Raw genomic sequence first — 134048 nt, forward strand, 5'->3', positions numbered from 1 at the left:
ACAGTCATGCTCCTGCGCGGAATACTCCTTTCTGTAATGAACAGCCTGTTGCCAACTACCTCATCTTGGATGAACATAAAGGAATTGATTCACTGTCTGCCGCCTGTTATGTGGAAGAAGGTCCGACCACAACTCTGTCAAGTGCTTTCATAGACATGATCTCATTTTATCTACAGTAACCCAGTGAGGTGGATATTACTACCCCATTTTGCAGTTGGGCGAAAATGTGGTTAGGTAATTTGCCCCAAATTGGTGGCAGAATTTGGACCCAGGTTAGTCTGACTCCAAATAGTATACTTGACTCACTAACCCCACTTGGTTCTGAGCTGAGAACTGCACAAGTTCGGGAAAGTGTGTGCGGGGAGAACGGTTAAGGAAGTCTACGAGGCAGGTGAGGGCTTATGTTTGGGCTCCTGTTCAGTAAGAACAGGAATGAAAAAGATAGGAGGTAGGGTGTCAGAGTGAGCATGGCCCTGGCGTCTGCAGCTTGCACGTTGAGTTCGGGCCAGTGGGAAGACCCTTCTGTCTGAAGAGAATACCCATCGGGAGCTCCAACCCTATGGCGGGAAAGGGAAGTGCCGGTGATGTTGGAGGGGTAAGCCGAGGCCCAGCAAGCGGGCAAAGAAAACTTTGATTAGACATTAAAGTTTAAAGCTTCGTTGCAGTCGCATAAATGCAAATGCTCGGAAACTCAGGAGCAGACTAGACTAAAGGAGTAAGGACGCTATCCTTGACCATACGCTTTTCAAGCCAAACCATAGGTATCTACTCGCAAAAATTCCCAAGAGCTGTCGCTTTAAGAAGCCCGACGCCTCGGCGTCACGTGACCCCATCGCGCCCAGATGGTTTTACAGCCCCTTCACAGAGGCCAACCGCTTGGCCGGAAGCCCCCGGGAGGGCGGGAACTTCGCAAGGCGCTCGCCGATTGGCTGTGCTCTTGGAGGGTGGGGCCTGCGCTCAGAGAGAGGGAATTAGGGTGAGCAGGGTGAGTGGGCGCAGCCGCCGCCGCCGCCGCAGCCGTCTGGGTAGACACCTTCGCTGCGCCCGGAGCCCTCAGGTGAGCAGGCCCTCGCAGGGCCTCGCACTCTCGGTCCCGCTGTGGGCCGCGCACTCACCGGTCTTAGGGCCGGCTCCTCTGGGGGCCCGCCCCCTTCTCTGACCACGTGACCCAAGTTCGGTAACCCCTGACCTCTTCCACCCCACCCCGCCACTTCTGGATCGGGGATGAAGCGAGGCTTGGTGGGGGGATGCACACCCCCGAGGCCGGTGGCGGTCAGTTCCCACGCTCTTTCCCAGTGTGGCTAGTGGCTCTGAGGATGCAGAGAGGAGATTGGGGTGGAGGGAGACCTTGGTCAGAGCCTGGACTTTGTGCGTCTTAATGTGGACATCCAGTAGGGAAACTCCATCCGCGCTTCCCGCGTGGGCAGGACTTCATATTCTCATTTCACGGACAGGGAAATAGAAACTTCAGAATTATCCGTTGGCGGGTCTCCAACGCCAGGTCTTCGGGCTGGGAATGCAGGCCTTGTTCCCCACACAGCCCGCCACTCCTGATGATTCGGAACAAGAGTTGGTCCCTGCGCCCCACTTAGTGCTCGCTGGGTGGTCTTGGATAAGTCACTGAACATGAACCCCTCAGAGCTTTGATTTCCTTGACTGTGAAATTGACGTAGTACTTATATAATACATATAATACTTATTTCATTGTTAATGAGGATAAAATGAAGTATGAGCCATATAAAGCACTTAGCTTTGTGCCTCAGGCATTGCGTGTGTTTAGAAAAAAATCGCTGTTTTTTGTTCGTTTTTGCAGCAAGTGTTCATTGAGGGCGTATTATGTGCTGACAGTGTGCCCGTCGCTGGGGATGCAAAGGTGAGCAAACAGGCATGATGATCCTAGCTGGTGTGGAGCTGACTATCTAGTGGGGGAGGTAGGAGTTAATCGCAAAGTCACACAGATACGTAATTCCAAACTGTGATAATTGCTTTGAAGGCAAAGTACCTGGACACTGGAGGTCTGAGGAGACTTCCCGGAGCAAGTGACATTTGAACTGTGACTTGAGGAAGCCTCTTAGGAGTCCACTAGACCTAGAGATTGGTAGTGAAGGAGGAGTGTTTCCAGTAGCGCAGTGTCGCAGTGTATGAACGTCCTGGTAGCAGGTGTTTTGCGGGGGGAATGGAAAGAGGCCATGGTGGGAGTGCAGAACACAGGAGAGAAATGTTGCAGAAGTCGGTGGACATGCAGGACCTGGGAACCAGGTCTGTTCTCTATTCCAGAGCCAGTGTGGAGCCACTGGGAGGCATACGGGAGGCCAGGGTAGGATGCCCATTGGATCTAGGGACCTGGAGATCACTCGTGACCCAGTGAGCCTTGCCAGAGAGGAGGAGTGGGGCAGCCCCTGGGTAGGTCACCCTGGAGCTGGAGCCCTGCTGCCCATGGTGCTGACGCCTCACTCTGGCCCTTACGGGCCTGCCTTCTAATTGTGTCAGAGTCATTCATCGGCCACTGTTTTTGTTGGATTCTTACTCTGCCATATCCTGTGAACGGAAGAACAGGTTCCTGCCTTTGGGGAAGACCAGACACATGGGCAAAAAGCCCAGCTGCTGAAAGCCTGACAGTCCCCAGTGGCATAGGGTCAGGAAGACCTTACAGGCCTTCACCTTAGCAAAGAGGAGAGGGTGGGGGCTTGGAGTAAAGGGGGAGGCAGACCAGCCTGAGCGCTGGTGGAGGAGCACAAGGCAGGCGGGAAGACACTAGGCTGGTCTTCCTGGGAGGAGGGATCAGCTTGAACCGCTGTGGAGATTTGGGACCAAACACAGAATGTCAAGCCGGGGAGTTGAGAGTTTCTTTTAGAACCTGTGGGGAAGGACTGAAGGTTTTTGAGTAAGGGGGAAAGTACTGTTTTCATCAAGACTCAGTAGGTAGTGGTTGTAGCAAGAATCAGGGGGAGGAAGACATGACGTTTTTACTTGTAACTGACCATGGTTACATCTTCTGTTGTCCATCTGGGTACTGTTCTAGTCCCTGGCTTCCTCCTGCACCAGCTCATTCGTTCTCACAGCAACCCCGTGAGTTAGGGAGGGCGGGGGCGATTGCCTGTGTTCCCCAGGTTGGGACACCAGGGCTCAGGCTGACAGACCTCGGCCACGTTCACTCAGGAAGTGGTAGGGCACGGCTGGGGCCCAGTTCCGTGAACTGCCAAGGCCAGGCCCTTTCTCAGGCAACACTCCTGTCTGACCCGGCTCGTCTGTTTCTTGCACTTTGCCTCGGACGCTCAGAGCCTCCGTGGCGCCTTGTTGGGGGTTTCTGGAGCAAGAGCAGTGAGCCTGGCTCAGAAGGCCTTGAGGCAGGCTCCTGTGCTCGGAGGGGGCCTGGATGGCTTTTCAGGCCTTCTCTCCCGACTCCCAGCTCCAGCGGAGCCATGTCCGAGCGGGAAGAGCGGCGGTTTGTGGAGATCCCTCGGGAGTCGGTCCGGCTCATGGCAGAGAGCACGGGCCTGGAGCTGAGCGACGAGGTGGCGGCCCTGCTCGCGGAGGACGTGTGCTACCGGCTCAGAGAGGCCACACAGGTCTGCTCCCCTTCCCTTCCCGCATGTTCCCGGCTCTCCCCTCCCCGTGGCCGCCCCCTCCTGCAGGGACGTATTACACAGGTATGGGTGCAGCCCCTACTCGGGCTTCGAGGCAAGGCAACAGAGGAGGCCTCGTCCCTGCCCTCTCCAGAGTTACCTTTGAGCCTGCGGGGCTTCCTGGCGAACGGTGCTGGCTGGGCATGGTCTCACGTGCCCATCTTCTTGACAGCCATGCTGGGCAGGCCACACAAGGTCATGTTCCTATTTTGCATGCGAGAAACTGGGTCGTAGAGAGGGAACATTACCTCAAGGGCTGTTTGCACAAGACCAGCGCTGGAGTCCACACATTCTGGCCTCTGTGCTGGGGTCCTTTTTGCCTCCCAACTCTCTCTCTCTCCTCTGGGGGGACCCCATACCCCCTTCTCTCTGTCCCCTGACTTTGTTCCTCCCCTCTCAGAATAGCTCACAGTTCATGAAACACACCAAACGGCGGAAGCTGACCGTCGAGGATTTCAACAGGGCTCTCCGATGGAGCAGCGTGGAGGTGAGTTGAGCCCAGGCTGCGGAGGCCTCGGCTGGCACGACCCACCTCTCCTTGCCCTGCTCGGGGCTGGCACCACGGAGAGAGAGACACACGAAGACCCAGTGTGCGCACAAGGGAAGCTCATGGCCGCCACGCTGCTGGGGGGCCCGGAGGTTCGGGAAGCCTTCTTGGAAGAGCTGGGACTCGATGCAGGCTTTGAAGGGAGGCGTGCATTAGACTCCGCTAAGAGGGGAAGAGGGGGACGTTCTGGGTAAGGGAGGAGCCTCGGCACAAATGCGGATGTTAAAATGTCCTGTGTAGTTGTTGTGGGGGAGGGACTCGAAGGGAGGAGGTCAGGTTGGGAAGAGAATAGTGTTGGGCCGCTTGGCTGGCTCGCTCAGTAGAGCACGTGGCTCCTAATCTCAGGGTTGGGAGTTTGAGCCCCACATCGGGCATGGAGCCTACTTTAAAAAAAAGGAGTCATGTTTTCAAAGTTGGGTGAGTGTGAGGACCAGCAGCAGAGGGGTGTGGGGCTCAGAGCCCGTACAAATTGGGGTGGAGTGAGGAGCAGCAGCAGAGGCTGTGGGGCTCAGAGCCCGTACAAATTGGGGCGGAGGGCCATGTTCTACTCCCTGACTCAGCGAGTGCTCGATGCTGCGGTCAGATTCCCAGCAACAGGCTTGAAGCCTGGGGCATCTCCCCTTTCTCGGGACTTTTGGGTTTGCCTTAGTGTAGACTCCCTGGCAGGATCTGTAGAGCACCTCTTCCCTCCCTGGATTCAGCCTGCCCTCTGGTCCTCTCTCTGCTCAGGCCGTGTGTGGTTATGGGTCCCAGGAGGCACTGCCCCTGCGCCCTGCCAGAGAGGGTGAGCTGTACTTCCCTGAGGACCGAGAGGTGAACCTGGTGGAGCTGGCCTTGGCCACCAACATCCCTAAAGGCTGTGCCGAGACAGCTGTGAGAGGTGACTGCCCAGGCCCTATGTGGGGCGGGGACAGAAACAGGGTCATCACAGGAGGGGCGATGGGCAGGCTGGTGGATGGAGCGGGACTCAGGGGTGGGTGGTGCTACCACAGGCAAAACCCCAGGCTCACCCATCTCTCTGCTCTGGTTCTAGTTCATGTCTCCTACCTAGACGGCAAAGGGAACCTGGCCCCCCAAGGATCAGGTAAGGGGTGGTAGGGGGAATGGGCTCTGAGCTTTCCTTTCTTAGGAGCCGGCGTGAGGGGGGCACCCCATTTCTCTGATTCTTCATCTGACAAGTATTTACTGATAAATACTTATGGTCCTGAGGGGGCGCAGCCGCTGCCCAGAGGGCTTGGATTTGGAGATAGCAGCCCAGTCTTGGAACCAGTCACGTTGTGGGGTGTTGAATGCTGGCACACAAGTCTGGGCAGCTGGGGTCCCTGATGGGAGGGGTCCATGAGGGATTGGGGACAGAGCAGGAATCTGCCTCGTGGAGGACGGGTGGGAGGCAGAATACAGAGCACAGAGGTGGGGAGAGCGGGCAAGGTCAGGGCTGAGGTCAGGCTGCTCTGACAAGCTGATGGCTACGTGCTCTGGGAGTCCTGTCTGCATGGGCTCCTGGCGGGGAAGGGGGAGGGTGGAGGGAGGGTAGGGGGGGTGAGGGAGAGCAGGCAGGGGAGGCTGGGAGAGGGCTGGGCTCTCCACCGTGACCACCTCCTGCCCATCCGCGTACAGTGCCCAGCGCGGTGTCTTCGCTGACTGATGACCTGCTCAAGTACTACCAACAAGTGACCCGGGCTGTGCTGGGGGATGATCCGCAGCTGATGAAGGTGAGCGAGTGGGGCACAAAGACCAGCTTTCAGGTTCCCTGAAAACCCTTTCAGATGTCTGCTTCTTGTCCACTCCACACCGCCGGGCTAACGTGGCTGGAGGCTGCTGGCGGTGGCGATGTCATGCTCTCAGGCTGATCCTCCTCCAGGGCAGACTCTAACCGCTCTGGCAGGAACCCTTGTTCTTCTGGAACCGGCCACTCAGCTGGGGCATTTAGGGGACTCACGTGGTCAGTACCCCCACCCTTTAATTCTAGAGCCTACGCTTTAGGGTGACTGTTGACCTGTGGCCACGGGGCGGGGGGAAGGGGACAGGCACATGGCAGCTTTCATTTGCCTGGACTTGAGAGGGAGGAATGGGAAGTAGAGGCATCAGGTCAGGTGCCCGGCCGGCTCGGAGACCCTGCCGCTTTAGCCTGTGGGACTCCGCAGGGCCTGCGGGACGCGACCTGTGGTCCGTCCCCTTCTGTCCAGAATCAGGACAGCACTGGTTTGGTGGTCTGCTCATGCATGTGGCCTCTCCTAGAGGGCTTACATCCCCCACTTCTCCACGTGTCTGGCTGTCGCTGCCACTCCCACGGCAAAATTGGGAACGTCGCTAGCGTACATTCCTGCCTCAGGAGCACGGTTCTGCTTCTCCAGGAGCCGGGCAGGAGGCTGGATGGAGGGCCTGGGAGCGGAGCTCCTGCCTCGCCGGCATGTTGTATGCCTTCGTGATACCTGCTAAGGACCTTTATCCAGAAGAGTCTGGGGGTCACAGGTAGCAGAGATTCATGCCTAGGACAGTTTTTCTCATTTACATAACTTTCTTTCTGCTTACAAAAGTAAGACCAGTATTTCATTACAGAAGTATTGTAAAATAAAAGCATACAAACTGGTAAGTGAGGGTCTCTAATAGAAGCGCCTACCTTTTTTCCCCTATGTTTTAACTGTGATTACACTAGTATAAACCAAAGTATTATATTAAACATCTGGTTTTAGAACAGCTGCTTTTCTCCATTAAAAACGTGTCAGACAGGGCGCCTGGCTGGCTCAGTGGGTTAAGCCTCTGCCTTTGGCTCAGGTCATGATTTCAGGGTCCTGGGATCGAGTCCTGCATCTGGCTCTTTGCTGGGCAGGGGACCTCCTCCCCCCCCCCCTGCCTGCCTCTCTGCCTACTTGTGATCTCTGTCAAATAGATAAATAAAATCTTAAAAAAAGAAAGCACAAATAATATTAAAAAAAAACCATGTTAAAACTTAGGTTGTATTCAGTTTCGTGTTGTCACAGACAGGGGTAGGAGTGGGTATGTTTGTCAGTGGGTATTTCTTTCTTTTTTTTAAGATTTTGTTCATTTATTGGTCTGAAAGAGAGGGAAGAAGCAGGGGGAGCAGCAGGCAGAGCAAGAAGCAGACTTCCCACTGAGCAGGGAGCCCAATGCGGGACTCGATTCCAGGACCCTAGGATCATGACCCGAGTTAAAGGCAGGCGCCCAACCAACTGAGATACCCAGGGGTCCCATGAGTGGCTATTTCTTACAGCAGGTTAAATTTACAGAAATACAGTTGCTGAATCAAAGAGTGAGAATGTTTACAATTTTACTTTAGAAATTCTCAACTGTCCTTTAAAAACTGTCCGTTTATCCCTGGGGCTGGTGGATCCAGGGCAGTCTGGCTCCTTCCTTTTCAGATCGCTCTCCAGGACCTGCAGACTAACTCCAAGATAGCGGCCCTCCTGCCTTACTTTGTCTATGTGGTCAGTGGGGTGAGTGAGCAGGCCGGGGAGGTGACCCAGCCCCGGGTAGGGCTGGTGGCGGGTGCCCGCAGAGCCGCTGCCCCCCCGCCCCCTCGTGTGCCCCTCAGCCGGGGTCTTCTGCAAACAGGTGAAATCTGTCAGCCATGACCTGGAACAGCTGCACCGGCTCCTCCAAGTGGCTCGGAGCCTGGTTCGGAACCCACACTTGTGCTTGGGGCCATACGTTCGCTCCCTGGTAGGCAGCGTCCTCTACTGCGTCCTGGAGCCGCTGGCTGCCTCCATCAACCCTCTGAATGACCACTGGACTCTTCGGGATGGCGCCGCCCTCCTGCTCAGCCACATCTTCTGGTAGCCACTGGGCCTAGCCCAACAGGGGGGCGCTGCCACAGCGCTGAGGGGGTTGTGGTGGTGGGGGGGTGGAAATGTTTGGCTTCAAGGCCCTATGTCGTGAGGTCAGGGAGCCTCTTTCCATTTAGAGCTTTCCGGTCACTGCGCTGTGGCACCCTGGGATTGTAGAAATGGATGGCAACTGTGCCAAGGGCTTGGTCCTTCAGCCCTTTGGGTAGTCTTCAGTCCCTGAACAACGAGCCACCTTGTTTGCTTACCTCAGTGTGCCAGGCACCGCCATTTTCTCTGTGTGTCCTGACTTGAGTCCAGTTGGGTGGTCCCGTGCCTCGTTCTCTTCTCTGACCCAATGCTGCGCCCGTAGGACCCACGGGGACCTGGTGAGCGGCCTTTATCAGCAGATCCTGCTCTCCCTGCAGAAGGTCTTGGCAGACCCGGTGCGGCCTCTCTGCTCTCATTACGGGGCTGTGGTGGGGCTGCATGCCCTTGGCTGGAAGGTGAGGACCCTGGCCTTTCCCCACAGACAGAGCCATAAGAGCTCCCATTTGTAAATAGAACAATGGTATTTGTGTGTCTTTTCTTATAAAAATGGTCCATGCTTGGCGTTTCCATGTATAGAATTCTTTCCTGAAGCCAGGCTAGTTGGTAGCCTGACTTTCTGTAGATGAGTGTCTTATGCTTTCAAAAGTCCTACGTAGGGACGCCTGGGTGGCCCAGTGGGTTAAAGCCTCTGCCTTCGGCTCAGGTCATGATCCCGGGGTCCTGGGATCGAGTCCCGCATCGGGCTCTCTGCTCAGCAGGGAGCCTGCTTCCCTCTCACTCTCTGCCTGCCTCTCTGTCTACTTGTGATCTCTCTGTCAAATAAATAAAATCTTTTATTAAAAAAAAAAAAGTTCTACGTGGCAAGTACTAATACATCTCCACTTCATGAATCCCTGCCCATACTGTGCTAATCATGTTAAGGAACTATCCCTCAAATCCTCTTGTACTGAGTATTTTTTTAAGCTTATTTATTTTTTGTAATCTCTATACCCACCATGGGGAACTCATGACCCCAAGATCAAGAGTTGCACACTCTACCCACTGAGCCAGCCAGGTGCCTCACTTTTTTTGTTTTTTAATGTGGATCATATGGTAAATATAATGATAGCTTTATTTCATCTTTTCTAAAGCTATTGCCTTTAATTTCTTTCTATTTTATTGCTAGGACTGCTAGTATCATTTTACATATAACGATAAGGGGCATCCTGTGTCATTTCCAATTTTTTTTTTTTAAGATTTTGAGAGAGACACAAAGAGATAGTGACAGAGAGCATGAGCACAGAGGAGAGCGAGAAGCAGGCTTCCCCCTGAGCCCAGGGAGCCAATGCGGGACTGGATCCCAGGACCCCGGGATCATGACCTTAGCTGAAGGCGGACACCTAACCGACTGAGCCACTCAGGTGCCCCGTGTCATTTCCAATTTTGAGAGAAGTGCTAATATCCTTCTCTTTTAGGCTGACATTTACCTTGTGTTTACTGGTAACCTTTCTCAGATAAATTACTTCATACTGCTTTATAGTCTTGATTTTATTTATGTGTAACTTTTATCAAATGCTTTTTCTGTATTTTTTGATTGATCCTAAGGTTTTTGTGCTTTTATCTGTTCATGCGATTAATTGTATTTATGGATTAAAAAAAAACTTATTTAGAGAGAACACTTGCACATTTGAGAGCAGGGCAGGGGGAGGGGGTAGGGGAGGGACAAGCCGACTCAAGCAGACCCTGCACTACATGACCCCAAGATCACCAAGTGGAAACGAAGAGCCCAACCAACTAAACCACGGAGGCTCCCGTTTATGGATTTTTAATAGTAAACCATCATGACATTTTTGTGTATAGACTCAATATAGTATAGACCTAAAGAAAACCTAAATCTTTTATTGGAATATAAGGCATTTTTTGTATACTTTTGGGCTTACTAAATTTTAAGATTTTGTTCTGTTTTCAGGGGTGAAATCAGTAACAAGTTTCTTCTCTTGTACTGTCCTTGTAGAGTTTTATTATCAGGGTTACACTGACTTCATAGACTGAGGCATGGTGGGAGCATTTCTTGTTTGTTCTTGTGAGATTGAGATGCTTTTTTCCTTGAATATCTGTAGACTGAATTTTAGCAATGATTTTATTTGTGGCTAGGTACCTACTATGGTTAGAGAATTATTCAAGTTTTTAATAGCTGAGCCAGCAGTTAAGTTCTATTTCTCGAGGAACTTGCCCATTTGTTAACATTGTCAAATCTTCAGGCTGTGGATGACCAGCTGGAGAACTCCCTCCCAGCAAAGTGCATAACGGAGGTCACCTCCTCTGTGAAGTCTTAACTTGATACATAATCAGAGACCAGGTCTCTGATCAGTTTTTGGGCAGGTGGTTTGAACTGAGTCCCAGTTTACATCTCAGCAAGAATAGCAGTTGCCTGCTGAGTCTATAGAGTAATAGTTGGCAAATTAAATCCGTCTGTTTCTAGCCCTAGGCATTACTCACATGCCCTCTTAGCCCCTGTCATACAGGTCAGTGACAGTTGGGTCACTTTATATTGTCTTTGTACCTGACCTTTATTGCCAGTGCTTAGCAAAGGTTTGGGTATAGAGTGGGTTCCAAATAAATGCTGGTTGAATATGCCAGGCTAAGAATTTCATATCGGAGATAGAAAGTAGGTCTTCTATGGGAAAGGGTACTTGAGAGGCCATAAGCAACAAAGAGGTGCCTACTGTGTTCCTTCTCTCCCAGGCGGTGGAACGAGTCCTGTACCCACACCTGTCCACTTACTGGACAAATCTGCAGGCTGTGCTAGATGATTATTCCGTCTCTAACGCCCAGGTTAAAGCAGATGGGCACAAGGTTTACGGAGCCATTCTGGTGAGTGCCTGCCCCTTCGGGCCTCTCTTCCCTGCTTGAGCTCAGCAGCTCGCTCACCTGCCTTACTTTGGAAAACTTAATGGGCCCCGGTTCCTCCTAGTTCTTGCCTATCCTGGTTCCTCTGCTCTTGCAGGTGGCTGTGGAGCGACTGCTGAAGATGAAGGCCCAGGCAGCAGAGCCCAACAAGAGCGGCCTAAGCGGCAGGGGGTGCCGGGGCTCGGATGATCTCCCCTGGGACAGCCTCCTTCTGCAGGAGTCTCCCTCCGGGGGCAGCTCGGAGCCAGGCTTTGGGTCTGTCCTCCCGCTGCCGCCAGGAGGCGCGGGGCCGGAGGACCCTTCCCCATCGGTGACCCTGGCGGACATCTACCGGGAGCTGTACGCCTTCTTCGGGGACAGCCTGGCCACCCGCTTTGGCACCGGGCAGCCCGCACCCAGCACTCCGCGGCCGCCCGGGGACAAGAAGGAGCCGGCGGCCGCCCCGGACTCAGTGCGCAAGATGCCGCAGTTGACCGCCAACGCCATGGTCAGCCCGCAGGGCGACGAGAGCCCCCGCGGCGGCGGCCCCGCGGCAGCCTCTGCGCCCGCCGCCTCCGAGAGCCGGCCGCTGCCGCGCGTGCACCGGGCGCGGGGGGCGCCCCGGCAGCAGGGGCCCGGCGCCGGCACCCGCGACGTCTTCCAGAAGAGCCGCTTCGCCCCGCGCGGCGCCCCCCACTTCCGTTTCATCATTGCCGGGCGGCAGGCCGGGAGGCGGTGCCGCGGGCGCCTCTTCCAGACGGCCTTCCCCGCGCCATACGGGCCCAGCCCGGCCTCGCGCTACGTGCAGAAGCTGCCCATGATCGGCCGCACCGGCCGCCCGGCCCGCCGCTGGGCGCTCTCGGACTACTCGCTGTACCTTCCGCTTTGAAGCGGCGCGTCCCCGCTCCCTCCTCTGTAAATAAAGCCCGGCGTCGGAAGTGACGTCTCCGCGCTCGCGTGCCGCGCCGGATGAGGCGGGGCTTGGGCGGTTGGCTTCCTGGTGGCGGGGGCGCCATGGCGCTACCCTGGCTGCAGCGCTTCGAGCTCTTGCTCTTCACCGCCGCCTTCCTGTGCGGAGCTGTGGCGGCCGCGACGCTGACCCGGACCCAGGTGCGGGGCGGGGCCGGGCCGGCCTGGGTGTCGGGGAGGTGGGGTGGGATGCTGGTGCTGCTGTCCGGGCCGGCCCGGTCCCGTCGTGCTGCCGTTCGGAGTCGGTGGGCCGGGTGAGGCCCGGCGGGCGCCGATCGTGCTCTGGCCTCTCAGGCCGGAGTTCTGCTTCACAGCCGTTTCCTCGCCGCAAGGACGAGTCCTCAGGAGTGACTGACAGCACCAGGCATAGTCCGGCCTGGTGGCTCCGGCTGTATAACCTTAGCCTAGTTCTGCAGCAGGATTCGGTCCAGGCCCTGCCTTCATCCTTTAAATCAGACACTGTTGTAACGAGCTCCGCTAGGAAATAAAGCCTAGGGTGGCGGAGATCCCGGGCTGCCGCAGGAATGCAGCCCAGTGTGTGTGAGTGACAAAACAGCCATGTAGAAAACCCCCGCCGAAAGCCCAAGGGTTCCCCCCCCCCCCAGCGTAGACACAGGTCGTGTAACCCTATGAATATGAAGTAGGCACTATTAGGTGGTGGGTTTTTTTAACGGATGGATGAGAAAACCTCGGAGATAGCTGAAGGTTACCCAAGCCCTGGTTTTACTTTAGGATTTCTGCAGAGGGGAGACCAGAACTTGTGAGGCATCTCCGAAGCTCACTGTCTTTTGTTATAACCACCGTCTATTTCCTGATCCTTCTGGCCACAGCAGGCTTGACTTCCCCAGCAGGCCCTCTCCATCACTACTGGCCCAGAAACAGGAACTGACAGTGCATCTAGAACTTCCTAGGGTGGCCCTCTCCTAGCTTATCCCTCACACCTGCTATAAGCCCGCGCTGAGGCGCTAACCAGACATCTCAGCAGCTTCTCTTCACAGGGCTCCTTCAGTGGCCGCTGTCCCCTGTATGGTGTGGCCACCCTGAATGGCTCCTCCCTGGCCTTAGGCCAACCCTCGGCCCCATCCCTCTGCTACTTTGTGGCAGGGGTCTCTGGCCTCCTGGCCCTCTACTGTCTCCTGCTTCTGCTCTTCTGGGTCTACAGCAGCTGCATTGAGGACTCCCACAGGTGACTGCCCTACCCTGAGGGCCGGGGGCTGAGCTGGGAGAAGTCCCATCTCACCAAGGCTGGTTCTCTGTCTCCTCATAGAGGCCCGATAGGGCTCTGCATAGCACTGGTCATCTCAGCTATAGCCATCTTCCTGGTCTTAGTGGCTGCCTGTATCCTTCGATTTGGCACCCGTTCTCTCTGCAAATCCATCGTCTCCCTGAACATTACAATTAGGTAATGGAAGAGGGAGGGAACCCTGGCTGGGGCTGACTGCCTTGAGTCCACAGAGGGGAGCCTCTGTGGAGAGAGACCCTCTCTCTGTCCCTGTCAGTTGCTCTCATCCTGAAGGGCACCTGGGCATGGGAGTGTCCGGTATGTTCCGCCCTTTCTCACCACTGTCTCTCTGACCTCACAGCTGCTCTGAAGCCCAGAAAATTCCATGGACACCCCCTGGAACCGCCCTGCAGTTTTACTCCAACCTACACAATGCTGAAGTGAGGTCCCGGGATGTGAAAGACTGGTTCGAAACCCAGGGATTCCCAGATTGCTATAAGCACCTGTAGTTGTAAGGGTGCTTTCCAGTGAGAGGCTGTGAGGGGCTGAAGGGCTTTCAACCTGACAACGAACAGAGAATGGTGGTTCGTGGGTGGAACCGGATTTGAGATGGCCACACTCCTCACACTCCTGTTCCTGTTTCCCACAGACCTCTTCTTGGGTGAATCTGGTATTGTGGTGTGTGGTCTTGGTGCTTCAGGTGGTGCAGTGGAAGTCCGAAGCCACCCCATACCGGCCTCTGGAGCGGGGTGACCCTGAGTGGAGCTCTGAGACAGATGCTCTGGTTGGGCCACGCCCTTCTCATTCCTGAAGAGGAACCAAAGAATGCTTCCTGCAGCCAAAGACTCTGCCCAAGTGCCTACAATCCTGCTGTCCCCTCCTGGCCCTGTTGATGCTGGGAGCCTGTTTTCCCTCCACGAGGGAAACATGATGATAGCCCCCTGCCTTCCTACAGCTCTTTTTGTACCAGAATATTATATTACTTTCTTCCTTCCTCTTGGTACTGAGTTCTTGGTGGTAAAGCACTGTAGACAGGTGGACGGGGGGAGGACAGAGCTCAATAGACATGGAACAAAAGGCAGAGGTTCTGTCAGTTGCCCTTTGGATGACTCCGCTTTTATTTGCTGTTCGTGAACCTTGGGCGCCCTTGTGTCGTGACCCGGATTGTCACCGTATCTCTAAGGTTCAGTGTTTAGTCCCCTCTGGGAGGGGTTGAGCGACCCACAATGGTTTCTTCACAAGCTGCGGTAGGCACCCACAGTATTGTCGAAGAGTTTTGTGTTGGGGAAGTGTCCAGCTTTGTCTAAGAGGAAGTAGAAGCGCCGGCCTTTGATCTTCAGAGGCAACATAGCAGGAACTTCACCACGGTGGGCCATGCAGGAAACCTGGTTCAAAGGGACGGTGAAGTGAGCACCCAAGCCAAAGGGGGCATGAGTGGTGAGGGTCACCTGCTTTCCTCCAGCCCGCAGCATCACTGAACGCACAGAACGGAGGGAGAAGAGAAGACCAGCACCGAGTACCAGGGTACCTGCAGGAAGACCAATGTTTGGGGTGAGGGATTTCTGTTAAAGAGCCAAGCAGCAACCTTAACAGTGCCCCGAATTAAAAAACAATGGCCATGACAGTCACATTTACCAAGTTCCTCTACCCGACTCTCGTGTTCATCCTTCCTCCCCAACAGCTTTTGTGTACACCCCTGTTTTAAGGACAAGGAGACGGGTCCAGAGCGGTGTAACTGCTCAAGCTCGCAGTACCCCAGGCCTGTCCGAGGGCTTGGCTGGGGGGCCTCCAGGTCGGGAGCCCCGCACTGTCCTTGCTGGGGCAGGGAGGGTCGTGTCCAGCCGCCCCACGTCCCGGTGGTGGGAGGCCAGCCCACGCCTTACCGATGGCACCGCAGCCGACGGCCAGGCCGTAGCGCCAGAGAGCAGAGCGCAGGTCCAGGCGGCCGCGCTCTGCGGGCTCCCCGTCTGGAGGCAGCGCGCGGGCTGGGGGTCGGGCCAAGGCTGCCACAGCCAGGGAGGCCCAGAAGACGCCCTGGCCGGCGCAGAACAGCCCGAGGACGGCGAAGAAGCGGCTCCGTTCATGCTGGAAGAGCAGGACGTCCCGAGGTGGAGCCGCGTCGTGCAGCGGCCGCAGTGCAAGGAACACCCGAGCAGACCACCGCCTCCCCAATGCAGCCATGAATCTGCGCAGCGCCGCTTCCGGGGAGGGACTTCCGGTCGGCCCCCCCCCCCCCCCCCCCCCCCGAGCTTAGCGGCCTTGCGCCTTCATCGGCCCCGCCCCGACCCCCCACTGCGGGCAGGGGCGAGGCAAAAACAATGTAGCACACCAGACACAAAATACAATATCACTCTTTTATCTTAAAAAGTAGGGCGGGTTCTGGGGTTAAGTACACAAAGCACCTAAGTCCTTCGGGGAGTTTAGTGTCAGTTCTACAAAGTAGGCTTTGGCTTCCTGGCTCCAGTGAGGCTCAATCTTCCAGAAGTCTTCCAGAAGTCTTCCAGAAGGCAGGTGAGGAGAGGGATCCAGCAGCCCTTCCTCTGCGGTCACAGTCACGGGGTGGCCTTGGGGCCAGAGAGGAGGAGACAACAGCCACGACAAGAAGACATCAATATCCAAGGGCTATTTTACAAGGGCTTCTTCTGGGGCAGGTCTACCAATCACTTCATAAACGCCACTTCTGGGATCTCACCCTTGGCCTTAGGAAGAAAGAAAAGGTCAATAGAGCCAACCCCTTTCCCCCAAGCCCCCTGGCTGGCTTGACCCTCTCAAGGCCCAGAAATCCCTGGTCTTTTTGCTGCCAAATTCCTGAAACTTACCTTGAGATGAGTAAAGGCCTGGGCAGATATGGTATAGTCCCAGTTATTGTCCTGAAGGCACCTTGAGTGGGGGAAGAACAGGCACCACAATCAGAACCAAAATGCACTCACCCTGCTCACTAAACGCCTCTTCACAATCCTTCCTAGAGAAACACTCACCGGTGTGTGCCAAAATTACATACATTCTTGCACTATGTATTACAAATGAAAAATAAGTAAAAATTCAAATGTCTATCACTGGTCTACTGGATACAAAGGATAAGCAGCTGTCAAAAAAAGTAATTTTTATAAATTACTAAGGTAATCTTTTTATAACAATAGGTAAGACATTCATGGGGTAAGCAAAAAAAAAAAAGTTGCAGAACTGTAAAATTGTTGCTATGCTGATTTAGGCATAGACCACATTTTTTTTACAGGCCATATTTATAAATTTGGGCTTTCAAAATATCAGGAGCACTCATTCACGCCCACCCATACCTCCGTTTACCCCTACTCCTACACGTGCCCGGCACTTACTTCTGGGACCACTCCAGGTTCATGCCAGACTGGGTAGAGAACGCCTGCAGCATCTCCTGCTGCTCTGGGGACAGGGTGGGCACTGGGCTGGAGGAAGGGGTGGGTGCGGGCATGGCGAAGGCTCTCTGGATCTCGTCAGGGCTGGCGTTCCGCACAAACAGCTCGTCGTTTACGATGCACAGCCTTTGGGACAAAAAGCACTTTAGACAGCTGGACAGACAGCCAACCTCAACTTCCCAACATCATTTCTGTTCTCACGTTTGATACTTTTATAATACCTGACAGATTCTTTCAACGCCCCAAAGTTCCCGTCCCCACTCGTGGTCACGTTTTATCATTTACGCCCCTTCCCACAGAAACCGTGTGTGGGGGCAGACGCCAAACACACGGGAATTATACATTCTTCCCCAACTCAGGACAGTTCTTCTCCCCGTGGATCTTCTAGACAGAACAACGAAGTAAGTAGCTTATGCTAGTTTCCCGGTGACAAAACCTGCTCTTCGCTCAGACACCCAGACAGGCAGCGTGGCTCCCGAGCCCAGCTCACGGCCGTGAGAGCCGCCTCCTGATGCCCACTTGCCTTTCTGAAATTCTGAAAATATCCTGAGGACTTGTTCCCCTTTTGCGTCCCCCACCAGTTTCCACATGCTGGCCATGGGTCGGGACTGGGACCCCATGTGATAAGCCCAACTCTTACCCTGAGTTACTGGCAGGAACAGCCACAAACGTCCGGGTGAAGGCTCGCAAAGAATCCCGAGACTTTCCGTCCACTGTAACATCAACAACAACGACGACCCCTCAGAACCAGCTCCACACTAGGCTTACTAAAAGCTGCGCAATCCTGGTCTTACTCGATATGACTAAACTGAAGCAGACCAGACAGATGACCCCAGGCGTACAGGGGAGGAGAGGGGAAGAGGCGTGTCAGAGGCCAGGGCAAACCACCACCAGGTAGCCCAGCGGCCGGTGTCAGGCGCCCCCCCCACCGACTCCCCAGGGCGGAGCTCTTACTAAGCCCCTTCCCAAGACAGAATTTGAAGCCTGCAGATACTGTAAGTTGTCCACACATCCATGGGCTCAAGGCTGGATGGAAGCCCAGACCTGCCTGACCCCAGAGTCTGTGTCCTCCTGATCCTCAGGCTTTTCCCATTTCCCAGACGGGAAAGACAGGTGAGGGGAGGCCTCATGAAGGTGGCTTGGGGGCAGAGGAGGAGGAGGTCAGGGACAGAGAGGGAAGGCAGCTGAGAGGGCCATGGAAAAAAATCTCGCTGTGGGAGACCCACTCTGCAAACTCAGGACCCCAAATATTCTTACCTTCTTTGAAGACCCCGTTGACAGAAAAACACAGCAACGTACTCTGAAAGAGAAAAGGCATCAGCCACCATGCGGGCTCCCGGCCAAAGCCCGAGGCCCCCAGGCCTCGTAAGTGCTCCTTCCTTCAGTTCTGGTTTTTGTGGGGAAGAAACAGATGCTTACCGTCTGCGCGCTTATGTCTACCACAAAGGAGTTGACGTCGTGCTGGGTTTTGGGCAGCTCATTGAGGAAGGCCACGACGTTAAGTCGTGTGTGCTTCAGCAGCCGGAACCGCAGGGCTGTGGGGGAGGAGAACCCAAGATCAGGGGCTGCCACTTGCGCTGGGCCCTGTGACGGAGTCCCGCCCCGCCCCGCCCCATTTCTCACACTGCTGTGCTCACGGCACTTACTTGGGTCTTTGAGTTTCTTCACATTCCTGCTATCCTTGAAGTACTCGGCCAGGTTGCTTCTAGAGGATTAAGTGGAAAAGGAGGCCCGGGTCAGAGCAGCATGCGCGCCAGCAGGGGCTCGCGGGGGCTCCCGGGCGTGGTGCGGGGCAGGCAGCAGGTGGGGACACTCACCGGGCAGGGTTCTGGGGGGTGAAAGGAATGCTGAGGGAGCAGCAGGCCCCATCGTGGTAGGCATCCAGGAGCCGCTGCCGGTCCCCGGAGTCGTACACGGCATAGTACCTGGGCAGAACACAGAAGGGGAAGTCTGACTCCTGGGCTGGCTCCCCAGAGCGGGCTGTACTGTGCCCCGCCCACCGCTCCCCAGCCTCGGGGCCTGCGGTATACTTACTGCTGCAGGAAGTGCAGGACCAGACTCTTCAGGGTCTCTGTTCCAAAGTAGCTTCCCTGGAACCACACAGGTATCAGGACCGCGTAACTGATCCTTTCCTCCCCACCCTCGTCCTAACTGCCCCCTTCCTACCTTGCAGGGCGGCAACATTGTGGGGGCTTCGACATCAAAGGCAATTGGCGGGGGTAACTCATGGCCGTCCTGCAGGAAGAAGTGGAAGTCGGCCGCGTGAGCAGAGAGAAAAGGCTGGTTGAGTAATGAGGCGGGCGAACGCGGAACGAGGGCTCAGAGATCAAGTGTCAAGGACATGTGCAGAAGGTCCAGGAATCCAGAGAGGGGCAACTTTTGTCTACAGGCCTCTTTCTGAAAAGGATCATAGCCTTTGCCAGATTCTCAAAGGGCTCCATGTCTCCAGATTCCTGGTCATACAAACACATGAGAGGCGAGAGCTTCTGGGTGGGAGAGCTTGCGCTCGTTAGTAAAACCAGAACGGGCCCCCGGGTGGCTCAGTGGGTTAAGCGGCTGCCTTCGGCTCAGGTCATGATCCCAGGGTCCTGGGATCGAGTCCCACATCGGGCTACTCTGTGGGGAGCCTGCTTCTCCCTCCTCCCTCTGCCTGCCACTCCCCCCGCTTATGCGTGGACGCTGTTAAATAAATAAACCAAATATTAAAAAAAAAAAAAAAAAAAGACAAAGGAAAGAACAAAGAGCTACAGACTTACCAGGCGTAATAACTTGGGAAATCGTTCTCGAATGGCGCTGTCAAAAACAGGACGCGAGTGAGTGACACTTCAGAGCCACCGTGCCTCCTGAGCTGCTCTAGGAGCAAATACTCCAATGCCCAAGGGACCGCCCACCCCATCCTGCTTGTCTTCTCACTCCTCCCCAGCCTCTGAGCCCTGGGGAAAGAGGCCCCACTCCCCACCTCACCCGGGGCACCCAGGAATGACCGCCTTGAAGACGGACTCTCTTCTTGCTGCCTGACCCGAGCGCCACGAGAGCAGCACTCCCAGCCCAGGCTTTAAGCCAGGACGTCCTTCCCCTCCCTGCCCCCCTTACCTTCCACCTACTCACCTGTGCAGCCCCGGGAGGAGGGAATGGGGTGGGAGCCCAGGGGCTCCGCTGCCTCAACAGGTATCCATCAGTTCTGCCCGGTCTGGCCGTGGCCAAGACCCGAACACACCACAGGGATGGCACAGGATGTTGGGGCAGGGAGATGAGCAAGGCGGGGGCAGGAAGAGGGGAGGTGAAGGAAGAAGACAGGGCAGGAAAAGAAGAGGAAGAGAGAGAAGGCAGGACGGGGCCAGAGCAAGGGCGAGCTGGGGAGACGGAGAGGAGCAGAAAGTAAGAAGACAGAGAAAGCAAAGCCAAGGCCAAAGAGCTGCAGACGGCAAGGAGGCATCCCCGAAACAAGGAAGACAAAGGGAAGAAGACACCCGACACAGCCTTCTCCTTTGGCTGCCCCTTGCCCCGTGGTCCAAGGTACAGATGGGAAACAGGTGCTTGCTGCAGCCGGAGGGCACATGCTGTTGGCCAGGTCTCAGTCTGGTACCTGGGTCCCGATCTCAGCTGGGCGTGGGAAGCGAAGCAGCCATGGGGGCAGGAGACCTCCCTCAGAAGGGGTGAGGGTTCAGGCCCCTGCAAAGTTGGGGGGGTGAGGGTCTGCGCCCCACCTCTGTTGGCCCCCAAGTTCTCTCCTGATGGCCCCTCTGCGACTGTGCCTGTCTTAGGTTGTTCCTTCCCTGAGGAATCTTACCCGTCTCTGGCTAACCAGCCATCCTCCGGGGCCAAGCAGGGTGACGTGAGGTGTGCGAGTGAGGGCGGGGCAGCGCCCCCCGAGAGGGTCAGTGCTCTGTCTCCTCGGTAGCCTATGCCCCCGTGGCCTCCACGCCCAGCGCCTGCCTTGGGCTTCCCTCGCCTGCTGGCGGGGCCCTGGCTCTGGTCACATGGCTTGGGGAACCCAGGTTTCTTCTCCAGGACGGGCCCGGCTCATAGCTCTGGGCAAGAGAGACGGAGTGCATGGCACCAGCTCCAAGAAGGCCTCAACCTCAGCACGAGGGGGAAAGCCCAAGCAACCACCTTGGGCATGTGGACCATGAGAAGAGTCCCTCTTGGCAGAATGACAAGAGGGCCCAGCACCAGACAAAGAGGGAAAGGCCCATCCACGGGAAGTCCCCGGAGGGACGCCATTCTCGGCCCAGGGATACCAGGCTCTTGGCACAAGGCAGCTCCACGTATGGGACACGTACGCAAGACACCCCCAGGTCACAGTAGAAAGCGGGAGATGCCCTTCCTGGAACAGCAGGGTGGGGAGACTCTAGAAAAGGCTGTGTTCGGGAAGAGGAAAGACCACAGAACAGCAAACAGGTAGTCAGGGGAGAAGGAAGGGAAGGAGACCTTGGGGCCAAGCTGGGACACACGGACAGACGAAGGGAGGAGCACGTGATCCTCCCAAAGGACACGTGGTTCAGCTCAGGGCTGCACATCTCCTGCAGACGGGCACTGGTCAGGGTGCATTAGCTCAGCCTCCCGGGGGGTGAAGGTCCCCAGGAGGGGAGACAGAGGCTACAACTGACCTGATGTAGGTAGACTGGTCTCGGAAGGTGTCGCACAGTGGGTTTCCGTCGAGCCACAGCTCTTCCAGCTTCAGACCTTTTATCCTGTCCAACTCCCTCTCAGACTTCAACTGTGGAGAGCGGGGGAGAAAAGAGCGCTCAGGACACCCCGGTAAGGAGAGCCAGCGAGACCCCCAGCCCCGAATGTCCCTGCCCGAGCTTCTGGAGCCTCCTGCCGTCAGCCGGCGAGCCCTCCACTCACTCCGCCCGTGACACTACCAGGCCCTCAGGTCTCACCTCATTCCCGGAGAGGTTGAGGATCTTCAGGCTGGGTGCTTTCTGCACAAGGCTGGACATGTCATCCAGCCTGTACAGCCTGTTGTTGCTCAAGTTCAAGGACAAAAGCTGTGGGCAGGGAAAAGTTGAGAGGAAGCTCTGCTGACGAACCATTCAGAGACACACCTGCCTCCCGACCCCACCCTACCCACCCCAGCCTCAAAAGCCGACAAAGGCCTCACCTCAGGGATGTTCTCCTCAATGATTCGCAGCGCAGCCGCCATGCAGTTCCTGCGGTTCAGGACAACATCGATGTTCTGGGCCACCAAGTCTCCAGGAAGCAGAGAGGAAGGAAAGGCAAGTCTGAGAAGCTTTCCTTCCAGGCTGGAGCTCGTACCAAACCACTCGCAGACCCTCCCCACCCGACAGATCCCCCTCGGCCTCCACCTCCCTGAGGATGACGGCTACTGGCCCTACCTGGGTCTGAACGGAGCCCCTTGAGGTCAAGCGCTTGCTGGGAGCCATCATATCGTTTGCTCATGATTAGCTGCAGGGCAAGGAAAAGGGGCGGGGGGTCACTCGTGCTGTGTGGAGGGCTGGGGATGGGCGAAGTGGGAGGACCGGAGTGGAAACGCGTGACGGGAGCCTGCCTCACCTTTAGCTGCTCGACCTGTTCTGGCTTCAGTTCATTCTGTACCGAATGGGGAGGGGCAGAGGAGTTGATGATGATCGATATCTGGAGACGAGATGGGGAGAGCAGGGTGAATTCCAGAAAGGCCTGAGCTGGGGAGGGAGGGAATGCCCGGCTGAGACCAACCCCCAGGCAGGCCAGGCCCTTTAAACATACCCTTCTGTTTTCCTGATCCAAAATCTTATAGTTGACGGCCTTCAACGCAGAGGCAGTACTGGCATCTTCAACAAAAAACTGGGCCCGTGTGTTTTCATAGTGAAACTGCACGGAGAAGAAACAGAGGCGTGTGAGACTCGGAGCCCAGGGTCCCCCCAAGTCCAGCTGGCCCCTCGCCTTCCTTGGTGTCCCGCCAGCCACGAAGGCCTAATCTCACTCACCTCAATGGGGGTGAAAGGGACATTGCACTTGCTCTGAATCACGTTCAGGAGCCACGACTTGTCGTACTTTCTGCCATAGGGAATCTAGAGGACAGAGGAAAGGCAAGACCTGTACCGCAGGCTGACGGGCAGACCCACCCAGCGCACCTTTCGCACCTGCCAACTTTCACAAGATTTCCTGAAGAAAGGGCCAGTTAAAAGCTTTTTACTCAAGTCAGACACAGACTGCTTCCTCTCCTTTCTGTCCATTTAAACTCAGTATTCCTCAAGAAAATAAAACTTTTTGGGTCTAACAGGTCTAAGACATGATTGAGACCTGGCCCACCCCTCAGGGTTCTTAAGAGACCCCAAACCCCACATGTGGCTTGAGCCACGCGGAGACAGTCAGAGCAGTTCCTCCACTTCCCACCGAGTTAATCACGTTTTCCTTTAGCCGATGTCCCAATCCCCCTACCCCATCCTGCTTGTCACTTCGTCTCCTTTCCCGAACCTGCTCTTAGATGTTCTAGGAGAAAGGACAGACTACTGACTGTAGAGAAAACAGCAGAGAAGATTGACTTTGTCACGTGAAAAGTAAAGACCTTCACTCGGAGCCCAGCCCCCTCTCTCCCTTGCAGCATCTACTTCCCCGGACACTCACTGTAATGTTTTTTTTTTTTTTTTTAGAGGTGGGGGAGGTGCAGAGGGTGAGAGAGAGAATCTCAAGCTGGCTCCACACCCAGCACGGAGACCAGGACACAGGACTCAATCTCGTGACCTCGAGATCATGACCTGAGCCAAAATCAGGGGTCGCTTAGCTGACTGAACCACCCAGGCACCCGGACACTCACTGTAATCTTAAACCAGTTTCTTGAGGTCCCATCCTGGCTGGTGCCAGCTCCTCCTCTCTCTGGAAGAGTTCTGTCTCTCCGCACAGTAACATGAATGCGATCTCGATCGTGCCAACTGTCACCTCGACGGTTGGGTCGGGAAGGATAGGGGTTGCTGTGGGAAAGCAGAGAATAAAATGTCCACAAACACTAGGAATGTCTTCTCAACGGCTTCCCAAGCTGTTGTCAGGATTGCGGTTAAGACTGTTCAAGCATTAACCTGGCCCTGGCATCTCTCACTTCTAGAAGTGGGAAAAGAAAAGGTGTGGGCAGAAGAGAGCCAGATAAGTAAGTGGGTCACTAAAATCAAACCAGATCAACTGGTCACTTACTGTCGTATTCGGGGAACATCTTGGGCATCACTCATTGCCACATCTCTGTCATCTTCCTCCAGGCGGGAAGATCGAATGCCAGACCCTCCTCTTCCAGACCTACGGTTCCCTTCACCATACTTCCACCGGAAAGGACCCCGGCCTTTCTTTCTTCTTTGAGGGAAACTAACGCGGTCATCGTGCTCTGGGGTTAAAAACAACATCGATTAGAAAACATGTTGCTAGTCCGCCTACCCTGCTGTGGCGATCACAGCATCCAGCAGCCTGTGTTATCGAATGACATATACACCAACTATGAGCCCACTTCCACACAAACTTCTGTCTGTTGGGAGAGAGAACCCTCTCTGGGGCTTGGCAGCATGGGGGAAACATTACTGGAAGACAGCGTAGAGCTTTAGAAAAACGAGTCAGAAACTGAAACCTAGGGAGAGAAGAAGCAAGATGTGGAAGTGTGAGAAGAATGTGGACTCGGTGTGGAACCGTAAAGTCACATGAAATCTGCCTGCTCTTGGCCTCCCAAATCTATTACGCCCCTCTCAAAATCTGGATGGTGACCTCTCTCACATCTCTTAAAACCAATCAATCATAATAGTTACATCAGCTTTCAGTAAACATGCTTCTTTCCTTTGCCTACAGAGTACAAATGTCGTATGGTTATAAATATAATCAATTTAAGGGCTTCTTTAAAATTCTTGTTCTCAAACTGCCACACTGAAGTTTTGGGAGTGAGCTCTTTATTTCCTTGGCCAGAAATGCTTAAAAAAATTTTTTTTTTATTAGAGAGAGAGGGAGAGAGCGCACAAGCAAACGCATGCACAATTAGGTGGGGTGGGGCAGAGGTGGGGTGGTGGAGAGGGAGAAGCTATCTCCCCACTGAGCAGAGATCCCAACACTGGTCTCTATCTCAGGACCCTGGGATCATGACCTGAGTCAAAGGCAGATGCTGAACCAACTGAGGCACCCAGGCTCCCCCCAGAAATGCTTTTTTAACTGGAGACAACTCTTAAGATTCAGGTTCTAGTGGCAACTAGGGAGCTCAGCCAAGGGTCCTTGACTGCTCTCCAGGAACAGGACCCTCTGAATGCTGGTGTAGGAATGGCTTCCCCCAAAAAAGGTCCATGCAGGATGCCTGGGTGGCTCAGTCAATTAAATGGCTGCCTTCAGGTCAGTTCATGATCCCAGAGTCCTGGGATGGAGCCCCTCATCCGGACCTGCTTCTCCCTCTCCCTGATGCTCTGCCTACATGTGTTCTCTGTCTCTCTCAAATAAATAAAATCTTTAAGAAAGAAAAAAAGAATCGACTCCCAAGAAGGTGTGCCTCATGCCTAGCAGGCTGCAAACAATGAACCTTAAGAAATGACTACAGGAAGGAAAAAACCAAACAAACAGCTGAATAGCAGACAAGGCTAATATTCACCGACAACTTTCTCCAGGGCCAGGCACTAGGCTCCAGGAACTTGATAGGAATGATCTCATTTAACATACACAAGGGCAAACTTCGGAAATAAGAACAGTCGCTACCTTCTTAGGGAGATAGAAAGATGAGGCCTGGGAGTGGAATTCACTCAAGCTTGGTGAAGACAACTCAGAACTCAAACCTCAGCTGTCATGTGCTCCTAACCGCTTCTCTGGCCTGAAACCCTGCGCAGTGTTCGGACTAGCACAGCGAGTTGGTGTGGAGGTTTAAAATATTAAAGCCAAAGCCAAGGCCGCAGGGGAGGCGGGGCAAGAGACTGGACGCGGTGGAAAAGAGGACACAGGTAGCCGATGAGCACGGCACTGACTCACATTAAAGGAAGAGTCTGGCCGCCAAACTCAACTGACAGGCATCAACCATCCACAAAGTTCAAAGGAATCTCGCCGCCCCACTGCCCGGCCGCCCGCTCCGAGCCGAAGCTCCTCGCAACGCCAGGATTCCCGCGTCAAATCGCCCGGCTCCCAGCCCCGAGGGCGGCCAGGCCCGCGGGTGGCCTCGCCCCCGGCCCGCGCCGCCGCCGTCCCCCGCGGACGCCCGGCCTCTCGCGGCCTCCCGCCCCGGGGCTGCGGCCTACGCCGGCGCCGCCCACCGGGGGCCCCAGATCGCCTCGCTCCCCGCCCTGAGGCCAGCACTGACCGTTGTAGGACTTCCCCTCGTCCGCCATGGCACAGTGAGAAAGCAGGGCCGGCTCAGGCGCGGACCACAACGCCTCCAAACGACCGAACACTCACAAGCGCCCCGGCCGAAGCGCTCCTACGCCCGGCGCCACCGCATTTATTCTGCGAACTGCGTCGCGCGCCGCCGACGTCCCCCTGTGGTGGGCGGTGCCGCCGGAGGAGCGCAGCCGCCTGCGCGTGCGCACTCGGCGGGCGGCCGCGCTGGGGGCGGGGCCGGCCGATCCGCGTCCCGCCAGAGAGAGACCTGCGCTCGCCCTGTTGGACCAGGCCTGCCGCGCTGCCTGCTTTCTTCGGTCCGTCGCTACGCCAGCACCTCTGGGCTAGCGCTGGAGCAAAGAGCAAGCCCCTGCAACCCAGGTCTTTTGAGAGGAACAGGAAAGGGGGTCGCAGGAAGGGCTTCCGAGGAAGGGGAGCCCTGGGCTTTGGAGCGGTAGTGATGGTTCGGAGACCCCTAGCGGTGCACAGCCAGTATTGAAGTCTCAGCCCAGCCCTTTGCCAGCAACCCACAGAAGCTGTGCTTTCCTTGTCTATAAAATGGATTATCAGGGGAGAGAAAACTAAAACGTAAACTCCAAGAGAGCTGGAACCTTGACCAATTCGTGGCTCTTCGTCCTCCAGCTTCTGGCTCAGTACCCTGCCTGGCATGTACCAAGAACTCAGCACTTGTGAAATAAAATGAATTTCCGATCTATGCGTCCTCCCCAAGAAGAGCTGCCGAGTCAAACGAATCGACCATTTTTCCAGCTTTGGCAACCAACTATCTTCACAACCTCCCCACCCACCACCGAGGTGCTGTGCGAGAACTAAGCTTGCGTCAGTAGGGCACTGAGAATGCAAGCAAGACCACCTGCTGAACAGAAACCAGGGAGAGAGGAAATAGTACAATGCCTGGGCTAGAAAAGGCGAGTTCTCCTAGACTGCCCCCACGCACCTCCCCAAAGTTCTAGGGCCAGCTCTCAGGAGTACGGTGATGGTTCTCTCTGTAGCTTGAACCTCCTTTGGGGTGTGTGAGCCATGGGGGTACCCCAGGAACCTCAGAATGATGTGGTGGTGGCTCCTGGCCACGGAGTGTATTAACTTCCCTGGCGGGGCAGGAGGGGATTGTTCTGGGCAGGTGTCTCCTCCACTCTCCTGTGACTGGCTTGGATTTGGTGAGGGGCTTGGAGGGGACCAAGAGCCTCGGCTGGAGCTGGGAACGAGTTCTTCACCTTCTACTCCTGGCAGCAGGCAGAGCTTGTGCGTCATCCAGCTCAAGGAAAAACAGGGGCCAGCCGGCTGAAGCATGCAGCGGAAACAGGCACAGATACTGCTGGAGATGATCCTGAAAGTTGCCACCGATCAGGGCCCCATTCTGGGGTTGTGCTTCCCCCTCTGGAGGGAAGTTTCGAGGCTCATGAAGTACTGCTGCACCCAGGTGTTCCCTGCCCGGAGGCAGCTGTGTGCACAGGGCCCAAAGCTTGGCCCTCAGAGCCATCAGCCCAGCCTTTCAGTTCTGGTACTAGGCAGTGCACTCATTCCACTGGCTGCGAAGGCCCTTCGACGCTCCCACCCAGAAATGACGACATGGCTAGTGAGGCTGACAGTCTTGCTGTAATTGGGAGAAAATGGGCTGCAGCGCATTTGGCAGATTGAGTCACCAGCAGCCAAAGTTGGGGTTGTATAGGCAGCTGAGGGGCTCAGGGCCCCCTGCCTCACATGGTGGAGAGAGGAAGAAGAAAGAGGTCAAATTCTAACCCAGATGGGAAAGTTGGTCCCGGGGGGCGGCTTCACTTCCTCTCCTCCCTCTCAGGAAGGTGGGGAAGGCCATCATCTCCCCTTGCTGCCCAAGTTTCCTTTGGAAGAGGCTGGGGAGTTTCTAAAAATCTCCTACCTAGTGGAGACAACCTCCCCGACCGGCCCCCCAGCTGGCCTCTGCTCCCTTCCAGCCACTTCACAGCAGAGTACAAATCCAGAACTGTGTGTTTCGAGGGCCTGAGGGTGGTGAGGGGAGGACAGGGTGGCCAGAGGCAAAGGGGCAGGGGGCAGGGGCAGTGGCCATTCTCAGCAGTTCCAGGGAAACAGGGCCTTTCTCCCAAGCACCCTGCACAAGGCTCAGTGACAGCACTGGCCACCTGCCCTCCCAAAGGGGTTCCAAACCCCGATGGAGTGCCTCAGAGCGGAGAAGGTTCAGGCAAGGAAGACCACAAAGATGATGAAGAAGACAATGAGGATAAGGAAGATTTTGACCATGAGCCACCGGTTCGAGGTGACCGACTGGAAGTATTTGAGGATCTCTGAATGGGCGGCCTCAACATCCAGCTGGGCTCCGAGGACGTTCTCGTCGATTCTGGGGGTGGGGCGGAAGAAGAGGAAACAGAAGACCACGATTAAAAAGACTGCTGTTGAAGGAGATTTACCAACATGGAAAGAGGGTCGCGATAGTGTGGGAGTGAGAAGTATTTCCATACAGTACGATCCCATTTTTGTGTATATATGCTTGTATATAGAAAGAGCTCTGGAAGGGTAGTGGGGATGAGGCTTGGCTCTGGTGTGAAGATCAGCTCTGCAACTTATTAGCTTGTGATTCTGAGCCGGTCATTTAATTTAACCTCCAGACTCATTTCCTTCCACTGCAAAGGAGGGAAAATGAGAATGAACCCAACGCTGCATCTGGGGTTGTTGTCGGCCTCAAATGGTTAACAAAATGCCCAGCCCACACTAAAAGCCCCCCACATGTCAGCTATTATAAATCTTCTCTTGTCAGTGTTTATTGATTTTTGTCTAATGAGTAACACTGCATTTGTAATATGGGAGAAAATGCTCACAGACCCCTGCAGTCAGGAAATCCTGGTTCTGAGTGAGACAGGAAGAAAAACTTAATGATACGGACAGGAAGTCAGGAGATAGGAAAAGCCCTACTATTAGGAGAACATGTTTCTCCCAGGAACGTCCATCTCTTGAGAGGCGCCTGAGGAAAAGAAAAGATTTCTTGGCTACCCGGAATAGGCAACAATCCTGAGAACCCAATACAAACCCGGGCTTTTGCAAAGGGAGGCCCCGGAAGCAGAGACTGCGGTGAGCTGTGAGGACAGAGAAGCGGGAGCCTGATAATCCAGTTGGAACAAGGAAAGCAAAGCCTGGGCCAGCGGCTGCAAGCCCCAGGCCCCCAGAAGGTAGTCATGAGGCCTGCGAACTACTCTGTCCAAGCGTAGGAGCCCCAAGGGTGCCTGGCTGGCTCGGTCAGAAGACCATGCCTTTCTGGGGGCACCTGGGTGATTCAGTCTGTTGAGCTTCTGACTTTTCGTTGTGGTTCAGGTCATGATCTCTAGGTCCTGGGGTCGAGTCCCAGGTCAGGCTCCATGTTCAGTGGCGTGTCTGCTGGGATTCTTTCTCTTCCTCGGCCCCCCTCTGCTCACATTCTCTCTCTCATGAATAAATCTTTTTTTTTTTTTTAAGGTTTTATTTATTTTAGAGAGATGGCAGGGGAAGAGGGAGAGAGAGAATCTGAAGCAGATGCCCCCTCCGTGTGGAGCCCGATGCAGGGCTTGATCTCACAACACAAGATCATGACCAGAGCTGAAATCAAAGAGTCAGATACTTAACTGAGTGACCCAGGTGCCCCAAATAAATATATCTTAAAAAAAAAAAAAAAAAAAAAAAGGAAGAGCATGCGACTCTTGATGTTGGGGTCATGAGTTCGAGCCCCATGTTAGATAGAGATTACTTAAATAAGTAAATAAACTTTAAAAAAGGCCCAAATACAGGAGTCTAGACTGTACGTGATGCCCTATTTGTATCTGAGTGGCTAACTGAAGTATCAGCTTTCCTACCTTTGGACTGTCATTTTATTTCTCATTATGGGTACAACTGACATTTCATATCCAAGAAAGCTCATCTTGGCAATCATGAATGGCTTTGCTTAAAAATGTATACACAGTAAATGCAGTCTGGAGTAAGAAAGACTTTAAGTCAGAGTCCATGAATGTAAACTAATGGGAAAGGGGAGCCTAGGTGGCTCAGTGGGTTAAAGCCCTCTGCCTTCGGCTCAGGTCATGATCCCAGGGTCCTGGGATCGAGTCCCGCATTGGGCTCTCTGCTCGGCAGGGAGCCTGCTTTCTCTTCTCTCTCTCTCTGCCTACTTGTCATCTCTGTCTGTCAAATTAAAAAAAAATAAATAAATAAAATAATAAACTAATGGGAGGGAGCTCTGGGGAGGGAATTAGGGGTCCGTGGGACACTCAGAGATAGTAGTGGGGAGCAGAAGACAGATATGAGGGCCCACAAATGTGGCCTGAAAAGGAGAAGGGTGAAGAAAACAGGAAAAAGTTAGCACGGTGAGGAGGCTGAAGGAATGTCTTATGGAAAGAAAGTAAAACTATAGAAGGAAGGAATCAAGCATTAAGAAGCTGGAGTCTGGAAGGGACGGCTAGGTGGCTCAGTTGGTTGAGCAGCTGCCTTCGGCTCGGGTCATGATCCCAGCGTCCTGGGATCGAGTCCCGAATCGGGCTCCTTGCTCGGCAGGGAGCCTGCTTCTCCCTCTGCCTCTGCCTGCCATTCTGTCTGCCTGTGCTCGCTCGCTCTCTCCCTCTCTCTCTCTGATAAATAAATAAAATCTTAAAAAAAAAAAAAAAGAAGAAGAAGCTGGAGTCTGGGGTGCCTGGGTGGCTCGGTGGTTTAAAGCCTCTGCCTTCAGCTCAGGTCATGATCCCAGGGTCTTGGGATCAAGCCCCACATCAGGCTCTCTGCTCAGCGGGGAGCCTGCTTCCTCCTCTCTCTCTGCCTGCCTCTCTGCCTACTTATGATCTCTGTCTGTCAAATAAATAAATAAAATCTTTAAAAAAAAAAAAAGAAGAAGAAGAAGCTGGAGTCTCAGGGCGCCTGGGTAGCTCAGTGGGTTAAACATCTGCCTTTGGCCCGGGTCAAATCCCAGGATCCTGGGATCGACACCCTGCATTGGGTTCCCTGCCTCTGCCTCTCCCCTGCTCATGCTCACTCTCTCGCTCTCAAATAAATTCTTTTTTTTTTTAAGATTTTATTTATTTATTTGACAGACAGAGACCATAAGTAGGCAGAGAGGCAGGCAGAGAGAGAGGAGGAAGCAGGCTCCCTGCTGAGCAGAGAGCCCGATGTGGGGCTCGATCCCAGGATCCTGGGATCATGACCTGCGCTGAAGGCAGAGGCTTTAAACCACCGAGCCACCCAGGCGCCCCTCAAATAAAATCTTAAAAAAAAAGAAGAAGCTGGAGTCTCAGGGTGCCTAGGTGGCACAGTCAGTTAGGTGTCCAACTCCTGACTTCTAGCTCAGGTCATGATCTCAGGGTTGTGAGACTGAGCCCCAAACTGGGCTCCCCGCTCAGCCTGGAGTCTGCTTGTCTCTTGCCCTCCCCCTCAGCACCTCCCTATCTCCCCTGCCCTTGTGCATGTGTGACCTCTTTCTAATAAATCAATCTTAAAAAAAAAAAACAAAACTAGCTGGAGTTTGCCTGACCGGCAAGGATAGATTCTCAGAGTGATGGAGAGGCATGAAAACCCAGAGGATGAGAAAGCTGAGTTTAAGTCAGGGAAGACGACAAAAGGGAGGTTGACTGGAGCAGGACGGTAAGCCCAGGAGCTGGAAAGACTATCTGACCGTGATTAGGAAAACTGGAATTTTAGCTTTCGGAGTGTCAATTTCCCAAAGGCTTCATAATGATTGATAGGAGTTGGGTCATATTCAGAGGATATGGAAGCTACTTTTAAGGAGCTCCATGTTGGGACACCTGGGTGCTCAGTGGGTTAAGCGTCTGCTTTTGGCTCAAGTAATGATCCCAGGACCCTAGGACAGAGTCCTATATTGGGCTCCTTGCTCAGCAGGAAGCCTGCTTCTCCCTCTGCCTGCAGCTCCCTCTGCTTGTGCTCTCTCAAATATACAAAATTTAAAAAAAAAAAAAAAAAAAAAGGAGCTCCACGTGGCCAGCTTTAGAAAATCTGACTCTATAATGAAAAACGATGATGGCTGGGGGCGCCGGGGTGGCTCAGTGCGTTAAGCCTCTGCCTTCAGCTCAGGTCATGATCTCAGGATCCTGGGATCGAGCCCTGCATCGGGCTCAGCGGGGAGACTGCTTCCCTTCCTCTCTCTCTGCCTGCCTCTCTGCCTACTTGTGATGTCTGTCAAATAAATAAAATCTTTAAAAAAAATTTAAACAAATAAATAAAATCTTTAAAAAAAATTTAAAAAGAAAAAAGAGAAAACGGTGATGGTAATGGATTACAGTACATCGGATACAAAAAAGAAATCCATTATTCCCAGTAATGTTTAAAGAGAGAAGGCTCCTGTTTTACAGAAGGGTGCAGCTAGTAAATGTAGAAGGGATGAATTAGAGAGGTGCCTCAGTGGTTCAGTGGGTTAAAGCCTCTGCCTTCGACTTGAGTCATGATCCCAGGGTCCTGGGATCAAGCCCCGCATTGGGCTCTCTGCTCAGCAGAAAGCCTGCTTCCCTTTCTCTCTCTGCCTGCCTCTCTGCCTAATTGTGATCTCTGTCAAATAAGTAAATAAAATCTTTAAAAAAAAAAAAAAAAAAGAAGGGATGAATTAGAAAACTGCCACTTGGTCTCACACACAGTCACGCCTGTATCAGGCAAGGACTATCATGGGTCTAGGGAGGCGGACGTTCACAGGCATTCGAAGCGCCACTCTACAGATGACTTAGCCAGATGCTCACCGCATTAAACAAGTGACCAAACTTGCCATCGCCAATAAAGGAATAACCTCATCAAGTGCCCACTGGTAATAATCAGCTATGTAGCTGGCTAACAGTCTATAACCTAGATCCCATCATGAGGCAACACTGAGCTAACACACATGCAGGACCTTCTACAAGAGGCACTGGCCTCCTCCAAGAAAAGTCAGTGTCACGAGAAGCAAAACAGAAGGCAGAGAATTGTTTGTCATCTTAGGTATGATAGTGGCACTGTGGCTGTTCAGGAGAAAACCAATTCTGGAAGGGTGCCTGCTGAAGTCTTTAGGGATAAAAATGTCATGATCTTTGTACTTTCCGATGGTTCAGAGGAACAAAAAGGAGGGAAAGCAAATGTGAGAAAATATTAAGTGGGCAAATCTGAGTGAAAGGAACATAGTGTTCATTTGTATGATCCTTCCAACTTTTCTACTAGTTAGAAATCCTGTAAGTTACAAATCGGGGTGCAAAGCGAAACAATGGAGTAACAGGTCAGCAGTTTTCATACCTCAGAAAAAAAATAAGAATCACGTGCTGAGCATCCCCAAAATGCAGATTCTCATGTCTTATATTCAGAAAGTTTAGAATGGGGCCCAGGAATCTACATATTGAAGACCTTTGGACTAAATCAGTGGTTTCTTTTTTTTTTTAAACACATCGTGCTTCTTTCTTTTTTTTTTTTCTTTAAAAAAGACAGATCACAAGTAAGCAGAGAGGCAGCCAGAGAGAGAGAAAGGAAGAAGCAGGCTCCCCACTGAGCAGAGAGCCCAATGCGGGACTCGATCCCAGGACCCTGAGATCATGACCTGAGCCGAAGGCAGAGGCTTTAACCCACTGAGCCACCCAGGCACCCCTAAATCAATGGTTTCTAAAAAGGGTGTTCAAATCCAGATCCACTGGCATGCAGGAAGCAAAGAGAAGAATGTCTATTTAAAAAAGTTCATCCTTGGGTGGCTCATTCAGTCAAGCGTCTGCCTTTGGCTCAGGTCATGATCTCCGGATCCTGGGATAGAGCCCAGCATCAGGATCCCTGCTCAGAGGGGAGCCTGCTTCTCCCTCTCCCTCTGCTGCTCCCCTGACTCATGTGCACACACGAGCACATTCTCTCTCTCGCAAATAAAATCTTAAAAAAATAAACAAATACAATAAAAAAAAAATTCATCCTTTCAAAATCTCCATTTCTTGTACACACAGTTGCCCACAATTTTTCTCTTTTGTTATTTCCCTTTTGTGTTTCAATCCCCTGTAAAACTGCTTCTGAGCCGTCCAACGGAAGTTGCTGCACTGATGCAATCACTCCCAGCCCCGCAGTCCCCTGGCTACCCTCCTCACCTCACACCTCCTTTTTCAGGGGCACCGAGAAACATCCACTCCTTTCGTCCTAAAATCCCCACCACCTCAGCTTCTAAAGACACATTTCTCTCCGCTTTCTTTTGTCATCTTTCTTAGCCGTCTTCCTCAGCCTCCTGGACAAATCCTTCCCCCTTCTCCCAGGACTCCTGGAGCCACAGGGATCTGTCCTGTCCTTTTTCTCACTTTACCCCTGTCTCGGGGTAGTCTCATCTATGTCCTCGGTTTCACCAGGAGGCCATTGACTCCCCCAAGTCCTTATCTCTAGCCCAGCCCTCTCTGCTGAGCCTCAGGCCACACAGCAAATGCCATTTGGAGGGCCCAGGGAGTCTGACAGTCAGCATGTCCCGAACAAAGCTCGTTCCCCTCCCCCAGCATCCATCTACTTCTCCCTGAGAATGTGGCACACAGGTCCTTTGTGATCTAGCTCTGCCTCTCCAGCTTCCTCCCTCCCCACTCCGCCTGCCTGCCTCCACTAAGTCTGCATTCCTGGAAGCCACCAAGCCCTTTTTCATTACTCAGCTGTTCTGGAATGGCCTTTCCTTTCCTTTGGCTGGCATTCCTCCTCAGGACTTAGTTTGCTATCTTTTATTTCTAGGAGAGGTACCTGGCCTGAGTTCCCTTACCTCCTTCTCTCTCTGCCCTCACCATACTGAAGTGTAACTGTCAGTGCATGTTTCTCCTACTAGACACGAGCGCCGCAAGGACCGGAACGGTCTTTCACCCTCCTATCCCCAGATCCAGCAGGACTAGCTCAGAGCAGCACCAGATGTTTGCTAAACCCATAAAGAAATGAACACTAACACTGAAAGACTCTTTCAAGGAAGACTAGAATGTAAGGTTGCATGCAGATGCAGAGAATGTTAGCTACTTTTTTTCGGATTTTATTTATTTATTTGAGAGCAATCAAGAATGAGACAGATCACAGAGGGAGAGGAAGAAGGAGAAGCAGACTCACCAACTGAGCACGGAGCCCTATGCGGGGCTCGATCCCAGGACCCTGAGATCACGACCTGAACTGAAGGCAGACGCTTAACTGACTGAGCCACTCAGGTGCCCCTAATGTTAACTATTTAAAACACATAAAGGATGCAGAAAGAACCTAAGTAACTTTTTTTTGTTGTTTTTTAAGATTTTACTAATTTATCCATCAGGGAGAGAGCACAAGCAGGGGGAGCGGCAGGCAGAGGGAGAAGCAGGCTCCCTATTGAGCAAGGAGCCCCATGCGGGACTTGATCCCAGGATCCCGGGATCATGATCCAAGCTGAAGGCAGATGCCCAAATGACTAAGCTACCCAGGCGTCCCAAACCCAAGTATCTTTTATGATTCCATTTCACAGAACCTATAACAATATTCTAATATACAAAGTACATCACAGCCTGAGGAGCTACGGTGTTTACGGAACCAACCCAGTAAGGAGTTCCCTAGGTCTCAGCTGAACCAGGGAAGAATCGGTCTTTTGAAGCCTCTTGATTCCAGGACCATGATGGCTAGACTCGTAGCACCTTATAAAGGGCTGGTACTATAGTCGATGAATAAATAAACAAACAAACATCCTTTAAGTAGCGGTTGCCAAACTCCTCCCCCTCCTACATCTCGTCCCCCGCCCTCCGCTCTGAGAGCTCCATCCTACTGAACGGAGAACAGTGAACCAGTCTGAGGAATCGGGCACAGTCTGAGTCAATAACGGCCAAACGTCTCCGAAACGTCATGAGAGATATAGATATACAGATGCGAGAAACTCCGAGAACCCCGGGAAAGGGAAGTTCAAAGAAAACGACATCAAGAGACGTAATAGTCAACTGCTGAAAATCAAAGACAAAACAAACCCACACAAACAAAAAAACAAACATACAAAAAAACCCGGAAAAGCAGCCAGAGAAAAACACATTACATACAAAGCTGAAGTCATCACCACCTTCTCATTAAGAACAAGAAAGACCAAAGCTCAGTAGTGATACAGCTAAAGTGCCTGAAGAGTGAACCTGAAAACCAACCCAGAATTCTATATCCAGGGAAAACATCCTTCAAGAATGAAGGTGCAGGGGCGCCTGGGTGGCTCAGTGGGTTAAGCCTCTGCCTTTGGCTTGGGTCATGGTCTCAGGGTCCTGGGATCAAGGCCGCATCGGACTCTCTGCTCAGCGGGGAGCCTGCTTCCCCCTCTCTCTCTCTTCCTGCTGCTTAAAAAAAAAAAAAATGGAATGACGTTTAGCTAAAATACCAACAAAAAAATTTTTGAAAAAAATTTCCATTGTTCAAAAGATGATAGAGAAAGAGGAACAAAAGGACAAAAAAAAAAAAAAAAACCCAGGAAAAAAAGAAAGAGAAAGCAAATAGTAAAATGGTAAGCCTAAATCCAACCTTATTAAAAAGTACACTATTTTTTAAAAATTTATTTATTTGACAGAGAGAGAGAGAGATCACAAGCAGGCAGAGGCAGGCAGAGAGAGAGAGAGGAAGCAGGCTCCCTGCCGAGCAGATAGCCCGATGTGGGGCTCCATCCCAGAACCCCGAGATCATGACCTGAGACTGAGCTACCCAGGCGCCCCCAAAAGTACACTATTTTTATGGAATCACAGAAGACTCTGAGTAGCCAAAGCAATCTTGAGAAAGAACACAGCTGGAGGCATCACACGCCCTAATTTCAACCTATGCCACAAAACTAGAGTGAGTCACCAGGACAGCCTGGTACGGGCGCAAATACAGACACATAGATCAACGCAACAGGAGAGAGCACCCAGACATAAATCCACGCGTATGTGATCAATTAATCAGAGGAGGCAAGAATATAAACGGGGAAGACAGTCTCGGTGACAAATGTGTGGGGCGACTGCACAGCTACATGTGGAGAGTGACCCTGGACCACTTTCTTTCACCACATGCAAAAATTAATTCACGATGGATAAAAAACTTGAATGCAAGACCTGAAATCATAAAAATTCTAGATGAGAACACAGGTGGCAGGTTCCTTGACATCACTTAGCAATATTTTTGGACCTGACTCCACAGGCAAGGGCCACAAAAGCAAAAATAACAAATGCGAGTACATCAAACTAAAAAGCTTTGGCACAGAGAAGAAACTATCAACAAAGTTCTTTCTTACTGAACAGGAGAAAAGTTTGCAAGTCATTTATCTGATATGGGGCAAACATCCAAAATATATAAAGACTGCATATAGGGACACCTGGGTGGCTCAGTTGGTTGGACGACTGCCTTCGGCTCAGGTCATGATCCTGGAGTCCCGGGATCGGGCTCCCAGCTGCATGGGGAGTCTGCTTCTCTCTCTGACCTCCTCACTCATGCTCTCTCTCACTGTCTCTCTCTCAAGTAAGTAAATAAAATCTTAAAAAAAAAAAAAAAAAAAGACTGCATATAACCCAACAGCAAACCAACAGAAAAACCAACAATCTAATTTAAAAATGGGCAGGAAATCTCTGAAGAGACATTTTTCCAAAGAAGACATCCAAATGGCCAAGAAGCACATCAGATGCTCAACACTGCTCATGATCACAGAAAAACAAATCCAAACCACAAAGAGATAGTCACCTCATACCTGTCAGAATGGCTATCATTAAAAACAAAACAGGGGAGATGCCTGGGTGGCTCAGTTGGTTGGACGACTGCCTTCGGCTCAGGTCATGATCCCGGAGTTCCGGGATCGAGTCCCGCATCGGGCTCCCAGCTGCATGGGGAGTCTGCTTCTCCCTCTGACCTTCTCCTCGCTCATGCTCTCTCTCACTGTCTCTCTCTCTCAAATAAATAAATAAAATCTTTAAAAAACAAAACAAAACAAAAAAGGGGCACCTAGGTGGCTCAGGGGGTTAAGCCTCTGTCTTTGGCTCGGGTCATAATCTCAGGGTCCTGGAATCAAGTCCTGCATCGGGCTCTCTGCTCAGCAGGGAGTCTGCTCCCCCCCACCCTCTCTGCCTGCCTCTCTACTTGTCATCTTGCTCTCTGTCAAATAAAAATCTTAAAACAAAACAGGGGTACCTGGGTGGCTCAGTGGGTTAAGCCTCTGCCTTTGGCTTGGGTTGTGATCTCAGGGTCCTGGGATCGAGCCCCACATGTTGGGCTCTCTGTTCAGCAGGGAGCCTGCTCCTCTCTCTCTCTCTCTCTGCCTGCCTGTCTCCCTACTTGTGATTTCTGTCAAATAAACAAACAATATCTTAAAAAACTAAACAAAATAAAATAGCCAAAAAAAAAAATATATATATATATGTATGTATGTATGTGCTGGTGAGGATGTGGAGAAAAGGAACCTTTGTGCACTGTTAGTGGGAATGCAAACTGATACAGCGACTCTGGGAAACAGTACGGAGGTTCCTCAAAAAATTAAAAATATAGCTATCACATGATCCACATGATCCAGTAATTCCATTTCTGGGCATTTATCCAAAGAAAAAGAAAACACTAACTCAGAAAGATAATATGCACCCCAATGTTCGCTGCAGCATTATCTACAATAGCCAAAACACAGAAGTGTAGGAGTCCACTGATAGAATGGATTTTTTTTTTTTTAAGATTTTATTTACTTATTTGACAGAGAGATAGAAAAGAAGCACAAACAGGCAGAGCGGCAGAAGCAGGCTCTCCGCTGAGCAGGGAGCCCAATGCTGGGCTCCATCCCAGGACCACCTGAGCCAATGGCAGCCTGAGCCATCCAGGTGCCCCATGATCCCTTTCTTAACATGTCATCCCACCATAATTCTCCATGTATATCTTATCACTACCTGAAAATTTCTTGTCAACTCTTTTATTTATTTTTTAAGATTTTATTTATTTATTTGACAGACAGAGATCACAAGTAGGCAGAGAGGCAGGCAGAGAGAGAGAGGAGGAAGCAGGCTCCCTGCTGAACAGAGAGCCCGACACGGGGCTCGATCCCAGGACCCTGAGATCATGACCTGAGCCGAAGGCAGCGGCTTAACCCACTGAGCCACCCAGGTGCCCCTTGTCAACTCTTTTAAACAGCTGTGCTCACCCACCCTCCTGAATCTCACCCCTACGCTATAGAGATGTCATGGTTCTACTCATCGGTGTATCCTCAGCACCTAGAACAGCACCTGACCAGAAACACACACTCCATGAACACTTGTTGAAGGAACCCCGTGGGTAGGCCGGATTCCCTCTACTCTTTCGAAGGGCAGCAAGCTGTCCCTGGGGGCCTTTAGGATGTCACCCCACAGAAACAGAAGGCTCTTCTGCCCGGGGTAAAAGAGAGTCTCACCTCTGAATGGTTTCTTCCTGCTCCTTAACCATGTGTGCCAACTGCTGAAAGATGGAGCCCAGCTCGACAATTGTGGACTCGATGTTCTGCATGGTGTCTGCCCGGCTCTGGATGTAGGAATCCTTCAGGGGAGAGACAGCACCCATGAACTCTAGGAGCTTCCTCAGTGGAGGGCCTGCTTCTTCAGGACCCCTTCCCAGCGTGGCCACTCTACTCAACGCACATTTCAAACACTTGCTAAGGATAGATGAGCATCTCCTCCCCAGTTCTGAGCCCAGGTACCTGCTCATCAATGAGCTGCAGCTGCTGGCTGGTCCGAGAGTCCATCATGTCAATGGCCACATCCCCGGAGGCACGAGACTCTGCCCCCAAAACCACAGCACTGCCCCCTGGGAAAAGAAAGAAAAGGCACTTTGTAGTGCTTGAAAGCAGGTTCAAAGCCCACATGCTCTGGGTTTGAATCCCAGCGCAGGCACTTCCTAGCCTTGTGACCCTGGACAAGTCATTTAATCTCACTGGGCCTCAGTTTCTTCCCCTTTAAATGATGCATAATAAGGGGCGCCTCAGTGGCTCAGTGGGTTAAAGCCTCTGCCTTCGGATTGGGTCATGATCTCAGGGTCCTGGGATCCAGCCCCACATCGGGCTCTCTGCTCAGCGGGGAGTCTGCTTCCTCCTCTCTCTCTGTCTACTTGTGATCTCTGTCAGATAAATAAATAAAATCTTTTAAAAATAAATAAATAAATAAATAAATAAATAAATGACGCATAATAATAGTGGCTTTCTCTGAGGTGGTGGTGAAAATTAAATCAGAGAATGTGAACGAATAATAAAAATGTTAGAGGCATTCTAGCGCACAGGACTGAAGTCAGCCCCGACAGTGAGAACGTGGGAGACTAAGTGTGGATCGTGAAAGCCAGCCGTGGGGTTTGACCTCTGAGAGAGAAATCCTGGCATCTCAAGGATGCCTGTCCATTCTACGCACACCCTGCCCTCGCGGGGTTAGAGGATGCCATCACAGACACAGTAACTGAGTCTTACCCCTCAGGGCTCCCTGCACTGCTGGTGACTTACCCAGGTGGTTGGGGGCCAAGGGCAGGGCTGACACAGGTGCCCGGGAGAACTGTTCCCGCCGATTCCTCTGCTGCTTCAGGTTCTGGGGTTGGGGAAGAAATGCAAAGGTCCCGAGGCCTCTGGGAAGCAGGCATGTTAGAGAGACCCTCCTGTCGGCCTATGACACTGTTACCCATACCCCTCCACTGTTCCTTCCCCATCTCCCTTGGGCCTTTACCCCGATTCCTATGCCTCCTACACAGATGCTTCTTACCTCTGTCCTCACTTCTAAAACTGATTTGAAGTCATTGGACATCGAGGCCAGTTTTGACTAGAACAAAAGGAGAGAGGGTTGGCCAAAGAAGACCGTCTCTCTCTCCCTTCTGCCTCCCCCTCCACCGACTCCAGGTCCCACCTGCAGGGAGACCACGATGGTGTTGGAATGGGTTTGCAGGTGCCGGCCGCTCTGGCTGCCCTTGGCCCTCACAAAGTCCTGAAGCTGGGCAATTTGTTTGTTGAGGCTGTTGATGTCCTACGGAGAGCCAAGAGAAAAACTGTTAACAAACGGGTCCTCGGCCAACGTCTCTCCCTCATGGACAGCTCCAGTAAGGACGACAGGGTGGAAGTTACGAACGATGGGGAGGGTATTTCAAAGTCAGACCAGAAGGGGCTTCTGGGATGGTCCAAGCTCAGTCTCTGCGGAGTAGAGCCAGAAGAGGCAAAATCTGGTCTCATCCATTTCTAAATAACTGACTTTACCCCCCACTTCACCCTCTGACTCAACTCTACCTGCGAGGCCAGACACGTGACCAGAGAACTACTTCGAAGGCCATGATCTCACACCCAGTGCACGCTGGCCAGCAGAGCACCGTACGGCAGTCAGGAAAAGGGAAGAGTCAAAGACTCCGTGTGTCCCAGAAGCATCAACAAAACGCCTCTTATACACAGAACTCCTTTCAAAAGCCATTATAGCAAAAGAGTAAAAGCTGTGACTTGTCCAAGGTCACACATGATGAGGTAAAGTAGCACAGCCCGGCCTTCTACACCAGACCAAGGCATCCTCCGCTCCCCAATCTGGCTTGTCAAGACAGAGACAAAGGAGATGGCTGGGGAGTAGCAGAGAAAGTCTGCCCAGGGGATAAGGGGGAGGAGGAGAGAGAAGAGGTCAGGAAAAGTGAGTTCAAGGCACACACTGAAGACAAACTAGATTCGGCCACTTCTGGAATTGCTCTAACAGTCCCCCCACTTAGCAATCCAGCCACAAGCATTCGAGAGCCACGGACGATATCCACAGCCGACTGGTCGGGCCCTTTGGAGCTGATACAACCTCCTTACAGCGCCACGTCCAAAACCGCACTCCACGGCTTCTCCCCATCAAATCTCGTCCCCCAGAGTTCTGCCTCGGAAAAATGGTACCACTTCCCACGAAGGCACCCAGGCTGGAAGTTTCTAAGTCACATACTCATACCTCCTAAGCCCATCTCTCTGCCACAACACAACCACAGTCTACGGGTCACTCACCGGGCACCGAGCGCCTGTGTCTCTGTGCCACACAGCGCGCTAGGCAGCTTGCGACTTTCTTTGCCCTTACAGTCACCACAGAAGACAACTCCCAACTCCCTGCCAAAAGCTGTTCCCCCCTCTCCCTACTTTTCCCTTCTGGCAAAGGGCACCACCAGTCGCCAGCTGCTCAGACCAGACGCAGGAGAGCCATCCCCATGTCCTCTCCTTCCCCTTAATCCATACGGAGCCTCTGCGGGAGCCCACAGAGAACCCGGCTGAGCCGGAACAGACGCTCCGAATCGGGCCGCTCACCTCCTTCCCCACGAAACCTGCCCTGGACCCTATTGTCACCTTCTCTTAACATTCGCCAAGAGCCTCCTAAGTGACTTTCCCCTTGCAGCCTGCCCTCGCCCATTCGCCCTCGACACAGAGAGCAGAGTGAGCTTTTGAACCAGAAACGGAGCACATCACTGCTCTGCTTAAAATCTTCCAAGAGTTTTCCACTAAATTTAGAACACAAGCCAAACTCCTTCCCTGGCGGACGCAGACGTCACAGGCTCTGGCCCTGCGCATTTCCCTGACCTCACCCCTCCGAGTCTCCTCATTCACATTCGTTGCTGTAACCGCACTGCACTCCCTCTGTGTTTCCGAGGCGCGCTAAGGCGGCCCGCCCGGCACAGCCTTTCCCTTTGCTAGTCCCACTTTCTGAAAAGTGCTCCCGCCACATCTTTGGAAGATGCTTTTTCACCACCATTCGGGTCTCAATGCCCCTTCTCACGGGCCATCCTAGATCACCTCCATCTATTAAGACCCCAGCCGGAGGAACTCAATTTATTTCTTTAATAGGATTCACCACCCTGAAATTGTTTTTTCTATCTACTTGTCTAGTGTCTCTCCCTCTCCCTCCCCTCCCCCTCTCGCAAATAAATAAATAAATAAATAAGGAAGAAAGGAAAGGAGAGAGAGAAGAGGGAAACCCCCCAGGGCAGGTACCGCACCTGTCCTGCTCCTGCTCACTGCTGAATCCCCCAGAACCAGGCAGCTATAGGTCACCCAATAATGTGACTCCAAAAATAAACAACTGAATTCCCACAACCACCCTCCGAGGTAGGTGCTGCGACCATCATAAGGGAACCGAAGCTCAGAGTAGTTAGATGGCTTACCCAACGCTACACCATAGTTTGTGAACTTGGGATCTGAACTCTTCTGTCTGAAACCAGGCAGTGGTTCTTCAAAGCCTATGCAAGAGTGACCCAGTAGATGGTGGCATCCTCTCTCTACTCCCCCACAAGGCCCTTCGTGAACACGGCTGCCCCCGGACAGCAGCAGAACCTCCTCCCTAGACTCTTTGCCCACCCGTGCTCCAGACTGGGTTTTTTTCCCCCTTTATGGTCATTCAACTTCAAGTTTCATGCTCTTAACATTGTGCTGGGAGAGGAAGGAATCACAACGGTACAGATTCTGCTATCCGGGGGCCTTCCAGATAGACTATGCTCCAGATTCTTAGCGTCCTTGTAACATCTGGCAGTCAGGGATTCCATGCTCCTTACCCAGGCCCACAAGGAGCTTCCCAACCAGCCACCGATCTACCCGCCCAGCCTCATCTCCTGTGACCAGCCAACCAGTCAACAAACACTGAGCACCTTCTCTACACCAGACACTAGTACGGGCATTTGGGATACATCTGTGAACAAGCAGGAAGAAAAATAAAAAAGTCTCTGTTCTTGTGGCACTTACAGTTTTTTCTTTTCTTTATTTGGGGGTGGGGGGATGAGGTAGATGGGAGGGAACAAAACCAATAAAGGTAAGTCAGTCAATGACAGAGAATGTTAGAAAGGATCCAGTGCTATAACCAGAAAAACAGCAAGGTAAGGAGATCACAGGTGCAAGCACTGATGTACTAACAGCACGCTCAGGGTAGGCTTCCCTGGGCAGGTAACAGCTCATCAAAGACTTCAACCTTCTCTGTTATAAGCTGGGCCACTGCACACACTGTTTCTTCTGTTGGAATGTTCATCCACGGCCTGCAGGCAAGTCTTGAAACCAGTTCAGACTTCACTCCCTCTAGAAAATCTGCCCCAGGGTCCCCAGACCGTCTCATTCATCTTTTTGTAAGGTCTAGACCCCTTGCCTTCTCCTCACTGTAAGTCTGAGTTTGTGGGACTGGCTACCTTTTGGAGACAATAAGCCCTGAAGGCGGAAATCTTGCCTCGAGCTTTTGTACTATGCTTTGTACACAGCTGATGGCCAACAACATGAGCAGGATGTCTGGGGCTGGCTCTGGAAACTTGCTCTGGACCTCCGTGATAACGGCGACTTGCAGCGCGATCTGATGGGAACGCAGGATCCTGAGGGCCAGCAGCTCACCTGTTTGATGATGTAAGTCAGCTCCTCGATCTCCACCGCTTTATCATCGAAGAGGGACTTGCGCTTTGCCACTGCAGAGACAAAGGAGGCCACGACGGGGGAGGTCAGAGACCAGGCTCAGGGAGAACGGTTCCTCAGCCCTCTCTGGTTCACTGTCCCATCTCTGAAAGACCCCAAGAACACTCACAGATTGTCAGCTTCTCCAGCTTGGCAAATGTGTTGCTGAGGTCTTTCCCAATGCGCCTGGAAACGAGCATCAGTGAGGGCACCACGGGAAAGGGCAGGACAGGGCCTATTCCCACATTAGCTCCAGCAAAACTGAGCTGCGGCCCTCCCTCACAGCCAAGGCCCCCCGAGGCAAGCCTACTGCTCCCGGACCCTGGAGCACCCCACCAAGTAACCTCTCAACTTACTTGGCCATGAGGGTAAATTCACTGCGCTGCCGGACAGCACGCAGAGCCGGCTTGTTTGTCTGGATTCCATTCTGAAATACAATGTCAAGGAGTGACACTTTAGCTCCCCCTCCCCATTTCCAGCTCTCACTGCTTCTTAGGTATCAGCTACATTCTCCAAAGGACCTCCACCGGATGGTCCAAGTTTATCAGTAGCGGTCATTTAGAGCTCAGATCTGAACCTGGGCAAATCTTGACTCCACCACTTATTAGCTGGGGTTTGGGGGAAGTGACTTAAACCATTCTGAATCTGTTTTCTCTTGCGTAAAAAGAAGACAATCCACACACCCCCTGTTGTTGCTGCTAAAATTAAACAGCATGAGGGCCATAAAGTATTTTAGTTAGATGCCTCAGACATTGTAAGCACTAAATAAATGATAGGCACCATTGCCATTTTAGTTCTCCGATCAGGAAATCAAAGAGGATAACTGGAAAGCTCTTGGAGATCATACAGAAAAGCAGTTGTTAAGACCTGAGCAGTAAAAATACTTAAAATTACAATCACTCAGGTCCCACTTTGATTCAAGATGTGTGGACTGAAAGGGAATCTAATTTGTAAAAAAGCATTCCAAAGTAATTTTGGTAAAAACTACTTATCAAAAAAAACTGTTTTAGGGGCGCCTGGGTGACTCAGTCAGTTGACCCTCTGCCTTCAGCTCAGGTCATGATCTCAGGGTCCTGGGATCAAGCCCTACATCCAGCTTCCTGCTCAGCAGGGAGTCTGCATCTCCCTCTGCCTCTGCCCCTCTGCCTCCCCCTGCCTGTGCTCTCTCGCTCGCTCACACTCTCTCTCTGTGTCAAATAAATAAATAAATAAATAAAAGCTTAAAAAAAAAAAAAGGGGCTTTCATTTGATAGATGTAAAAACTGAGGCCCAGGGGCATCAGTTGGCTAAACCTCTGACTCTTTCTCTTTTCTTAAAGATTTATTTGATTTGATTTGATTTGACAGATAGAGATCACAAGTATGCAGAGAGGCAGGCAGAGACAGAGTGGAGGAAGCAGGCTCGATGCAGGGGCTCGAGCCCGATGGGGGGCCTCTGGCCCAGGAACCTGAGATCATGACCTGAGCCAAAGGCAGAGGCTTAACCCACTGAGCCACCCAGGCACCCTTAAATCTCTGACTCTCGATCGCAGTTCAGGTCTTGATCTCAGGGTTAGGAGTTCAAGCCGCACACTGGGATCCACACGGGACATGGAGCCTACTTTAAATCAAAAACAAAAAAGCCCTACACCTCCCTGCTCACCACCACCACCACCCCGCCCCCGCCACAAAAACCCCTGAGACCCAACTAGACTAAGTTTCCTGTGGTCACAGAGCAAATTTATGGTAGGACTACTCCGGAACTAGAACTCAAAGTCCCTGTCTCTGAGCTAAAGGCTCTTTCTAGAACGTGTTCCTTATCCACTCCAAATATACTGCAGCCACCTCTCATCCTGAAATATTCCTTGGAAGATTAGCAACTCCTACCCTCTGGGGGAATTTCTCACAGAAAACTTTAGATACTTGCATCCAGATAGCTGACCCACCCCTTTTCTGTTGCTGAGTAGATCCTACAGCCCCTCCAAACCAGATCAGTTCTGCAAGAGGTCACCATCCCCCACCCCCAAATTATGTCTATCAACAGTGCTGGAGCACAGCCTCTCCCAGATTTCGCTAAGGCTCACTGCTGCCTTTTCCACTCCTGGTCCTTACCTGACGGCTCTGCAGGGACTTGCAGGCGGACAGGAACTCCTGGGTCCGATCCCGGCAGGACATGGTGTTGGGAGGGGGAGGGACCAGGGCCACTGGGGGGGGCAGAGGGGCGATGTCGCTGCTGCTACTGCCAGCAGTTGCAGGGGACAGGACCTGTGTCTTTGAGAGACCCAGGTAGACACCCTGATCCGTGTTCTTAGACCCGTAGCGTTTCCGCGGGATCATTGAGACGCATAACCTCGGACTGTTGTGGAGGGGAGAATGTCATTCCCCAGGCAGCCTCCTTCCCCACAAATCCCCCGCCCCCAACACACACACCCCAGTAAATCCTCGGGCCCCTTCTGCACTTGGCACGGACTTTCGCGCCCAAAGCCACCCGCAGATCCTGGGGCCGGCCCAAGGCGGACAGGTCCCCGCTCTCCAACCCAAATGGTCCCGCTCCTCACACTCTACCAACTTGGCTCCGGCGGCCAGAGCGCGGGCCGGGGGCCTTGAAGCAGGACAGGACCAGAGGCAGGTCCCGTGGCACCGAGGCGCCAGCCCGGCCTGTGCAACTGCCCCAGGCCCTAACCGGGCCCTCTCGTATCCGCGGATCCCTTCGACTCCTGAGGGAGAAACGGTGACCGACCTCCCGAGAGGGACCCACTTCGGTGGGCGGAGGGGGGCGAAAAAAAATCTCTAGGTGTTTATTTGAAACAGGAAGTCCCACCCCCGCCCAAGTCCCGCCTTCTGGAGGACTGCAGCCACTGATTAGGTAATGCCGACGTCTTTCTCAACAGGGACTTCTCTGATTGGACGGCGAAGTATTCCCTCACCCCCGAGCCGGGCCGGCAGGACTGGCCCGCTCGCTCCAGGTTCCCTTCCCCCCTCCCGTCGCCGCCCCCGGAAAGCCGCAGCCCGGAGCGGACACGACGGCCAGACCCCTTCTAGAGCGAGTTCTACCTCCTCTCTGCCTCCTGCCGCCGCCGCCGCTGCCACAGTCTCCCGGGTGGTCACCGCCTCCTCTCCAAGCCAGGTAGCCGCCGAAATCCGACCAGACTGGAAGCCGCCACGTCACCCACACGTAACCCCTCCCCCGGTGACGAGAGGGCGGTGCCACGCCTTTTGGAGCACAGGGACTCGAGAGACACGCCCCCCCACCCAAACGCAAGAGCGACCCCGCCCTCCCATTGGCTAGGCTGCTCGCGACCCCGCCCCCGAGGAACCAGAGCCGGGGCCCGGGAGGCAAGGCCAGCCCCAGGGGAGGAGCCTTAAAGAGCCCGCAGCCCCAGCAGAGAAGGTGCCCTGTGGGCCCGGAACCGGCAGCGGAGGCACTTGCACTCGGGCAGGTACACGTTAGAAACTTTATTCTCTGGAGGCTGGGGCAGACTGAGAGCAGGGCTGGGGTCACCCCTTCTCCGGCTCCTCCGGGATCCCCTCCCGGTTGCTCTTCTGTAACCCCAGCTTAGGATTCTGGGCTGACTGCCTCTTGACTGACCCCCGACGGCTGAACAGGGATAGCCGCCGCCACAGCACGGTGATCAAAAGGCTTTCATTGGACCTCCGATTCCCGCGGTCCTGCGGGTCCTCACCGATCCCTTCGAAGCCTGCGGGGATGACGAGGCCACTGAGCTCTGCTCTACCCTCCCCCGTCCAACCTCCTGGACGGTCCCCATCAGGGCAACCCCTTCTCCCATTCCCTGGGCCCCGTTGGTGTGTCTTGGGTCCCACCTTCGCCTTCCTCCGACTCGGTCTCCTTGGCCCGCTCATCGGAGGTCTGAAAGTCCTTGTCTTGGCAGCAGCCCATATCCCCGAGCGGCCCGGAACTCCGTGCCACCCACGCCAGCCCTCCAGCCTCTTGTGCCTGGCTTTTGTGACGTCAGATATCCCACTGCACCAGCGATGGGAGCAGTCACCCCTCTTTCCTTTCTCCCATCACAAAAGGCTCAGGGTCCTCGTGGGTGTTGAGCTGTTTATTTACAAAATGAGGGCAGGCTCTTCAGGGGCTGGTGGACCCAGGCCGCTGCTTTTTTCTTCGTCTGGTTTGGAGAGCCCCTTGGGTCCGCTCCAAATCAGGGAGCTTCCGCTTGGCAGCTGCCTCCAAGGAGGCCCAAAGTTCATCTGTCTCTGTGTCTTCCAGGGGTGCCTTTTTGGGCTCCTGGGGCTCTTGGGGCTCATCCTGGTGAGTGGGAGAAAACTTAGAGGAATGAGGGGTACAGTAACAGATGGACAGGGAAGGAGGATCTAGCTGGGAAATAATCACTTTTATTTCCTGCTCCCACCCACTATGCCCATCCACGCTCCTGTGTCAACCCTTGGCAGTAATCCTGTTAGGACTGTTAACTATTAACACTCCTCGGAGAACTTAAGTAACTTGGCAGACAAGCGCAGTTCCAGGTCTGTGTTCCAGCTGCTGCTTTTTTCTCTCCCCAGGGAAATGCTCACATCTGTGCCCTTGCTCCCACATTCCTAGACCCAAATGCTTACCTCCCAGTTATCCCTGCCTGACAGGAGAAGGCAGTTCAGTTGAGACTTCAGATAAACCTGCAAAAGATCAGGGGTCTTGAGCCAAGCACACTGAAACAGAAATATGGATGGGGACACAAGGCGGCCAGATCTCACCTTATGCTCTAGGCCCCGTGGATTCCGGATCCTGTGTACCCTCAAGACTCTGTCCAAGCCACAGGAGGCTAGCAGGGGCTTTGAAGGGTGGCACTGTAATCCTCGGACACTGCCCGCCAACCCCTTCAGACAGCCCAGTAAGCGCCCTGGGGAAGGAGGGGGCACATCAGCACAAGCAGGCCAGCCAACAACCATTAAATATATATTTTTTTGTTTTTAAAGTTTTTATTTATTTGACACAGAGAGAGAGAGAGAGGGATCACAAATAGGCAGAGAGGCAGGCAGAGAGAGAGGGGGAAGCAGGCTCCCCGCTGAGCAGAGCCCAATACGGGGCTTGATCCCAGGACCCTGAGATCATGACCTGAGCTGAAGGCAGATGCTTAACCCACTGAGCCACCCATGTACCCCCCATTAAATGTTTTTTTTTTTTTTCTTTTTTGAGAGAGGGAGTGAATGCTCATGTGCAGGTGGGGCAGAGAGACAGAGAGAGAATCTTAGGCTCCACGTCCAGTAGGGCCTGGGGCTCCAACTCACAACCCTGAGATCATGACCTAAGCCAAAATCAAGAGTTGGATGCTTAACCAAGCGGCCCACCCAGGTGCTCCAACTGTCTCAATCACTTTATGTTTCAATATTTATTCCTCAACATAGTGCTGGGACAGGAGTTATTATTGAGATCTCCATTTTACGTGTGAAGGACCTAGAAGTCACAAGGAGTTGAAGTAACTTGTCCAAGATCCTATAGCTTCTGGGGAAATCAGGATTTGAACCCAGGCAACAGGCTCCTGAATGAGGGCTCAACCACTCTAGCGTACCCCGAGACGGAATCCTGCCTTTCCTCCCACCCCTTGCCCTCCCGCAAGGCTCCCTGGTCCACTTACCTTGCCGAAGGTCGATTTCTGCCAGCTGCCCGTGAGTGTTCCCTACGATCACTGAACTGAGGAGGAGACCAGAGGCAGGTGGGGTCAGCAGGAACCTCCTGGAGTCCTCTCTGAGCACCCCCTCTTGTCCTCTCAATACTTACTTGGCCCCAGGAGTGAGGGTCATGGCCGTAAGTGGGTACTCTCCATAGGTGGCCTCTAGGACTGGCCGGCGCTGGGGGGAGGCTGGATCATAGACACGGACCTGGAAAACACAGGGGCATCACAAGAGCACGGCCCTCCAGCTTCTCCACATCGTTACCCCCTCCTTCACCCACCGCTTTCTTGTTTATGACCTACTCTTAGAGAAACTTTCTCATTTGAAATGTACCTCCCCTTCTCTGAATGTCAGTGGGGAGTGGGCAGAGGAGACCTGCTCAGGAGCATGGATGGACAGGACTGAGGGAAGAGGTCCCCCAGGCTGGGAGGGGGCAGCATTCCCATGGGCCACACGTGTGAGCATTCCATCCCTCTAGACTCCCATCTTGGGACAACAAAGTAAGCCAGTCCCACTGTCAGAGTACTGAATTTCAGAGAAATTTAGCCTAAACAACAGAGGAGAGAGGAAGCCCTCAGGGTGTGTTTTGAATGGAGCCATATCACCAAGATCAGATTTCCTTATGCAGGAGTAAAGGAAATGAGACAAATACACTGACCCAGTCCTGCCTGGGTCTTAGGACTTCAAATGAGGCCAGCTGTAAAGATCCCCAGTTAGACCCTCACTCCCTTCCTCCCTCCTATAAAGCCGAGGAACTGGAGGCTGGAGAGGCAAGTGTCAGGCCTGGGTCTCAAAGCAAACCAGAACCTGCATCAAGATCAGAATCCAGTTCTCTTGATGCCCAGTGTCCTCCCATCACACCTGTACCCTGTGTTCCTACAGTGAAGGGGCACCATCTTCTGTCCTCCCTTCCAGCTGGGAAGCGAAGGAAGGCCCACAGTCCAGAACACACATCCTAGGAAGCACTAGGAGGTCACTGGCTCAGCCACAGGACTGGGATGGATGGAGGAAATGCTGCCTCTGAGAACTCAGGGACAGAGCCTGGTGAGAACGGAAGCTGTGCCAAACGATGAGGGATGAGGACTGAGCCTGGACAGGGAGGCTGTTTCTCCAAGAGGCTGCTGGAGCCCAGGACGGGCCAGGGGCGAGATGGTGCCTCACCTGGTGGTACCCTGTGCAGGTGACAAGCTTCTGAGACTCAGGCAGGAACTGTATGTCCTGATCCCAGATGGGAACCCGCAGGTCAAGCCAGTCGTTCCGTACCTGGTCGGGGGTGGGTAGATGGGCGACAGGTTGTGGGAGGCTCATATGAGGCCCTTTCCTTCAGCCCTTCTGCATCATCCCCTAAAGCCCATCTGGTCGTCTCTGACTCAGTCAGTGGCCTCAGCCTCCCTGGACCTCAGCCCCAGCCCCTCCCACCCCCATCACTTACGTTCTTGGCCCTGAACACAGGCTCCTCAGACCCCTGTAGGTCCCACACCTTCAAAGCATTCTCTTTCCCGCCCGTGGCAATCAGATGGGGGTGTGCCGGGTCTTGGCGCATCCTACACACCCCAGGACCCACACTCAGTTCCAGGAGCTGAAAAGAACAGATGAGAGGGGAGATGAGAAGCAGTTCCAGAGATGATAATCTTCCCCCAAAGCCCTCACTTGGTTCCTACAACAAGTGATTCCTGGCCCCCATCTTCCCCAACCATCACCAGCAAGGCAAGGTCAGAGGCTTACTTACTGGGTCAGAGGATGCCTCTTTGTCATTGTCACGCCAGACGCGGACAATCCCAGACTCCACACATGTGATAAGGGTGCTGCAGGAAGAGAGAGGATAGAGTTAGGCTAAAAAAAAAAAAAAAAAAGGTGTACAGGTCTTCTCTGGGCCCCAGTCAACCAACCCACCCCCAGATTCACATTAATGAGATTTTCTCCTTTTTAGGTCTGTCATTTAATATCCTCCACGAAGGGAGGGGTTATCAGTTTTGGAAGTGAGGAGACTGTAGCTCCGAGAAATGACAAGATTTGCCCACACAACTAAACGTCAGAACCGGAGCTGGAAATAAAGTCTGTGACACTCCAAAGCAGAGGGCCTCTGCTATTCTGCAGCTACACCTGGAGGCACCCGGCTCTGCTGGTCTTTCTCAATCTTCAATGGGTCACCAGGAGTCAGGATTAGTAGTCCTGAAAAGACTGAAGTGGGACAGGTCTAAATTTAGGGTCTGGCCGAAGTCAACCACCAGCTTCTTCTCTCCAGTTCCCAGTTCAGGGCTCCAGACACTAAATGTTGATCTCTCCCTCCCACGAAGCCCAAGCAAGTTCCTCCCAGACTCTGGAGAGCCGGAGCCTATGTTCTTTCCCTCATCGGCCCACCTTCTCCACCTTGCTGCAGGCTGTGTCATTTGCCTGGGTTGTGGTGACAGCCTCCCAAATGCTCTTTCCAGTCCATTCTCCATACCCCTCCTTGCTCAAAATCCAATACCCCCACCACCTGCAAATCACAAGTGCAAATCTCAGCCTGGCTCTGAAAGCCTTTTCCATATCATCTCTACCTACCTTGCCCATTTGTATTAAAATGCATCCTCAGCTTCAACTTCCAAATGCTGTTTATCTTTCCCAAAATGTGGTGTAGCCCGACACCATCATGCCCAGGCAGTATCTTCTTTCTAGAATGCTCTTACCCCTTCCTGTCAAAATTCTGCCCATCCTTCATGGCCCTGTGCAAATGTCTCACCCACGGAACTTCTAGATCTCACATGTCAAACCACCACTAAACCTACACAGCCTATTCACAGCCTTCTCCATCTTTGAAAGAAAGCTAGGCCAGGGGGCACCTGGGTGGCTCACTCCTTGGGCGTCTGCCTTCAGCTGGGTCGTGATTCCAGGGTCCTGGGATCGAGCCCTGCGTTAGGCTCTCTGCTCTGGTGAAAGCCTGCTTCTCTCTCTCCCACTCTCTCTGTGTTCCCTCTCTCACTGTGTCTCTGTCAAATAAAATCTAAAAACAAAAAAACAAAAAACTAGGCCAGTTACCTAATCGCTAGCACCTTCCTGTCCTTTACCTTGGGAACTTCATATTGTTGGCTGTTGTTCGTGTCTGTTTTCAAACATACTCAACCCGGGGCGCCTGGGTGGCTCGGTGGGTTAAGCCGCTGACTTCGGCTCGGGTCGTGATCTCGGGGTCCTGGGATCGAGTCCCGCATCGGGCGCTCTGCTCAGCAGGGAGCCTGCTTCTCTCAAACATACTCAACTGTTAAATGACTTGCTCAGGGTCATGCAAAAGGCTACGAAGCCAGGATGCAAAACTCTTGCGGATGCAAACTCCACGAAGGTTGGTACTTCATGTGTCTGGTTTACCTGCAGCCCTTGCATTTCGCCCAACGACTGTTACTCAGCAGGTGTTCAATAAATGCTTGTTATAGACAGGACGCAGGTCCCTGTCACCCAGCCCCGGCCCGTATCACCAGGGGTTGACCGTCATTATTCGGCTTTCCTGCGGGAGCCTCCATGCTGAGCGTTCATCGAGGGGTTCGGTCTTACCCGTCGACCTGGGCGAGGCCTCGGAACGTGCCCTCTCCGCCAGGGCAGTGCTTCTGGCCCTGGAATCGGCCTTCCTCCGTGCTGAAATACCTCACCGTTCTGTCGGCGCAACCCACCAGGATCTGCGAGCAAAGGAGAGCAGGATGGCGATCAAAGCGAGGCTGCCTCCTTTGGCTCCCCAGCTCGGGGCCGAACGGCGGCTGCTCACCTGAGTCTCGCCTCCCGCGCCCCAGCACAGGGCGCTCACCGCCTCCTCGCGCCGCGGCTGTCCCGCCGCCGTGAAGTTCGCCGCCTGTTTGCGCTGAAGGTTCACCCCTGCGGGAGGCGGGTGTCAGTCGCGCCGCGGTCGCGAGCGGGGAATACCTCCCACTTCCCGACGCCGGGCCCAGCCACCCACCTTTCAGGATCCCAGTCTCCGTGCCCACCCACACATGATTCCAGCGTGCCCCTGCAGCCGCCATAACGGAGCCCAGCGGCCCGCGGCCCGGACTTCCGGCGCAGTTATTACGTCATCCGCGCGCGCCGAGTCGTCTGGGGAGGAAACCCTCTCCCGGAGTTTAAGGAACCGGAAGAAGAGAACCTAGCTGGTTCGTTAGGTGGAGTTTGCAGCTTTTGGTTTCGCGGTCGTGAGTTTGAGACTCCAAGTTTCGTGTCGAGATGACTCAAAACAAAAACAAAACAAAGCAAGAACCTGGAAGAGTAAAGATCCCCTAACTGCGACAGCTGGTTTCGCTTTACGAAGACGAAATGTGGAGGTACTTGTGATCTGAAGACTAACTTGACAGTTTTGCTCTCGGAGTGGAAGCCGTCCTGACCGGACCGCGTCGCCTGGCAGAGCCAGGCCTAGTGCGTCTCCCCCCTCCATAGCAGCATGCACATCTGGTTTTCCGTACAAGAGAAGAAGGAAGAGCGCACTTCAGAAACAATTCAGATCACTAACGAGGCTCATGGCTACAACCTCGAGTATAAAAGACACAAAAGGAAGAAAGATGGGGAAATTGAACCCGACGAACTTAAAACAGAAATCCGGAATGTGGAGGTGGGGGCGTCGTTTTTCTTTCCTCCTATTGAGGTTTGGGGATGGTAAAAATCAGCTCCAGCTGAGAGTAAAAGTCTGCAAAATTAAAACTATTCCTCCCAGGGACAAACGGCTACTATACAGTGTCATAAGAGCCCCTTCATTGAGTGACTGCTGTTTCCTTACAGAGAGATTTTTGTTCTCTGAAATTAGAGAACCAGAAACTGTTTGAGATTATATCAGTAAATAAGAAGATCCCACTCTTGCCTGCACAGAGAAGGAGCCCTGGTTTGCAGCTCAGCTGCAGAGCTGCTGGTGAGAGTTCTGAGCATCACATTCCACATTTATCTTAACGTTGTATTACCGAGGAAACAAGCGCCCTGGGTCTACTTCACAGTCCGCGCCTGAGACTGACCTCCTCGCGTCCCTCTGCCCTTGCAGACTATCACATTAAATTAAACCTAAATTCCCATTTGTCTTTAAAATCCTACATTTTGGGACATCTGGGTGGCTCAATCGTTAAGCGGCTGTCTTTGGCTCTCAGGTCATGATCCTAGAGTCTTGGGATGGAGCCCCGCATCAGGCTCCCTGCTCAGTGGAAAGCCTGCTTCTCTCTTTCCCACTCCCCCTGCTTGTGTTCCTTCTCTCGCTGTGTCTCCCTCTGTCAAATAAAATCTTAAAACAAAAATCCCACACTTAAATCCTTTATTTTGTGACATATCCTCTGTTGTGCAGTTTCTCTCGTTATAGGCTTAGACTAGTCGGGGCGACCCAATGATTTGTTTATAGGATAAAATGGAAACCTAAGGGAAAAACGAACGAAGCACTCCCCACAACGCCAACAATTTGTGAATCACAAGAAGTACACTTATTTTAATAAGAAGAGTAATGCCGGCGCGTAAAGTGCAATAGAAATCGTTATTCCAGGGACGCCTGGGTGGCTCAGTTGGTTAAGCAGCTGCCTTCGGCTCAGGTCATGATCCCAGGGTCCTGGGATCGAGTCCCACATCGGGCTCCTTGCCCTCCGCAGGGAGCCTGCTTCTCCCTCTGACTCTGCCTGCCATTCTGTCTGCCTATGCTCGCTCTCGCTCACTCTCTCTCTCTGACAGATAAATAAATAAAATCTTTAAAAAAAAAAAAAAAAAAAAAAAAAAGAAATCGTTATTCCAGGGGCGCCTGGGTGGCTCATTGGGTTGAGCCTCTGCCTCGCGTCATGATGTCAGGGTCCTGAGATAAGAGTCCCGCAAGGGGTTCTTTGCTCAGCCGGGAGTCTGCTTCTCCTCACCTCTCTACCTACTTATGATCTGTGTCTGTCAAACAAGTGAATGAAATATATTTTTTAAAAATTTCTATTACAGGGGCGCCTGGGTGGCTCAGTGGATTAAGCCGCTGCCTTCGGCTCAGGTCATGGTCTCAGTGTCCTGGGATCGAGCCCCGCATCGGGCTCTTTGCTCAGCGGGAGCCTGCTTCTCTCTCTCTCTGCCTCTCTGCCGACTTAAATCTTAAAAAAAAAAAAAAAAAATTTCTATTACAGGGGCGCCTGGGTGGCTCAGAGACTTAGGCCGTTGCCTCCGGCTCGGGTCATGATCTCGGGCTCTGCTCAACCGGGAGCCTGCTTCCCTCTTCCTGCCTCCTTCTCCCCCTACTGGTTATCTCTTCCTGCCAAATAGAATCTTCAAAAGAAAAAGAGAAAAAATGCCCTAGAAAACCTCAAAAGAAAAAAAGAAAAAAGCCCTATGAAGCGCTCTGCACGTGGCAGAACACAGTTTTTTACAATAGAATCGACTTTCAGCAACTTCCTATTTTTTGCACCAGAGTTAGTTCCCCCGAGGGGGGGTGCACCGTTCCTGGAAGTACTGCAATACCAGGTCGATGCGTGGAGTGGACGGAGCAAGCTCCTATTCCATCTCCTAATTCCAAAAATCCATTTAATATATTGTCCTCGGATAGAGGACGTATCAGATATTAAACTGATAAGAACAGATACTACACTTGATCTTAGCCAAAAGGCCGAGAAGCGATACCAAACTTTCACGCTCCCCGCAAGCCTTACCTTTAGTATAACTTTTACGGTTATGGTAACTTTGATGGTATAAAGATTAGATCACTTTTCAATGTGAAGTACTTCTAAAATTCAATTTTCCATTATCTTACTTCATAATAACAGCTACATTTTTTTTAAAAAGGCCAAAATTTTGTTCTTTACTTCTTTGCCTCCTGGTTAGCTCTCGGTATGTTTTACATAAGCCCGCCCCATACTGTTTTTACTTTTTGGGGATTGGTCCACATACAAGTCGGGTGGCAACGTGGGCGTGGCCTTTTCCCCCAGCGATTACCGCGTCTGTGTCAGAGCAGGTTACTCGCGGGTGTGAGAAGAAGGTCGCTCTTAGTGGGTCGAAGACGGTGTGGCGGCTGCTAGCGCTCCTCTCCCGCGCCTTCATTTTTTGAGGCTGTGGCTCCCAGGCACAGGCTTTGGAGATCGAAGAACCGAATTGGTTCTTCACGCTAGTTCGTGCTTGACAACATGGGGCGCGTTGAACGGGGACTCACAGTCCAAGCGATTGCAACTTCCACCCCCAACACACTTCCACTTTGCGGTCTGCACCATCCGTCACCCACCGTGGGCCCTTCGCAGAGGGGAAAAGGGGCCCCGAGAAAGGCCTTTCGTACGGGAGAAAGAGGGTGCGGCCAGCGTGGATAAAACGTAAATGAAGCAGTTCTTTTGTAGGCTCAAAGCCGTCCGGCTGTATGAAAGGGATTGAGATCAGGCCAGGGCTGAGAAGGGACCTCGGTCCCGTTTCCTTAGAAACTGTATTAATATAAATGTGGGACGATCTGTCCGAAACCTCCTTAACAAACTCTACACCCCGCCTGGAAATAGAGATCGAATCTCTGAGTCGAAGGGACTGGGTGGGGACTTAGGTTCTCACTGATATATCGGCTTTTAATTAGCAAAATGTCTGTGATGGATGATTTTAGAGAACGGGGTTCTCAGCAGTGTGTCCCCGATGTTAATAAACAGAGGCAGTTTCACGGGTCCCCATAAGTAAACTCAGAGCCTCCAAGGAGGGGCTGCATTAAGAGGGCGTGGCCAGTAGAACAGTACCCCCAACCCAGAGGCCCAGGTCCTGATTTTCAGGACCTCACAATGTATTACTTTGCATGGCAAAAAGTACGTTGCAGATCTGGTTAAATTAGGGTTTGGGAAAGGAGAGTTTATGCTGGATTATCTGGTGGGTGCCTGTGATCACAAAGGTCCTTATCAGGGATAGGAGGAGGCAGCGTCAGAGTGAGGCCGCATGGAAACATGGATGAGGCATTGCTGGCTTTGAAGATGGGAAGGGGGTCATCAGACGGATGTGGGCGGCCTTCCAGAAGCTGGAAAAGGTAAGGAAACAGATTCTTCTTGAGCCTCCAGAATGGAATGCAGCCCTGCCAACACAGCTTGATATTCGCCCTGTTGGATCCGTTTTGAACGTTTTGGACATCTGACTTCCAGGACTGTAACATAACAAGTTGTTTAAAAAGTCTGTGATAATTTGTTACAACAGCAGTAGAAATACAGGGGCAAAAGCAAAATTGTTTCTTTTCTAAAAAATTTTTAAATTTATTTGAGGGAGAGGTCACAAGTAGGCAGAGAGGCTGACAGAGAGGGGAAAGCAGGCTCTGCATGGAGCAGAGAGCTGGATGCCGGGCTCCATCCCAGGACCCCCAGTTGAAGGCAGAGGCTTAATCCACTGAGCCACCCAGGCGCCCCCAAATTGTTTATTTCAATCTCAACCTTCTTCAAATTCTGCAAGACCCAACCTGGGGCAGGCCACAGCCCCCTGAGTAGCCTTCACCTTCTGCCTAAGTTACAGAGCAGCCCAGAGCGCAGATTTTGGGGGTGGGCTTTGGGGGGTGGGGGGCAGTTCCCCAGGCGAGGCTGCAACACAACAGCCCTGTTCCTCTTCTGTAGCCAAGTGGGGAGTGTTTCCTTCACGGTGTCTGCTGTACTAGCCCTTCCTATCTAAGTCAGGACACTGATAGCACAGGTGCTATAAGATCAGAATTACATTCTCTCTTGGGAGGCTTTTTGTCCATTTGTTTATGCTTATTGAGCAGACATTCTACAATGATAAAATCAGATGTGGCCCTTGCCTTCATGAATTCACAGTCTACTGGGGAAAAGAGGGGTTAGAATCCTGGGATCCACCAGGCAGGAGGAGGGGACTTGGGCGGGGGTGGCTCTGATGACAGAGGTGGAGGGAGTGGGGGAGTTCACAGAGAATGCCTTCATGACAGGCTTTGACGACAGGCAAAGTGAGGCCAAGGGAAGAACATTCTTTCCATGTGCATACATTGTAAACATAGTTGATGCTTTATTTTCATGAAACCAATAGTGTAAAAATTGTCACATAATAATCAAAGGCTTATGACATTTCCCTCTCCCATTTTACATCCCCCCCCCTTTTTTTTTAAGATTTCATTTATTATTTGACAGCTTGAGATCACAAGTAGGCAGAGAGGCAGGCAGAAGGAGCGAGGGGGTGGTGAAGCAGGCTCCCTGCTGAGCAGAGAGCCCAGTGCGGGGCTTGATCCCAGGATCTGGAGATCATGACCTGAGCAGAGGCTTAACCCACTGAGCCACCCAGGTGCGCTGCCTTAGTTTTTTAAAAAACTTCTTTAAAAAAAAAAAAAAAAAAGATTTGAAGCTGGGGGAGTTGGTAACAGAAGGTGAGGGTCTCATGCAGACTCCATGCCAAGCAGAGCCCATAGCCTGGCAGGGCCAATCCCAAGATCCCAAGACCAGGACCTGAGCCAAAATCAAGAGCCGGACACTCAACGGACTCCCAGGAGTCCCTAGGCTGCCCTAGAGTTCTGACACAGTATGCACACTTTTTTAAAATTTACCTATGGATGGGAATCCCTTTTTTCATCATTTGGTATCCATTCTTTCATTCTGAGATGTTCAATATGAAACTATTTCTGTCAACCAGAACTGCCTGTGGGATGGGGATGGAGGTTGGTAAGTGTGCAGACTTGAGGCTCCGGGTGTAGGCAACTATGCAACTGCTCTGAAGATTAACAACACACATAACCACCCCACACACACAACCAGAGCTTCTGCTTTGATAATTCCCTTTACTGTTCTTCATCCCCAAGGCCAGCCTGCCTAAGGACAATTAAAAAGCAAGACTTGGGGGCCCTGGGGTGGCTGTCAGGCCTTGGGAGTCCTGGGATCCAGCTTATGTTAGGTCAGCACCCAGCGGAGAGTCTGCGGAGATTCTCCCCCACCCCTGGCACACTGAAGTATCTTAAAAGAAAAAAAAAGTGAAGATTTGAAATTATCAGGTACATGTGGGGACAGTGAGATTATAAATTCTCAAGTGCCCATTCACATATCTTAACTCCCATTTTCTAAATGCCCAGATACAATGGCACACGTAGACAGAAAGTGGATATTCAGTGCAAATCACATTCATGTACGTGTTCACGGAGTACCCCACCAGATGTCCTGAATGAACAGAAGGGATTTCCCACTGAAAGAACAAACGCAAGGAGGGGTGGCGGGGTGGTTGTCAATTAAGCATCAGCCTTAGGCTGGGTCCTGACTCCAGCTTCCTGCTCAGCAGGGGTTCTGCTTCTTCCCCTCCTTCACCCACCCCCAATATAAGCTGTGCTCTCTGAGATCTTAAAAAGCGGGGTGTGTGTGTGTGTGTGTGTGTGTGTGCAGGGACGATGACCAGGTAGGATTATTGCACTCAAGGTGTATTTACGCCAACAGCATAGACAATGATTGGTCAAGCAAGGTAAGCCTTTTAGCAGTTGACAGAAAATACTTAATTTTATTTTTTTAAAAGATTTTATTTATTTATTTGACAGAGAGAAATCACAGGTAAGCAGAGAGGCAGGCAGAGAGAGGAGGAAGCAGGCTTCTCCTGGAGCAGAGAGCCTGATGCGGGGCTCGATCCCAGGACCCTGGGATCATGACCTGAGCCGAAAGCAGAGGCTTTAACCCACTGAGCCACCCAGGCGCCCCGACAGAAAATATTTAAAGATTTTATTTCTTTGGGGTACCTGGGGGGCTCAGTGGGTTAAAACCTCTGCCTACTGCTCAGGTCATGATCCCAAGGTCCTGGGATTGAGTTCAGCATCCAGGCCAGCATCAGGCTCCCTGCCCCCCTCTGCCTACTTGTGATCTGTCAAAAAAAAAAAAAAAAAAAAAAAAAAAAAAAAAGACACACACACACAACAAAGTACTGTATTATTAAAAAATCTATATTTGTCAGAGACACAGCCAGAGAGGGAACACAAGCAGGGAGAGTGGGAGAGGGAGAAGCAGGCTTCCCGCTGAGCAGGAAGCCTGATTGGGAGCTTGATCCCAGAGTCCTGGGATCATGACCCGAGCTGAAAGCAGACATGTAATTGAGCCACCCAGGTATCCCCAGTGGACAAAATTTTAAGTAGGTTCCATGCCCAGTGTGAAGCCCAACACAGGCTTGATCTCAGGACCCTGATTCATCAAGCTGGATGCTTAAATTAACTATCCAGGGGCCCCTGAGTCACCTCCATAAAGGAACCCAGAGAATTCCAGAAAAAGGGCATGTAGCAATCCCGGGTTTCACTATAGGAACAGAAATGCAAGGGCTGTAGGCCTGATCCTACAGGAAAAGATGCCACGGAAACCATGCTGAAGTTTTGTGTGCAGAAAAGTGCAGCGAAACACCAAAATCTGACACTTTTTTTTAGTGTAAGGGATCCTTGATGGTCATGCCCCACTGGCTCCTAGTGCCTCAGGTTAGCCTGCTAAAGTCATCACCCAAACCCATTCCACACAGTATGGCATAGCAGTTGACGGTGGGGAACCGTAGATCTACTGAGGTTCCCTGAACAATGCTTCCCCCCAAGCCAGACCACAGTAGGCAACCTGCCACACTGAACAATGCTGACAAGGGCAAATTTCCCAAGATTACTTCCTTCTGCTCCGCCAGACACTCAAAACACATGAACAACAATAAATGTTAAACTTTTATTTAGAAAGGTTTACACAACTGTATGCACACTTCCACTAGGTTGTACAAAAAATGACCTGAAAACTTCCTTTTGATATCCCTGAAGAATTGGATTCCTGTAGAGGGGGAAAAAAAAAAAAAAAAAAGGTGAAATTTTCTTTCTAGGTAATAATGTATGTAATATGTTCACCCTACCCTTTAAACTAGTTCACCTTTAAAAACCTTCCTCCAGGCATACCTTTTCTGCTTATCTTTCTCTATTAAATTCTAAACACCAACATTTAAATAGACACTAACCTAGAATACAGGCCTTGTTCTTTCTTCAGACCTGGAAAACAAATACATTCAACTTCAACAAGAGATTTATCACTCTTTCCCATATTTAGAACCCACTTATGATCCCTCAGACAGTTCCTTCTGGAACAAGTTTCCTCTTTTCCCCCAGCCAGCCCCAGTGGGTTCACCTTTACAGGCTCTGGGACTAGGACAGGAGGTAGGACATGTGACTGTTTCTTCACTGGGAAGTTCTAGTTTGGGCCACCCTGCACCTAGATTTACTCACCTGACTTCGACTGGAGCCCAGGAGAAAAATGGCTCAGGGTTCCTGCAGAAGAATAATTGAGAACTAAGCCTCTCAATCATCCCTAGGGGTCTCTGCTGCTTAGAGCAAAGGCTTTTTGAGTTTCAGCATGCATATTTTACAGTAACCACCAGGTAGTCCATGAACTTCCTACTGGCTTAAATGTCACTTGATAAAACTTTCCACTGCTGTCACTTCATTTTAAGACAAGCTCTCAGCTCAGAAAATACCTTTCAGTCACAGTGATCAGACTGGGGCGGTATTGAATTCATCACTGGTGAGGGGGAGCTTGTTGTGCAGGTGGTTCAGAATGGTCAGAGACAAGAGACAAGACTCCGCAGTAAGCCAGTCATGTCTTCTTATAGCTACCCAAGAAAAATGACACCCAACACACACACACACCCCCACAGACCCCAAAACACCTGACAAATTTTATACAGCAGCTGAAAGACAGTGTTACAAAGGCATTTACCTCAAGTCACTCTTGGGCTCCACAAAACGTACTGGACCTGAAACAGTTAAGACCAGAATCAGTAATGCTTACCTCCAACAAAAATTGTTCCCACTTAAAATTACCATTCCTTGGAGAATCAGACTTCTGAGTCTCAACAGCAAGCCATCAGCCGAACGAGATTCCATGTAAGTCATCATGCATTTAAGGCCCTCAAAAGGCTATTTTTTTCTACCTGATATGCTCCACGTACTACATATATAAACAACTCACCTTTGAACTAGCAAGCAGGTTATGGGTAGCAGCACCTAGAAAAAGACGAAAGTGTAGGTGTATAAAAAGCCCTTCCACATAGCATCCCTCTGCTCCTGCCTTCACCAGTTTCTCAGGTGTTCACTTATTTTCATTGTGTAAGTCATAGTGAGCTAGTTTGATTCATCACAGAAACTGCCTATCTGGGGCATGAACCAGACATCAATCGACTAACCTGTCAACTCTGGAGGCTTTGGGGTAACACACAGGAACAAGCTGCTTCTGAATGAGAAAATCACAGAATTAGTAAAGGATCTAAAACAGCCCAGTCCATCCTAACTATGGTCAACAGATTTAAGCTAAAAAAATGCTACTGACAGGCATATGCTGTACCTCAGACAGTTCCTTATGGAACAAATTCTCATCCTCTCTCCCAGTTAGCCCCAGTGGGTTCACCATTACTGGCTCTGGGGCTATGACTGGGGTAAGACAGGATGCTTGCTCTCCTCACTGGCACATACTCTGCCAAGCCACAACCACTCAGGTTACAAGTACTCACCATTCTTAACACTTGCCAGGAGTTCAACGATGGGCAGAAATCTTGAACATCTAGAGGAAATAGATCAAGGGACCCCTGGCTGGCTCAGTCCGTGCAACATGTGACCCCTGGGCTCGAGGTCATGAGTTTGATCCTCACGTTGGGAATGGAGTCTACATAAAATAAAAACATATCTCTGGTCACAACAAAAACAGCCACGATGAGAAAAGCCATCCTTTGGATACTGATCTCCTATACATGCATATTTATCACAGTACTGTCGGAAGCTACTTACCGTATCACAGATAAATGTATCACCCTCAGGACAACCTGCAAAAGGGGAACAAACGGTTACCTAAAAATACAAAGTGGAATAAAGTTTCTTCGTTAACAAAAACTGCCATCAGAACTCTAACATGCTATTAATTGTCGCACCTCACAGAGGATCAGCATATCTATTCAAATCATCTGACAGTTGACATGGGTGAGGGAGAGCACACCCTCCCAAGAACTCTACTGTTGGGCTGCTCTCCCTCCACGGCAAAATCATTCCAAGAACAAGCTGGAAGGAGCAAAAAGGCAACATGGCTCCACTGCCCATTTGCTCTCCTGGTTGTAGGCATAACCGAGAGGACACTCCAATCCCCCATTTCAACAGTTTAATTACCTGTATTCACCCAGGCAGACCGTTGGGTTGCTCAGGCCTAGTGATGAGATGCTAGAGCAGAAAAGAAAGGCATGATGATGTACCCAGGAAGAGTCGCTCACAGACCCTGGAGTACTCCCGGCCCACTTCTCAGCAGGAAGATGACATCACTTTTTAAGTTCAGCCATATGCTTGTCTTTTTTATGTTCATCATTGAGTGGTCAGCACAATTTGGACGAGAGCAAACCCCACCAGACCCCATGCCCACCCGCACCTGCAGAAATCGCCTCATACCCACCTGGAGCATCACAGTGAGGCCTAGTTCGCAAGGATCAGGGGACAGGTCTTGTCTCGCCCTCAAACCTCTAAGGTCTTTAGAGCCGAACCGCATCTGAAAGAAACCGAGGAGCACCCCTCACTTAGTGCCGTACCTCGCAGTCCCTCTCACGTTCGTGCCCTAACACTTCCGGGCCGAAACCCCACACGTCTGCTGCAGGGCGGTGCTACTCAGTTTTTAGGTTTTCTCCACTGAGCCATCAGAAAGAGAGAGTTCAAGTTAAGTATCATCCCCGTAGCACCCCCCCGGGGGCCTGCGTCAGCTGCACAGCAGAGAAACAGCGGGAGAGGATGACCACGAACACCTACCCACGCAAGTCGGCTCTTCTCCATTCTGCGGCGTTCAAAGGTGCGCCCGAACCCTGCGGACAAAGGGACATTAAATCCACACCCGTGACTTCACGTTCGCTTTGTCTTCCGGAGCTGCGACTGTGCTGGGCTTGGGCTGGGCGAGGCCCGTCTCCTCAGAGAGTCTTTTCCTCACGGAGCTCAGTACAGGTCTGTGAAAAGGTTCTCATCACAGAGAGGGCCGCCGCCACGGCCCGCCGTCGCCATTTTGTCCTTTACAAAGCTCGGCGGCGGCTCCGCGAATTCAAGGCCATGGCCAAGATTTTAACCCTCCCGCGCCAACCAGTAAACCCAGCCTAACACCCTCAAGCGTGCTTCGCTCACTTGACTTAAAAAAATAATGCAGGGGGGGCGCCTGGGTGGCTCAGTGGGTTAAGCCACTGCCTTCGGCTCAGGTCATGATCTCAGGGTCCTGGGATCGAGTCCCGCATCGGGCTCTCTGCTCAGCAGGGAGCCTGCCTCTCAGTGTACTTGTAATTTCTCTCTGTCAAATAAATAAATAAAATTTAAAAAAAAAAAAATAATAATGCAGGGAAAGTAAGCACTCACCCAACTCCGTGGAAAAATGAGACCGAAGGCCTCCCGCGAGATGCTTAAATACCACCTCGCAGAGGCCCACGGGACTTGTGGGAGGGACTATAGCGGACGCAGGCGTATAGAAAGAGGGCGCGCGGAGGAAAAAAAAAAAAAAAAAAAGTGAGAGCGCGCGCGAGCCCGGGGAGTTGTGGGTAGAGAATTCCCGGGAAGGCGGGAGTGCTGTGCGCACCCGCAGGAGCTGGGGCGGGAAAAAGACGCGCATGCGCTTTAGGGAAGGGCGCGGTCGGCTTTGTGGTTATGGTTGGGGTCTGGACCGCTACTTTTTTCTGGGACCAGGACGCCGAAGCCGAGGCTTCGCACCTGTGGTGGGCGACGCTCTGCTTCGGTCACCGGTGCCAGCACCCCCTGCCCCCCCCCACACCCCCTATACCGGTGTGTAGGCTCTGCCTCCACAGATCCCGAACCTCCTGAAGTCTCGACCGGTGTCATCTCGGTCCCGCGCCTGCCGCCCAGCGTCCATTGCAGCGCTGGGGCGCAGGGTTTTTGCATAGCGGGTGGCTGTGGGGAGGTCCTTTGTATGGAGCCATTTTGGTAAAGTGAATCAGGCTGTAAGTGCTCCGTTTGAGCCTTCCGACAGGGTTCCGATTTTTCCTGAGCTGCCACCTGTGAACTGCTGTCTAGTCCGCTGTCGTTGGAAGCTTGGCTTGTAGTTGAGCCAATGTTCGCTATCCTTGGAAGCACCGTTTTAAGCACACTACACGACTTGATTACTTTAGTTCTCCCAAATCCCAAGAGAGCCCCATAACTAGCCCCATTTTATAGATACGGGACCCTAGATGCAAGGAGTTCTTACAGAGGGGCTTGCAACTCTCACCTGATCCTCAAGGTGGTTCCAGTCACCTCTAGACCATTAGGACCAACTAGCTTGGTTCATCAGCAATTTGCGGTAAGTAGTCGGTATACTTGCCGGTTTCAGAAACATGGACTAAGCTCTGACTGTGTGCTCCTCTGTGTGACCTCACCTAACGCTGCAACCCGGGGAGGAAGCTATTAAGGTAATGTTACAGGTGAGGAACGTGAGGTCTAGGGAGGTTAAGTAACTTGCTGCGTGTTACCCATTTAAGAGATAATCAGAGCCAAGCAGTCTGCAAATTCAGGCTGTCTGATTCCATGCCGGCACATCTGACCACTAGGCTTTACGACTCTCATCTTAGAGTTACTGCTCAAGGTAGTCAGGGAGCAGGCAAATGCACAGGAAACAAATGGAATGATCCCAGGGCTCTGTTTCTCAGTCTTTTTGTTTGTTTTGTTTTGTTATCTCCCCTTCCCCAGGAGCCTTAAGAAGACATTTCTCTCTCCAGTCCCACTCATGAAATTTTAATACCACTGGTATGCTGTATATTTGCTTATGTACCATGGCCCTTTGAAGGGCCAGAAACCTCTTTAATATCTAAGATTTTTCCATCTCTCCCCCTGCCAAATCAATTGTCACTCTCAGGGGCAACAGTGTCCCTATGTGTGTCCCAGGGTACCCTAACAAGTATTCACAACTGAGAGAATTCCAGTTTGAATACATTTAGGGACTGAAATAAATTTATTTATTCAGCAAATATTAATTGCTTGCTCAAATACATGGTTGAAAAATTATAACAAAGTATATAGAAGATGTGGGGGTAAATGACTGACTCAGTTGAAGGAGTCGCTGATTCTTGATCTTGGGGTCCTGAATTCAAGCCCCACGTTCAGTATAGAGATTACTTAAATAACTAAAAAAAGCCTGAAGTATTTTACATATGTGTGTTTGTGTGTGTGTTTTGTGTATGAAACAGTTAAACTATGAACAATTCAGAAGGTCCACACTAGGCAGAAACAATATAGAGGGGTTGTGTGTGGAAATGGGAGTTGGGAAATGCTTTATGGAGTGCCTAGGCCTTGAAGAGTAGATTAAACAGACTACAGGGGTGGGGGTAGATGGGAATTCCAGTTAAAATTTGAGCACAGGGAGCACCTGCATGGCTCAGTCGTTAGGTGTCTGCCTTCTGCTCAGGTCATGATCCCAGGGTCCTGGCATCGAGCCTTAGGTGGGGCTCCTTGCTCAGCGGGGAGCCTGCTTCTCTCCCTCCTGCTGCTGCTCCCCCTGCTTGTGTTCCCTTTCTCGCTGTCTCTCTGTCAAATCAATCAATCAATAAAATCTTAAAAAAAAAATTGAGCACAGGCTTGGAGCTGGAGCAGAAAGGAAGTGTATGAGTGTAATTCATGAATGATGGGCTGGAGGGGAATCGTAGAATATAAAACTGGAAAAGATTTCCTGGGGAAGGCCAAATGAGGAGGGTCTGGAATGCAAAGATTATATGAACCGTAGATGATGAGGGGGAAAAGATAAAAGTTTTTGAGCAGGGAGGTGATAGGAAACTGAGAGAGAAGATGGAGACAAGGACATTAATTAGAGTGTCCGAGTAGTTTAGTCAACAGGGAAATGGATTCTGTACTAACAAGTGCACTGGCAATGGGAATGGAAAGAGGGGATTTAAGTCAGGGATCTCCAACTGACATATGTGCAGATTTGTAAATAATGCCCCTAAGTGATATGAACTGGTGGGGACAGTGGCAAACTAGGCCGCTTTTTAGACCAGTTGGTTGTCGCCTTGCTAAAATAGTGTCTCTGGGGGTGCCTGGTGGCTCAGTGGGTTAAAGCCTCTGCCTTTGGCTCAGGTCATGATTCTCAGGGTCCTGGGATGGAGCCCCGCATTGGGCTCTCTGCTCAGCAGGGAGCCTGCTTCCTCCTCTCTCTCTGCCTGCCTCTCTGCCTACTTGTGATCTCTCTGTCAAATAAATAAATAAAATCTTTAAAATAGTGTCTCTGTGTGAAAAATCTAACCAAGAGGATCCAAAAATCCAGAACTGTTTATTAATTTGTCCATTTTATTATTTTTTAATAAAAATAATTTTTTATTTTATCCGGCGCCCATGAGTAGGATTTTTGAAACAGAATTGGGGAGATTTTGTGTATGTCAAGGGGAGACTGAAGTTTGGTGGAAATAACGCAAGTTTCATTATCCACGGAATAAACACTGATTTTTTTTTCCTATGGATAAGAAAGGAGATTGTTCTGGAAATGAAGAATGTAGTAGTCACATGAAATGAAACTCTGTGTGTGTGTGTGTGTATGTGTGTGTAAATACATTTACTTGGCCAGGATCAAAAGGCTTGGGTGTCAAGTAATGAGAAATGGGAACAATGAGATGAAACAATTAGCGGAGGGTGTTAATGTTGTTATATTAACATCCAGGGCTCGTGTGTGGCTCAGTTGGTTAAGGCTCTGACTTCAGCTCCAGCCATGGTCTCACCGTCAGATGTGGAGCCCTGCCTCCAGCTGCCCGCTCAGTGGGGAGTGTGCTAGAGGTTCTCCGATTCTCTGCCTCTCCCTTTGTCCCTCCCTGCCCCGTGCTCTCTCTCAAATAAATAAACAAATCTTAGAAAAATATTAATATCCATTAACTGCTTCCCATGGAACCCGGGGAAGGTAGTATAGTAAGTGCTTTATGTGAAGTATTACCTCAGTTGGAAAATAATTTTTGGGTGCTTGGGGGGCTCAGTCAGTAGAGCGTGCGGTTGGGGGGTTGTGAATTCAAGCCCCACTTTGGGTGTGGAAACTACTTGGAAACAACGACAACAAAAATCTCATCCCTGGTGTACAGGTAAGAAAACTGGGGCACCTGGGTGGCTCAGTGGGTTAAAGCCTCTGCCTTCGGCTCAGGTCATGATCCCAGAGTCCTGGGATCGAGCCCGCATCGAGCCCCGCATCAGGCTCTCTGCTCAGCAGGGAGCCTGCTTCCTCTTCTCTCTCTCTCCCTCTCTGCATCTACTTGTGATCTCTCTCTGTCAAATAAATAAAACCTTTAGAAAAAAATGAAAGAAAACTGAGTATTAGATCGTTACTCACCCAGGGACACAGAGCTACTGTGGTTGAGCTGTGATTCAAACCTGGTCTCTACTTTTGACCCTGTTAAAATTTTTTTGCCTTTTTCCAAAAATTGGAGAGAGGCCAAAGTGATTGCTCAGCGTCCTTCTGATGCTGTAAAGTGAGCCAACACATCTTCGGGGTTATCTGATTTTCTAGGGAGTGTGTCCTTTTTTTCGACTTCCTATTTACTCTTGATTTGGTTATTTTATAATTCTGTGATATCCTTGTGTGACATTAGCCAGTTTTATTTTTTTATTAGCCAGTTTTATATCTACTTATGAACAAATTCATATCAGCATTCTTGACTGATGGATTCGAAAATACTCCTTTCCTAGAATTCTCCTTTGAACCAGTCTTAAATCTTATTTGTTCTCTCATTAGTAGGTTGCATAAAATCTTTCTTTTTAAAAGGTTTTATTTATTCATTTAACAGAGAGAGAGAGAGTGAGTGAGTGCATATGCAGGGAGAGAAGCGGAGGGAGACAGAGAAGCAGGATCTCTGCGGAGCAGAGAGCCTGATCTAGGGCTCCATCCCAGGACCCTGAGATCATGACCTGAGCTGAAGGCAGATGCTTAACCAACTGAGCCACCCAGGCACACCTTTCCTGTGGTTTTTACAACAAATTTTATCTGGCTCCCTGGATCTGATTTCCTCCCTTTTAATCAATCCATTCTCTACCTTATAGCAGGGAGATCTTTCCAAATAAAACATTTGTGGTCAAGTCTCACTTCTCGGCTCATAATCCTTCAGTACCCTTTCATAGTCTTTAGGCTAAAGACCAGGCCATCAATATAGCTGTCAAGACCCTTGCTTTCCTTGCCAGTTTCTTTCTTTTCTTTTCTTTTTTAAAGATGATTTATTTATTTATTTGACAGACAGAGATCACAAGTAGGCAGAGAGGCAGGCAGAGAGAGAGAGAGGAGGAAGCAGGCTCCCTGCTGAGCAGAGAGCCCGATGCGGGACTCAATCCCAGGACCCTGGGATCATGACCTGGGCCGAAGGCAGCGGCTTAACCCACTGAGCCACCCAGGCGCCCCTTCTTTTTTTTTTTTTAAAACCTCCTGTTCTCTCCCCAAGCCTGATTCCACCCTGCCGCCCATTGTAACTCTTTCAGGTTCAAGATCATGCCTGTGGAAATCATCGTTATATTCCTGTTGCCTGGCAGAATGCAAGACACTAAGAAGGACTCAATATTTTAGTTAATCTCCGTAAATTTCGAATGACCTTTTTCCAGCTCCAATTCATTGCGCTACGGGGTCCGGCGAGTTCGCTCAGGGAGCAACCCTGCCCCCAGGTGGCTACGAGAGGTACTGCCTCCCTAAAGGGAGGAAGAGATTATGCAAGTAACCACGGCTCTGCTAGGAATCGGGAGACCCGCCCGCAACCTCAGTGGAGAAACAATCAAAGTTTGAAACCAGAATTATCTGGATTGTGGTGAAGCATGACCTTGGGAAGCAATAGCCTGGTTTCAGGGAGATGAGGATGTTGAAAAGTATAACGACGGGCTCGAGTGCGGTGTTTGTCGACCCGAGGGAGGAAGGTTTGGGATGATGGAGGGTTGATACCGGTATTAGCGATTCTCGGCCTTTTGGCTAAGATCAAGTGTGGTATCTGTTCTTACCAGTTTAACATCTGATGCGTCCTCTATCTGAGAACAATGTATTCCACTGATTTTGGGAGTGGGAGCTGGAATGGGAGCTTGCTGTGTGTACTCCACGCATCATTTCCCTGGTCCCTGGGTGTTGAACAGGGTTGATGTACTTGGAGTTAGATGAACTTCACATCAGGTGTCCCGCCTGGGAAGAAGAGCTACCACAGTGGGAAGGACAAAGAGAAATCTCTGAAACTGCCCTTTGCTTCCCATTCTCTTCTTAACCCCTTGCACTCTGGCTCCGGTACTGGCCCCTCCACCAAGGCCACTACTGATCTTACTCACTTCATCCCAGAAGATACTTTCATCTTTTATTTTTTTTTTAAATAAAATATTTTTAAAAGATTTTATTTATTGGAGAGAGTGAGAAAGTGAGAGAACATGGGCAGAGGGGAGGGTCAGAAGGAGAGGGAGAAGTAGATGTCTTGCAGAGCAGGGAACCCAATGCGGGGCTTGATCCCAGGAGCCTGGAATCATGACCTGAGCCAAAGTCAGACATTTAACCGACTGATCCACCCAGACACCCCCTGCCCCCTTTTAAAGTAATCTCCACACCCAACGTGGGACTGGAACTCAGGACCCCAAGACCAAGAGTCACATGGCTCACCATGGAAGCAGTCAGGTGCCCCAATACGTTGTGCTTCTTGGCCTCTCAGTAGCATTTGACCCTGTTGACCTGCCTTTCTTTTCTTTCTTTTTTTTTTTTTTTAAAGATTTTATTTATTTATTTTACAGAGAGAGATTACAAGTAGGCAGAGAGGCAGGCAGAGAGAGAGAGGAGGAAGCAGGCTCCCTGCCGAGCAGAGAGCCCGATGTGGGACTCGATCCCAGCACCCTGAGATCATGACCTGAGCCGAAGGCAGCGGCTTAACCCACTGAGCCACCCAGGCGCCCTTGACCTGCCCTTCTTCCTGAAGTTGCTCTCCACCCTTGCTTTCTGATACCCGGCACTCTCCTGGGTCTCCTCTTGCTTCTTGGCCATTTTTCACGCTCTATCCCTACACGTTCTTCAGGGTTCTGCCCCAGTCCACTTGTTTTCTCACTCACTATGCTCTGCCTAGACCAACTTACCCAGAATCTTAGCCTCATTTACCATATACATATGCTGCCATGTCCCCAACATCGTCTCAACCCAGGATCTCCTGACTGCACACTTTTGTATCTAACGGTCTGCCGGACATCTTCACTGGGATGGCCCATAACCTGTTCAGCTTGTCCAAAACTGAATTCATCATCTTTTCCTACAAATCTGTTCCTTCTCCAATGGGCCCTCTCTTGCTCAGTGGTCTAAACCAGGTGTGGTCATTATCTCCAGTGCTGATAAACTGTAAGTGGTCTCCGGTCAAAGACTTCCAGGAACGTATTTGTATTGGAGCAACATGAGTTTATTGCTTGTTACAGGGAGGAGGAACACATACCATGGGAAACCACAGGGTGTCTCAGTAGGAGGCTGTTAGAACTTATTTTAGGATCTGGGCTTGTGTTAGGTGTTTGGGGGGAGGGTTTAAACAAGTGAGGCTTTACTTTGGATTCATTGCTTTTGGGAAGTGGCATCGTTTATTATTGGGTATCTTTTTTTTTTTTTAAAGGATTTTATTTATTTATTTGACAGAGAGATCACAAGTAGGCAGAGAGGCAGGCAGAGAGAGAGGGAGAAGCAGATTCCCTGCCGAGCAGAGAGCCCGATGCGGGGCTCGATCCCAGGATTACAAGACCATGACCCAAGCTAAAGGCAGAGGCTTAACCCACTGAGCCACCCAGGCGCCCCATTATTCAGTATCTGAATAAGTCTTATCTAGAAGGAGGGAAGACAGTGGTCAGATGAGGCTAACCTATGATTGGTAAAGAAACAACAGTCACTCATATTAGCAGGATAGGGAGCTGCTTGGACTTTTGTGATTTGGGCAGTGTTCATGTTTTTTCTGTGTTCAGATGTTATTATGTAGAATGGGCTTCTTTTGATTTGACCCATCATGATCAGAGTGGCCTTGTCTTATGTTGATATTCTGAAATTATGTTCAACAGGAGAACACCAAGGCCTTGGTGTAAGTGCCAGGCCAGCTTCTAGATATCAGCAGCTGCTTTTCTCCTTGTCAGTACCCTAGCTTAAGCCATTCTCCCCAGGATTTCTGCTGCAGATTTCCAACCTGGTTTCCTGGGTCTGACTTTACCTCCTGCTCCTTCTTCTCTCTCTCCTTCTTCTTCTTCTAGTTTATTTTTAAGTAATCTCCAACCAACAGGGGGCTTGAACTCACAACCCCCAAATCCAGAGTCCTATGCTCTACTGACTGAGCCAGCCAGGAACCCCTGACTTTACCCCCTTCTAATCCATTCTCCATATTATAGCTGGGGTAGTCTTTTTCTCTCTCCTCCCTCCTGCCCTCCCTCCTTTCCATCCATCCTTCCTTCCTAAGATTTTTTATTTGAAGAGAGAGCTCAGAGGGAGAGAGGAGAGGCAAACTCCCCGCTGAGCAGAGAGCCCAACACAGGGTTTGATCCCAGGACCCTGAGACCGTGACCTGAGCCAAAGGCAAATGCTTAACTGATTGAGCCACCCAGGCACCCCAAGAATGATCCTTTTTTTTTTCTTTCTAAAAATATTTTATTTATCTATTTGAGAGAGAGAGAGAGAGAGCATGAGCAGGGGAGAGGGCCAGGGGAAGAAGGAGAAGCAGACTCGCTGCTGAGCAAGGAGCCAGACATGGGGCTCTATCCCAGCACCCTAGGATCATGACCTGAGCTGAAAGCAGACGCTCCACCCACCAAGCCAATCAGGTGCCCAGAGTGATCTTTTTTCTTTCCTTCCTTCTTTCTTTTTCTTTTTTTTTTTTTAAGATTTTATTTATTTATTTAACAGAGAAAGAGAGAGATCACAAGTAGGCAGAGAGGCAGGCAGAGAGAGAGGGAGAAGCAGGCTCCCTGCTGAGCAGAGAGCCTGATGCGGGTCTTAATCCCAGGACCCTGAGATCATGACCTGAGCTGAAGGCAGAGGCTTAACCCACTGAGCCACCCAGGCGCCCCACTTTTTCAGTTTTAATGTCACTACTGCATTCCTTTCCTTGTGCTCCTTGACCCATTAACCACGTCCCCGAGGGCAGAAATCGCATCTGTATGATTTATTTTATAGAACAAGGCATCTGTTTTGTAGAACAAGGCATGACACTGGAATTCACTGAACGCCTGCGCTGTGCTTTGAAGTAAGCTTCTGAAGAGGTTGTTAGGAGAAATAGTCAACTGTAGACAGCTTCCTCGCCAAGGGCAGCTCTTGAGATGGAAGCAGTGTCTGCCTCCTCCTGGCAGCAAGAGGCACTGCCTCCGTTAGCGGAGAAGGGGCAGGCAAAGGAACAGCGCTCTGCTGGGAGCTGGGACAAGGGCATTGACCTCTGGGAAAAATTCAATTTGAGAACAGAATGTCTCAATTCTGCCAGTGGGAAGGTCTCCCAGGGAAGGGTTCGACTGGTTTTTGGAAGAGTTGCGATGTGGAATTTTATCAGGGACAGCTTTAAGCCTGCTTTTATTGCCTTGAGTGAAAATTTGGGAAGCAAGGTCTGATGGGAAACTTAATTGTAGGTTGTTTTGTTTTTTTTGGTCCAAGATCATGAATAGCATGTGTTCTTATCATTTATTGTTTTGTAAATCCTCTACCTGAGGGTATTTTATGAAGTGGATTTTTGGAACAGGGAGATTGAGGGGAGGCTGGCTCCGTCCGTTCCACAGACCAATCTGAGAGCACAGTACCTCCGTGAATGGTATGGGTCTCCCTTTCGGGATAGCAGTCAGTTAAAATGCAGACTGTCGGTACTCCACAGTGTCTTCTGGTTTTTGAAATAAAAAATTTAAGGTGAACCTGCTGTCTCCCCTCTTCCTTTCATGCTTTATTTGTGATGCACATTTTGTCTTTTCTGCCCTGGTTCTTTAAGATTTAGTCATTTGTAGTATTCTATTGAGAAATTTTCTACAAATTATTTTGTCCCCTGGTGATAGGCATTTTTTCAGATGACCAAATATTTGATGCTTTAACCAATGCTGCGTGAGATCTTTTTGTATGTTGCTTTGTGGACATGTCTGAGAGTTTCTCTGGGCTGTGAATCTAGAAGTGACATTTCTGGATAATAGCAAGGGTACTTTCAGTTGTATAGACTGTTGCAAACTGCCCACATATCCTGAATTGCAATTCTCTGCTATTCCTGCATAATCCCGTCCTTGCTGGCAAAATAACTGATAGTTTATTTTGAAGGTTAACAGTTGTTAGTATAAATGGCAACTTAAAAAACTTGGGGGGGGTACCTGGGAGGCTCAGTTGTTAGGTGTTTGCCTTCAACTCAAGTCATGATCAAGCTCCCTTCTCAGTGGAAGTCTGCTTCTCCCTCTCCCACTCCCCCTGCTTGTGTTCCCTCTCTCACTGTGTTTCTCCCTGTCAAATAAATAAAATTTAAAAATCTCAAAAAAATTTTTTTTCTAGTTGTTTGCTCCTGGCATGCAGAACAATTGTTTTGTGTCTAGTTTTCTTTTTCTTTTTTAAAAATTTATTTGACAGACAGAGATCACAAGTAGGCAGAGAGGCAGGCAGAGAGAGGAAGGAAAGCAGGCTCCCTGCTGAGCAGAGAGTCCAATGCGGGTCTCCATCCCAGGACCCTGGGATCATGACCTGAGCTGAAGGCAGAGGCTTTAACCAACTGAGCCACGCAGGCGCCCCTTGTGTCTGGTTTTTATTGAACTCTTCTTCTAGTAATTTGTGGATTCAATTTGATTTTTCTTTTTTAAAAATATTTTATCTTTTAAGTAATCTTTCACACAACATGGGGCTTGAACCTACAACCCCGAGATCAAGAGTTTCTTGCTCTACTGACTGAGATAGCCAGGCACCCCTCAACTTGATTTTTCTGTACAGAATTTTCTGTAAGTAAGTAGAGAAAAACATTTAAGTGTCAATTTTTCTTGCAAATTGAATGTTAGTGGGTGCCTGGGTGGCTCAGTTAGATGGGCATCTGGCTTTGGCTCATGTCATGATCCTAGTGTCCTGGGATCAAGCCCCTGCATCGGGCTCCCTGCAGTGGGGAGCCTGCTTCTTCCTCTCCCACTCCCCCTGCTTGTGTTCTTTCTCTCTGTCAAATAGATAAATAAAATCTTTTTGAAAAATTGAATGTTAATTACTTATAAAAGTGTTTTGTAAATTACTGGTAGTAAACTAAATGTGAGACCTGAAACCATAAAAAACTTGTAAGAGAACACAGACAGTAAGGTCTCTGACATCGGCCATAGCAACATTTCTTCTAGATAAGTCTCCTTAGACAAGGGAAATAAAAGCAGAAATAAACTACTGAGACCTCATCAAAATTAAAAGCTTCTATGCAGAAATGAAGGAAACAGTCAACAGAACTAAAAGGCAACCAACTGAGTGGGAGAAGAAATTTGCAAATGACATATCCAAAAAGGATTAGTATCCAAAATACATAAAGAACTTTACAAATTAACACCCCCAAAAACAAATAATTCAGTTAAAAATGGGCAGAAGATACAAACAGACATTTCTCCAAAGAAGACATTCAGATGGCCAACAGACACACGAAAAGATGCTCAGCATGACTCATCATGAGAGAAATGCAAATCAAAACTACAATGAGATACCCCTCACACCTGTCAGAGTGGCGGAAATCAGTAACAGAAGAAACAGCAAGTGTGGAAAGAAAAGGAACCCTCTTGCACTCTCAGGGGGGAATGGAAACTGATGGAGTCACTATGGAAAACATCATGGAGGTTCTGAAATTACCCTACAATCCAATTGCAGTGCTGGGTATTTACCCCTTGCCCCAACCATAAAAAAACTCTAATTCAGAGGGCTAGATGGAGCCCTAGGTTTATAGCAGCATTATTTACAGTAGCCAAATTATGGAAGCAGTTCAAGTGTCCATCGACAGATGAATGGATAAAGGAGATGTGGTCTGTACACACAATGGAATATTATTCAGGCATAAAAAAAGAATGAGGGGCGCCTGGGTGGCTCAGTGGATTAAAGCCTCTGCCTTCGGCTCGGGTCATGACTCCCAGGGTCCTGGGATCGAGCCCCGCATTGGGCTCTCTGCTCCACAGGGAGCCTGCTTCCCCCTCTCTCTTTGCCTGCCTCTCTGCCTACTTGTGATCTCTGTCTGTCAAATAAATAAATAAAATCTTAAAAAAAAAAGAATGAAATCTTGCCACTTGCAACATTGTGGATGGAGCTACAGAGTATTATGCCAAGGGAAATAACTCAGAGAAAGACAAATACCATACGATTTTTTTTTTTTTAAGATTTTAATTTATTGGGCGCCTGGGTGTCTCAGTGGGTTAAGCCTCTGCTTTTGGTTCAGGTCATGATCTCAAAGTCCTGGGATCGAGGCCTGCATTGGGCTCTCTGCTCAGCAGGGAGCCTGCTCTCCCCGCCCCGCCCCCCCCACCGCCTCTCTGCCTACTTGTGATCTGTCAAATAAATAAATAAAATCTTAAAAAAAAAAAAAAGACTTATTTATTTGAGAGAGAGAATGTGACTGTTGTGGGGGGGGGTGCAAAGGGAGAGCAAGAAGCAGGCTCCCCACTGAGCAGGAAGCCTGATGTGCGGCTAGATCCTGGGACCCTGAGATCTTGACCTGAGCCTAAGTCAGATGCTTAATCAACTGAGCCACCCAGGTGCTCCAGACAGATACCAGAGGATTTCATTCATATGTGGAATTTAAGAAACAAGACAGATGAGCAAAGGGGGAAAAAACAGAGACAAACCAAGAAAACTCTTTTTTTTTTTTTTAAAGATTTTATTTATTTATTTGACAGACAGAGATCACAAGCAGGCAGAGAGGCAGGCAGAGAGAGAGGAGGAAGCAGGCTCCCTGCTGAGCAGAGAGCCCGATGTGGGGCTCAATCCCAGGATGCTGGGATCATGACCTGAGCTGAAGGCAGAGGCCTTAACCCACTGAGCCACCCAGGCGCCCCAAACCAAGAAAACTCTTAACTTTAGAGAACAAGCTGGTGGTTACCAGAGGGGAGGAAGATGGGGGAATGGGTGAAACAGGGGATGGCGATTGAGGAGTGCCCTTGTCTTTTTTTTTTTTTTAAGATTTTATTTATTTATTTGACAGACAGAGAGAGCACAAGCAGAGGGGAGGGATAGAGCCAGAGGAAGAAAGCAGGCTCCCCACTGAGCAGGAAGCCTGATGCAGGACTTGATCCCATTTTTTTTTTTAGTATATGTGCTGCTGAAGCGAGCACAGGACTTGATCCCAGAACCCTGGGATCATGACCTGAGTCAAAGGCAGGCACTTAACTGACTGAGCCACCCAGGGGCCCAAGGACTGCCCTTGTCTGGTGAGCACTGGGCGATGCATGGAAGTGTTAAATCACTATATCATACAACTGAAACTAATATAACACTGTATGTTGGCTATATTGGAATTAAAAAAAAATATTGGTACTACTGTTTTAAAGAAACTGGCTAATCAGTTGTAATGCTGCTTTCTAATTAGAGGATGAAAGGGAATCTTTGTTCTCAACTTGCTAGAAGATCCATTTCCTTTAACTTTTTTTTTTTTAAGACTTATTTATTTATTTGACACAGAGAGAGACAGTGAGAGAGGGAACACAAGCAGGGGGAGTGGGAGAGGGAGAAGCAGGCTTCCCGCTGAGCAGGGGGAGCCCAATGTGGGACTCGATCCCAGGATGCTGGGATCATGACCTGAGCTGAAGGCAGACGCTTAACAACAGAGCCACCCAGGTACCCCTCCAATTTCCTTTCTAACTAACGCTCTTTTTTTTTTTTTTAAAGATTTTATTTATTATGTGACAGAGAGAGAGCGAAAGAGGGAATACAAGCAGGGAGAGTGGGAGAGGGAGAAGCAGGCTTCCTGCCAAGCAGGGAACCTAATGCGGGGCTGGATCCTGGGACCCTGGGATCATGACCTGAGCCGAGCAGATACTTGATGACTGAGCCCCCCAGGAGTCCCACTAATGCACTCTAAACTGGGCCAGAAGCAGTAACTGTTTAACCAGCAGTTCCTCATAAAATCCCAACATAACGACTGGTATTTGAACCATAAAACTTGGAATTTTATGAGGAGAGAAAAGTTAACTACCGCATACCAAGAACAGTTTCAATTGATAGCACTAATAGAATCATCGATTAGATAGTAATCAAAAGTGTCTGTGTGTGTTTAAAGATTTTATTTATTTACTTGACAGAGAGAGACAGTGAGAGAGGGGACACAAGCAGGGGGAGTGGGAGAGGGAGAAGCAGGCTTCCTGCTGAGCGGGGAACTCAGTGGAGGGCTCAATCCCAGGACCCTGGGATCATGCCCTGAGCTGAAGGCAGACGCTTAACGACTGAGCCACCCAGGCTCTCTGTTCTTTCTCATTAAAACCTCTTGCTTAGGGGCGCCTGGGTGGCTCAGTTGGTTAAAGCCTCTGCCTTCGGGCAGAGTCCTGGGATCGAGCCCCACATCGGGCTCTCTGCTCTGCGGGGAGCCTGCTTCCTCCTCTCTCTTCCTGCCTCTCTGCCTAGTTGTGATTTCTCTCTGTCAAATAAATAAAATATTAAAAAAAAAAAAAAAAAAAACCTCTTGCTTAAACCAAATGAGTGGGACACTTTTTCTGGCTACTCTGGAATCTGTGCTCCCCAAGTTGCAATTTTGGGACACCAATTTCACCTCCTTTTCTTGGTTGACATGACTACGATCTGTTTTCTGTTCAGAATATTGACACCACAGAATATGAGTTTCCACACCAAACAACTTTCTAATTCTGTGCCCCACACTGGAAGGCTTACCACTTCATTTGACTTGACATTAACCATCCTTGGTTTGCATAGACCCCACAGGTTAAGGGCTGAGTCCTACAAGAGTGCCCGCCGGCTACAGCAGACACTGATCTCAAGTTGTGGGTCCCAGGTTACCCACACTTCTGAGTTGGCTATAAATCGGGGTTCTTACAAGCCCCTCCTCAGGTCTGAATTTGCTGTAACAGCTCACAGAACTCAGGGAAACACTTTACTTACTAGTACCAATTTATTATAAAGGATGCTATAAAGGAAACAAATGAACAGTCAGATGAAGAGGTACATAGGGTGACTTTGGAAGGATTCCAAGCACAGGATCTTCTGATCCTGTGGACATGGGATGTGTCAACTTCCCTGTCCATGTTCATTAACCCGGAAGTTCTCCAAGCCCAATCGATTAGGGTTTTTGCAAAGGTTCCATGACGCAGGCATGATCATTGGCCTTTGGTGATCAACTCCATCTCCAGCCCCCTCCCCTTGCTGGAAGGTGGGCGATGGGACTGTCCTGCCTCTGTTTTTCTAGTGGGCAGTCCCCACCCCGAAGCTATCACCAAGATTGGCCTCCTTGGAAGGAAAGACTTTCTTATCACCCAGGAATTCCAAGGGATTTAGGAATTCAGTGTTAGGAACTAGGGACAAAAGCCATGTTTGTGTACTCTGTCTCTCTCTCTCTCTCTCTGCTTTTATCATATCGCAGTTAGCCATTTATAAAAAAGACAAGATTGGCCTTTCTACCTTATACCATAAATAAAGATCAATTAAAGATGGATTAAAGACTTAAATGTCAAAAACAAAACCTTACATTTTTGCATGGAAAGTGTTGATGAAAATCTTCCAGACCTTAAAGTAAAGAAAGACTTTTTTAGAGAAAAAAATTTTTTTTTTGTGGGCGCCTGGGTGGCTCAGTGGGTTAAGCTGCTGCCTTCGGCTCAGGTCATGATCTCAGGGTCCTGGGATCGAGTCCCGCATCGGGCTCTCTGCTCAGCAGGGAGCCTGCTTCCTTCTCTCTCTCTCTCTGCCTGCCTCTCAGTGTACTTGTGATTTCTCTCTGTCAGATAAATAAATAAAATCTTTAAAAAAAAAAAAAAATTTTTTTTTGTTTATTTTTTAGTCATCTCTATACCCAACATGGGGATCTAACTTACAACCCCGAGACCAAGAGTTGCATGCTCTCCTGACTGACCCAGCCAGGGCCCCCAAGAAAGATTTTTAAAATAAGTCACCAAAAATAAAAACATGAAAGAAAACATCGATATGTTTTTTTTTCCCCCAAATCCAGATAACCTACCAAGACCAACAACAATTTTATGGTTAACTTTTGTTTATCAAAAGGTGCCTGAGTGCCCAGATCTTGGTTTTTAATACCTTTCTCCAATAAAAGAAACCAGGGCTCCTTGGAGAAGTGGCTGATTGTGGGGCTGGGGCTCTGGTGTACAAAGAAGATGAGCCCAGACCATTCTGTAGAGCCAGCACATAAGGAAGTGCTCAAAACAAGTGTGTCTGAGGGAGAGACAGGGGGACGGGGGAAGAGAAGTGTATTAAAGGAGCCAACCCGACAGAGCTCACAGTGGCCAAAGATGGAAAAATTTGAAGGAAGACCCCAATAATATAGTATTGAATTCTAAACCAAAGTATAAAATAAATATCCATGAGTCCGTACTGACATAAAGAAATGACTAGATAAATAAAGGAGACGAGACAAATCTCCTGTACAGAAAATCCCACGTAATTCATGTAGATAGCGCCCCCTTGCCCACTCCACGGAGGGGGAGCTTAACTCCACACCTTGACTGTGGCTGTACTTAGTAATCTTCTTCCAAAGAACGTGATGAAAGAAAAATTTTTTTTTAAAGATTTTATTTATTGGGGCGCCTAGGTGGCTCAATTGATTAAAAATGGCTGCCTTTGGCTCAAGTCATGATCCCAGGGTCCTGGGATCAGCAGGGAGCCTTCTTCCCTCTGCCTGCCTCTCTGCCTACCTGTTTTCTGTCTGTCAAATAAATAAATAAAATATTTTTTTAAAAGATTTTATTTATTTGTTTGACAGAGAGAGATCACAAGTAGGCAGAGCAGCAGGCAGAGAGAGAGGGGAAGCAGGCTCCCTGCTGAGCAGAGAGTCCGATGACTTGAGCCGAAGGCAGAGACGTTAACCCACTGAGCAACCCAGATGCCCCATAAATAAATAAAATATTTTTAAAAAGAATAAACTTAAAAAAATAAGATCTTATTTATTTATTTGAGAGAGAGAGAGAACAAGCCGTGGGGAGGGGCGGAGGGAGAGGGAGAGAAGCAGACTCATGTCTGAGCAGGAAGCCTGATGTGGGGCTCGATCCTAGCACCTGGACATCATGCCCTTAGCTGAAGGCATATGCTTCACGCAGGCACCTGACAGTAGAAAGTTCTGAAAGTCACAGGGGATGGGAAAATGATGTCACCCACCAGCATTGTGGGACTAGGATGGTAGAAGGGTGTGATGTTGGAGGGCTTCAGTCGGTTAAAGCTGAGTGAATCTCTTATTACCATTTTGCCTCTGGCATGAGATCAGTATTGTCTCTGATCAGATAGATACCTGATGTCTTCTATCCAAGAATAATATGTTAAAAATGCTTCTTTGTCTCTTCTGTAAATTGATCTGCTAGATCTCTGATGTTTCTCTCTTTTGATACTTGGTTGCATTAGAGAGAAAGGCTCCCAGCAGTGTTGTTCATTTGTCTGATTTACTTGAGTGCCAGATACTTTTCAGATGGTGTATCTATTTCTCTTCTAACAGGTGGCTTTAGTTGTATTTCCTTTACTCTTTCTGGCTTTTATCCCCCCTCCTTCTCTGCTTTCATTTCCATAGTGCTTTAACTTCCAAATGCTCAGGGCCTTACCTTCAGCCATGACCCAGTTTTCAAATGTCTGAACTCCCCAAAGCTAATGGATATTTTATTTAACTTACTTTCTTTTTTTGGCATTGGGATTTAAAAAAAATTTTTTTTTTTAAGATTTTATTTATTTATTTGACAGACAGAGATCATAAGTAGGCAGAGAGGCAGGCAGAGAGAGAGAGAGGGAAGCAGGCTCCCTGCTGAGCAGAGAGCCCGATGCGGGACTCGATCCCAGGACCCTGAGATCATGACCTGAGCTGAAGGCAGCGGCTTAACCCATTGAGACACCCAGGTGCCCCCCCCAATTTTTTTTTTTTTATTAACATATAATGTAGGGGCACCTGGGTGACTCAATGGGTTAAGCCTCTGCCTTCAGCTCAGGTCATGATCTCAGGGTCCTGGGATCAAGCCCCGAATCAGGCTCTCTGCTCAGCGGGGAGCCTGCTTCCCCCTCTCTCTCCGTCTGCCTCTCTGCCTACTTGTGATCTCTCTCTTTCTCTGTCAAATAATAAATAAACTATTAAAAAAACCCATATAATGTATTATTTGCCCCAGGGGTTACCTTACTTTTTTTTAAAAAAGATTTTACTTACTTACTTACTTACTTACTTAGAAAGAGAGAGAGAGAGGGAGAGAGGATAAGCAGGGGGAGGGGTGGAAGGAGAGGGAGAAGCAGACCCCCTGCTGAGCAGGGGGCTGGATGTGGGGCTCCATCCCAGGACCCTGAGCTGAAGGCAGACACTTCCAGCTGAGCCACCCAGGTGCTCCAGTGACTATTTCAGAAACAGAGCCTGGACGCTTTGTTTCTGGGTCTTTGGAATAATGCCTTGGGTTTTGGCAAAGTTGTAGAGTCTATTGGACAGACAGTCTCCTAGAGAATTTTAAACTGTCCTTCCACCTTGCTCTGACTTTGGAAATCCTTTTTGTATTTTGGCTCAGATCAAGTATAGTTGGCCCTTGAACAACACGGGGCAGTATCACATAGCTTATATGCAGATTAAAAAAAGTTTCCCTTTCTTTTCATTTCCTGAATCACGTTTTCTTTTCTCCAGTTTCATTGTAAGAATACAGGATATAATGCATATACCCTACAAAATATGTGTTAACCGTTTACATTATTGGAGGGTTATTAGTGGTTAAGTTTTGGGGGAGTCAAAAGTTCCATGTAGGGTTTTGGCTGCGCCACTAATTCCTGCATTGTTCAAGGATCAACTGCCATCCTCATTTGCTGGCAAGCACGTGACATGAATTTTTGCAACGGGGGGTTAGAAAGGAATTCTCTCTGTACACTTGGCCCTCTGTATTTCAGGGCCCAACCCCCTGTCGGCCCGCCTGAGTGTAAAGTGCTGAAAACACATGGCCTCATGGGGCCTCTGGACCTTCGGACCCCTTTTATCTCCGCCTTGTTCCAGCCTTCTCTTGAAGGCTTAATTCTTCTTGACAAATGATCTACTCTGCACTCCTACGTAGATATTAAAATTTTATATGTATCAAAAGACACTGAAGGATCCGAGTCTCCCGAGCCACCTTCTGCCCTCTTTCTCTCCATTCCTTCCCTTAGATCTATTACTTCACTTTGGTTGAACAAGCTATGGTTTGTTTTTCCTTCCTTCCCTCTCTTCTTTCTTCCTTCCCTCTTTACTTTTAAAGATTTTATTTTTTAAGTAATCACTACACCCATTCTGGGGCTCAAACTCACAACCCGGAGAGCGAGAGTCACGAGCTCCAAGGACTGAGCCAGCCAGGCGCCCCTGTTTTGCTTGCTTATGATAGCATACAGTGTTATTCACGTGTTCTTTCACTTCTCCCCATTTATCTTCGTCTGCTGCTTTTGTTGTTTCTAAGAAGGGAAATATTTGGGTTTGACTGGTGTAATTCATCCCCGCATTTTCCAAACACCTGTGACGCGCCTACTTAAGCTACTTCTGTAAGTAGGCAGGGCCGTGGACATAGCACAAGGCCCCTGCCGCTTGTCCACAAGTGCGGACACTCAGAAAAGGAAATGTAATAAACAAACAGGGTATGTGTTGTAGCAGAGGTGGATGGAAAAAGAATTCTGTTGGAGAAGTTGAGAAAAACCGTCATCTGAGCTAGGTCTTGAATGAGCAGGAGCTTCTTGAGGTTGAGCAGAAGGGAAGGACACAGAATGGCAGGTGCCGAGATGCAGACGACTGACCCAGCTGGGCATGCTGTGGGACTGGCAGGTGTTCGAAGGCTGATGTCGCTGCGTGGCTAGTCCCCGTGGAAGGTGTGTGGGGAGGTGATAAACTTGGGGAGGTCAGTGGCGAGCTTCTTCACTGCACACAGAAGGAGTTAGCTTCTTCTGTCTGGAAGCATGGCGGGGGTTGGTGTGAGTGAGATGGTATGTTCCCAGAGATGTTATGTTGGACTGTCTTAAGCTTCTGACCCCAGCTCTCAACCTTGAGCTTTCACCCTGGAAATAAAGTCTGTTCAGCGCCTCTGGCTGGCACTTATCTGCCATGCCCAGGGCACCTTGGACTTACTATCATAGTTGCGCACTCCTCTGACATCCACCCTATACCCCCTGGCCTGCCTCCCTCTAGTTCTGGCTTTCCTAGGTGGGGGTGGGCTGTGGCATGCAGAACGGGAAAGGCAGAAGATGAGCCTTTCCACACCTTTGGCTCTCCTCTGGACCCCCTTTCTGTCTGCTGTTTCTTCAGATCTTGGCTTCTGCTTTCTTCCAAATACACAGCTATCTTGGCTTCCAGCCCAGGTGGAGAGGGAGAAAGAACTTGTTTCCTTCAGCTCTTTTCTGAAAATAACCCGGCTGGCACTGGTCAGGAACAATAAGTTCCCGGCGTCTGGGCCCCGTGCTGTTGATGTCCCGCAGTCCCTGTTACAAACCTGTTATTTTTTTCTTGCTGTGAACCTTGTCTCTATCCCACTTCCCCTCCATCCCAGGATCTCCGTGGAGGGAGGTTAGATGATTTTCAAGGCCTCCAAGGTTTAGAACAGTGAAGTGATGGGGGCGCGGGGGCGGGTGGGTCAGGGAACCCCGGGCACCCTGGGGAGATCGGGCTCCTCTGTGGGAGGCCCTGCAAAGTGGGGAAAAGGCGGTCTGTTGTAGGAAAATGGTGGATGTCTCTAACTGAGGCCCAACCTTGGAATGTTTGCTACAGGCCCGAGCTTGCCCAGCAGGCGCCCAAGGCTCTTCTGGATGTCGGATTCCTCGCCGCCCGACATCCTGGAGCCAGAAACTGGGGGTGGGGTAGGGTAAAACCGAGAGTGTCAGCTTCAACTCTCCTGTCCGAACAGATTCGTCTTAAAACATCATGAAGATCGGGTTAGAGTTCCTTTGGTCAAGTTAATAAAAACGCATTGTGGTGGGCGCCGAATAGTTGCAACGTGATGAACTGTCTGAACTGGACTCAAGATGAGTCTTGAAGGACGAGGAAGCCCTGCGGGGAAGCGGAGGTCTAGCGCCAAGTCCCAGAAGCTGGAGGAGACGCAGCAAGATCGGGGAAAGAGGGGAGCTCCGTGCCGCCGGCTCAGAGAGCGCCAGAGGCCATGCGAAGTGGGAACCACCACGCGGTGGCCTGAGCCCCAGGCCAGGGGCAGACGGAGGACCGCGTCCGGGTGCGCCCCCGCTTTCGGAGTGGGAGGGGAGGGGCCGGTCCCCCCGTGGCTCTGGACTGTCCCTCCAGGTCCCCTTCGCGGGGCGGGACAAATCAGACTCCGCCCACCGAAAAGAGGCTCAGCTCTCTGGGCTTTGGTCTGGAAGGAGCCGTAGGGGCCCAGAAAGAGCGATCGGGGCCGTTCCTCTTTAAGGGGGCGGGGGGGGCGGGGCTCCCCGGTCTCTTCCCGGAGGCTGCGCCCATTCCCGGGCAGACGCGGACGCAGTAGCCGAAGCTTGTGCGGGGCTCGCTGGTACCCGGAGCCGGTGCCGAAGCCGTGGTGAGGCCGGGAAGGTAGGGACAGGAGTCCAGCCACCACTTGACCGCAGGCTGCATCGTGTCGCCGGTTCCGCGGGCACCATGAGCCAGGACACAGAGGTGGACCTGAAGGAGGTGGAGCTGAACGAGCTGGAGCCCGAGAAGCAGCCGATGAACGCGCCGTCCGGGGCGGCCACGGCGGCGGTCGTGGCGGGCGGCGCGGAGAAGAACGGTCTGGTGAAGATCAAGGTGGCCGACGACGAGGCGGAGGCGGCGGCCGCGGCCAAGTTCACCGGCCTGTCCAAAGAGGAGCTGCTGAAGGTGGCGGGCAGCCCCGGCTGGGTGCGCACGCGCTGGGCGCTGCTGGTGCTCTTCTGGCTCGGCTGGCTCGGCATGCTCGCGGGCGCCGTGGTCATCATCGTGCAGGCCCCGCGCTGCCGCAAGCTGCCGGCGCAGAGCTGGTGGCACAAGGGCGCCCTCTACCGCATCGGCGACCTTCAGGCCTTCCAGGGCCCCGAGGGGGGCGACCTCGCCGGTGAGCTCCGTGCGCGGCGGGTTAAACCCGGAGTCCTGACCCCCTCCCCGCCCCGGAGTCGTCCCGCACCTTCCTCCCTCTCTTGGAGGAAAGCCGCCCTCACTCCCTCTTGGCGCGGGGTGTGGGTACCTGACTCAGCGGCTTCCCTTCCCCTGCGGCTCCGGAAGCCGGGCGCTGACGTTTCTCAAGTAATGTGCCGGGCATCTTACATCAGCACCCCTGGGTCTTGTGATCGAAGCGCACCCCCGACCCCACACTGAGTTCCCGGGAGAGGGGAGAATAGGGCGGATCAGGGGCCTCCCGGAGGGGCTTCACCTCAACCCTGCTTCCCGGTTTCAGGCCTGAAGGAACGTCTTGATTACCTGAGCACCCTGAAGGTGAAGGGCTTTGTGCTGGGCCCAATTCACAAGAACCAGAAGGATGACCTCGCGGGGACCAACTTGGAACAGATCGACCCCACTTTTGGCTCCAAGGAAGATTTTGACAGTCTCTTGCAGTCGGCCAAGAAAAAGAGTGGGTGTCCTGGAGTTGCCTGGGAAGCAGCTGAGAAGGGCTTGGCTTTCTGGCCATAGGAAGTACAGATTAGGAATTTTATTGGGTTCAAAAACTGACTGGGTCTGAGTTTTCCTAAGGCAGGTATGGGGGAAGTTTCTTAGGCTTTAGCCTAAAATTGTCATGTGGTTCGGAGACATAATTGCTTTGTGTCCAGCCCTTTTACTTCTTGGCTTCAGTGCCCTTGTTTGCAAAATGTAGGCTTTTTCTGATTCACTGGTTTATTTTTATTTTAAGTAGGCTCCATTGCCCAGTGTGGGACTTGAGCTCATGACCCTGAGATCAAGACTCACATGCTTTACTGACTGAGCCAGCCAGGCGCCCCTAATTCAGTGGCTTTTAAACTTTCAGAGGAGCGGATCCTTTTGAGAAAAATAGCCACATGAAATCAAAGGGTACACTTTGGGGGTGGGGAGCCCAGGGCCCCATAACTCAGCCTTCTCCGCTACAGTGTGTGCCTGCTGCCCTAGAAGATCTTAAGGCTGGGTTCAGATCTAAGCATGTGTGCCACATGATATATACCAAATAGTCTGCCGGCTTGCGTTTGTTGATTTCTAACTTTTCCCTCGCCCCAGAGTCTTTCTCATGACTCCGGTTTTCTCCATTGTTCCAGGCATCCGGGTCATTCTGGACCTCACTCCCAACTACCGGGGCCAGAACTCGTGGTTCCTCCCCACAGAGATTAACTCTGTGGCCGCCAAGATGAAGGTGAGTGTGTTGATGCTGCTGGCAGGGGCAAACTGGATGTTGGGGCTGTGTTGAGCCTCCTGGCAAGCCCTGTAAACGGAACCTGGCTCCAGCCGAGGGGACCCTGGGTCCTTGGAGCCAAACTGGCGCACTCCTCCCGCAGGCAGGATGGGTGGCCAACAGCACCCCCCCGCCTTTTGCTTGTTCCTTTTCTGACCAGTGATTTTTCTTGTTTCCTTGACTCTGATGGTAACAGTGCCAGGAAAGGAATTTCTCAGATGTCAATCTGGATTTGATTTTTCTTCCCTTTGGGAGAGGAAGCCCTTTCTCTGTGGGACTCCTGTTCTGTCTGGTTTCCCAGCTCTTGTTTGATGTGTTCTGGAGCAGAGCCCAGACTGAGCTTGTACGTGTCTGGGTCTGTGCCATGTGTTCTGTATGCGTTCTGAATTTCTCTGTGACCACACAGGGACCCTATCATCTCTTGTCTGTAAATGGAAAAGCTAAGGTTCAGAGGGGCTTGCTGTGTTTAGGGTTGGAGGTCCTAGATAGTCTCATTTCTGTGATCTGCCTTCCCTGAGTGAAGGTATAGGTGCAAAGACTGCCCAGCAGGCTGGGAATGGGACTTTGTCGTCTGAGCTCCTGGTGCCTGGGTTCTAGGACACTGACCAGGTCAGCAGGGGTGGAGTAAAAATGGACCAGACCCTGACCCTTTGTTGGCCCCTGTGACTCTGAGTTAGAATTCTTTACTCCTAGCATTTCCATAGGACCCTTGGTCAGCCAGTTCAGCCCTTGCTAATTGCTGGAAGATGCTTTAAGAGTTATTGATGGAGGGGAGGGTGCGGGTGCACCTGGCTGGCTCACTCAGGAGTGATTCTTGATCTCAGGGTGACTCTTGATCTCAGGGTCGTGAGTTTGAGCCCCACGTTGGTGGTGATAGAGTTTACTCTAAAAAAACCCAAACTCTTAAAAGTTATTAATGCAGGGATGTTTTTAGATGGTAAATGGTGTGGCGTGAGGTGTGGTAGCTTCAGATGAAAAGAGAGGCAGTAAAAAAAAATGAAAATGGAGGTGAGAGGAGAGAGCACAGGGCCGGGGGCTGTGGAGCTGGGGGCCCCGTGTTCTACATTGACCTGTTGCCTGGAATTCAGGCCTGGGCCTGTGCTGCAGAGCTGACTCCACTTTTCAGTGGAGACTTTCACTTTTAGACTGCCCCAGGGCTGTGCTTTGAATTATGCTCTTTCATCCTTGGCCTTGCTCTGACCTGCTGTCTTCCTTCTACCCTTCCCAGGCCTCAGGACGCTGGCAGAGGAGTAAGGACACTTGTGGGATCTTGGCTAGCATTTCGGGTCCCGTGTCCGCTGCTCTCGGACTGTGGTCTTGGGCATGCTTCCTTGCTGCTCTGGGAGTGTTGCCTCATTTCTGACCTGAGCATATAAGCATTCCGCACATTCTAAGGGTTAAATGAAGTTACGTTTACGAACGTACTTTTTCTCTTGGGCTTTTTCCTATAGGTGTCCAAAGGTGAACCTGTGCGATTGGCCCTGGGGAGGAACAGAGAAGTGAAATGCCGCAGCGTTAAGAATCAGTCATAGTTCAGAAGCGGGTGGGGTGGCGGTTAGGGACCAAGGCTAAACCTTTATGATAGAGGTGGTTAAGTGAGGCTGGTCAAGGCAAGTGACTCTCCCAAGGTCAAGGGGACATGCATCCTGGACAGGGTTTGATGTGGGTGGAATTTTTTTTTTAAAGATTTTGTTTATTTGACAGAGATCACAAATAGGCAGAGAGGCAGGCAGAGAGAGAGGGGTAAGCAGGCTCCCCGCTGAGCAGAGAGCCCGATGTGGGGCTCGATCCCAGGGCTCTGAGATCATGACCTGAGCTCACAGCAGAGGCTTAACCCACTGAGCCACCCAGGCGCCCCACATGGGGTGAATTTTGTAAGCCTTTGTCAGAGTATCAATACCTTTTCCCTGTTCTTTTGCCCCCTTCCCTGTAGGATGCTCTGAGTTTTTGGCTGCAGGCCGGTGTGGATGGGTTCCAGGTTCGGGACGTGGAGAGTCTGGAGGTGAGTCCCTTTCCATGTGAGAGGCAGAGCCTGGGTGAGAGCAGAGGGACTCTCGAGGGCTTGGTAGCATTCCCTTGTCCTTGACTTGGCTTTTTCTCCTCCAGGATGCGCCTTTGTTCCTGGCCGAGTGGCAGAACATGACCAAGAGCTTCAGTGAAGATAGGTGAGGGCTAGACCTCTCCCGCCGGCTCTGCTGCATTCTGAGATGCTCCCGTTGAGGGCTAGGCCCCGGGACGAGGACTTCCCAGTCCAAAGAACCTTCTCCACCTTCATTCTTTTCTTGCTCTTTACCAACCTGGCCCCCCACCCCTGCTCTGTGCAGGCTGCTGATTGCCGGGACCGAGTCCTCTGACCTTCGGCAGATCCTGAGCCTGCTCGGGTCCACCAAGGACCTGTTGTTGACGAGCTCATACCTGTCAAGCTCTGGTTCCAGTGGGGAGCGCATGGAATTCTTGGTCACCCAGTATCTGAACGCCACTGAGGATCACTGGTGCAGCTGGAGCGTGAGTACCATGGTGTGGGGGGGAGGAGGCGCCAGCTGGTGGGCAGGGGTGGGGGCGCTCGGGGAGGCAGGGGTGTTGGCAGATGGAGGCAGAGGCGGGCTTTGGGGTTCACCTCCGTGCGTCCATTCCCGCAGCTGTCCCAGACAGGGTTCCTGGCTTCCCTCGTGCCGGCTCACCTCCGCCGTCTCTACCAGCTGCTGCTGTTCACCCTGCCCGGCACCCCGGTTTTCAACTACGGAGATGAGATTGGCCTGGAGGCAGCTGCCCTTCCTGGCCAGGTACGGCTTGCCGCCTACCCCCCCGCACGCTGTGGGGAGGTTGTGTGGGTGGCAGCAAGCAGACGGGTGCCTTGTCTGAAACCGAGTCTGATCCCCGGTTAGTCCCCTGATCGGTCGCTGTGCGGCCTCGGCAGGTCATTTCCCTGCCGTCGCCTTGATCATCTCTTCTGGGATATTGCGCTTCTTGTAGGATTCAGTGAGAGCCTATTTTAAGATGCGGTGGCCGAGCTGACCCCCGCTGGGTATTCGGGTGGGAGCCAGCCCTCGCCTGACCCCTCATTCGTTCATTCGTTCTCGCGTTCACGGGACTCTGTGCCCTCCAGCAACTCCTGGTTCAGGAGAGGGCCCAGAGGAGTCCGAGAAATGCAGGGCAGCCCTTGCTGTGGTCGGGGTAAGGGCACGAAGGCGCTGGCTTACCTTTAGCCATAGGCTTGGAGGTTGGTACCCCGGCTGATGTGCATGGAGCTGCCGTCTGGTTACTCCGCGGTTTTCTGGGGTCACTGCTCTGTGCCCCCCGCAGAGGATACAGCAGTGCACAGGAGAGCTGCAGGTGGTGAAGTTAGATAATAAAACAGAATGAAGGTGCCCGGTACTGCTCAGTGCTGTGCAAGAGAGAGCAGGGCCCGGGGCCTGGAGGACAGGGATGGGGGACGTTTTCTGTCGAGGGGCCATAGAAGATCCGGTGGGGCAGCAGAGCAGAGGCCGGAGGGCTGTGAGGGAGCTGGCTATGGCCGTCTGGGAAAAGAGCCCTCAAGGGTAGAGCCCTGTGTGGGCAGCGACCCGAGGCACGAGCCTGCCTTGCTTGTCCAGTCGAAGTCAGGCCACGGTCGGGCCACACTCGGGGACGGTGTGGGACAAGGAGAGGGAGGAGAAGGGAGAGCGGGCCCAGGCCTTTTCCAAGTCCTGTTTTCTCTGCTCAGCCTGCGAAGGCTCCATTCATGCTCTGGGATGAGTCCAGCTTCCCCAACACCTCAGGACTTGGAAGTACCAACATGAGTGTACAGGTAAGGGTTTTGGGTGGGCCAGGCCTGCTCAGCAGAGGGTGGGCAGGTGGCTTCTAGAAGCTTGCGCCGAGGGGCGTCCTTCATCTTTTCCTGCTCTCCGTGGTCCTTTGCAGAGCCAGAGTGAAGACCACGGTTCCCTCCTCTCCCTGTTCCGGAGGCTGAGCGACCAACGGGGCAAGGAGCGCTCTCTGCTGCACGGAGACTTCCACGTGCTGTCCTCCCCTGAGCCTGACCTCTTCGCCTACATCCGCCACTGGGACCAGAACGAGCGCTTCCTGGTGGTGCTCAACTTCGGGGGTGTGGGCCACACTGCCATGTTGGGGGCCTCTGGTGTGCCGGCCAGCGCCAGCCTGCCGGCCAGTGTCAACCTGCTGCTCAGCACCGATGTGGGCCGTGAGGAGGGCGTGTCTCTGGAATTGGAGCACCTGAACCTGAAGCCGTATGAAGGGCTGTTGCTCCGCTTCCCTTACGTGGCCTGACAGGACCCCCCTCCCCTCACCTGGGCCCTTCAGATCCTGGTTTCTTTTCCTGCTTTTTTTTTACTGTTACAGATTACAGAGGAAACCCCAGATTAAAGTGTGTTCTGGCTTCAAATAAAAGCCACTCTCATCTGGTGAGGTCTTGCCTTCTCTCCACTTCTCTGTCGGGGCAGGGGCACCCCTCCCTGCTCCCCCTCCCCCTCCTTCCTTCCCCTCTGCCCCCATCCCCCCAGACCTGCCCATCCTGATCAGAGCCAGAGAGTTTCGTGCATCTGCTCTAGCCCAGGGAGGGAGGGGCCTTTCAAGCTCACAACAACATGGGGTCCGGGCTAGGACTAGCATCGGGCTGGGAGCCTCTCCTGGAGGTCTTGGGTCTTAACTGCTTTTTCCCCTTCTCTTCCTCAGCAATGGTCTCCAGCCAAATGTGGTCAGGTTTCCTTGTTTTTGCAGACTTGGCCTTTCAGGGAGGAAGAGGGAGAGGCGGGGGGGCTTGTTTTCCAAGAGGTACTTCTAAAGGATACTGGAGGGCATTCGTTCAACAGGACTCGCCTGTGTCCTTAGCACATTGACAGTTGTTTCCGGTGCTGGGGTTCCAGGAGGGAACAAAGTATAAAATCCCTCTCTCCTTGGGGCTTCTAGTTCAGTGCGGAGATGGAGGAGAAAGGTGAATGCCATTTAGAGGGCCGCGGATGCAGTGATGGGGAAACAGTAACAGGGGAGGGGGGGCGGGGCCCGAGTGGAGGGAGTTTGGGGAGGGGCTGGAGGCATCCTCTCCTGGAAGGGGTTGTTGAAATGGAAGGAGGGGGTTCCTTTGCCAGATACCTGGGGAAGGGGGCGTCCCGGGGCCCTCGGGCAAGGGTATGCCTTACTCAAGGATCAGGGTATGGGGTCTCATTGGCAGGGGTGAGGCAGATCACGAAGGTCCCAGTTAAGGCAGTCACAAAGAATTTGGCCAATAGCACAGTCTGAGGACACAGTCCCACATAACTGCCCTCACTTCAAACACCAGCTGCAAGTCACAGGCCTCAAACCATCCTCTGTGGATAGTTTGCTAGAATGACTTACAGAACTCAGGAAAGCCCCAAGATGATGGTGTTTTAATAGCGGAAGGATGCATGTGCCACCAGAGGATGGGGTGTGTAGGGGGGAGTCTGGGGGGGCTCGAGGAGTGAAGCTCTCAGAGGGTTGTTGTCCTCTCCCCGTGGAGCACTGGACCCTGGTTTATGATGCCCAGTGTGGCCCAGCAGGGAAGCTTCCCTGAGCCTACATGGCCAACCTCGAGTCTCCACTTCCTCCCAGAGGTCGTGTGTCCCAAAGCACTTCTTGTAAGTCACACTGTTAGACTGACTGACGTCTGAGGGCTCCAGGTAAACACTCCTGTCAGGACATTTCAGGGCCTTAGATGTTGGCTAAGCTGAACTGTGCTCCACACACGGTCTGAGGGAGTGGGATGGCAGTTGGAGGGCTCCGAGCAGCCAGTGTGGTCCGGCTTTGATTTTCGAGGACTCCCGGGCTGTCCTGCTAGCTGGGAGGCTAGGTCGGGGGTGGTTAGGGCTGCGGTTTACTAGCCTTACGGGGGTAGCAGTAGTGGACGAGCTATGTGCACAGACTTTGCAGGTAGATCCATGGGATTTTCTGTAGGATCTTTCTCCGGCAGTCCTGATCCTTAGGTTGGCCTCACAGCCCTGGGGGTTAAGTTGGGCCCTCCCAGCTTTCTTAGGGAAAAGAACAGTTGATTCCTACAGGATGGAACTGGGCCTCTAAGGGGGTCCTAGTACAGGGGACAGGTCAAGAGACTAGATGCTCCAGTGAAGGCCTGATCCACGTTTGCTCACTTTGGTTTCCCTCACCCTGCACCCGAGCCAAGGCTGCAACGGCATACACTCTGGTGCCAAGGTCACAGTTCCCGTGAAGACGCCCTTGGCAGCCAGCCAGCTGGGCCTCGGTTCTTTCTGCCTTCCTCATCCCTTCTGCCTCCTACTTCCTACCGCCTCCGGGTTCTGGCCCTTGTCTGGTCTGGGCCGCTCCTCCCTGAGGCTCCGCTCCCAGGGGGCTGACTCCAGCCTCCCTGTTTCTCTCTCGCTCTGCCCTGGCCTCCCCTCTGGCCCGGGAGGCATCGCGGTATCACTTAAACATGGAACCTCATCCTGATTTCGTGCTTTGCAATTTCCTGTAGACTTTCACTTTTTCGAAAGCCCTTTCCCTGTTACAGTGGGGTATTGAGTAGCCTAGGGGGGTTCCTGGATATAGAAAAGTCAGGATGATTATAAGGTTTTGGCCCAGTAGTGGGGAGACTGTTAGAGGAACAGGTTTAGTTTTTACAAAGATCATAAAAGACACCACGTGAACTGTTTGAAGGCGTGTGTTCAGTGGCATTAAGTATATTCACGCTGGCCTGACCAACGCCACCATCCACCTCCAGAACACCATCATGTCGACCTAATGTACCCATTGAACAGAACTCCGTCCCTCTGTATTTTAAATTTTTTTAAAAAAGATTTTATTTATTGGAGCACAAGCAGGGGGAACAGCAGGGAGAGAGGGAGAATCAGACTTCCTGCTGAGCAGGGATTTCCCCATATGGGTCTTGATCCCAGGACTCTGAGATCATGACCTGAGCCACCTAGGCACCCCCACCCCCACCCCTGGCCCATATTCATTTTTATTTTTATTTTATTATTTTTAAAAGATTTAATTTATTTGACAGATCAAGTAGGCAGAGAGGTAGGTGGGGGTGGGGGGAAGCAGGCTCCCTGCTGAGCAGAGAGCTCTATTTGGGGCTCGATTCCAGGACCCTGAGATCATGACCTGAGCTGAAGGCAGAGCCTCAACCCACTGAACCAGCCAGATGCTCCCATATTCGTTTTTAAAATAGAAAATGAAGAAACCAAACATTAAAGGAAGACACAGGAACTCCCAAAGATACTGGGGGACATCCTGGTCATGGTCAGACCTTTGTGCCATGGGGAACATGAGGAGATCAACGAGGGGCTCTGAGTCTGCAAGACCCGAGCCACGGGGGGGGCCTCACATTCACCCCTGTGTCAAAGGAGGAAGGAAGTGAGAGGCAGATATAGGCAGAAGCCCTCTCAGCCCCCCAACTACCCCGTGAAGGAGGAATTCTCACCCCTCCCCCATTATCATAGTTGAAGCAGGTGGCCAGGATGCAGAGTCCTCTGGAAAAATCTTAACATTCACTGTCCAGTGAATTGGAATCTCCAAGGGGGTGAGCCTGGGAGTTAATTTTTTTTTTTTAAGATTTTATTTATTTATTTGACAGAGATCGCAAGCAGGCAGAGAGGCAGGCAGAGAGAGAGTGAGAGGAAGGGAAGCAGGCTCCCTAGTGAGCAGAGAGCCGGATGTGGGGCTCCATCCCAGGACCCTGGGATCATGACCTGAGCTAAAGGCAGAGGCTTTAACCCACTGAGCCACCCAGGCGCCCTGTGGGAGTTCATTTTTAACCCGCTTTCTCAAATGATTCCCACAGCACTTTGGGAATCACTAGATCAATGTTTTGCAAACTTGCTGAATTATATCTGAGGAGCAAAGAGGAGGGCCAAGAAGTCCCAGTTTTTCTCCTGAATGTCCTGTTCCAGCAGGATCTGGGAGAGGACATCAGAATCTCTGTAAGAAGCTGAGATAAGAACAGGACAGAACGCGGCTCTCACTGGTAGGGAGCGATATGATCAGGTTTGAGTTGCAAGAAGCTCACTCCGGCGCTGGTGTCGGGGAAGAAGAGGAAGGTGGCCAGGAGCCCTCTAAGAGGCTGCCCGAACAGCCCGGGGAGGATGCAGAACTGAAGGAGGCAGAGGCTGTGGGGTTGGAGAGGAGGGGATGGTTTGGAGAGATGTTTCAAGAGAAGAAGCTTCCGGGGTCACCTGAGTGGCTCAGTGGGTTAAGCCGCTGCCTTCGGCTCAGGTCATGATCTCGGGGTCTTGGGATCGAGTCCCGCATCGGGCTCTCTGCTCAGCAGGGAGCCTGCTTCCTCCTCTCTCTCTCTCTCTCTGCCTGCCTCTCTGCCTACTTGTGATCTGTCTGTCAAATAAATAAATAAAATCTTTAAAAAAAAAAAAAAAAAGAAGAAGAAGCTTCCGATTTCCTGAGTGCCTAGGAAGGATGGACTTGACATGAAGGAAGAAGGGAGCTGTGCGGTGATGCTGAGCTTCTGGCTCCGGTGGCTAGGAAGCAGCCCGGGGTCCTCGAGCTGGGTGGGGGAGGCAGGAAGAGAAGCAGCTATAGGCGGGAAGGGGACCAGCTCTGCGTAGATATGCTTGGGTGTAGGTGTCCTTGGACTTGTGGGTGGAGGCTTCCGGCAGGGGAGGGTCTGCCGCTCAGCAGAGGGGTAGAGATGGGGTTCATACCGTGAGTGTGAAGGGCGCCCTGGGGAGCATGGGGGGGGAAGAGGGCGGAAGGGAGAGGTTGGAGCCCCGAAGCCTGGCACCATTTACAGGACAGACATGGAAGAGGGGCCCGGGAAGAGAACAGAGCCCTGGGGGTGTGCGGGTGGGAAGGCAGGACGAGGAGACCAGGCTGGTGTCAACTAGAGCAGAGCTGTCCCAGGTGGCCTTCAGTTTGGTGACGTCATTGGTGGTCTTCCGGCAGCCCCCTCCAGACCGTTTCCAGGGGACGATGGGGAAATGGAGTTTTCTAATTCTAAGGGTAGGAGGGATTCGCACAAGTTTCTAGATAGTCTTAGTGGGTGCTCCTGGTTTTCTTCAGCAGCAGAGGAATTTATTGAAAGGCCATCAGGAACTGCCAGGAGGAGGGAGGACCAGACTTGGAAAATGGGCAGGAATCAAGTGCCAAGCAGCAGGAAGGACAATTGTCTTTTCACTGGAACAGCCTGAGAGGCTGCCACCAGGGGACACACTGCCAGTGTGTGTGCGGTTGGGCCCAAAGCCGTGGGCTGTGGGGATGGGGCGTGGGGGACACTGAAATTCAGACCCCAGGTCCCATGCCTGCCCAGAGGGGCACCCTTTCCCAGTTCACACTGGGGTGCTGGTTAACCTATGGTTAACCTAGGGGGAGTCCTGGATATAGAAGGGGTCAGGATGATTATAGGTTTTGGCCAGAGCAGGCAGAAGACAGGATGTACCTTGACTGAGGTGGGGAAGACTGCCGGAGGCACAGACTTAAAAGGAGAAATAAGCAGTTTGGCTTTGCTGCCTCTGAGATTGGACAGGCACCTGGTGGAAACGTCAGGATGTTAGCAGGGCGTACTGCCCCAGCATTAGCGCAGTGACCTGGGCTACAGATTTGAACCTGGGAGTCAGGGGTACAACTGGCACGGAGAGCCGCAGAATGGCAGGAGGAGACCAGAAGGGTAAGGGTAGAGAGGCCAGAGAAGAGGAGCAAGGGGCCAGAGCAGGTGAGAAGCCAGCAACAGACACCGAGAGCGAGGGGCAGCGAGGTGGATGGGAGGGGGTGCCCTGAAGACCAGGCACTGGGGAAACATTGGGTCCCACGCTGCTGGGGGGCCCAGTGGGAACACAGTGTCTAGGCTGTTACGTTTATCAGCATGGAGGCCTTTGGTGACCTTGACGAGAGCAGTTTTGGTGGAGGCTGCGGCAAAAGCCAACTGGAAGGGGCTCCGGAGGGTCCAAGGAGAGAATTCGGAGTCCGTGCCTGTAGACAGGGAGCTATTAAGGAAGAGACGGAAATGAGGGGGTAGCAGCAAGAAGGGACCAGACGTCTTTGGTTTCTTAAAGATGGGAGCAGCGACCCTGCATTTGCTTAGGTGAAAAGGGAAAATGCCAGAGGGAGGACCCTGGAGGGGTGGATGCCTTGCGGGTGGGAAAGGGGGCAGGATCTAGGGTGAGGTTGTGGGGGGAGGAGGGCCTGCGATATCGCACTGTCACACGCGAGGCACGCAGACGAGGACGGAGTGGCGGGGTAGACGTGGTGGGAGTTTGTGGAATTCTACCCCCCAGATTGCTTTTTATTTTCTCGGTGAAATAGGAAACAAGGTCCTTGGCTGAGCGTGAGGACTGGGGCCTCCCCAGGGTGGGAGGTTTGAGGAGTGGGGACACGTATGAATAAACATCCAGGATGGTCCCATTCACAGCGTCTGGAGGGAGACTGACAGCAAGCACCTCATCTCCCGGTTAGATGTGCGGAATCTCGGGGACACCCCAGACCTTGGCAGTCAGCACCTGAATTTGCACGTTGGATCCCAGGTGACCCAGGCGAGCTCCAGGTGGACAAGCCCTGATGTAGGAGAGTGGGAAGGCCATGTAGATGGGCCGCCTGGCAGTGTAGACAATCCTTTTCGGACCTGCCTTTGTTCCTCTTGGTGCTAATGGAATGTCAGCACTTGGCCTTAAAAATTCCAGGTCCCAGGGCACCTGGGTGGCTCAGTGGGTTTAGCATCTGCTTTTGGCTCAGGTCATGATCCTAGGGTCTTGGGATCGAGTCCCGCATCAGGTTCCTTGCTCAGCAGGGACCCTGCTTCTCCCTCTGCCTACTGCTCCCCCTGCTTGTGCTCTCTCTCTCTCTGACAAATAAATAAATAAAATCTTTTTTTAAAAAAAGATTTTATTTATTTATCTGACAGAGAGAGAGATCACAAGTAGGCAGAGAGGCAGGCAGAGAGAGAGGGGGAAGCAGGCTCCTGCTGAGCAGAGAGCCCGATGCGGGACTCAATCCCAGGACCCTGAGATCAGGATCCGAGCTGAAGGCAGAGGCTTAACCCACTGAGCCACCTAGGCACCCCTAAATAAATAAAAATCTTAAAAAAAAAAATCCAGGTCCGTCTAACTGGTGGAGATGAAAATAACCCTGGCTCAGCCTAAAGAGAAAAAAATGTTCCCTTTTTTTTTCTGAAGCCACGGAAATGAAAGCAGCTTCTTTCCTGCAGCTGAAAACCATTCTTGCAAATGTTACTGCTTACAAGAGAATCTTGTCAGACAATCACATGTAAGAGGCGGTTGCTTTGTCCTGTGAAAGTAACCTTTAACTTTTACAAAGCTTGTGATTCTGATCGCTTGTCTTCCTTAATAATGGGTTGCCCTGGCAATAATATTTAAATTCACTTCTCTGTTTTCTCGAAGGTATAAATACCTGTGAGTTTCTTTGTTAAGGCAGAAGGGGAGCATGGGGCACCTCCCTCGGGTCCCACATGCCCCACACACCCCACACGCAGGAGATAATGGAATCCCGGTGATTGTGACTGTGAGGTCTCTACAACAGACTTCGAGGGTCTGGTCTCGTTCAAATGAACACCCAGGGGACAAGGGCACACCTTGTGGGGGTGGAGGGCAGGGGGCGCGAGAGGTCCCCGTGTTAAGGATACCTTTGGGAAGAAGGCCAGGAAGCTGACCGAGGACGAGTACAAGGAGACGTGGGTGGCACCATGGGGCCCACTGGCTGATGGTGTCGGTCTACGAATGTGGCAGGACCTTTTCTCCAGCCATCCTTGGCTGTCCACACATGGGATCAGGGAAGCTGGATGGTGGGGTTCATCTGGGTAGTCTCTTTGCAGTGGAAACCCGGGGCCCGGGGGCCGTGGACAGCTGTGGCATGGATGAGAGATTGCCCGGTGCCGGCTTCTCAGGGGAGGAAGCTCGACGGCAGGGGAGGGGAGAAGCAGTGCCTCCCTCCAGGCAGCAGCTGAGCACTCTGGGATAGTAGGGAGGTCTCTCGGGCTGAGGAGATCATGACATTGGCTCTGCCCCGTCTAAACCCATTAGCTCAGTTTCCTCATGTAGGAGATGATCTGAACTCTTTACTCACAAAACTTACGACACCAAATTTTGTGTGTGTGTGTGTGTGTGTGTGTGTGTATTTTCTCACACCAGCCAACTTCTCCTACAATTCAGTTCAATTCTTCTACAGTTCAATGCAATTCTGGCACTATCTACCAGGGTCCCTCTCAGATCCCACAGTTCTAAGGGCTCAGTCCCCCAGACTGCCATTCTTTGAGATGCCCGTCGTAAGTGCCAGGTTGTCCCCGGAAATTCTGACCAACGGGCTAACAATTCAAAGGGCTCCATGGGTTTCAGAATTCTCTAGGACGATGCACCCAACTCAGGAAAGTGCTTTCCTTACCATTAACAGTTTCTTATAAAAGTTACAACTCAGGAACGGATACATAGAAGAGATGTAAGGGGCAAGGTTCCGGGGAGAGAAGGTGCACAGGGAACGTCCATGCCCTCTGGGCATACATACCACCCTCCCAGCACCTTGATGTGTAAGCAGTTCTGGAAGCTCCCTGTTCTCTGTCATTTAGGAGTTTTTATGGAGATGCCATCATGTAGGCATGACGGATCAAGTCCTCGGCCAGTAGTGATCGGAAGGAAATCTCCGGCTCTTCTCCCTTCCCCGAGGTCATGGGTGGGACTGAAAGTTGCAAGCCTCTTTTTAGGGGTTGGGTCCTCTGGCAACCAGCCCTCCTATCCCCCTCGAGCTCTGTAGGGTCCCTCCACACCAACGGTTTCATCTTGTCATAAACTCTGATCCTGGTTCCTGACACAGAGCTCCCAAATCCCTTGGAATTTCCTGGGTGATAGGAGTGCCTTTTTTTCTAATGTGATGGCTCTCGTTAGGCTCCTGGATAGCTTTGAGAGGGGCCTTAGGAGCTTGGAACTTTGAGCAACCATTTCAGCTTCCAGGGAGAAGAGAGGGACTAGAGGTTGAGTTAATAATCCACCACACTTACCTCCATAAAATCCCGGCAGTATGGGGTTCGAGGGGTCCCCAGTCAGTGAACACATTCTTGTGCTGGGAAGGGGGTGCACCCCACTTCCATGGGAACAGAAGGTCCTGACTCGGGACCCTCTGGACTTCACTGTTCCTCTGTCCATTCTTTATCGTCTCCATCATATAACCCGTAAATGTGTTTATCCAAGTTCCCTGAGCAAAGTATTGAACCGGAGGAGGGGGTTGTGGGAATTCCCAACTTGTAGCCAAATCAGACAGAAGTCTGGGTCCCCTCACGACCCACTACTTGAGATTGGTGGAATGAGGGGGAAGTCTCGTGGCCCTGAGCCCTTAGCCCGTGCGATCTGATGTTAACTACAGGTAGATAGTGTCAGAATCAGTTGTTGGACACCTGGCTGATGTTGGAGAATTAGCTGATGTGGAAACAAACAAACAAACAAACAACTGCTATTTGGTGTCAGAAATTTTGTGAGTAGAGTGTAAAGAAAACAGAATTTTTAGTGGGGCAAGAAAATTCCAGACAGAGGAACTAGAAGGAGTGAAAAGCATGAATGAGTGGGCTTGGGGCCTGTGTGAGGACCAGGGGAATTTCCGGGGCTGTCTAGGGTTCATGGGATGAGGGGGTCACAGAAGAGCCTGGATGGAAGGCTGTTGGAGGCTGATGGCCTTGCATTTTTATCTCAAGCTATTGGCCAGTTGTTAGCAAAAGATTGGCAGCATCGGATCTATGTTTTGGCAAAATCCCCTTGGCTGAAGCGTGGAGAATGAACGGGAATGGGATCAATTAAGTCAGGGGTTGGCAAACTACGGCTGGTTGGCCTGGTTTTGTACCCATTGTAAGTTAAGAATGAGTTTTGCATTTTTAAATGGCTGGGAAAAAAAAAATCAAAGGAAGAATAAGGTTTTGTGACACATGAATATTATATGCAATTCAAAGCTCAGTGTAATTTAAATAAAGTTTTGTTGGAACACGGCCATGTTCATTCACTTAGGTATTGTTTATGGCTGCTTTTTCCTACAATGGCACAACCGAACAGTTGTGACAGCGACTATAATATGTAAGTAACTGCATAATATCCTTAATTTTGCCTCTTGGTCCACAGAACCTAAAATATTTACTATCTGGCCCTTTATAGAAAAGGTTTGTTAACCCCCGAATTAACGGGTATTTTAAGCAGTTCAGGCACTGTTGCACTAGGGTGGTGATGGGCAGACAGGGAGCGCTGGACGAATTTAGGAACTGTTCAGGAGGTGGACTGACCAACTGGTACAGGGAATTGAGAAGGAGAAGGAGTCCAAGATGATGCACAGATTTCTGAATTGAGTGCTGCGTGGATGGTGGTGCTAGCCAGGCCAGGAACACCGGGAGGGGGAGTAGAACTGGGGGGCGTACCGGGACCTGTAGGACCTACGGGGAGAGTGACGGTAGTTTTCAGGCTTATTTTGTGTGATAGTCTGATTCCTGGAGTTAGGCAGTTTGTGTGTGTTAAAGATGCAAAGAACAAAGGCATCACCTCAAAGTCTTTGGAGCTTGCGGCTGGTGTGGGACACCTGCTATTCCAAAGGCTTTGGTGCTGTAAAGGTAGGCGGTACCCTGTCTAAATGTCCAGCTGGATCAGTGTCTGTTCTGTGCAATCAGAGCCCGGCTCCAAGAAATGAAACTGATGATTCCAAAAGCCTGGGGGGAGGCCCTGGGAGAACATGGGGGGGCTGGGCTGTCCTTCCATCCCAAGCACCCCCCACCCCCCTGCCCCCATCTGTCTCTTACTTGTCTGGTGAAGCCGGCGTACAGGAGGACAGGCTTGCCCCAGCAGGTTTAGCCTGGTAGCCAAGTGAACTGGTCCTTCCCGGGCCTCGGGTTCCTGCCAAGATGTGGGGCAGTTGCTGAGGTGGCCAATGATCTACTCTATCTTTTGCCTTGGGGTCCTGCTCTCTGGGAAGAAACCCCTGGCAGGTTTTAAGCGCCGAGTCTCGGCAGGGCAATTCCCTAGGTTGCCAGCAGATGGCGCTCAAGTGATACTGTGAGAACCGCGGGGTGGCGGGGAGGGGGCAGTCCGGACGACAAAGTCCTACCCGGTGCCCCTTCTCTAGGCCCGCTCCAACTTGGTAGGGGCATTCACAAAGCCACCTCATTCTTTCCTCACTTCCTGTTCACGTTGGAAACAGCCCTTGTTCCCAGGGCCAAGGAAGACACCTTCAGGGCAGGGTGGTGGGGGTGGGGGTTGCGGGGGTGGTTTGGGATGTTTGGGGTGGACTGACGCCATATCCAGCCACCTTCTCCTGTCAGCCTCAAGCCATTTCCTCCATCTTCTGGCAGCTGGCTTTGAAGGACTCTTGCTACAGAGGCTTGCAGGGCCCAGGCCCCATGTTTGGGATGCTGCCTTCGTGGACTGCAAGTCCTCCCCGACCCTCCTTTCGGCAAGACCCACTTCTCCCCCCCCACAACACCCCCTCCCAGGCGGGGGTGGGGGATGGGCCTCTGGACTCGGTAAAGGCACGGCTGGAGGTGTAGGGAAATGTGTGGGTCCCGAACAGCCTCGAACTCTGGTAACACTGGTCATTGCTCGCGGAGCCTGGGAAGGGCTTTCTTCCTAATCTCTCCAGCCCTCTTCCCTCTTCTGCCAGGAGCTCCTTCCCCTTGAGGAGACTGAAAATAAGAGACTTGCCTAGGGTTGCCTGGTGGGGGCCATGGGCAAGGTAGGACTCGCGCTTGCGACAAGGGACAAGTGTGAACCGCTAGCCCCATTCCTGATGGGAACACCAGGACCTCCCTCTCCTGGCTTCCGGATTCCAGAGCTCCTCTCCTCCTAAGGCTGCTGCTCGGCTTCCTCACTCTCTCTGCCGCCAAGACTGCTTTTCCAGTGCCTTTGCCACAGGGCCGGGCATTGAACCCTAAAGGGGGCTCAGGGCTACAAGGGAGCAGTGGTGAAGAATGGGTGCTCCCAGCGTCTAGAGGTGACATAGTGTGGGAAGCTTTCCTTTTTCTGGGGTGCTGACTGCTGTGTGTGTGTGGGGGTGACCTTCTATGCCCTCTCTGTAAAAAGTTCAGCCCACCCAGGACCTCATTCCTTTAACCAGCATTTCTCAAACTTTAGCCTGCATCAGCACACCCAGAGGGTTTGTTGAAGCACAGGTTGGGCTCGCTCGACCCCTAGAGTTTCTGGATCAGTAACCCTGGGGTGACTCCACTTAGAGATCTAACAAGTTCCTGAGTGATACTAATGCTACTGGTCAGGACGGTGGTGTCTTCAAAGATTAACTCGGGAGGTCTGGGTGGTCCAAACCCGGCACATTCTGGAGAAAGGTTTGGTCCTCGTCCAGGGTCGTGGGAGATCACCCCAGGCCCTTGGAATATCCCACCTGATAAGAGTGTCTTTGTTTACCTGAGGGCCCTGGGTCTCGTGGTATCAGATTAGCCTCGGAGGGGCTGGACACTGAGTAACTAAGGCCAGCCAAGTGGGTCAGCCAGGCTTACATGAGCAATTTCCAGTAGAAACATTGGACACCAAGGCTCAGGTAAGCTTTGTGGTTGGTAATCTTTCATGCATGTTGTCACACATGGAAGGCTTAAATGACTTCTTAAATGACCCCATGACTCCTGCTGGGAGAGGACAACTGGAAGCTTGCACCTGGTCTCTTTTAGACTCTGCCCTATGTGTTATTAGCGTTTGCTGATTTTTTTTTTTTCCCCTAAAGAGGGGGAGTCAGAGTATACAGAGAGAGCAGGGGAAGGACAGACGTGCCCAGTGTGGAGCCCAGCGCAGGGCTCCGTCCCACAACCCAGAGATCATGACCAGAGCACAAATCAAGAGTTGGTATGCTTAACCGACTGAGCCACCCGGGCGCCCCTCCTTTGCTGATTTTAATTTATATTCTTTTACTGTAATAGATTTTAACCATGAGTGTAACAGCTCTGCTGAGTTAGGTGTGTTTTTCTAGCAAATCATTGAACCTAAGTGTGCTCCTGAGGACCCCGAGAACCACTACTCTGTGCTGTGGGGCTGACCTCTCGAAGATTCCTTTGCTTTAAGCTTTAGGGCCCCCTCACCCATGAGATGCCTAGAACCTGGCCTGAGGGTCCCCTTTATGGAGTGCTTTGGTCTGGACCCCAAGTGTCCCCTCTCCCTAGTCCACGGGTCAGGAGGCTGTGAATTGCCTGGAAGGCTGGGTGTTGCTTTGTAGGCTAACCCTGAATGGTCCTCCTGGGTCAGTGGGCCCTGGTCTCCCCATCTGTAAATGGAGCCTTGCAGCAGTTCTACTCTCTCTGGTTCTCGTAGGCCCCCAGAGCAGCCACATATGACAAAGCTGATAGAGCATATGCTGGGCTACGGGCAAGGGCAATGTATTTTACTTGGCCTCCCTACCGCCCATGAACGACCTACTCACCTGAGCCGGGGACCTTGGAGTGCTGGGGCCCACGGGTTTCAGGAGATCGAGACACTCAGTGCTGCCCCTGCTGGGACTGCCTGTTGCACAGTACTTGGGCCCTCTCTGTCCCATTCTGCCCTGGCCTAAGCCCAGGCCCAAGATTCAACATAGGGAAGAAGGCCCCAGAGTGCCCTCTGGGTATGTGGCTTTATTCACAGACTCAGCACTTGCTGAGAATAAAAGGAAAGAACATCGGGGGTGGGGCCAGGCTGGGTCCGGAGATTAGGGCGGCTGGGAGGCCATGCACGGGTTGGACTGGGAGCTCACAGGAGAGGACCCGTCGGCTGGGCCAGGCCTGTGTGGGGCAGGCTGGACGCAGGCAGCATGCGGGAGACCTGGCTAGGCCTGCGTGGAGCAGTCCATCAGGTGGCGGCTGTGAGCCAGGGAGGGAGGGAGGGACCGAGGGTTTCTCTGGGGCAGAGGGTATGGGTGTGGGGCTGGACAGCAGGCACCCCTGCCCCTCATTCCCAGGGAAACGACAGAGTGGGACAGTCAGAACACCTGGAGCCTGGTCCTGCTCCTGTCTCGGGACTTGGTGTGTGACGGCAGCCAAGCTGGTCTCTTCTGGTGACATTGTCCTGCTGATGCTTGGACGTTTGCTGTGGGGACACTCTGGGGACATCTGTAGGGAGTTCAGACAACCCTGGAGAGTGTGCCTAGGACCCAGCTTGGGCGCGGCAGGGGTGGGGTGGGATGGAGTGGGGGGTGGAGGTGAGGGGGGTGGGGGGGCTGTGCCCGGGGAGAGAGGGGATACCCAGTATCCAGCCAGGGGGTGCTGCCTTGGAGCCAAGCTTTCCTTTCAGTGGTTGGCATCAGCTCCCTGCTGTTGGCCCGGGGGTGGGGTGGGGCGGGGCCGGGTACCATCTCCCACCGCCATCCCCCCATGGGGCCAGCCCCTGGGCCAGGGATGACTGAAATGTGAACCTACTTACTCCTGGCCTGGCCTGCTGGCTCCCCACGGATTTCCTGCCTGAAGGCAAACAAGGGATCTAAAAGCTTGGATCCTCCCCTCCCCTGCCTTCTTCCTGGTGACAGCCCATTCCCACCCAGCAGGGAACAGAAAAACCAGTTCCCCCGGTTCAGGTTCGTTCCCTGCTTGGGAATAGCAACAGTTTGGAAAGCTGGCAGGGTCTGTCTGGGCTGTCCAGGAAGGTGACCTACGGCTCTCCCCCGCCCCCTGGAAGCCTGGTGAGGACAGAGCAGGGCCCTGGGTCTGAGGTCGCAGCCCCTGCCTGCTTCCTTCCTGCTGGGCTGTCCCAGGGCCTGGGGTGGCGGGCCTGGACGCCGGCTAGGGGCCCTCAGCACTGGCGGGAGGGGGTGCGGTGCACAGAGCCCGGGCGCTTGGGGATCTTGCGCCAGCGACGCTTGTCCCAGCGGCAGAGCAGCAGCAGGCGGAAGGTGTCCCGGAAGGCTTTGTTGCAGAGCGCGTAGCACATGGGGTTGATGGTGCTGTTGACGTAGCACAGCCAGTAGCCCAGCTCCCACAGGGTCTCGGGAACACAGTTCTTGCAGAAGGTGGACACCAGCACCATGATGTTGTACGGCGTCCAGGTGACGATGAAGGCCAGCAGAATGGCGCTCAGGGTCCGAGCCGCCTTCTTCTCCTTGACCAGCGAGAAGGTCTTCCGCTTGGCCAGCTGCTCCTTCCCCCGGGGCTTCTGGCTCTTGCCCGCCCGCTCGCGCCCCTTCCGGGTTGGCCTCTTGACCGTGTTGGGGGAGCTCCGGGGGGGCTGCTTGGCCGGGGCCTGGGCCTCGGGGTCCACCATGGGCATCTTGATCACCACCTCGGAGCCGGGCTCCTCCCCCTCGGAGGACGTGAGGGACTCCATGGAGCCTTCATCCTCTTCCTCCTCTTCCTTCCAGCTGTAGGCCTGCAGCAGCCTGGGCGCCCGGCAGCAGCGGCAGCAGCGGCCCGGAGGGGTCTCTGGGGAGCCCTCCGTCCCCCGCTGGGACCGCTCAGAGCTGCTGCTGCTGCCGCCCCCCTTCCCGGGCGTCTCGGAGCCCTGCAGGGCTGCCAGCTCCCGGGCCCGGTTCTCCGTCTCCCGGTAGATGCGCCAGTAGAGCGTGCACATGACCGTGACCGGGAGGTAGAAGGCGGCCATGGCTGTGCCGAAGGTGATGATGGGCTGCGAGAGGAACTGGATGTAGCACTGCCCGGCCAGGACCGTCCGCTCCCCTACCAGGTACTGCCAGAAGAGGATGGCCGGAGCCCACAGGATGAAGGAGACCAGCCAGGCCAGGCCGATCATCAGGGCCGCCCGGCGGGGTGTGCGCTTGGCTCGATAGCTCAGGGGCCGGGTCACGGAGAAGTAGCGGTCGAAGCTGATGAGCAGCAGGTTCATGACGGAGGCGTTGCTGGCCACGTAGTCCAGGGCCAGCCAGAGGTCGCAGGCCAGGGTGCCCAGAGCCCAGTGGCCCATGAGTAGGTACGTGGTATAGAGGTTCATGGAGAAGGTACCGATGATGAGGTCGGCACAGGCCAGGCTGAGCAGGAAGTAGTTGTTGACTGTCTTGAGCTCAGTGTTGACCTTGAAGGAGATGAGTACCAACAGGTTGCCTGTCACTGTGGCCAGGGACAGGAGGCCTGTGGTGATCCCAATGAAGGCCACTTGCCAGGGTCCTTTTCCTGGTGCCAGGACGGTGATGTTGGGGCTGACGGCGGGTGGGGCCGAGGTATTCATGGTGGTGGGCTGGGGTTGGGGGGGGGGCAGCCCCTTCCTCTAGTCGCGGTACAGGGCTTCCTCAGGGGGAGGTCATCACCTGGAACAAGAGGACACGAGCTTTGGTTGGGTTGCTGCTCATCTCTGATAGCTTGGGGTGGAAGGTGCTGGGGACACGGCCTCTGCTTTCTTGGACCCTTAGCCGAGACATCATCCCTTCTCACCTGCGGCCACTCGCAGTCATTCATAAGGCACCTTCCCAGCCGTGAATGGATGTGCCGGCAGCCCTGGGGGGTGGGGATTTGGAATCCAGAGATGGAATCCTCCTCCTGGCTTCACCGTTCAGACTCCCAGCCTCAATTTTCTCATTGGGAAATTGCTACTAATTCCTGTCTTGCTTCACTCCTGTGGCAGGAGTCGGGAGACTGGCTTTGTATACAACACTGCCAAATTTTCAAAGCACTTCACTCAATTTTATTAAAGCTCTCATTTACTAGGTAGTTACTACATGCCAGACACAGGACTAAGCACTTAACTGAATTACCTAATTTAACTGTCGTACATCTCTAGGAGGAAGGTCTCTTAGGCTCCCCATTTCCCCGAGGCAGCCGTGGCTCCAAGCGGCCACTAGAGCAGGCCACAGCGACAGAGGAGGTGAGTATGGTTAGAACCCACGTCTCTCTTTTACTTTGAGCATGCGGAGCTCCAGCAGGATTCTTCCATCAAATAAGGCGAGATGGGAAGGCCGGGGCAAGGCTCTAGAGAAGATAAGGGGGAGGTTATGTTGCCGTGACTGCATGTTTCCCTGGGTGTATGTGTGAGAGCACGCGCATGTGTGTCTGTGTGTGACACAGAGATAGAGAGAGAGAGAGAAAGAGAGGAGGGAGGCAGAGTTTGGAGCTGGATCAACCCCTCTCGGAGGGCAGCTGGGTAAGTTGCTCTGGGTCTAAATGCTTGTCTGGAGGTAGAAAGTCTGGAGGGACAGGCTCCTGGGTGGCTCAGTCGGTTAAGCATCTGTCTTTGGCACAGGTTATGATCCCAGGGTCCTGGGATCGAGTCCCGAGTTGGGTTCCCTGCTCAGTGGGGAACGTGCCTCTCCCTCTGCCTGCCACTCTGCCTGCTTATGCTCGCTCTTTCTCTGACAAAGAAACAAAATCTTAACAAAAAATGAAAAAGAGTCTGGAGTGAATGCAGGCCACGGTAGTGGGGCGCTGTTGGCAGGGAAACTGAGGGCCTCAGCTCCCAGCAGGGATCTGGCCCCTGATGAGGTGTGGGAGCCCCCTTCTGTCTCCCCACTCTCTCCCTGGGTCCAAGCTGAGTGAGGGGCAGCAAGGGGAAAAGGAAGATTCCCCCACATTTTTCTTGAAACTGGAGTCCAGCCCAGGCACTAAAGGACTAAAGGTGTGTAAAGGGAAAAGCCGGGTCTCTTAGCAACCTTAGCCGGAGAACCCCACCACTCAGCCACCATTTTGCTGTTTTTTGTTTTGGCAGGTCCCTTCCTGTCCCGGGCCTCAGGCATCCGTCTGTCCTTGGAAGACTGGGGTCTCTCCCCACATGCTGCTATGGTTTCAGGGGTTGTATCATTGGAAAAATTTCAAGGGAGAGACATCGGGCACCGGGCTCTGGTGTTCCTCAGGAACTGGTCTCTGACAGAGAGATGAGGGCGCTGTGTGCCTGTGAGGAGGTCAGGGCATGACAGGCGGCTGTGACAGCCTGTGACCGAGGGTGTGTGGCTGAGGTCATCTCCACCGGTCACGGGGTCGGGGCGTGAGAGGGACTCTCAGGATGGCAGTCGGGAGTGTGACAGAAGGAGCGAGAAGGACCGTCGCTGTCAGCGTGTGCTTGTGCGTCTTGGGCCGTTTGCACGTCAGGAGGACACAGCACGTCATGGTGGAAGGGCCTGGACAGCCTGAGTCACACTGGCTCCGCTGGGACCCAGGCTGTACCATTTATTTCCAGGGTATGGGATCGCTGCTGGCAGTGTCATTGCTGGGTGCCTCAGTTTCCTCAGCTGGAAAACAGGAATGACACTAGTCCCTGGCGAATAAATCAAGGAATTGTGAGGCCGAAATGGGTCTATAGATGAAGAGTGCCTGAGGCAGGCCTGGCACCACAGGCCTGAACTTGGTTCCCGTGATTCTTAGCATGTGTGCCGGTGAGGGCTTCCTCCTACAAGGGTTTGCTCCTTTTACTTTTCTTTTTCTTTCTTTTTTTTTTTTTTTAAGATTTATGTATTTGAGGGGCGCCTGGGTGGCTCAGTGGGTTAAAGCCTCTACCTTCGGCTCAGGTCATGATCCTGGGGTCCTGGGATTGAGTCCCATATCGGGGCTCAGTGGGGAGGCCTGAGTTCTCTCTGCCTGCCTCTCTGCCTACTTGTGATCTCTGTCTGTCAAATAAATAAATAAAATCTTAAAAAAAAGATTTATGCATTTGAGACAGAGAGGGAGAGAGGGAAGGGGGGGAGGGGCAGAGGGAGAGGAAGAAGCAGACTCCCCGATGAGCAGGGAGCCCAACATGGGGCTCCATCCCAGGACTCTGGGATTGTGACCTGAGCCGAAATCAAGAGTCGGCTGAGTGAGTTTCACTGATGGAGCCACCCAGGCACCCCAAGTGTCTGCTCCTTTGATTAAAAATTTCTTGGGGTGCCTGGCTGGCTCAGTCGGTGGAGCATGTGACTCTTGATCTTGGGGTCATGAGTTCAAGCCCCACGTTGGGTGTAGCGATTACTTAAATAAACTTAAAAGAAATTTTGAATACTATGACAATAGCAACTGCCAACGATAATGATCATTGTTACTATTCAGTGTTCCCTGAGTGGCAGTCGCTGCTGAAAGCACTTTTGTGCATTACTGCATTTAATCTTAACTGGGAAGCACGTGACCTAGGGGTCGCTCTTCTCTCCATTTCCCAGGTGAAAAACAGAGGTTGGGAAAAGCAAGATCAGGCAGGTAAGGTAGGAACCAAGATCTGAGCCCAAGCACTTCATTCCACTGAAACTGTATTTATAAAAACCGATGGCTGGCTTGGAGGCTATCATAGTTTGCCAATTGGAATTTTATCTGTCTTTTCTTTAAAAAAAAAAAAAAGATGTTATTTATTTATTTGACAGAGAGAGAGACAGCGAGAGAGGGGGCATAAGCAGGGGGAGTGGGAGAGGGAGAAGCAGACTCCCCACAGAGCAGGGAACCCGATGTAGGGCTGATCCCAGGACCCTGGGATCCCGACCTGAGCTGAAGGCAGATGCCTAATGACTGAGCCACTCAGGTGCCCTTGGAACTTTATCTCTTAAATTGTGGGGTTTTTTTTTTTGTTGTTGTTGTTGTTGTTTTTTAGTAATCTCTACACCCAGTGTGGGGCTTGAACTCATGACCCTGATATCAAGAGTTGTGTGCCCTTCTGATTGAGCCAGCCAGGCGCCCTGCCAATTTGAATTTCAAAAATATTATGCTGAAATATTATTTGTCTTGGGGTGCCTGGGTGGCTCAGTGGGTTAAAGCCTGTGCCTTTGGCTCAGGTCATGATCCCAGCGTCCTGGGATGGAGCCCCACATCGGGCTCTCTGCTCAGCAGGGAGCCTGCTTCCCTTCCTCTCTCTCTGCCTGCTTGTGATCTCTGCCTGTCAAATAAATAAATAAAATAAAATAAAAAAAAGAAATATTACTTGTCTTGCTTACTGAATTGTTTTTTTTTTTTCTGAATTGTTTTTATTAAAGATTTTATTTATTTATTTGACAGACAGAGATCACAAGTAGGCAGAGAGGCAGGCAGAGAGAGAGGAGGAAGCAGGCTCCCTGCTGAGCAGAGAGCCCGATGTGGGGCTCGATCTCAGGACCCTGGGATCATGACCTGAGCCGAAGGCAGAGGCTTTAACCCACTGAGCCACCCAGGCGCCCCTTGCTTACTGAATTTTGTTGCATTATCTTCCCGTAACCAAAGGCAGGTGCTGGGCTGGAGGCTGGCATGGGACTGTGCCCACGGAGGCTTTCCCTGGGGAGGTACTGGTGGATGTCAGCAGCTGTGACACTGTTGCCCTGCACAACTCCTGCCCCTCTCATCTGAACTCAGTGCTCTTTAGTGCCCATTGCACAGATGGAGCAACTGAGGCCCAGAGAAAAGGGGGAAGAAGGCATGGTGTATCTCCAAAGTCTCTTGGCTCTTATCGGGTGCCGGCTCCATTTCCCAACCCCTCAACCTCCGGTGCTTTGGGGCAGCTCTGGAGCCCCCCGTAGTTCCCTGGGTCAAGATGGGAAAAGACTAAGTCAGAGTCAGACAAGATGAACTTGCTGACCTCAGAGGCCGCACCCCAAGCAGCTGCTGGGGCGTCCTGTCTGCCGGGGCGTGGTGTGGCCATCAGCTCTGCGTCAAGGCCTCCCATCTGTCTGGTCCCACACCACCACCCGGCTAGGCTTGGGGTTGGGGGGTGAGGGAGACAGTTTTGCCTCAGGTGTAAAGTCAGAGGTGCCCCCAAACTCAGAGTTCAAGAAAGTGGATATTTTAATGCAATATTTAAAAAGTTGATGGGGTGCCTGGCTGGCTCGATGACTCTGGATCTCGGGGTCGTGGGTTCGAGCCCCATGTTGGGTATAGAGAGTACCTTAAAAAAAAAAAAAAAAAGGAAGCTGATGCACAACCATCCATCATGAATAAAATTTTAAAGAAAGGCAGGGTCCAATCTTGCACTTGCGCAAACCATCCGATCACCCATGACTCACCCTGATCTTGGCCCTGGTTTCAATGAAACTTTATTTATAAAAACAGACGGCTCGCCTATGGGCTGTCTAGTTGCTGATTTTTTTTTTTTGTAAGTTGATTTTTAAAAACGTAACATTACAATATTATTTATCTCGATTAGTGAGTTTTTGTGTGTCTTCCCTCAAAACTGTCTCTTCCTAGCGGTGTGATCCTCAGCAACCGTTTAACCTGTCCTTCCTCGGCCACCATCTGCCAGCTGCTGGGGTTCACAGCATCCAAAGCACGTCTCTGGACTTATTTCTGGCTCCTCAGTCCCACCCACAGCCCAGCCCCCTCTTGCTGTCCAGACCCCAGCACAGCCCCGCTCCAGTCCTAGATTCCTCATTTGTTTTTTTTTTAATTTCTTCTCTTTTTAAAAATGTGTTTTTATTTATTATTATTACATATATATATATTTAAAGATTATTTACTCATTTATTTGAGAGAGAGAACAAGCAGGGAGAGGAGCAGAGGAAGAAGGAGGTGCAGATTCCCTGCTGAGCAGGAAGCCCAATGTGGGGTTCCATCCCAGGACCCCCGAGATCGTGACCTGAGCCGAAAGCAGACACTTGACTGGCTGAGCCACCCAGGTGCCCCAGCTTTGATGAGTTTTAAAAGGGCTTTCGGAATGGAGGATCTATGGGAAGTGGTCCTTGGAGGCAGTCCCCCTCCTTAAGGGCTAGAAATCCCTCCCACTAACTCATTTTTCTTTTAAAAATATTTTAAAAATTTATTTGTTTATTTATCAGAGAGAGAGAGAGAGAGAGAGTGAGCACACACACAGGTAGGCAGAGAGGCAGGCAGAGGCAGCGAGAGAAGTAGGCTCCCTGCCGATCAAGGAGCCCGACGCGGGACTCGATCCCAGCCTGGGATCGTGACCTAAGCCGAAGGCAGTGGCTTAACCGACTGAGCCACCCAGGCGTTCCCCGCTCACTCATTTTAACAGCCACGCTGATAACCACCATCATGAATCACGTCCTGCATGCCAGACACTGGATGTATGCTATCATTTCCTGTACTCCATGGGGCACCCCAGCGGGGGTCTTATCTCTGTTTCACAGACGAAGACACTGAAGTTCGACTTGCTGATGGTCTCACAGTGGTGAGAAGTGGAGGACCTAGGATTCGGCCCCGGGGCTGCGGCTCCTAGGTCTGCGTTCTCCCCGCTTGGCAGACTCCTCTGTACCCCAACTAGGAGCTGGAGGGACTAAGGCCTCCCAGGAGAGCAGGGGCAAAGAGGAGGTAGTGGTTCTGGGGAACTGGACCCCGATTCTTCCACTGCCTGGATCTTCTGAGCTCTTGGGCTACTGCCCAAGGACAGAGTCATCAATAACTCTGCCTTTCCTCCCCAGTCAGAAGCAGAGGCCGCCCCCCAAACCTCTTTCAGACAGAGATTTGCTCAGGAGAACATTCCCAGGGGCCTGCTCTGGTCCCTGCGGTGTGACCTTGGGCAAGTCACTGTCTCAACCTGGTAATCCTTCTGTAGGCTGATGGTGTGTGAGGATGTGTGCATTGCTGAGCGGGAATAAGAAATGGTGGTGGGGTGCTGGTGGGGTGCCTGGGTGGCTCAGTCGTTGAGCAGCTGCCTTCGGCTCAGGTCATGGACCCAGGGTCCTGGGATCCAGCCCAGCATCGGGCTCTCTGCTCAGCGGAAAGCCTGCTCCTCCCTCTCCCACTCCCTCTGCTTGCGTTCCCTCTCTCGCTGTGTCTCTGTTAAAAAAATAAATAACATCTTAAAAAAAAATGGTGGGGGTGAGTCTCTCCTCTGTGGGTGTCACGTCTGGGGTACCAGAAGGAGGCGAGGAAGCAGGAGGCGCTTTTCTGCTCAGGACTGTGGCCTCCTGCTGAAGGCTGTTGGAGCTTTTAATAATATTATTAATATTATCATAACAACTGGCATTCACTGATTGTTTACCATATATCAGACCCAGCTCTAAGCTTTCTAGTTATGATTAAATTGACCTGCTACAACTCCTTGTGAAACAGGCTTTATTGTCCTCAATTTGCAAAAGGGGTGACACAGGTTTTGAGGCCTTAAGGACCTTAACTCTTTATTGCAACCAGGATGTAGACCTCTTGGACCCCTGCTTACTCTGATCTGCTCTTGTGGGAATGGCGGGCTCCCCAGCCTCCTCGCCCACCTTGGCTGACTTGGCCAACCCAGAGTTTGAGGTTTGAGTCAATGAAGAACCAGTCCTTCCTTTAGAATCTGGCCTGGGTTTGTGTATGTGTGTGTGCGTGTGCGCGCGCGCGTGTGTGAGTGTGTGTGTGTGTGTGACAGTGTCTGTTGTCGATCTGCGTGATGTGTGATGACAGCGCTATGGAAGGGGGAGGTCTAGCCGTAGCTCTCTGAGGAGCAGGGTAGGGGCTGCGTCTGCTCTCATTCGCTGCTTTATCCCAGTGCTTGGCACACGTAGTTTCTCCATAAATATTTTGTGGAACAAATAAGTGAGTTTGTACGTGGGGTCCTCCTGTTTCATCTCAGGCTCAGGAGCATGCCCCCTACTCCTTCTGGCTGTTGCTTACCCTCACCTGCTGGGTCCCTGTCTCCTGGGTGAGGCCCTGTCTGGCTTGAGAGCACAGGAGAGAAATGGCCAAGAGCATCCTCACCTGTTCAACGGACCAAGGAACCTCCTGACTCACCTGCTGCCGGGAAGCTGAGCACAGTGATAGGACAGGCGCGGGCGTGGGAGGGAACCTGTCAGTGCTGGGGAAGGAAGAAGTCAGCCTGGGCTTAAAGGGTTAAGGGATGAGGTCAGAGCCTCTAGAACAGCAGGCCAGACTACTGACCGCCAGAGCCTTGGATGGATCCCCAGGGGCTGGGGATCTGGCTGGCAAGAGGAAGGGGGAGGCCGGGAGCGATTGCTGGGGAGAAGGATTCCTGAACACTGGGGTTCCTGAATCTTACCCCTGGTCGAGTGGTGGAGAAGGGGAGAGGGAGAGTGAGGGGTTGCTGGGGAAGAGACTCAGGAGGGAGGAGCGAAGCCATCTTGTGATTCTGGGCCTGGAAGCTGGCGGAGCCCTGACTGGAGAGAATGAGCAGTACTGGGGAGAGGGAGATACAAGGTAGGGTCCGTGCGGCTGGGCTTCTGGGGTTTCACATGTGCAGGGAGGGGGGCATTCTTCCGGCCGGGTCTTCTGACGGGTCCCTTCTGCTGGGCCCTTCATCCAGAAGCCAGCCTGTCACAGGCGGCTTTCTCCCCCTGGGTTAACTTTTCTCTAAAAGTAGCTCTTGACCCATTAAAGGTGCACAAAACTCCTACCTCCAATGCCTGGCCTTGGCAAGGAGGGGGCAAACACATGCAATTTACCACATTTTCAGGCTCAACAGTCACCACTGAGAATGCCAACTAGCCCTGGGGAGAGCAGGAGCCATCAGTTAAAGGCTCGTAAGTGCGCTGCCGAGCCGGAAGAGGAGCGTCAGCCCTAGAACCACTGCCAAACACACTCACGGCTGATGGACTTTAACCAGTTCCCCGACTTGAGCCAAACCATGCCAGAGCCAGGCAGTCGGCAGGCTGGGCCCTAGACCTCACTCCGCCAGGTGGCATCATCAGAGCTCCGCCCCTCATCCACCTCTCCACTTGCCCCCTGTTCTTCCATCCTTGAATTCTCCTCCCCATTTCCTTTCTTCTCTCTCCCTCCCTCCCCCATCCTTCTAGGCATCACCATGGCATCACAGCAGAGCAGAAACCCAGCAAGATAGTCACCCACCTCTCCCCGCCCGCCCTCCCCTCCGGAGCCCAAGCTCCTGCCTCCCAAGGCTTGCTGTTCCCCTCACCCCGTCATCTTTCTCGGGGAGGTGGGGGCGCAGTGTTGCCCTGAGGGTGGGGGGGGGAATGGGGTCCCAGCCCAGGAGGAACCTTCGATGTCCCTTCTGGGACCATGAGCATGTCCCTTCTCCTTCCTCAGCCTCAGTCTCTTCATCTGTTAGATGAAGAGGTTCCTTTTTAGGGCTGACGTGACCTCTGCCTAATCCCTTCTTGACACTCCGGACGCCTCTTTGCCCTTGGGGATCTAGTTCTCAGACCTCCAGGCCCCAGCCCTGGAGACAAGAGTCACATCTTCCACAGCCCCGTTTCACCATCCCCTCCCCTCCCCGCGTTCTGTATCACAGCAGCGATCATGGCTTGCCCAGTGGCTAAGGTCAGGGGGCAGAGAACTAACTCTTATCTGACAGTTCAGTGAGCAGCTGATTACTCAGGGATAGGAGACTGTCCGGCTACAGGAGACAATCTGACTCCTTCCGGCCAGTTGGGAGAGGGGGGTGGGTGGCTGGTGGTGGTTGGGTCAGCCTGGGTGGAGCTGTAGGTCTGTTTTGTGGCAAGAGGTGAGCCTCTCTTGCTAGCACCGAGAACCCCTTAGCAGCACTTGTCTGAATGACCGAATGGGAGCTGACCACCCCCTTCCCAGCTGCCGGCCCTGGGAGCTGGCGAATCTGCAGAATCAGAGCTGGTGGCCTCCAGCCCCTCCCTCCGTACATCGTGGGGTCTGGGGGCTCCTGGGATGGGTCCCTGCATGGGTGCCCATTAGTACCGATGCATTAAGAGGCTACAGGACTGAGACCTACTCTGAGGTAGCCCAAGATACTGTGGACATAGGGAGTGCTCTCTGGGCCCTTGCACACGTCAGGGCCACGTACCCTGACTGGTGTGGCCTTCCATGTGCCCATTTGTTCCCGGAGAGCCCTGGGGCTCTTGGCCTGGTCCCCTGCTGGCTTCTGGCCTAACACCCACCTTGGCATCCAGCTTGTCCGTCTGGCCAGCAACCTGGTTCAGTCCATCTTGGGGGGGTTGAAGGTGGATGGGGGTGGTGGGAGTCAGGGTTCCCTGAGGGAAAAGAGGAGGAGGTTCTGGGACGGGCACCCCGATGCTGGGGGGGGGCAACCTCCCACAGGATGCTGGTGGCAAAGGCTGCCCTCTGGCCCCCTGCCCTTTCCACTCTGTCTCTGGGATTCTGGGTCCTCTGCCTGCTAGGGGGCGGCTTAGTCCCTCTGGGCTCCAGGTCCAGTTTCCTAAGGGGAGGGGTCTCCATCTTCTCTGCCAGCTGAACCCCAGAAAAACATCGGGTGTATCTGTTCAAAGCCACGACACCGGGTGTTTGGAACAGCCACTGTCCAGTGCTGCAGAGCCCCCTTGGTCTCTAGACCCCTCCTCGGCCCCCTCCTCTCTCCGGAGTTCATCCCCATTTCTTAGTCCTCTGTCTCTGCTTTGCTCCCAGGACCTGCTCTTCCCGCCCCCATCTCGGTGGAGCCCCTCCCGAACCCTTCCAAATGTACTCACCATGGGACTGGAGAAGGGTCTGTAGGGTCCTCAGCCCCACTGCCTCCCCGGGGGCCGGCGGCGTCTCCAGGGACCCAAACACCTGGCTCCCGGGGGGGAGCTGCGCCCTGTGCTGGCAGCCGGAGAGGCACAGCCAGTGATTGGCATGTCCCACCCCCTGGCACGCCAGCCTTGGGGGGGAGGGAGGAGAGGAAAGAGAGGGAGGGAGGAAAGGGAGAAAAGGAAGGGAGGGGGAGCTGGAGGGAAGCCTCAGGCAGCGTCTGGGGTTGGACTGGGTCCTGGAGCATGCCCCCCTCCTCCACTAGGGCACCTAAGTCGAGCCCGGAGAGAGAGGAGGTAGGACATGGGGGAAATGAGCCCAGGAAGGCTAAAAGTCCAGAACGGGAGAGAAGGCGGATACAGGGAGACAAACACCCACACCCACTGCACACAGACTCAGCGGCACACGCGCGCGCACACACACACACACACACACACACCCTCACAAAGGCACACTGTTTCCCCGGGGCTCCTTCCCCCACCCACCCTTAGAGCCCCCAACCGGTGCACACCATGTCCCGACACACACAGCCTAGCATTCACATGCTTGTTTCCCTCATACACGCCCTGTGCCCTGCACATGCCCACGCGCCCACCCACCCACCCAGCCCCACACCCTGCCCTTCCTCCCTGCTGCGAAGGAGCTAGCTAGATTCCTTCTGTTTGGAAATGACACATTGGGCCTCACGTGAGAGGCTCCAACTTGGAACAGACCCAGAGGGCTGGCGCACCCGCCCCAGGGGCTGGGCAGACGTGTCCGCGTGCTGGGCTGCATGCTCTTGTGCCCGTCCCTGCTGCAGAGCCCGGGTGTGAGGCTATACAGGGGTCTGGTTGGAAGGGAGGAGCGGGGGGGGGGCGTGTGCTCACTACACGTGCTGCTGAGTGTCCCCCCCACGCGAATGTCCCCGAATACCGTGCAACCTGTGTAAATGCAGGTGTCGCCCGTTGGTCTGGAACCAGGACGTGTGTGTACACGTGTATCTGTATTCGGTGTGTGTCTGAGTGTTGCCCAACTGTGGAACTTGCTAATTCTCCCTCCCTGCCTCCACCTCCCTGCCTGCTCCACCCCCACCTTCCACTTGGAAGACAGACAGACAGACAGGCAGACAGACAGCTCTCCTCCCAGCTTGTCAAATTCTGTCTCCCCTGACTCCCACTCAGGGCTCACAGGTGTGTTCCTGGGAAATGACAACCATGCCCTTATTCCCCACCCGCCTTAGTCCCACTGCTTGGTCAGTACCCCCCCCCCCCCCCCCCCGCCCCCCGCCGGCTTTTGAACTTCTGTGCTGAGTTTCCTCAGAGATAGAATTCTGGGGGCCTTTTGCATAGAGCCCAGGGTTCTGTGTGGCCCTCACTTGGCCCTAGAGACAGTCCGGGGGCAGGGGGGACTGACCTGGGGAGGGAAGCTGGGGAGCCCTCTGCTGGGCTGCTGTGTCCTCTGCCCCACTGGGCCATGCCCAAGCTCTGGGGTGGAAGATAGAAGGACAAGGATCATCTATTAGTCCCATTATGCAGATAAAAAAACTGAAGATCAGAGGCGTGGTTAATACGTGAATGGACTCAGGTCCCTTGGCTCTGAGGGGTTGAGACCTGCCCCCCACTTTTCCCCTGCCCATTTCCCCACCAAACACCCCCTCTCAATCAGGAGGCCTGTGGATAACCCAGGGCTTCCTCAGGCTGCAGCCCAGTTGCCAATGGAGCCAGGTGGAACAGGCACGGGAGTCCCCGGGGCTTGGCCAGCAGCCATGGGACGCCAGCGGTGGGCACACGTGGCAGGTACATGAGGGGGATCTCTGCGTCTCAAAGCCAGCTGCGGGTAGAGCAAGCATCCAGGCCACCTCCCTCCTGAAGCAGAGGAGACACGGCAGCTTGGAGACAAGTCCCAGCAAACCCTTCCCACCCCAGGGCCGACCAGCAGGTCAGGGGTGGGGTCAGAACGCCACAGGTCCCTGTCCGTGGGCGCGGACTCGGGCTGCCCCCTGCTGGGCGGTCCTCGGGTTGCGCCTGCGGCTGGCGCGCGCGGTGGGGCTGCGTGTACTTGTGCGCGTACACGTGGCTGAGTGTGGGGGTGTTAGGCCTCCGCGCTCAACATCCATTTCCGAGTCTGAATCAGGCTCTCTCCTTGCCCCCTCCCCCCAGTCTCCTTGGTCTCCCTTTTCTCTTCTCCCACCGCCTCTGCACACGTCCCTTTAGAAATAAAAACACTTATTTTGTAGGCGGGGGTGGGGTGGAAGGGGGAGGGTGTCCAGCTTTCCCTTGCCTCTTCTTGAGTGCCCCTCTCTGTCCCAGGCGGTTTCCTCCTTAAGTCCGTGAAGCTGCGGAGGCAGGGGGATGATGTCCCCCCAAACCCTCCTCCCCCCCTGCCTGTATGACTCTTCTCCGCCCAGACTTGGCTCGGTCCCCTTACCAGATGGGGAAACTGAGGCAGGAAGGGAGGGAGGGCCTGGAGAAGCTCTCCCACCCGGCTCTCTCACCGCCCCCGCACCCGCGCCGGATTTAGCCGCAGGGAGGCTGGGAACATTGTCTTTATTTTAAGCCTCCGAGTGAGGCACGAACGCTGCTGCTCGCGACAAAGGGCTTGGCTAAGCAGCGGCAGGCGGCGCACGTGGGGGTCCAGCCCCACCCCCGCTCGACGCCCCCCAGCAACCCGGGAGCGGCCCGGCCTGACCTCAGCCACTTCTCGCTTCTGTCTGGCCGGCTGGGTCGCCGCCTGGCGCAGGACACCCGGGTCTCGGCTCCTGCGGGTTGCTATTTTTGGTCCCTTGACTGAGGAGTCACTCCTCCCGGCCACCGAGGGAGCGCGGGGCTGTCGGCGGGCGGGGCCGGGCCCCTCCCTCAGCCTCCTTCCGGGGAGGAGGAGACAAGCGGCCCTGGGTGCGAATCCGACTCTGCCTTCTTCCCGGCTGAACCGCCCCGAGCAAGTTAGGGCCCGTGTCTAGGTCTGTTTCTTTATCCGGGTCACGGAAGTCAGGCGTTTGACCCTCAGTTGCGGGTTAAACGGGGCACTGTCGTTTCGCCACCGGTGAAGGCCATGATCGTCGTTATTTATAACCCGCATTGAGCACTTACTACGTGCCCGGCGCCGCTAAACGCTCTACATTCATTAACTGGTTTGCTTCTCCCCACAGCTCCCTGAGGGAGTTTCTATTATTATTCCCATTTTACAGATGAGTAGGTTTACAAGCGGTGCGTAACCCCGGGGCTCCGTGGCGGGTGCGGTCAGCGTGTCTCGGGCCACGCTGGGACTGGGGTCGCAATGGGGGTGCGCCGGCTGCAGCTCCAGGAATGGCAGAGACCTGCTGGGCGACCGCGTGGGTTGAAAGGCGGGGGCTCCTGGGGGAGGGCTGCGAGGGGTTGGGGACAGGAAGTGAGCGTGCTCGGGGAGTGTGCTGGTGCTCCGCGCCCGAAGCCCCTCCGTTTAAACCCTCCCCTCGGCTTGTACACCCCCAGAAGCTCAAAACCAGATACATTTGCCACTTGTCAGTGCCGCTTCCTCTGTCCTGGGAAGAGGCCGGAGTGGGCGATTCTTTTTGTTCCCACCGGACCACCGGACCTATGAAGTCGAACCGGTTGGGTCTCAGTGCCCTGAGGAATGGGCGTGGGTTGGAGGTCTCACCGGCCGTGGGAGGTGACCTCGGTTCTGAGCCGGGGGGGGGGGGGGGGGGGGGCGGGGTCAGGGAAGGCAGCTCTAGGCCTTCAGCCTCTTTACTCCCTGACAATTGGGGCCCGGGAGAAAGTGGCTACAACAACAAGCATCATCTTGGGACAGGAGATCGAGGTTTTCCGATCCCGTTCCGAAGTTAAGGCCTCTGTTCGAGAAACAATCTCCCTCTGCGCCCCGGACGCTTCACTTACCGGGCGGGGCAATTTGCAGGTACCTACAGGGCAGCGCCAGGGCCCCGGGCAGCCCAGCTCTACCCGCCCCGAAGCCTTGAGGTCGGCTTCCGGAGAATGGATGGGTTCCGGGAGACCCAGACTCTGGTTCCTTGCGCGGCCTGGACCTGGGCTGAGCGCCGCCTGGTCATTCTGGCGGCTGGAGCGACAGGGGTCGCGCCGGGATGTTGAATGTGGGAACAGAGGTGACGCATCTTGGACAAGTCTGTGAATCTCGGTTGCACGGGGCTCCGGGGGGGGGGGCAGCGTTCCTGTTGGGCGTCCTTAAGCGCTCTCTGTCCCGCCTATGAGGACAGGACCTCGGAGTCCAGGTCACTTGCTGCCGCCTAGGAGTTGGACGCACAGTGGACGAGCGGCCCAGACCGAGGGAGGGGGCACTTTCCCCAGCGCTATGGAGGCTGTGCTTCCCACTCAAATCTCTCCGGTCAAAAACGTTTTGGAAAATCTGATTAACGGTGTCGATTTTGCTCCGCCCGGTCAGCGGACACCAGGTTCCCAAGTTTGCAGCAACCGGTATATGCGCCCTAGCCTTGGACTTGACCCGATGTGAGACTGCTGGAGAAGTGGTGTAGAGCTTTGGGCGGGCGCGTCCGGCCGGATCCCCAGAGCTTCTCTCCAGCCCCCTCCCTTCCCATAGCTGAGTCCACGTGTCCGGCGAGTGAGCCGGGTGAGGCTGGACTGATGTCAGGGTCCCCTGTCCCTGGCTGGGCTAGATTGGCTTCCCTGCCTCCTAGCACCCCCTCCTCCCCGACCCCCGTGAGCTTGTACGCCTTGTCCTCGAGTCCCCACCAGGACAGAGACCGAAGCTCGAAGCCCACAGTGGCGAGGAGTGGGACGTAGCAGGGCGAGAGGAGCCTAAGCCCGCTCTTTCTCCTGCTCACCTCCCCCGCGAGACCCTCGCCCCGGGCACGGGCCCAGCAAGTACGTCAGCTGGCAAGGCGCTGCCCACCCTCCCGGCCTGCGGGGTGGTAACCCTGGCGCGGCGGCTCTCCACAGTCCTCCGCCTCGGTGCGGCTGCTCTCGACCTACCGGAGGTACCCTCCGCCCCTCGCACCTCCGCCGCGCCCCCTAGCGGCCGGGCTACTGGTCCCGGAGGGGCGGGGCGAGAGGCTGGGCGGGGGCGGGGTTGTGCCTTCGCAGGGAGAGGAATAGTACAAAGGCCTCTTTCTTGACCTACAGCGCAGGTCCTTCGTGTGCAGGGGTGGGTAGGGATGGTGCAGACCCCTCTCAGAAGTACCTTTCATTGCAGCACTTACCCTTGGCTAACGCATTCATGAGCGCTTTACGTGCACTTGTCTTATGTAAACTTCGTGATATCCCCACGGTGTGGGTGCTGTGATTTCCATTTTACAGATAGAAAACTGAGGCCCAGAGAAGTTAGGCTAACTTAGTCGGCCCTCTGGACTCCCTCACAGTTTGTGGATCTTGGTCCCAGCTTCCTACTAGTTGAGAATTCTTCTGGGCCCTTTATGAGGAGAGGTATCCCGGAAATTTGCTAAGCCAGTGTCCTTCCAACAGTTCTTCGTCCAGCTGTCCCGATTTAATTTAACAAATACGTAACTTTGTTCTCAATGTTTTACATTAAAAAAAAAAAAAAGATTTATTTATTTGGGAGAGAGAGCGCCCGCGGGAGAGTGCATGAACGGGTGTGGAGAGAGTGGGGAAAGAGGCAGAGGGAGAAGGAGAAGCAGGCTCCCCGCTGAGCAGGAAGCTTTATGTAGGGCTTCAACCCAGGACCCTGAGATCATGACCTGAGCTAAAGGCAGATGCTTAACCCCTTAACCCACTGCCCCTCCCAGGCGCCCCTCAATGTTTTACATGTTTTAACCAATTTAATTTTTGTAATAACCCAACATAGTAGGTAGTATTATTATACCCATTTCACAGATAAGGAAACGGAGGTACTGAGAGGTTCAGTAATCTGTTTAAGGTCGCTCGGCTTGTGGGTGCCAGAGCTAGGCCAGTAGACTCCGATCATCGCCTTTGCCTCCATCCTAAAGGTCCCCCAAATGTCAGTATCAATGCATCCACATCGCCTTCCCCTTCTCCAACCTTCCCCCCACCCCGCTCCAATCCCTGACTGTAGGCAATCAGTCTTTCCGCTAGGGTCTCGGTCCCCCCCTTCCTCGCCCCCTTGGCGCCTCCGGCCAGCCTCAGCTGCTGAAGGCCTGACCCGGGCAGGGATTGATAGCTTTGGGCGACCTCGGAGGCCGCCTGTTTACTCCGCCCGTCGGCACACGCTGTGATTAACAGTGCACAATCGAGTTAGGGCCGGAGCTCCGCGGCTGTGGCTTGGGGAGGGGGAGGGGCCTCCCAGCTAGAGTCGCCTCTCCCCGGGCCGCGTTAGGCGTTTGCAAGTAGCCGGAGACCCCCGGAAGACCGAGAGGGTGATGTGCCCGGCCAACGAGGTTAGGGCGCTTGTGTCCCTCAGGGGCTGGGGACAAATCTTCACTGTCTTTCTTGTCCTTGCCCTTTCCACCGAAGGCGGGAGGCTCCGAAGGGGAGGGGCTGGGTGCCTATTAGAAGAAGGAAAACCCTTCTAGCAAAATGGCGGCAGCACTGAGCGAGGAGTGGGAGGGAGCCAGGCTGTCTCTTCGTTGTGGAAGGTGGAAAGCAGCTCTGTCTGGACCTCTAGTGGCTTAGTTCTGTGGTGGGTATGTTTTCCTTCTAGGCCTGTGGTCCTCTTCCTTGAGCATACGTCTAGCCTGCTTTAGCTTTCCGGCCATCACCAGCCAGGGGGGTGAGTGTGCAAGCCACCTGGGGTGAAGGAAGACAGGGATGAAAACCCAGGTGGGCAGCCCTTTATATGGGGATCCTTTTGCTCCCTTACCCTACATTCCAGGGATAGGCTTCCAGAGTTTTGTTTTGTTTTTAAGATTTTATTTATTTGTCAGAAAGAGAGAGAGACAGAGAGCGAGAGCGAGTGAGCGCACAAGTAATCGGAGAGACAGGCAGAGAGAGAAGCAGGTTCCCTGCTTGGGGAAAAGGATCTTGGACTCCATCCCAGGACCCTGGGATCATAACCTGAGCCGAAGGCAGATGCTTAACCCACCGAGCCACCCAGGTGTCCCTGGCTTCCAGAGTTTTAAACCAGTAGTCACTGTTTGAAAATGACACAGTGCAGCCTGGAGTAGTAGGTCCTACTTCCTGCAGGTTGATAATGCAACCCTATCCTAAGGCAACAGTCTGGAGTCTTTGCTCAGCAGTGTGCTAAACACAAGGAGGGGAACAGATAAAATCAAAGCGCAGAAGTCATGGGTTTGCTGAGCTAGCTAGGGGATAAGATGATCTTGGGGAACGTACCAGGGCAGACCAGAGCCCATGAACTTCCTGGGAATAGGAAGAAAGGTGAAGTATAGGGATGCTCTGTGGGAACTGGCTCCACTGGGGACGGTATAGGGCTGGCTGGGAAGGATGGTCTGGTTCTGGATCTTCTGTAGGATGTCAGGGCACGGAACTGTTTGAGTCAGGTTGGGGACCCAATCTAGAATCTTGTGGGAGGGAAGGAGTCATGGCCTTTCTCCCAGCTTAAGTTTACCCATCTCTAAATGGGATGGGCATAGAGGTGAAGATGGACTAGATGGTCCCAAAGGACTCTCCCAGCTCTGATGTTCTTTGCAGAGGGAACACCTGGGGTTTAACTCAGTTCTGCCTGGCTCTGAGCCCTTGGCACATCACTCCCCTTCTCCGAGCTTTGGTTTCTCAGAAGTAAAAAAGGAGGTTAGGTTAGCCTAGCGTTCCTCAAAGTCTATTTTGCAAGACTTTAGTAGGTGTAAGTGGTAAGAAAAAAGGCCTCCATGAGAAAACGGGAAATTAATTAGGCTTTTTTTTTTTTTTTTTTTTTTTTTACTGCAGGAACCTATCAGAACCTTCAAATGGCGAACATGAACAAAGAATCTCGGTGAGGCAGAGAAAACATGCAGATTCCTAACCCTATCTCACTGCAGATTTTTAAAAAAGATTTTATTTATTGGGGCGCCTGGGTGGCTCAGTGGGTTAAAGCCTCTGCCTTCAGCTCAGGTCATGATTCCAGAGTCCTGGGATTGAGCCCCGAGTTGGTGTCTCTGTTCAGCAGAGAGCCTGTTTCCTCCTCTCTCTCTGCCTGCCGCTCTGCCTACTTGTGATGTCTGTCAAATAAACAAATAAAATCTTTTTAAAAAAAGATTTTATTTATTTATTTGAGAAAGAGACAGAATGAATGTGCAAGTGGAGAGGGGCAAAGAGAAAGAATCCGGGGCAGACTCCGATGCTGAGTGCAGAGCCGAATGCGGGGCTTGATCCCATGACTGCAAGATTGTAACCAGAGCTGAAACCAAAAGTCGGAGGCTTAACCGACAGTGCCACCCTGTTGCCTCGACAGAATTCTTTTTTTTATTTTACACATGAGCATCTCTTAGGACTGGCATCAGAAGAGCATACTTGAGTCACAAGAGCACTAGCCTACGTAGAAACCCTCCAGGTACCATGTGCGAAAATTCTAGGCCTTCTCTCCACCCTTCAGGCCTGGACCCTGTCCCCATCAAGGGCTCCTTTCCCTGGCTCCAAACTTTTCGGGACACTTCTCACCCCGGAGCCCCTTGCTCTACTTTCTTTAGTGTGTCCTTCTTTGTGTCTGGCTTCCTGTGAATTTCCCTGACTCGGCCTTAAAGGGCTCAAATCAGTCCACTGCCTGCCCCTTCCCAGATTCTTTCTGGTTGCCAGATGATCTGAGGGGTGCCATCTGGCCTCTCCTGGTGGGGGTCAGTGTGATGGCTTCCCATAGCCCTGCATGTGGTTTCCTGGTTCCCAAGCCCAGGTCACAGCCCCAAGCTTCCCCTCACCCAGCCTCCAGCCTTCCAGTCAACAGACCTCATTCCCTAGCTTACAAGGAGGAGTCTGGCCCCAAGGATCCTGGGTTCCAGCTCCAGACTCTGAACTTTGAACCTCATCTCCGGGCCCTGGTCCCGCTTCCCACCCATGACTCTCAGCCTTCCTCTCCAAAGCTCTTTGTGAGATTTGGGGTTCTACCTGGTTAACAGGTCACCCCTTCCCTGTCCCCAGCTGCATCTGCAACCCACTTGGTCTTTGGGCCCGACCAGAGTCAAAGGAGAGCCAGGGTGGTGGGAGAGAGTGATTGCACATATTGGCATCTCGAGGGGTGCTCTGCACCGTGTTACATTAAAACTCCCCTCCCCAACACAAGCCTGGTCCAAGGCGAGGGAATCCTTTGGAGGCAAAAATATAGATTATGAACTAGAACATTCTAGTCAGGTAAGTGGTAGGAGGTAGGAAGTAGAGGCAAGGGCAGAGGTCAGGAGACCCTCCAGGGGAGGGTGGTGTAGGTTGGGAGGTGGGTAGAGGCAGAAGCCTGACTCAGCAGGTGGTCCTGGAATGAGGCTGGGGACAAGGGCCAGTCACGGGGGTCACGGGGTGAAAGGAGCCATTTTACAGATGTAAAGGCTGAGGCTCTGTGACTTGCTGAGGGCCACGCAGACACCCAAATTGTCTCTTTGTATTATGATCTCAGTTTACAGTTCTCAAAGTGCTCTCTCTTCATTACTTTCTCCTTCTAGAAATTCTCCCTTCCTTCCTCCTTCCTTCCTCTCTTTCTTTCTATTTATTTATTTTGGGGCGCCGGGTGGCTCAGATGGCTAGGTGTCTGCCTTCGGCTCAGGTCATGATCTCCAGGTCCTGGCGTCGAGCCCTGCGTCTGCCTCCCAGCTCAGCAGAGAGTCTGTTTCTCCCTCTGCCTCTCCCCCTGCTTGTGCTCTGTCTCTCTCTTTCTCTCAACTGAATAAATCAAATCTTAAGGAAAAAAGACCTATTTCTTTTTTTGAGAGAGAGAGTGAGATGGGGGAAGGGAGGGGCAGAGGGAGGGGAGAAGCAGGGTCCCAGCTGAGAGGGGAGCCCGATGCTGGCGTGATCTCAGGACCCTGGAATCATGATGTGAGCTGAAGGCAGATGCTTAACTGACTTGAGCCACTCAGGCATCCCTAGAAATACTTTCTGTACTTGTCTCTGGGGACACCCCCTCTTGGTTCTCCTCCTCCCCTCCCTAGCTGTCGTTCCTCAGGTCCCTTCGCCAACGTTCCTCAGCTTCTCATTCTCTAAACTTTGAAGGTCTGGGCTGAGTCTTTGGACCTTCACACCTACTCTCAGGTGAACTGTTGCCACCCACACTCTGATGAGACCCAGATTTAAGTTTCCACCCCGGCCTCTCCTCTGAACACCCAGTATTTTCTTAACCGTAAAATGGGAGTGACGCTAGCTCGATCTCGTGGGGCTCTCACGCAGATTAAATGAGTTCAGCTTCGTGAACCGTTGGGAGGGCGCCGGGCTCAGCTTGCCCATGATGGCTGTAGCCACGATTATTGTTGTCACTGTTATTACTGCTGCCTGCCAGCTCCATTTGGAAATCTAGAATAATCTCAGACATGACTCATCTCAGCCCCCAAACCTGATCTTTCTGGAGCTTTGCCCATCTCAGTTGATGGCAACTCTGTCTTTCCAGTAGTTCAGGTCCCAAATCTTGTAGTGACCTTTGATTCCATTCTTTCTCTCACATCCCAAGCCACATTTATTAGACAGTCCTGTTGTTTCTTCCTTACCTATATCCAGGGTGCGGCCACTGTGGTCTTGGCCAGTGCCGTTTCTTCTCTCTTCTACCTGGACTTCTCTGCCGTCTGTTCTCAGCACAGCATTCAGAAAGTAAGACAGGGCCGGAGTTAGCGTGAGGCAAGAGAGGCAAGTAAGACTGTTCTTCACCCTAGGCCCAGCCCCAGACCGCAGTCGGAGAATTGAAATCTTTCTGGGACGGTGGGAGGTGGGGCAGGACAGACGGCCCTTGATGGTTCAGGGGTAGCAGAGGCCCCCCCAGGGCAGTAGCGGACAGGACATTGCTGGCCTGTAAAATGGAGGTTGTGGGTCTTGTCTTTGAGGAACTCAGGAAGATCAGTGAGAAAATGGACAGAAACCCTGTCTTTGGTGGTGGTGCGGGCTGGGCTGGCAGGCGGGAAAGCCGGAAGAGGGGCAGGGGCCCGGGGCCCGGGGCAGGGGGCAGTACTGCCTGGGGGAGGGGGCACTCACAGGGCTCCCTCTGGTGTGGATGGTCCCGAACCGGTCATCCGACCGACCGGGCAGGGTGAAGCAAGTGGAGAATCTGAAGGAGATGGATGGGTGGGTAGGAGTGATCCCAACAGAGGTCGGACCAGGTGATGGGGCACCTGGGTGGCTCAGTGGGTTGGGCCGCTGCCTTCGGCTCAGGTCATGATCTTAGGGTCCTGGGATCGAGTCCCACATCGGGCTCTCTGCTCAGCAGGGAGCCTGCTTCCTCCTCTCTCTCTCTGCCTGCCTCTCTGCCTACTTGTAATCTCTCTCTGTCAAATAAATTAAAAAACAAAAAACAAAAAACAAAATGTCCAGCCTGGGGACAGGGTCTCAGGGGCAGCACCACGGCGGAGAAGCGGAGCCAAGGGCAGAGGGGCAGAACCAGGGACGGGGAAGCCCTGGGCTGGGAAGGCAGGCGAGGCTGAGAGGATGGGGGAGGGGTCAGAAGTCGGAGGGCCGGGTCAATGCTAAGGGGCAAGTCCAGGCCCGCCCAGAATAGGCCCAGGATCTAGAAACAGACATCTGGGTCAATGGGATTAGGGTATCCGTGTAAGAGTCCCGCGGGGGCGTATCTGCCCCGTCCCTGCAGAGCCTGGAGGGGATCATGCTCTCCTTCGCCCTCCTTTCTCGGGCCTGGGACAATGTGTGCTTGTTTTGGGGCGCATCTGGAGCCAGCCCGGGAGAGGCTCCGTGGGCCGGGATAGAGTCCCATTAGCCCAGGACCGGGCCAGAACAGGCCTTGGATTGATAGATGTGCCTCTAACCCTAACCTGACGGAGCAGCCACAGCTCGAATCCGCCTGCTCCCACCTCTCTGCAACCACTGCCAGAGCTCCTCCTCACCCCCACCCCTCCTGGCTCAGAACTGGTACCAGGACCGGGAATCCTCAGTGCTGGTCCAGACCGCAGTTCAAGCCGTCAGCCTCCATCCCTCTTTCTCTGGGTCTCCCCAGGGCCATTAATACTGGGGTTCTGGCCAGCCCGGGAGAGGCAGGCAGGTGAGAGAGGGGCCCCGGGGTCTGACGACCGAGACCAGATCTTAGTGACTCCTGGGGCTGTGTTTTGCCTCGCCAGGCCTCATCCCTGGGGTTGGGGTGGGGTGCAGATCACAGAAGAGCAGAGTCTGGGTGGGAAACTTAGGTTAATTGGACGTCCTGAACAAGAGGCCAGGTGGGTATAAAGCGGTTCTTCGCTGCCCCTGCAGCCGGGGCGTGGCCGGGAGCACAGAGGCTTGCTGCCTCCCTGTTCATCTCCCCCTTCATTTTCAGATGTTTGCACCTGTCTCAGAGGGAAAGAGTTTCAGAGCCTCCTGATTGGCTCCCCTCCCTGTTGTTCCCTTCTTCGCTGCGAGGGTAGACTGATGGAGGGGTTGCAAGTGTGTGTGTGTGTGTTGGGGGGGGGGTGTGGGCCGACGCATATGGTTTTTCATTGTAACTCTAAGGACAGACATACAGGGAGCAGAGAGAAGTGGAGAGGAAGGTGGGCGCATGGTGTGAGTGTGTGTGTGTGTGTGTGTGTGTACTCATGCATGAATTCTACGGACAAGCCAACTTCTGGGTTCAAGAATAGGCTCCATTACTTCTTAGCTTTGTCTTACCTTCCTCAAGGACAATAATAACCCTTCCTGAGGATGATAATAGTACTTACCTTATGGATCACTGAGCATTTTGATATGTGTAATGACATTACAGCGTCAAACAGAGTAGATTTCCTGTCCTGCACCTCCCCTGTGTTCCACCTGTTCAACCCTCCTTGCTCCTCCAGACCTCTGGAGATCACAAGTAGGCAGAGAGACAGGCAGAGAGAGAGAGAGAGGGAAGCAGGCTCCCTGCTGAGCAGAGAGCCTGATGCAGGGCTCGATCCCAGGACCCTGGGATCATGATCTGAGTCAAAGGCAGAGGCTTTGACCCATTGAACCACCCATGCACCCCATTTTCATGTTTTTTAATGCCACTGAAAATGACACTGTTTTTTAAATTTTAATTTCCAGTTGTTAATTGCTAGTGCATAGAAGTGCAATTCTTTTTCTTTTCTTTTTATTTTTTTTTAAAAGATTTTATTTATTTATTTGACAGAAAGAGAGAGAAAGACAGTGCGAGAGGGAACACAAGCAGGGGGAGTGGGAGAGGGAGAAGCAGGCTTCCTATAGAGCAGGGAGCCTGATATGGGGCTTGATCCCAGGACCCCGGGATCATGACCTGAGCCGACGAAGGCAGACGCTTAATTGACTGAGCCACCCAGGTACCCCTAGAAGTGCAATTCTTTAAAAATATTGACCTATACCCCACAACCATGCTAAGCTCATGTTTTAGTTGTGGTCGCATTTGTGTAGATTCTATTGGATTTCCCGCATAGATGATCACTGCATGATTGACAGTTGGCTGATGTAGAGTGGCCACTGTGGGTGGGCCGGAGAGGAGCAATGGGAGAAGGTGGACATAGTTGCTTAAAAAAAAAAAAAGAAGTTAAAAAAAAAAAGATTTACCTATTTATTTAATCGAGAGAGACCGAGAGAGAGAGTGCGTGTGGGCTTGTGTGTCCATGAGAGCCGGGGGAGAGGCAGGGGGAGAGGGAGAAGGAGAGAAGCAGACTCCTTGTTGAGCGTGGAGCCCATCGCAGGGCTGGATCGAGGACCCTGAGATCATGACCTGAGCTGAAACCAAGAGCGGGCTGCTTAATGGGCAGAGCCACTCAGGTGTCTCTGGGCATAGTTACTTTTTTAATGAATGAAATGGGCTTAGGTGGGTCCGGCTAGGAGCAGGGATCCAGGGGAGGTGTTTCTCTGGAACCACAAGTCCAGAAGAGGTCCCTCCGGTCCTCCCCTGGCTGTCATTTCTCCAGCCCTCCTCTTGTGGTCCATATCCAGGAGATTCAAGGGCTCCTTCTTCTACTTGCTGCCCCTGTGCAGTCCTTGAGAGGCCTGGAGTGAGACCATCTGCTGCTCCTGTGCCTTCTGCCCCAATTCCCATTCCAAGCAGGGTTCAGGAGTAGCCCTGGGGGATTATTTTTAGGTGTCTGTACTCAGCTCTTCCCCTTTAGGTCCAAACTGCCTACTGTTTCCAAGAGCCAAGAATCCCAGGAAGGAATCCAGGGGACTCACCCTGTGAGAGCAGGACCCCGGAGGCTCAGCAGGCAAGAGGCCTGGATTCTGACCTTGGCTCCACCAGAGTCCCCTTGAATGACCCCAGGTAGCCTCTCCCAGGAGCCTGGATTTTTTTTGGTGAAACAGGGCTGGATCGAGGAGCTATGAGCCGCCTGTGGGTCTGAGGGCAGGGGAGGCTAGGGGAGGGTGCCACCACCTTCTCCCCTCGTCCTGTGCCGTGTTGGGCAGTGGCTGGCCCAGAGTCTCTGGCAAGAGGACAGTGATGGGTCAGGCAGCCACAGGGTCTGCTCCACAAACAAGGAGAGGCAAGGAGGGGTAGAACTCAGCAGTCAGGCTCCCCAGCGGGCTCGGAATTCTGCCTGTGTCCTGCTGAGACCGCTCTGCCTATGGGGAGCAGGAACACCTTGGTGAGGCCACTGGGGCTTTCGGGTGCCCTAACTCTGCCTGCTAGCCTGCTCCCTCTTTTCGCATTCCCTGCAGGGCCAAATGCCTGCACTGGCCTTGGCTGAAAGGAAGGTGGGAAACAAATGGTTTGGGAACCAGGGAGCCTGGGATCTGGTCCCGATTTGCATCTGCTGTGTGACTGTAAACAACTTCCCAACCCATCTTTCCCCTGAGCACCAGACTGCACGTCCAACTTCCTACTCAAAGTTTTCATTTGGCTGTCTAAAAGGCCCTTCAACTGTTCGATGGTCAAGGGACTCTTGATTTCTATCTCCAAGTCTGCTCATCTTCTAGGTCTCTCCATCCTGGCATGTGGTGTTTGGAACAAGCCAGTTGCTCAGGTGCAAGTGTCTCGATGCCTCCCGGTCCCTTCTTTCCCTACATCCAGAATATGAATCGGGATGCTCTTCGAAACACGTTCGGAGTCAGGCTCTCTCTGCATCTCCACAACCACTCTAGGCTCTTTCCACCTTTGCCGGTACCACTGCCGTCGATTCTGGTCTGGTCTTCCCATTTCTGCTCTTGTCCCTGGAACTCTGTACCCCGCCTATTCTCCACGAGGCAACCAAAGTGATTTTTAATTTTTTTAAATTATTCTTTTAAGTTTTTAATTCCGGTCAGTTAGCATACAGTGTTCTGTTAGTTTCGGGTGTAGGATATAGTGACTGAACACTTCCTATATCGCCTGGTGTTCATCACAACAATTACACTCCTTCAGTCCCTCCTAGCTTCCCCATTACCCCACCCTAAAGTGATCATTTATTTATTTATTTATTAAAAAAAAAAAGATTTCTTTATTTATTTAAGAGAAAGAGAGAGTGCAAGCGCAAACACCAGGAGAAGGAGAAGCAAGCTCCCCTCTGAGCAGGGAGCCTGATGCAGGGCTTGATCCCAGGACCCTGGGATCATGACCTGAGCTGAAGGCAGATACTTAACCAGGTGAGCCACCCAGGCGCTTCCTCCCCCATCGAAGTGATCTTTTAAAGCCAAAACTCAGATCATTTCACATTCTGTTTAAAACCACGCAGTTACATCTCACCATGCTAGAATACTATCTGACCTCCTTGCAAATCCCTACATGATTGGTCTCTGCTGTCTTCCATGCTTCTCGTATGCCCTGTCCCTCATTCTCATCAGGGCCTTCGGGCTTACTGTTTACCTTTAATCTTTCCTGGGGAGATTTGCCTTATCACCCTGATCTTACCTAAAGCAGCTACCTAGTCATTCTCTTTTTCTCTACATTTTTTTGGGTCTCAAGTGCAAAGACACTTTCATTCACAACTCTATTATCATTTATCCTTGCAACGTTCCCTTATTTCATTATTAGTTGTTCATTATTCCTCTTTATCCCCATAACCCACTCCACCCAATGCCCTCCCTGCCAAAGTCAACTATTCTATTGTGTTTGATGTATATGCTTTCATTTAGATATGTTCTTGTAAAACATGTATATTTTGTCTGCACATAGTTTAATTGACCTCAGCGGTACAGGTAGCAGCTCTCGTTCGATTGCTCATCTCATGCATCGCTCTGTCTTGAAGAGATTTCCATGCTCTTAGGTGTTTGCCCGCCGGTATCAGTCTATGGTTTACCTAAAACCTAGCTTGCCGCTACCACCC

At 52.4% G+C, this 134048-nt stretch overlaps 9 protein-coding genes, 3 long non-coding RNA genes and 11 other non-coding genes across 40 annotated transcripts; 7 read left to right on the top strand and 16 right to left on the bottom strand.

Annotated features, from left to right (window-relative positions):
• Window positions 1-925: 925 nt before the first annotated feature.
• On the top strand, window positions 926-11812 carry TAF6L (TATA-box binding protein associated factor 6 like). 3 transcript variants are annotated; one of them, XM_045063738.1, is made up of 12 exons: window positions 926-1057; window positions 1814-1873; window positions 3410-3569; window positions 4027-4113; window positions 4903-5053; window positions 5207-5257; window positions 5791-5885; window positions 7554-7628; window positions 7747-7967; window positions 8329-8461; window positions 10731-10859; window positions 10993-11812. In XM_045063738.1, the coding sequence occupies exons 2-12, from the start codon at window positions 1866-1868 to the stop codon at window positions 11761-11763; spliced, it is 1881 nt and encodes a 626-aa protein (XP_044919673.1). In that variant the 5' UTR covers window positions 926-1057; window positions 1814-1865; the 3' UTR covers window positions 11764-11812. The 3 variants fall into 3 exon arrangements, with proteins under 3 accessions (XP_044919673.1, XP_044919677.1, XP_044919674.1); XM_045063742.1 differs by having other exon boundaries at window positions 7554-7619; XM_045063739.1 differs by lacking the exon at window positions 926-1057 and adding an exon at window positions 1167-1272.
• Window positions 11813-11834: 22 nt separating this feature from the next.
• TMEM179B (transmembrane protein 179B) lies at window positions 11835-14059 on the top strand. The gene is made up of 5 exons (XM_004770264.3): window positions 11835-11984; window positions 12842-13029; window positions 13111-13245; window positions 13427-13505; window positions 13715-14059. The coding sequence occupies exons 1-5, from the start codon at window positions 11844-11846 to the stop codon at window positions 13874-13876; spliced, it is 705 nt and encodes a 234-aa protein (XP_004770321.1). The 5' UTR covers window positions 11835-11843; the 3' UTR covers window positions 13877-14059.
• A 96-nt stretch (window positions 14060-14155) lies between these two features.
• Window positions 14156-15283, bottom strand: TMEM223 (transmembrane protein 223). The gene is made up of 2 exons (XM_004770263.3): window positions 14949-15283; window positions 14156-14593 (listed from the first exon to the last, which is right to left on the bottom strand). The coding sequence occupies exons 1-2, from the start codon at window positions 15244-15246 to the stop codon at window positions 14301-14303; spliced, it is 591 nt and encodes a 196-aa protein (XP_004770320.1). The 5' UTR covers window positions 15247-15283; the 3' UTR covers window positions 14156-14300.
• A 122-nt stretch (window positions 15284-15405) lies between these two features.
• Window positions 15406-25896, bottom strand: NXF1 (nuclear RNA export factor 1). Of its 2 annotated transcripts, XM_004770262.3 has the most exons (21): window positions 25705-25894; window positions 23592-23775; window positions 23221-23374; window positions 22391-22474; window positions 22170-22274; window positions 21978-22058; window positions 21800-21869; window positions 21565-21653; window positions 21344-21451; window positions 21068-21177; window positions 19214-19250; window positions 18624-18692; window positions 18492-18547; window positions 18275-18382; window positions 18104-18162; window positions 17877-17992; window positions 17715-17757; window positions 17098-17170; window positions 16401-16583; window positions 15885-15945; window positions 15406-15764 (listed from the first exon to the last, which is right to left on the bottom strand). In XM_004770262.3, exons 1-21 carry the CDS (start codon window positions 25730-25732, stop codon window positions 15726-15728), a joined length of 1857 nt encoding a protein of 618 aa, XP_004770319.1. In that variant the 5' UTR covers window positions 25733-25894; the 3' UTR covers window positions 15406-15725. The 2 variants fall into 2 exon arrangements, 1 of the variants encoding a protein (XP_004770319.1); XR_006601665.1 differs by lacking the exons at window positions 15406-15764; window positions 15885-15945; window positions 16401-16583; ... (5 more) ...; window positions 18492-18547; window positions 18624-18692 and having other exon boundaries at window positions 19212-19250; window positions 19566-21177; window positions 25705-25896.
• A 1420-nt stretch (window positions 25897-27316) lies between these two features.
• On the bottom strand, window positions 27317-47164 carry STX5 (syntaxin 5). Of its 6 annotated transcripts, none has more exons than XM_013044568.2 (11): window positions 47028-47161; window positions 46086-46329; window positions 44352-44422; window positions 44126-44181; window positions 43939-44009; window positions 40484-40600; window positions 40343-40399; window positions 40090-40171; window positions 39301-39407; window positions 39019-39140; window positions 27317-28071 (listed from the first exon to the last, which is right to left on the bottom strand). In XM_013044568.2, exons 2-11 carry the CDS (start codon window positions 46308-46310, stop codon window positions 27912-27914), a joined length of 1068 nt encoding a protein of 355 aa, XP_012900022.1. In that variant the 5' UTR covers window positions 46311-46329; window positions 47028-47161; the 3' UTR covers window positions 27317-27911. The 6 variants fall into 6 exon arrangements, with proteins under 6 accessions (XP_012900022.1, XP_012900023.1, XP_044919738.1 ...); XM_013044569.2 differs by having other exon boundaries at window positions 46086-46244; window positions 47028-47154; XM_045063803.1 differs by having other exon boundaries at window positions 46086-46177; window positions 47028-47142.
• A 103-nt stretch (window positions 47165-47267) lies between these two features.
• On the top strand, window positions 47268-52193 carry LOC123387305. Its single transcript, XR_006601675.1, has 2 exons — window positions 47268-47413; window positions 51535-52193. It is a non-coding gene; the product is annotated as an uncharacterized LOC123387305 (long non-coding RNA).
• LOC123387304 (testis-expressed protein 54-like) lies at window positions 47412-47956 on the bottom strand. Its single transcript, XM_045063832.1, has 2 exons — window positions 47796-47956; window positions 47412-47671 (listed from the first exon to the last, which is right to left on the bottom strand). The coding sequence occupies exons 1-2, from the start codon at window positions 47869-47871 to the stop codon at window positions 47472-47474; spliced, it is 276 nt and encodes a 91-aa protein (XP_044919767.1). The 5' UTR covers window positions 47872-47956; the 3' UTR covers window positions 47412-47471.
• WDR74 (WD repeat domain 74) lies at window positions 48023-53660 on the bottom strand. Of its 4 annotated transcripts, XM_004770259.2 has the most exons (11): window positions 53527-53660; window positions 53338-53444; window positions 53130-53251; window positions 51334-51409; window positions 51037-51183; window positions 50766-50867; window positions 49711-49811; window positions 49568-49623; window positions 48687-48832; window positions 48552-48608; window positions 48023-48243 (listed from the first exon to the last, which is right to left on the bottom strand). In XM_004770259.2, exons 1-11 carry the CDS (start codon window positions 53588-53590, stop codon window positions 48064-48066), a joined length of 1158 nt encoding a protein of 385 aa, XP_004770316.1. In that variant the 5' UTR covers window positions 53591-53660; the 3' UTR covers window positions 48023-48063. The 4 variants fall into 4 exon arrangements, with proteins under 4 accessions (XP_004770316.1, XP_044919706.1, XP_044919709.1 ...); XM_045063771.1 differs by lacking the exons at window positions 53130-53251; window positions 53338-53444; window positions 53527-53660 and adding an exon at window positions 52652-53110; XM_045063774.1 differs by lacking the exons at window positions 53130-53251; window positions 53338-53444; window positions 53527-53660 and adding an exon at window positions 52623-52644.
• A 2318-nt stretch (window positions 53661-55978) lies between these two features.
• LOC123388741 lies at window positions 55979-56169 on the bottom strand. Its single transcript, XR_006603262.1, has one exon. It is a non-coding gene; the product is annotated as a U2 spliceosomal RNA (small nuclear RNA).
• Window positions 56170-61145: 4976 nt separating this feature from the next.
• LOC101682453 lies at window positions 61146-64905 on the bottom strand. 3 transcript variants are annotated; one of them, XR_006601676.1, is made up of 12 exons: window positions 64843-64905; window positions 64255-64307; window positions 63908-64000; window positions 63631-63681; window positions 63259-63293; window positions 62985-63136; window positions 62661-62707; window positions 62447-62481; window positions 62195-62231; window positions 61705-61746; window positions 61440-61470; window positions 61146-61258 (listed from the first exon to the last, which is right to left on the bottom strand). It is a non-coding gene; the product is annotated as an uncharacterized LOC101682453 (long non-coding RNA). The 3 variants fall into 3 exon arrangements; XR_001176139.2 differs by lacking the exon at window positions 64843-64905 and having other exon boundaries at window positions 64255-64705; XR_001176140.2 differs by lacking the exons at window positions 63631-63681; window positions 64843-64905 and having other exon boundaries at window positions 64255-64709.
• LOC123388731 lies at window positions 61541-61665 on the bottom strand. Its single transcript, XR_006603252.1, has one exon. It is a non-coding gene; the product is annotated as a small nucleolar RNA SNORD22 (small nucleolar RNA).
• Window positions 61936-62004, bottom strand: LOC123388730. The gene has a single exon (XR_006603250.1). It is a non-coding gene; the product is annotated as a small nucleolar RNA SNORD31 (small nucleolar RNA).
• LOC123388729 lies at window positions 62308-62377 on the bottom strand. The gene has a single exon (XR_006603249.1). It is a non-coding gene; the product is annotated as a small nucleolar RNA SNORD30 (small nucleolar RNA).
• Window positions 62554-62620, bottom strand: LOC123388725. Its single transcript, XR_006603244.1, has one exon. It is a non-coding gene; the product is annotated as a small nucleolar RNA SNORD29 (small nucleolar RNA).
• Window positions 62815-62941, bottom strand: LOC123388732. Its single transcript, XR_006603253.1, has one exon. It is a non-coding gene; the product is annotated as a small nucleolar RNA SNORD22 (small nucleolar RNA).
• LOC123388726 lies at window positions 63362-63436 on the bottom strand. The gene has a single exon (XR_006603246.1). It is a non-coding gene; the product is annotated as a small nucleolar RNA SNORD28 (small nucleolar RNA).
• LOC123388727 lies at window positions 63755-63828 on the bottom strand. The gene has a single exon (XR_006603247.1). It is a non-coding gene; the product is annotated as a small nucleolar RNA SNORD27 (small nucleolar RNA).
• LOC123388728 lies at window positions 64112-64184 on the bottom strand. The gene has a single exon (XR_006603248.1). It is a non-coding gene; the product is annotated as a small nucleolar RNA SNORD26 (small nucleolar RNA).
• Window positions 64906-70367: 5462 nt separating the features above from the next.
• Window positions 70368-70561, top strand: LOC123388743. Its single transcript, XR_006603264.1, has one exon. It is a non-coding gene; the product is annotated as a U2 spliceosomal RNA (small nuclear RNA).
• Window positions 70562-74022: 3461 nt separating this feature from the next.
• On the top strand, window positions 74023-74206 carry LOC123388713. Its single transcript, XR_006603215.1, has one exon. It is a non-coding gene; the product is annotated as a U2 spliceosomal RNA (small nuclear RNA).
• Window positions 74207-85928: 11722 nt separating this feature from the next.
• Window positions 85929-92236, top strand: SLC3A2 (solute carrier family 3 member 2). Its single transcript, XM_004770254.3, has 9 exons — window positions 85929-86541; window positions 86881-87054; window positions 87707-87801; window positions 89774-89842; window positions 89947-90005; window positions 90165-90345; window positions 90480-90623; window positions 91544-91627; window positions 91741-92236. Exons 1-9 carry the CDS (start codon window positions 86109-86111, stop codon window positions 92104-92106), a joined length of 1605 nt encoding a protein of 534 aa, XP_004770311.2. The 5' UTR covers window positions 85929-86108; the 3' UTR covers window positions 92107-92236.
• Window positions 92237-105305: 13069 nt separating this feature from the next.
• CHRM1 (cholinergic receptor muscarinic 1) lies at window positions 105306-118481 on the bottom strand. 5 transcript variants are annotated; one of them, XM_045063853.1, is made up of 4 exons: window positions 117865-118481; window positions 117319-117411; window positions 108397-108610; window positions 105306-107952 (listed from the first exon to the last, which is right to left on the bottom strand). In XM_045063853.1, exon 4 carries the CDS (start codon window positions 107871-107873, stop codon window positions 106491-106493), a length of 1383 nt encoding a protein of 460 aa, XP_044919788.1. In that variant the 5' UTR covers window positions 107874-107952; window positions 108397-108610; window positions 117319-117411; window positions 117865-118481; the 3' UTR covers window positions 105306-106490. The 5 variants fall into 5 exon arrangements, 4 of the variants coding, with proteins under 4 accessions (XP_044919788.1, XP_004770308.1, XP_004770307.1 ...); XM_004770251.3 differs by lacking the exon at window positions 108397-108610 and adding an exon at window positions 115226-115289; XR_001176141.2 differs by lacking the exons at window positions 105306-107952; window positions 108397-108610 and adding exons at window positions 112322-112445; window positions 115226-115289 and having other exon boundaries at window positions 117865-118477.
• On the top strand, window positions 105417-110134 carry LOC106003566. Its single transcript, XR_001176142.2, has 4 exons — window positions 105417-105558; window positions 105664-107618; window positions 108423-108506; window positions 109344-110134. It is a non-coding gene; the product is annotated as an uncharacterized LOC106003566 (long non-coding RNA).
• Window positions 118482-134048: the final 15567 nt, after the last annotated feature.

This window comes from Mustela putorius, unplaced genomic scaffold (assembly GCF_011764305.1).
Source record: "Mustela putorius furo isolate JIRA1106 unplaced genomic scaffold, ASM1176430v1.1 tig00000127_pilon_pilon_pilon, whole genome shotgun sequence".
In the NCBI taxonomy this organism is placed as follows: domain Eukaryota; kingdom Metazoa; phylum Chordata; class Mammalia; order Carnivora; family Mustelidae; genus Mustela; species Mustela putorius.

Coding starts and splice junctions, on each gene's coding strand:
- TAF6L (XM_045063738.1), top strand. Junction 3,570..4,026: donor GGCTCAGAGAGGCCACACAG/GTCTGCTCCCCT, acceptor CTCCCCTCTCAG/AATAGCTCACAGTTCATGAA. Junction 10,860..10,992: donor AGGTTTACGGAGCCATTCTG/GTGAGTGCCTGC, acceptor CTGCTCTTGCAG/GTGGCTGTGGAGCGACTGCT.
- TMEM179B (XM_004770264.3), top strand. CDS start 11,844: ATGAGGCGGGGCTTGGGCGGTTGGCTTCCTGGTGGCGGGGGCGCCATG. Junction 13,030..13,110: donor TGCATTGAGGACTCCCACAG/GTGACTGCCCTA, acceptor GTCTCCTCATAG/AGGCCCGATAGGGCTCTGCA. Junction 13,506..13,714: donor CCAACCTACACAATGCTGAA/GTGAGGTCCCGG, acceptor TGTTTCCCACAG/ACCTCTTCTTGGGTGAATCT.
- TMEM223 (XM_004770263.3), bottom strand. CDS start 15,246: ATGGCTGCATTGGGGAGGCGGTGGTCTGCTCGGGTGTTCCTTGCACTG. Junction 14,594..14,948: donor CGTCGGCTGCGGTGCCATCG/GTAAGGCGTGGG, acceptor GTCTTCCTGCAG/GTACCCTGGTACTCGGTGCT.
- NXF1 (XM_004770262.3), bottom strand. CDS start 25,732: ATGGCGGACGAGGGGAAGTCCTACAACG. Junction 22,475..23,220: donor GAAACTGGTTTAAGATTACA/GTGAGTGTCCGG, acceptor TCTGTCCTCTAG/ATTCCCTATGGCAGAAAGTA. Junction 21,452..21,564: donor TTGAGGAGAACATCCCTGAG/GTGAGGCCTTTG, acceptor CCCTGCCCACAG/CTTTTGTCCTTGAACTTGAG.
- STX5 (XM_013044568.2), bottom strand. CDS start 46,310: ATGATCCCGCGGAAACGCTACGGGTCTAAGAACACGGATCAGGGTGTC. Junction 39,408..40,089: donor CTTGGCCCCCAACCACCTGG/GTAAGTCACCAG, acceptor TTCTTTTCCCAG/GGGGCAGTGCTGTGGTTTTG. Junction 39,141..39,300: donor TGCAGCTCATTGATGAGCAG/GTACCTGGGCTC, acceptor TCTCCCCTGAAG/GATTCCTACATCCAGAGCCG.
- LOC123387304 (XM_045063832.1), bottom strand. CDS start 47,871: ATGGGCTGCTGCCAAGACAAGGACTTTCAGACCTCCGATGAGCGGGCC. Junction 47,672..47,795: donor CGAGTCGGAGGAAGGCGAAG/GTGGGACCCAAG, acceptor TCATCCCCGCAG/GCTTCGAAGGGATCGGTGAG.
- WDR74 (XM_004770259.2), bottom strand. CDS start 53,590: ATGGCGGCTGCAGGGGCACGCTGGAATCATGTGTGGGTGGGCACGGAG. Junction 51,184..51,333: donor AAGAGGCATCCTCTGACCCA/GTAAGTAAGCCT, acceptor TGTTCTTTTCAG/CTCCTGGAACTGAGTGTGGG. Junction 48,244..48,551: donor CAGGCAGGGATAACTGGGAG/GTAAGCATTTGG, acceptor CCCACTCACCAG/GATGAGCCCCAAGAGCCCCA.
- SLC3A2 (XM_004770254.3), top strand. CDS start 86,109: ATGAGCCAGGACACAGAGGTGGACCTGAAGGAGGTGGAGCTGAACGAG. Junction 87,055..87,706: donor GCAGTCGGCCAAGAAAAAGA/GTGGGTGTCCTG, acceptor CCATTGTTCCAG/GCATCCGGGTCATTCTGGAC. Junction 90,346..90,479: donor ATCACTGGTGCAGCTGGAGC/GTGAGTACCATG, acceptor CCATTCCCGCAG/CTGTCCCAGACAGGGTTCCT.
- CHRM1 (XM_004770253.3), bottom strand. CDS start 107,873: ATGAATACCTCGGCCCCACCCGCCGTCAGCCCCAACATCACCGTCCTG.